Genomic DNA, 144,179 nt, shown 5'->3' with positions numbered 1-144,179 from the left:
TATTTTTTTATTTCAGTTTTGGCAATAGAAGAGAAGAAACACACATAAAAGTTTGTAGGAATAACAAGTAAAGGATGAAATTACAGATATGATGAGTTGAGAATGAACTGAGCCTGAAACCATCTCAGCTGTCTTGTAACAGATTAGAAACCTCGGTGTGTTCATTAGCGCGTATCGATCAGCATGTTTTGCAAACACTTTAATGATACCACTGAAAACTGGAACGCAAACACAGCCAGATTGACACGGACTGATCCGTGTGTGGGATGGAGTGATGCTCCACAGAGAGAGGGCAGAGAGAGGGATGGGAGGGCAGGAGAGGCGATGGTGTGATAATGAAGGCGATGGAGAGGAAACACTCGGAGGATACAGAGACGATGGTCCAGGTTCCCAAGTTGGATGGAGAGAAAGGCGAAGGAGGCTGCAGGTGAATGGAGATGCAGGATGGTGTTAGGAGGAGAAAGAGAGAGGGAAAAGAGGAGGGGGTGAGGAAGAGGGGTGGTGGGTAGGCATATTAAAAATGCAGCAGTGGGGAGCAGGCCGGGGATTCACAGTAATTAGATGACAAAACGGCGGCGGGCTGGAGATGAGAGAGAGGGGTCACACACAATGCCACTGCCGCCGGGTAATTTGTAAGTGTCAATCACCAGCCTGCCAGGGGAAAAGAGAGAGGGAGAGTGGGACTGGAGGGGGTGGGGAGAGAGCAGAGGTAGCGAGTGAGACAGGGTGCAAGCAGGCTGAGAGAGACAAGGAGGTGAGGAGGGTGCCACGGAAGAAATGAAAAGTCGTAGGAGTCGGGACAAGAAAGCGAAAATTTTAAAGTAGAGTGTGAGAGCAGGTGGAGAATGAGACGAAAAGATCATCCAGGTTTTTTTTATATTCTAGATTCGGCTCAAAATCAAAGTAACATTGATGTGTGCCCTGATAATGCCTTCAAACCTATGTAGCTTTGTAATACAGGTTCAAACATTTTAAAATTACAACCTTGTACAGTTTCTAACCCTAACCCAAATGTGTCAAATGTTAGAAAATGTTAAAGACCCCTCCAGTGAAAATAGCGTTTTTTCTGTTGTTGGCATATTCTTGAGACCTTTTCTGTTATGCTACAGGCCACATCTAAAGAAATTTAAGCTCAAATGTGCATTTCTGAGTATTTCTGTGTTCAAACCGCTGTGAATCAGCAGCAGATGAAAAAAACGCAGCCTAAAACTGACTAGGTTTGTGATGTCACAAACTCAGTGGGTGGAGCACAAATTTTACTCCGCACTGCCCCCTCAGGTTCTGAGGAGTATTGTCAACATTCAAATGTCAAATTGATAGCTCAACTAATAAGACACCTGACTCAGATGCAGAGGACCTGAGTTCTAATCCAGGTTGGCATATGGCATTTAGGCTTTTTTTTTTACAGTAATACATTAATACATTACCGTAAATCCTCTAATATTGGCCTGGATTCCATTACCGGCCGGGTCTCCTACATTAGCCGGTCTCGCTGTCAGTAGGGGTAAATAAAGGCCGGTCTCTAATAGTGGCTGGCTTTATGGCACAACCTAACCGCCGCCACAAATTTAGCCGCAGTTTTGATAACTTTAAAGTACTATGATCTTAAAATATTTAAATAATTAGCGTGCTTACCCACTATTAATGAATTAGAGTCTCACAAAACTTGACGGCAAGTCTGATGACGTTTACACAATAGAGTCACATCCCGCTTCCTGTTTTCAAGTCCTGCGTGATGTTGTGACTATCGCGTGACTTTCCAAGAAGCGCTCAGCGGCGCGGTGCGGCATTCAATTCAAAAATACTTTATTAATCCCAGAGGGAAATTGATTGCTGTAGTAGCTCAGAATAGTAATAATAATCAAGTCATCAAAGAGTTATTGTATATTACAATGGCTGTTGGCAGGAAGGATCTCCAGTAGCAGTCAGTGTTGCAGCCAAACTGAAGAAGCCTCTGACTGAAGACACTCTTCCGTTGTTGGACAGTCTTGTGAAGAGAATGCTCAGGGTTGTCCATAATTTTCTTGATTCTCTGGAGAATCCTTCTTTGCATCCTCCAGTGGTTCCACAGTCGTCCCCAGAACAGAACCAGCCTGTTTTATTAGGCTGTTGAGCCTTTTCAGGTCCCTGCTTCTGATGCTACTACCCCAACAGACGATGGCTGAAGAGATTACACTTTCAACAACAGACTTGTAGAAGATGTGCAGCATCTTGCTACAGACATTGAAGGACCAAAGCATCATCAAGAAGTGCAGTCTGCCGTGTCCCTTCTTGTAAACAGCTTCGCTGTTCTTTCTCCAGTCCAGTCTGTTGTCCAGGTGAACTCCAAGGTATTTGTATTCCTCAACCACCTCCGCTTCTTCTCCCATGATGGAAACAGAGTTTGACTCCACCCTGTTTCTTCTGAAGTCTAAAATCATCTCCTTTGTTTTGTTCATGTTCAAGGTCAGATGATTGTTTCCACACCATGCCACAAGGCGCTCCACCAGCTCTCTGTACTCAGCTTCCTGTCCATCTCTGATACACCCGACAACTGCAGAGTCATCTGAGTATTTCTGTAGATGACAGGTCTCTGATTTGTACTGGAAGTCTGAGGTGTACAGGGTGAAAAGGAATGGTGAGAGTACAGTCCCCTGTGGTGCTCCAATGTTACTGATCGCCTGGTTTGATGTGCAGTTCTTCAGTCTCACAAACGGTGGTCTGTTTGTCAGGTAGGCTTTAATCCAGGCGATAGTTGAGGCCCCCACCTGTGTCTTCTTGTCATGTTCTGTGGTATTCTTTTGACCCACGACATGCAGAATCAGAGACGGGAAGAGGGAGGTAAGAAAATAAATAATTTATTTTAAACTGGAGAACTCAAAGCGCTGCTCAAACTGATGCAGGATGTGCCAGGATGTTTGTCAGGAGGTGGCTAGAGGGCATACGAAGGAGCACAGGTTGGTTTATGAAGAAGGGTTGTAAAGGGGTCCTGATGAAGACGAGGTCCAGGGTTCCTGTGTGGTGAGCTTGAAAGGGTAGGGGCGTAGTGGAGAGCGTACAGCCAGGGGTTGGAGCTGAATGAAGTGGAGCTGATGAAAAGTTCTTGGAAATGGCTGGAGGAGATGGTTCCTTGAAGGGATAAGAGGAAGGATTAATCTTGGTCCTAGTCTGGTAGAAAGCTGCTTCACAAAAACATTTCTTAGTCTAAGTTTTAATCTTTAGCTTAACAATAGATTTTTATTCTGACTCGAACTACCCAGGTTGAGTAATCATCCGGCAAGAGTGTTGAGGAAGTCAGCTCCTTAAATACACCCTGGAGGATGATTGGAGATGAGCTGCAGCTGGCTGTTGCTCCTGCTCTCCAGACACGCCCACCTGCAGACTCTTAGACCTAAAAACATTGATTGTGAGAATAAAAACAGCCCGTGACAGTACCCCCCCGTCAAGGGATGCCTCCTGGCGTCCTGGCAGAGGCAGTGGCGGAGGCCCGGGAGGCCTCAAAGTCCCTAATCAGGGAAGGATCCTCAATAAAGGAGCGGGGTATCCAGGACCGCTCTTCAGGTCCATAGCCCTCCCAGTCAACCAGGTATTGGTATCCACGGCCGCGGCGACGCACATCCAGCAAACGCCTAACCTGGTAGACGAGACCTCCACCGACAAGCCTGGCCGGAGGGGGAGGAGTAGGAGGGGGGCACAGCGGACTGGCAGACACAGGCTTAATGTGGGAGACGTGGAAGACGGGGTGTGTCTTCATGGATGCTGGGAGGTCGAGGCGGACCGATGAAGGGTTAATGATTGCTGAGATCTTGAATGGACCGATAAAACGAGGGGACAACTTCTTACAGGAGTTCTTGAGATTGATGTTGCATGTTGAGAGCCAAACTGATTGCCCAGGGGCATAGGAAGGGGCGGGCCGTCGATGGCGGTCAGCCAAGCGGCGATTGCGTTCCGCCGTTCTACGAAGAGCCGCTGAGGTGAGGGACCAGGTGCGTCGGGCTTGGCGTATGAACTGTGGCACAGAGGTGGAAGACAAGTTGTCCAAGGGAAACAGAGGTGGTTGAAACCCAAGGGAAGCCTCGAAGGGGGAGAGACCAGTGGAGGAAGAGGTATGGGCGTTGTGGGCATACTCAATCCACGCCAGCTGGGAGCTCCACCCAGAGAGGATGGATGAACACAGGCAACGTAACACCGCCTCCAGTTCCTGGTTCATCCGTTCACAGAGACCGTTGGTCTGGGGATGAAAACCTGAGGAGAGGGCGACACGAGCCCCCAGTTGGGCAGCAAACTCCTTCCAAACCCTGGAGACAAACTGGGGGCCTCGGTCGGAGAGGATCTCAGAGGGGGTTCCATGAAGGCGGAAGACATGTTTAACTAGGAGGGTAGCAGTTTCTGCAGAGGAAGGGAGAGTCTTAAGAGGGATGAGGTGACAGGCCTTAGAAAAGCGATCTATAACTGTAAGGATAACACTGAAACCACGGGATGGGGGAAGGCCGGTGACAAAATCCAGAGCAATATGTGACCATGGTCGTGAAGGGATAGGGAGAGGGTTGAGAAGGCCGTAAGGGGGCTGGTTGCTGCTCTTGTTACGGGCACAGACATGACATGCATTTATATAACTCTTGACGTCCTTAAATAGAGAAGGCCACCAGAAGAAACGTCTGATCAGGCTTACAGTTCTTCCAACCCCCGGGTGTAGGGAAAACTTGGCTGGATGACTGAGGCCCGTACTGTGGAGGGAACGAAAATCTGGTTAGGAGGTCCATTACCTGGATCAGGCTCGGTCTTCTGAGCCTCCAGGACTTTGTCCTTGATGTCCCAAGTGATGGATCCGATTATGCAGGAGGGAGGAAGAATGGTTGCTGGTTCGGGTTCGCGGTCAGAGGAGTACTGACGGGACAAGGCATCTGGCTTCACGTTCTTGGTTCCGGGTCTGAAAGAGATCATGAAATTGAAACGGGCAAAGAACATGGACCAGCGTGATTGTCTTGGATTAAGTCTCTTAGCCTCTTTCAGATAGGAGAGGTTTTTGTGATCCGTCCAAACGATGATGGGATGAGTCGCTCCCTCAAGCCAGTGCCTCCATTCCTCGAGTGCTAGTTTTATGGCAAGAAGCTCCCAGTCTCCCACATCATAGTTCCGTTCCGCTGGAGATAGTCGCCGAGAGAAAAAGGCACAAGGGTGTAGTTCTATGATCAGTGGGGGAGGTCTGCGATAGCACTGCCCCAACTCCTGAATCTGAGGCATCCACCTCCAAGGTGAACTGTAACTGAGGGTTGGGACGAGTGAGGATGGGAGCTTGAGTGAATCTTTCCTTAAGTTCCTGAAAAGCACATTCAGCTTCCTGAGTCCATACAAAGGGTTTCTTCACAGAGGTGAGTTGTGTGAGGGGGGTTGCTGTCTGACTGTAGTTCTTCATGAACCGGCAATAAAAATTTGCAAAACCAAGAAAGCGTTGCAATTGCTTACGTGATGAAGGAGTTGGCCAGGGAAGAACAGCCTGAACCTTGTCCGGATCGGTCTTCAGACGCCCACTCTCTAGAATGAAGCCCAGAAACTTTACAGAGTTCACATGAAATTCACATTTTTCTGCCTTGATATACAACCTGTTCTCCAATAGTCGCTGGAGGACGGCACGGACGTGGTGAGAGTGTTCTTCAGGGGACTTGGAAAAAATCAAAATGTCATCCAGGTAGACAGTCACAAACTTGTTCAGAAAGTCGTTCAGTACTGCATTAACGAGTGACTGGAAAACAGCAGGAGCATTAGTCAGACCGAAAGGCATCACCAGGTATTCAAAGTGTCCCATGGGTGTCTTAAAAGCAGTTTTCCACTCATCTCCCTCGCGAACTCTGACTAGGTGGTAGGCGCTACGGAGATCTAACTTTGTAAAGATGGTTGCATCTTGAACAGGTTCAAAGGTTGAGGAAAGAAGAGGTAGGGGATATTTGTTTTTAATGGTTATTTGATTTAGACCTCGGTAATCAATGCAAGGACGTAGGGTCCCGTCCTTCTTTGACACAAAGAAGAACCCAGCTCCAAGGGGTGAAGTGGAGGGTCTGATAATACCCGTAGCCAGGGACTCTGAGATATATTGCTCCATGCACTCCCTCTCCGGTCTGGATAGGATGTACAAACGACTGGAGGGCAGAGTGGAACCAGGGAGTAGGTCTATACCGCAGTCGTAAGGACGATGTGGGGGCAGGGATGCAGCTCTGTCTTTGGAAAATACCTGGTGAAGGTCATGGTATTCCTTGGGTACTCCGGTCAGGTCTGGCAGGGCAACCGAGGAGGAGATGGGCTTAGGATCTGTGAGGGAGGCAGACTGTAGGCAGTGTGACAAGCAAAACGGGCTCCAAGACTCAATCTGTCCTGTCTTCCAATTTACATGAGGATTATGTAGGGACAACCAGGCATGACCAAGAACCACAAGTGACTGAGGGGAAGGGAAAACATAAAATGATGTTACCTCATAATGGTTTCCTGAAACAAGGAATTTTACCGGGACAGTTTGGTGGGTGATAGTGGTCAAAGAGTTGCCGTCAAGGGAGGAGACCTTGATGGGGGTAGGAAGCAAGGATGTGGGGATCTTGAGTGAGTGCACCAAGGCCTGGTCCAACAGGTTTTGATCACAGCCTGAATCTAAGAGAGCAGAGGAAGCAGAAGAGTTGTGGTTATAAAATATGGTACAAGGCAATGAGCATCGAGGGTTAGCGTTATCTGAAAAACCGCCCACCAGTAACCTCAATCCTACCGGCGGGCTGGTGAGTTTAACTGGCTTGGGCAGTTGGAGACCAGGTGACCAGCCTGTCCACAATAGAAACATAAACCCCCTCTTAGACGTCGCTGCCGTTCCTCCGGTGTCAGTCGAGTCCGTCCAAGTTGCATGGGCTCTTCGGGAGGAGGAGATGGTGGTTCCTGGGGGCGAGCTCGATAAGGGGGTGAAGAAGCCCGGCGCGGTGCTGAAGAAGCAAAAGAGACACTCCCACTACATTCTCTTAGTCTTTTGTCTATGCGTATGGCCAGGGCAATAAGTTCCTCAAGGGTCGATGGTTCCTGACAGTAAGCCAATTGATCTTTAATGCGATCATTTAGTGCTTGGGCAAAGGCTCCCTTCAACATGTCACCACTCCCAGAGAAGTTGGCTGCTAAAGTCCTGAATTCTATGGCAAAATCCGTTACTGATTGACGTCCTTGATGTAGGTTCCAAATTTTCTTAGCCAGCTCCGTTTGGGACTCAACGTCCCCAAAATTTAAGTTAAAGTCAGCCAAAAAGTCAGTTAACGGCCCTTGGAGAAAACTAGCTTGGCGACTCCTTGATTCGGCCCATTGCAAGGCTTTGCCCCGGAGTAGACCCACTATATACGATATCTTAGCGGAATCGTTAACAAAAGAATCTGGGGATCTTTCAAATGCCAGTCTACAATGTAGCAAAAATCCCCGGCTTTTGCCGTACTCACCGGAGAAAGTTTCGGGAGGTGGTGAGTCCGCGACCCGGAAACAAAACTGAGCTGCAGACCCCGGAAGTGCCTGTGGGGTGGAGACAGCGGGGCCCGGGGCAGAAGCCTCTGAGGAGGGGGGGTCCCGGGGTGGTAAGTTGTGTGTGGACTTGGCGCAACATGGTATCCATCTGAAACAGTCGTTGGTTAGCATTGGAGAGCTGTTCTAACAGAGATTGTATGGCTGATTCGTGGCTGGCGAGGGTTTCAGAGACGGTGGGGGAAACTGATCCTGCGACGGGGTCGGGATTCTGGCCAGATGATTCTGTCATGTTCTGTGGTATTCTTTTGACCCACGACATGCAGAATCAGAGACGGGAAGAGGGAGGTAAGAAAATAAATAATTTATTTTAAACTGGAGAACTCAAAGCGCTGCTCAAACTGATGCAGGATGTGCCAGGATGTTTGTCAGGAGGTGGCTAGAGGGCATACGAAGGAGCACAGGTTGGTTTATGAAGAAGGGTTGTAAAGGGGTCCTGATGAAGACGAGGTCCAGGGTTCCTGTGTGGTGAGCTTGAAAGGGTAGGCGGTAGGGGCGTAGTGGAGAGCGTACAGCCAGGGGTTGGAGCTGAATGAAGTGGAGCTGATGAAAAGTTCTTGGAAATGGCTGGAGGAGATGGTTCCTTGAAGGGATAAGAGGAAGGATTAATCTTGGTCCTAGTCTGGTAGAAAGCTGCTTCACAAAAACATTTCTTAGTCTAAGTTTTAATCTTTAGCTTAACAATAGATTTTTATTCTGACTCGAACTACCCAGGTTGAGTAATCATCCGGCAAGAGTGTTGAGGAAGTCAGCTCCTTAAATACACCCTGGAGGATGATTGGAGATGAGCTGCAGCTGGCTGTTGCTCCTGCTCTCCAGACACGCCCACCTGCAGACTCTTAGACCTAAAAACATTGCTTGTGAGAATAAAAACAGCCCGTGACACTTCTGGAGTTTCTAGCAAAGTACATCAGGCTGGATTGTGTTAAATGCACTGGAGAAATCAAAGAACATGACCCTGACAGTGCTGCCTGCTTTGTCCAGATGACAGTGGATTGGTTGAAGCAGCTGGATGATGGCATCTTCAACTCCAACTCCATGGCATAAGCAAACTGCAGCGGGTCCTGATATGTCCTGGTTTGCTTGTTCAGGTGGACCAACAGGAGTCTCTCCAGGACCTTCATGATGTGGGATGTCAGGGCAACCGGTCTGTAGTCGTCATTGACTGATGGGCAAGTTTTCTTTGGAACTGGAACAAGGCAGGATGACTTCCACAGGACTGGAACCTTCTACTAGGCCAGGCTGAGGTTGAAGAGGTGCTGCAGAATCCCACAGAGCTGCTCCGCACAGGCCTTCAGTACTCTGGGACTGACACCATCTGGACCTGCAGCCTTGTTCCTGTTCAGTCTCTCCAGCTGCCTCTTCACCTGACTTCTAGAGACAGATAGGTGGGAGGGGGAGGGAAATGGGGCAGCAGCATCTCCTGACTTGGTTGAAGACAGATTTATAGAACCAGAAGAGTCCATGACTGTGTTAGAGGACAAAAGAGCTGGTGTGTGACAGGAAAATGTTGGATCAGAGGAGGATGGAATGTCTGATTGGCTGGGGACAGGCGAGGAGGATGCTGGGTTTGTTCCTGAACTGAACCTATTGAAGAACTTGTTCAGTTCATTGGCTGTGTCCAGGCTGGCATCTGTGCAATCCTTCCTCTGCTTGAAGCCTGTGATCTTCTTCATCCCTGACCAGACATCTCTGATATTGTTCCTCTGTAGTTTGTTCTCCAGCTTCTTCCTGTATGCCTGTACAAAAAAGTACAGCTTCCTGTACGCTACCTCTGCGCTCTGTCACTACCCGATCCATCAATTGTCCAAGCGCTTTCTGCTTGTTTGTTTTTGCAAGCGGAATTACTGCTCCTTGCGGAAGACCACAGACCAAGGACGAGGTTAAGAACGAGGGAAGTACTGCCGCCTACAGGTCTGGCATGTCCTTAACAACGTATTTATCCAGGTACGTGTGGACAGAGTTTGTTTTTAAAACACGGTGGTGTGGATGCAAGTTTTTGGAGGGGCGGATATTCGTTTTTAAAAAACCCCGGCTACGTGTGGACTAGGCCTTAGTCTCATAAGTGTTGATTTTTCGGCCCATGCCTTCTCTTTTTTGTTTCTTTGTTAAAGAGACGTGTGGTGTCATTCTTTATTTTGTGATTCTCCACTGTCAGGTTAAAATCCTCGCTGTCAAAGGTGAAAGAAACACACCAATGCTCTCAGCAATGGATGCAAGGAGTAAATAAGTCATTTGGCCAACAGAAAAAGACTCTGTAGTATTCTTTTATTTTGAAATTTACCAGATGCTTTACACTGATACATCAGTGATTTCCTTCTTAGCCTTATGTTAACATCAAAGGCTGACCCTAACCATCAAAACTAGAACCCAATCCTAAGATTGTAGGTGATTAAAGACAATTCTCTGACTTCCTGTTAGCTTTCTTATATTATTTGTCTCTTTTCTCTCTGCCTGTTTACATGAATGCCCACACTGGATGCAGTCTGTCAGTCCCTAAAAGTCAATAAAGTTATATTTATGCAACAGAATGAGTATCTAAGACTCCTCCAGCTGTAGAGTAAATCTGCATCTTCTCTTCACCTGAGTTGCCAGAACAGGGCAGGCTATAGAAATGAATAAAAATCTGTTTGAAACTGGTGGTTCAGTCAGCTGCAACATTTCTCCGTAGCCTTTCCACAGAAACCTACTTCAGAAGCGCTGAAGGATCGTTTTAAGCTGCTCGTCCTCAACGTGAACATTTCACGTCTTCAACACGACATAGCTGCACACTGATTTTCCTGAGGCGCTGTCTCTGTGCTGCTGGCGTGCAACATGGTGTTAAGAGGAAACAGTCATTTCATGTATTTGTGTTGGAACGCTTTATTCACATCTTCACTCAATTGGCACATATGTTTTAAAGACATAACTTATCCAGCGACCTTGACACACAGAGGTATCTGCATGACTTGCACAACCTTGAATAAATAAGGAAATACCTTTTTTATTACTCAATGCTAATGAGGAAAATTAAGAAGAGCCATGACCTGAAATCAGAGGAGCTTTTAACACATGGACACACAGGATGTCATGAGCTTCCAAGAAAACTGTCACATGCAAGATCCTTGAACCTCTGGTGTAAATGTATGGAAACCTTCGGACCTGTGCAGTGTGAACCGAGATAAGCGATGTATTTAAATCCTCGTTATGCTATAGGCTAGTGCGCATGTGTGTGTCTGTGTGCGTGTGAGCGACAGGCCTTTCATTCCTTTCACTGTGGGTACAATGGGGGCAGTTTGGCATATATCCAGCAAACCAGGATGTGGGGCTCTAACACAATGAGCCAGCAGCGCTGCAGCATGAGAGGGAGCACAGCTAACGTGTGCAAAAAAAAAAAAAACATACACACATCCATGCAAAATGAGGTAAAAACACGTAGCACATAAGAAAATGTACACGAACTGCCTTTACACGTGCAAAGTAATCATGGCTGCATTGTGTGCAGCAGGCACAGCAGTGACAGGAGGTGACAACAGCGCTGACATATAAGGAAGAGTATTGTCCTGCATGACCACTGGCCTCTGACAAGCTGGTTCCCAAAGTCAGAGACTGTCTTGGTCAGCTTGCTTCCCACACCAAACCTTCCATCAGGAATCTTGGCGTGACCCTTGACCCAGCTCTCACCCTGGATTCTCATGTCAGTTCTCTTGTTCGCTCTTCCTTCTTCCATCTCAGGAACATTGCTAAGCTGAGTCCCATTCTGTCTCGCTCTGAACTTGAGACAGTTCTCCACACCTTCATCTCCTCACACTTAGACTACTGTAACTCTCTTTTCACGTGTCTGAGCAGAACCTCCCTGAACCGTCTACAGGTGGTTCAGAATACCTGTGCTCGGCTTCTGACCAAGTCCTCCAAACACACCCACATCACCCCGCTTCTCCTCCAGCTTCACTGGCTGCCAGTCAACTTCAGGGTTCATTTCAAGATCCTGGTTCTGGTCCATAGGGCCTTACATGGACAAGCACCATCTTACATTGGTGATCTTCTTAGTCCCTACACCCCCAGCAGGTCCCTGAGGTCCAGTGATCAAAGCCTACTGGTTGTGCAGCACCAGGCTAAAGACCAAAGGTGACAGATCATTTGCTGCTGTGGCCCCCAGACTCTGGAACTCTCTCCCCCTGAGCCTGAGATCAGTGGGCTCAGTGGTCTCCTTTAAAAATCATCTGAAGACTCACCTGATCAAGCTGGCTTTGGTGTGACCTTCATCACCCTCTCCTTGTTCTGCTCTCCCTACCTGTTCCACCTTCCTCAGGATCCACTGATTTCCCCTCTTTCCTATTCACTCTCTCTCTTTCTTAACATTTTTTAATCACAGTTGTCTATTTTTTGCTAATTTAAAATATATTTTTAACCATTTTCTAAATTCTTTTTTATATTTTACATTTTTTGTTTTTGTGAAACGCCTCGCGATTTTCATCTTGAGAGGCGCTATAGAAATGATATCTTCTTCTTCTTCTTCTTCTTCTCCTCCTCCTCCTCCTCCTCCTCCTCCTCCTCCTCCTCCTCCTCCTCCTCTATGCCCAACCATACTCACATCTGGACAACAGCACACATGTATAAATGCTGCAGCACATGCCAGGGCAAGTGAGCCTCCTTCACAAATACATGCTCATCCATGAACTATGACCTCCAAAACTCGGTGACAGATCTCGATTAACAAATAATTATAAATGAACAGAAAATAAATCAAATATATATGTATATATATGCATCTACCAAAAGGAAATGAATGGAATTATAGGTAGCTCTTGTGCAGTTTGTTCTTCTACTTGAGTTGACGTGCATCTCAACAAGCAAACAAATGCGCTCAAATAGTAAAACTCTGAATCAATTAAAACTCAGCCAGTTTCAAAACTTCATAAACTGAAGGGGCATTAATTAAACAGGCATGAATGAAGGCAATTAAAATCTTCACAGCTGAAATACACCGAATAGAAAACATGTTGGAATCAAACGGAGATAAAGATAGACGAGTAACCTTTGTCTCAGGCTTAATGAAAAGGAATTCTGAGCACTAATACACAACCGTGCGCCTAAAAGCACCTTTGGTAGTCACTTAATTGAGAAATGAATTAACTCCTCTTTATTTGTCCCTCCTTGTTTATTCTTTAGTGAAAAATTGGCAGCTCATAATCAACCGCAGAATGATTTCTCTGTCTTCTCCTCCCCGTCATAAAAGCTTCTGAGTGTTTTCCTCCAGAGGTAAGAATGAAGTTTAAATGGACATCGAGTAAATATGGAACAGATTGTGTTACCTGAGCCGTGACCAGGGACAAAAAGACCACAAAGAGAAGGAATCAGAAAAAGCACTGTGTGACTGTTACCTTTTTCCAAATTTAAAGTTGTAAAAATGCCACAAAATCTCAAATAAGCACATCAGCAACGATATTATTCACACAATTTATGTGTTTAAAGCAGCAATCTGGAATTTTCCCTTTTTCAGGAATTGTGGATGTTATTTTTTTTATCCGTTTAACCTGTTACTGGACATAATGGAGGCAAATACGTTATTTTTTAGCTTTGTTGGCTGGCTAGATTAACCAGAGGCGTTGCTTCCAGCCATGATCCAGTGGCGTGTCCAGATCTTTTAAAATGGGGTGGCCCAGGTGAGGCACAACTTTGTGCATGGGTGGCACCAATGGTTATGCTTTTTTTGTTTTACCCCCCAAGTCTTTTGTGGACTATGAAAAGCCTATTTAAAGGTAAATTAGTGTGGTGGCACCTGGGGTGACCAATCAGATGTGGCATGTGCTACCCCAGGCCAGGCCACTCCCTGGACACGCCCCTGCCATGATCATGGAAGTAGAGAGAAGGACTTATGGTGCAATTCCTTTTTCTGGCTCTAGATGGTGCCCTATGAGAAAAAAAACTTTTTCTTTAATCCTTTAACCCTCTCAGGCTAAAAATAAGTTTTGATGAACGGACGAACAACTAAGTCCTTCAGGGGAACTTCTGAGTTAAAAAATGCTCATGAAATACATATGTGGAGTAAACAGGTAGGTAGGTTTTAACGTTGCAAATCTGCAACATGCAAACCTCCAGAGGGTTCAAAGCCAGAGTTGGCACTTTTGCTTGTTTTCAGCACCCCCTAGTGTCCATTAATGATTCTCTGTGGTTAAACCAAAAGTGACACTTATCTTCTTGCTGTGCATTTGTCTTTTTAACACCTTAATGTAACAGCTGAAATGTATCCCCAGCCTTCCTTACACCTGGATTACATAGATGCGAAAGCGTGATGATGTGCCATGAAACATCGAGGAACGAAGAGCGCTTTTATTCGGTGTCCTTGTTAACCTACGATCTCGATCACAGCTGCGAAGCTCGACAAAGGCTCGCACCGTGCAGCGATTGTTTTGGCATGTTCTCTATCATTTCTGTGAGCCGCGTCAACTCTGGCAGGAAGTCAAACCAAAACAGGAGAGGCAGGCCAGTAAATTTAACAAAATAAAACACCACTATTGACAAATGTGATCATTTTTGTGGATCTAAACAGACAGAGATGAAAATGAACAAAGACACATACACACACCTGCGGAGAAACATGGGGTTTCCATAATTTTAAATGCAGCTTTTACAGCAAAAGATGGATTTAATAAATGAATACAAACCAATATGTTTAATTCAAAGGTATGCAATAGCATTGTACCACAAACACTAGTTATTTACTAAACCATTTTGAAAGGAACTGGTGTACAAAACAGCAGCAGGGTCACCGCTGTTTCTGCTATCAACAAGCAGGGCAAACTGGTTACACACACACACAGCAAGGGCACTGAGATGTGGTGGGGTTTTGGAAAACAGTAGGCGTGAGCAGAAGCGCTCGTCGAAAATTCTCGCCTGATGCGAACAGAGGAGCGGCGGGCAGCGCGTCAATTTCGTGAGCGATCCACTTTGCGGTGCTCCGCAGCTGTGATCCTGGCGTTAGTATCCACAGGAGCGATTCATCACTAAATCAAACAAATCAGCTGTGTTCGTGATCTAAAAGATGCAGGAAACGTGCTGGTAGCAGACTGCAGCGCCAGGTATGTCAGCTCCATTTTACCCACTCCAACAGACCGGACCGGCGCTCTGAAGTTGCAAATGTGGTATTCTGACCACAAGGGGTTGTAGTTTTTTTTTATTCATTTGGATCAAAACAGACTGTGATATAACAGTCAATAAATTATTTTAATAACATCCATCCATCCATTTTCATTCGCTTATCCGGAGTCGGGTCATGGGTGTAGTAGCCTAAGTTGAGAGGCCCGGACTTCCCTCTCCCCAGCCACTTGGGCCAGCTCTTCCGGGGGAATCCCAAGGCGCTCCCTGGCCAGGTGAGAGACATAGTCCCTCCAACGTGTCCTGGGTCTACCTTTAGTCCTCCTCCCGGTTGGACGTGCCCGGAAAACCTCACCAGGGAGGCGTCCAGGAGGCATCCTGACCAGATGCCCGAGCCACCTCAACTGGCTCCTCTCGAGAGTTCATGCTAATAGTGTTGAACCTTTCATTAAAGCTGTTTGAATTATATTTTTTATATTTTGTGCAGTCTTATTTTTTGAATGCATTGATGTGATTCAATAAGGACTAAAATATGCTCCATTGACGCTAACGGGTTAATTTTGGGATTCCCATGGAAGTCAAATTTTTTGTTGTTGGTGTCCAGTAAGACATATTCTGAAGTGTAAAGACACTGGTTTGTTTCACTCAGTGCTGCTTTGGTTTTGATTGCCTTAAAATAATTAAATAACTTTATCCTCAATGTTTTGACATTTTGGCTTTAATCTGATAACTGGATATTTTCCACTTTTTTTCTTCTTCTTTCTGAGTTGTCGTAACGTGCTGCCATAGAAACACAACATCAAATGTAATCCGCTTTTGTTTTCTAATTCTAAAACCACAAATTCGGAAGGAATAAAACACTGAAAATGACAAAAAAATAAAGTCCAAAACACACACAAAAACAGTTTGACAACTATTGAAGAATTGTGAATTATTACCAGTTTTATTATTATTGTTGTTGCTGTTGTTATAAATATTGTTGGTTGAGTTTCTGTTTGATTTTCAGACTTTTTAAAGCATTTTTAATATTTTAGGCTTTACTAATTAATGATGAAGACAATTTTGTGCATCAGTGTAAAAACAATGCAGCTAATTAACACTTAAATAAGTTGGGGGCTCATCAGATTATCAAACCTAATCTAATGGTTGATGTAAATCGATCTAATTAAACAAACGTAGCATGTTATGTTGTCAAAACAACAAGTGAAAAAGCACCACTCTCAAACTGAAATAGTCAATGCAGCGTTTCTAGAAAACAGCTGTACAGTGTCTTTTGGTGTGTGTGTGTGTGTGTGTGTGTGTGTGTGTGTGTGTGTGTGTGTGTGTGTGTGTGTGTGTGTGTGTGTGTGTGTGTGTGTGTGTGTGTGTGTGTGTGTGTGTGTGTGTGTGTGTGTGTGTGTGTAACCTGACAGCCTGCCACCCAACGGGGGTCCAAGTGAGTGTGAACTCGTATTTGTTCCCACAGCTGCTATTAGCAGAAGGAAGAACTGCCTCTCGCTAATAAAGTGAATAAATAAATAAAGCTTAAGGAGCCTTGTTTACCTCCTCAGTCTCTGCTGATTAGTGCTACTTAACAAAAATCAGGATTCTCTATGTGAGTGTGGATTAGGGTTTATATATTTACCTTGGTAATTGCTCTCATCCTGACAATCCTGCAGCTCGCTCGGTCCAACTCTGGCTGGTGTAAAACAGCAGCAACAAACACAAAACCCATTTTTGTGTGAGCTGTGATTTCTAATGTAGTGTTAAAAAATACACATGAAACAGGTGACAATTGTTTCTGTTAGTGCAAAGAAAACTCATAAGAGCTTGAGCTGTACAGGCCGGAGCTCTTGGTTTGTTCCCTCTCAGTGTGGCACTCAGGGTCTGGGGCGATCTCTAAAAACAGATCACGAAGATAAAGTTGATTCAAGTTTTTGGCTGGGAAAATACTTGCTATGTAACTTTGCGTTGATGCATGCAGCAGGCTGTGTCTTGTTCACATGCTTGCTGCTGTGCTGCGTGTAGTACTGGAGGATTCCACTGGGGGCATGGTACAGAACTGGATAGAGCACTGGATTTGGACAATCATGTACCAATACCACTTTTTTACAAAACGATACAATACTGATACTTGGATCTGAGCACTCGCCGACACCGATACTTCTACCACACAAAAAAATGCAATGAATTGGAACACAGGTTTTATTTTCTTCTCTGCTTTCAACAGACTGTGAGGTAGATAAAAAGCAAAATATATTAATAAAAATAATCACAAAACTAAAATATTAGTTACATTGAAGCCACTTTCAGGCATCTGCATTGGTATCAGTTAACTTTTACCGAAACTGATATCAGAATCGATACTGGTATTGGTGCATCCCCAGTACGATGTAACAAAAACAACATGGCGACAGTTAAAGACATTAGCAGCTGGTTAAAAGTGAGAACCCATCCATCCATCCATCTTCTGAACCGGCTTGTCCACGTAGGGTCGCGGGGGTGGGGGTGGGGGTGTGTGTGTGTGTGTGGGGGGGGGGGGGGGGGCTGGTGCCTATCTCCAGCAGTCAACGGGCAATTAGGCAGGGTACACCCTGGACAGAGAGCCAGTCCATCGCAGGGCAAGTGAGAACCCACGTTAATAAAAGACAGCAACGATATCGTAGATTTTTTAAACTAGACACGGCGTGACAATGGCATGTATGTCTCGCTTGTTTAGTCAACCCCCCCCCTACTGGTTACTCACATATTGCAGCTTGTGAACGTGTTGCGTTAAGTTCAGAGGATACGCTCTATAAACGCTTCAAACAAACCTGTTATGCACGGCAGCCATGGTATTTAAGCATACGTGTGATTAAAGAAAGATTATTCTGGCCCTTGGGGAGCAAAGACTAAAATGCTGATCAGGAGTTGTTTCAAGTGTCATATTAACTGTGCTCTAATGATGATGTGTTATGAAAATCAAATTACACATACTGATAAAAAAGTAAATTACCCACAATACACCTGGATGACCCAGTGTACTTTGAGCTCTTAGATCATGAATTTCTTTGGCTAACAAACAAACAATTGCGGGGAATGATTTTATGAAATGTTGGTGAATGTATATGTTTGAAATAAAGTGAACTGAACTGAACTGAACTGAACAACAACCTACTTATGCCAAAATGGTCAAGCTAACAGCCTTCGTGGGCATCAAAATTGTGGCTTTTGCTTTTTTAATAAAAAACTTATTTTACAATGATTTTTCATTTACACTCATCAAAATAGGCATATTACGAAGACTCTAAATCAAAATTTGTTAAAGTATTGATATACTCCAACAGATCTATCAATGTACAAATGCAAGTTGGGTCCATAAAAATAGCTCAGAGGGCTCCAACTAGCCACAGAACCACACTTTGGACATGCCGGTCTTCGGTGTGGGAAGCATTTTGTGCACATTCTGACACACATACGTGTTTAAACTAGGGATGTGTATTGGGGAAATTTTGGCGATATGATACGTATCACGATACAAGAGAGATGATGCAATGTATTACAATATATTGCGATACATTCAGTCAGACATTATTAGTGTGTTTTTTAGACTGATCTTACTGTAGGAATATTCAATCAATAGTCCAAACTGATACTTACCATGTTTAACATGAGGTATCTGAACCATAACAGAGGGATTTACATTTCAATGGTGGAAACAAAACCCATTGCACACTGCTGCCAACTAGCGGTCGGCATTTGAATTAAACCAAAAGAAAAGAAAATACAAAAATGTTTTCATGTAAACTCTTCCAAAAATTAGATACATAGCTTTTATATCTCAGGAAAATATATCACAAGATATTGCCATATAGATATTTTTGATACACAACTTTTGAATATTGATAAAATAGTGCTGGATAAAGTATCACGATATATTGCCATATCGATATTTTCTTACATCCCTAGTTAAAACTGTAGAGTTAGTGATCCCAGTACTCATAGAATAATGTAAATGATGATAAAAAATAATGTGCAATGAAGATATTACAAGTTAAATTGTCACACTTTATATTTGCTAAGTTTTGTAGTCAGTTTACTTCAGTCGGTTCCATGAACAATATTACACTCATGTAATGCATTGTTTTGTGTTTAGTCCCATTTATTTTTCGCTAAGTTTGGTCTAGGAACACACCATTGGAACTTCCAGTCTACCCCAGCCCCAGTCTGCATTCTGGCTGGCCAATCACAACTCTCTTTAGGGGTTTCAAACCAACTGCGCGCTGTGATTGGCCCACAATGGTGGCCAATTTGAAATGGCTTTTAAATCAGATTTAAACTATTTGGACTTGGGCTTAATTAAAATCAGCAGATAGATGTATTTGAGTCCTTTATTTAGAAAAAGGATGTATTTTTGCCTTTTTCAACAGCGTACTGCCTCATTTACAAAAATCCATTGCGGTGAGTGTGTCTCATTGTTCGTTGTCCAGTAGCATGAGGAGATTGTTTGAAAGACAATGGCAGAACCCACCCCACGACCGGAAGCCGTCAATGGAGCGTTGCCAGATATATAGTCTGGCTTGCCAGGCTAGCATTTAGGTGGTTGTGAACTTTGTTTGGCAATGGAAACAGCGTGTATTTCTTTTCTTTGAAAAATAAAATTGGTGTTTTTATATTCACTGAATGCACGATATTTCTGAACTTGTCATTGATTCTGCCATTTTCTTTACATTTCCATGTTTAATCCACAAGTCAAATTTGCAGGGGATTCTTTTTATTCGTTTTTGAAGCTTCCAATGTATAATGTGCGTTGTAGAAAAAGGAAAAACATGTCTTCTGAGGGACATTTTTGACATATTTACTAGAAAAAAGGTTGATTTGAAAATTTTTAATTTTGTTTCTAATCTATTATTAAACAGCAGAAATTCATGCCTATACGTCTAAAACCAGTGGAGTCGATCTAGACTGTGCTGTTCACATTCAGGGGAGCAGCTACAGCTGACAACACAGAGCTTGTGTCCTTGGATTTTTGTTGAGAAATTAGAGGCTTTTTATTACTTTAAAAACTTCTTCACATTTTATTTGGTGAAGATTTAATAAAAAAAAAAACACGTTTAGCCCCATAACGTAGCGAGGCTTTTATGTCAGACAAAACATTCTCAGCTCAAGATGCTCTCGATGCTTTTTTAGAGATTTGAGCCATGCAGCACAATGTATACATACATGTATACATATATATATATATATATATATATATATATATATATATATATATATATATATATATATATATATGTATATATATATATATATATATACACAGGACACCTCCCTGGTGAGGTTTTCCGGGCACGTCCAACTGGGAGGAGGCCTAAAGAAAGACCCAGGACACGCTGGAGGGACTATGTCTCTCACCTGGCCAGGGAACGCCTTGGGATTTCCCCGGAGGAGCTGGCCCAAGTGGCTGGGGAGAGGGAAGTCTGGGCCTCTCGACTTAGGCTACTGCCCCCGCGACCCAACACCGGAGAAGTGGAAGAAAATGTATGTATGTATGTATATATATATATATATATATATATATATATATATATATATATATATGTATATATATTCAAAGTATTTGTAGACTGCCTTACTACAGTTTTGTCCTACACACTTCTAAACTGAATCTTACCTTTTGCATGAATACAGTTCTTATTTCCAGATCAACTGTGTAATGTAAAAATAATTGTGGTGTTATATAAAATAAAATTTACATGAACAAAACATATTTGAGATCTGAGTGGTTTTAGGATGCCAGCAATTCACTTTGAGGCCCTGCTCAGTCTAGCTGTTAGCTCATCAATCCTCTCTATTTCTCCATGAAAGACCCAAATGATTTAGATGTAACTGCTTCCCACTATATTTTATAATGCAGGGGTCTTGAACATTTTGAGGTCATGGACCCCTTGGGGGGGTAAAATGTTTCTGGTGACCCTCTTTTAATGTTGTAGCCAGGCTCACAGTTTGTTTTTGTTTTCTGGGCTGTGTGATCCTCACCCTTTTGCAAATATTTTGCTTTATTCTGGAACTAGTTGGCTTCATGACCTCATCTGCTAGCACTAGAACTCACATTACATTTTGGTCTTCCATCATAATTCTAGTTGAAACCAGACTCAACTTAACTGTTGTCATACTTCTAATTTCAGTTGGTTTGGCTTTGAATTACTTAATAAAAAGTGTGTCTATTGTGCTAATTAGCTCTCCCAAGAGATAAAAGTTTTCACGTCCCAATGTGTGTTTCTCGGACCCCCCGTTATGGCCTGCAGACCCCTGGAGGGTCCAGAGACCTTAGTTTGAGGGTCACTGTTATAATGGACTGCCTACAAGGCCGGATTAACCATATGGGCAACTGGGCAATTGCCCAGGAGCCCAAGAACGCTAAAGGACCCAGGCCCAGGGCAGCAAGGGCACGAGCAATATACTGTATCTGTATTCTCCCACTTTATATTAAACTAGGGTGACCATACGTCCTCTTTTCCCCGGACGTGTCCACTTTTCACTCTCTGTCTGGGTGTCCGGGGAGGGGGGGGGGGTCTTGTATTGATGAAAATGTCCAGTTTTTCATCCAGGAGCAGGACTCGAATTATGGGAGAGCCGGAAAAAAAGTGTTCTACCTATATTACATCATTCATGGACTCTTTTGAGCAGAGAGCACAGAGAGCGGCAGAGCGATGATCGTTGGTGTGCAGCGCTCCAGGCTGCTGCGTCCAGCGCACGGTCCATTCTCAAAGTGGCGCAACCAAAAAACTATAATTAGTACATGATCGTTCATGTCTGCACATGTTCTCTACTTTCTGTCTTATCTGTGCCTGAAGCGCTCTGCTACTGCGGAGCTCATCACCTGTGCTGCGATGATTTCACCTCACGCAGCATCGAAACGAGCTCTCCGCTTTGCGGTCAGGAGATCCCTTTGATCTGCTCAGAAGTAACTGCTGAGGTGAAAAAGTAAGAATCCAGGCAACAGTTTTTCTGGAGAGTTTAGAGGAGATGCAGGAAGATGAGAGACAGACAGGACAGGAAAATAGTTAAATAAAAACAAGAAAACGAAGTAAAATGTAGGTAGATTCATCTCCACTGCACGTTTTTACCTGTATAAAACCATAAGTTATAAACATGTAATATTTATACATCTGATACAATTCAGATCACCTTCAAAACTCAGTCACACACCCAGGGCCGTTTCAAGGCATTTTGAGGGCCCCCCAATACCTGGCCTCTGTGTAATTCATACCCTCTCCAGGAGTGTTAGTTATACAGTGTTTATAAAAGCCCCTCAGGCATTACTGACATGTTCTAATATTATCAGATGAAAAACTAAATTATCAGCCATGCTGTCTCATCTGCTTCTTTTCTAAACTTGCTAAAAGTAACAAAACCATATGAAAGCCACTATTTGTGGATTCTCTGAAAGTTTCCATGGAGTGTGTGACAACTTATTTTATCATTGATCCTATCGTCTAATCTCACAGCTGAAACAAGCATCCTTAATAATCTGTGCACAGGAAGCTTACCGATGCTGTAGTAAAACTAAAGGTATAATAATTTATTATTAATAAAACCTTGTTGCAGCACTAAAGCAGAAAAATGAGATTTTGCAATAAATATGCAAAATATTTACATATGAATTGCTTTAGAGCTCTTTTATTGGCAGAATCTGATATTAATTTAGTTCTTACAAAAAAATGGTTCCCAACGTGGTTTGTGTGGTGTTGCCATAGTGTAACGTCATAGGCACAGATCCCCTGTCCTCTTTTTTGGAAATGGAAATATGGTCACCTTATATTAAACAAACTGTCCACCCGGGCTTTTGCGCTGCACAGAGACGCTTCGCTGCCTATGACTGAACGTCAGTTGAGAGTCAGTCTCATGCAGACTGACCAATGAAGTGAGGGCCTCAAGTTAAGACCCTCTCCTCATTGGTCAGTCCACACGAGGTGGGTCAAAGGTTACCCTGAGCGGGTTACGTGATGTCAGGCATTCAAGTATTGAGTATATTTACTGCATATTACAGTAAAATATTCTGTATGTGACTATATTATGGTGATCCTTGGGCGCGATGATGGGGCCCTTTGATATTGTTGCCCAGGGTACAACAAAGTGTTAATCTGGCCCTGGCTGCATAAAACACGTTTTATTGATTTCACAAAGTTAAAGCTTTCATTAGGGAAAGTATAGCTCTAAGAGGTTTGTCTGTCCCATTGTTAGTGCCTGCTTTGTTGTTTGGGTGTTAAATCCACTTTTTCATACAAACATAAATGTTCTTCAAGTCTCCTTCTAGTCAAATTGTTCATTTACATATTAATCATAAAAATCTGTGGAAATAAGGATGTGTACATTTTTGTTTAGAACACAGGCACTAGGGAACTCTATAAATTCACAAGTATTTTTAATCGTGCAATTTTAGCAACTCAAATATCCCACAGCTGCCATTTCTGCAAATCACATTATGTTTTCGTCAACTTTGGTAGAAAAAAAAAGTGTGAGAAAAGTCTGTTCAGGCTTTTAGAAGTACATTTGCTACAAAATCTGGGTTTTATGAAATTAGTGGTTAATATTAAACTGGAAAACTAAAAATGAAAGCATCCTGGTATCATTTACTCCAGACACTTCTTCACTCAGTGGCTTTCACAGCTGTATTTCAATCAACACATTTTATATGTGCTGATCAGAAACAATGAAGCTTTTTATCACATAAAAGAATGTTTAACGGAAATCAAATATTTAATACTTCATTGTGATGAATTTGGCTCAATAAAAAGTGACAATGGTAAAACTTTTGGCTTCATCAGTTTTGACAAAATCATATTTTTTGCATTTATTTTTTTTTTACTGTTAAAAAGAAATATAACCAACACTTGCTGGGATGAAAGAATAATAAAAGGGTGTCATTTTTTTGCCAAGGATGCTGGAAACTAAGTAGAATTTAAAATGACAAAAATAGCTTTCATCACAAAATAATAATGAAAAAAGAGCAACGAGAAAGGTTGATTTGCCAAATAAAAAAATCTACGGCTTACTAAAGTATTTATGTATTAACCTGCTCTGGTGAGCCGTGCCTTACTGGGTTCATTTGTGGGCGTGTGACAGAAGATGATCTGCACTTACTGCAGCTACAGTGGGTTAAATGCTACATGCAATAAATGATAATAGAATCTAAACCTGCTTTTTGGTCGAACTGTGCAGTAAACATGAAAATCGACGAAAAGCACTGCACTCTGATTCCACCTTTCACCAGTAGAGCTGAGGCTCTTTCCTGGCTCAGCACAAAAAGGTTCAGGTTTTCTCACTGGTTCTAAAAAGTTTATGTCTAGAATAAATGATCTCTCCTCATCAATTCCTATTTAAAGTATGTTTCACTGAAACAAGACCAGCTTAGATGCTGTTCTTTCTTTTGTTTCATATCAGCACCAGCAGTGTTCTGTGGATAATGTTATTTTCATTGTCCGCCCATTTTTGTTCCCACATCACGGGACAGCAGTACCTCAGGAGGTAGAGCGGATTATCTAATAAGAAGGTTGCAGGTCCGATCACGGCTCCGACCAGAGAATGCTGCTGTTGTGTCCTTGGGCAAGACACATAACCCACCTTGCCTGCCGGTAGCGCCAGTGTTTGGCAAGTCTTGCTTCTATCCGTGCGCCCCAGGGCAGCTGTGGATACATTGTAGCTCGTCTTCACTGGCGTGTGAATGTGTGAATGACTGACTGTGTTGTGAAGCGCCTTGGAGGGTTGTAGAACCTTAACCCTCCCACTGTCCTAATGGTTCTGACCCCGCGAGGAAAGTTGACCATTGAGCAGGGTTGATGGTTTATCCCTTGGGTCCACGTGGCAGGGGTGAGGCGTGAGCACCACCTCACCCCTGCCACGTGGACCTCAAGGAATAAACCATCAATCCTGCTCAATGGTCAACTTTCCTCGCAGGGTCACCTATGAGGACAGTGGGAGGTTTAAGAGGGTGCTATACAAATACAGAACATTTACCATCAACCTCCAACAGCTCCACCAGTGGGATCCCATGGCCTTCCTTGGTCAGTGTGGAGATATGATACCTTCAGCGTGTCCTGGATCCACCTGGGGGCCTTCTGCTGGCCAGACATGCCTGAAACACCTCCCCTTGGTGGTGTCGAGGACATATTCTGACAAGATGTCCGAACCACCTCAGCTGGCTCCTCCCAAGCAGTGGAACTGCTACAGGTCTCTTACAGATGTCCGAGCTCCTCACCTAATTGCTAAGGTGTTTTTTTTTTTCTCTTTTATTTTTTCCTGGTGACCTCTTCTAAAGCCAGGATCTCACTGGGCTGTGATTGCTGGCAACAAATTGCCAACATTATTCACACAGGGATTGACTTACAGGACCTTGCACAAGCCAGTAAACCTTCCAGCAACTTCAAAACAAATCAGCTAGAGAAATGTCCTGTCAGAAAAGTCACAGAATATTATAGGTGTCTGGAACTTGTCTTAAATTATTTTTAAACCATCATTCAAGAATAAGCTCAAAGTAAATCTGCTGCTCCTTCTCTTCGAAAAAAGGCAGCAGAGTGGTTCAGGCAGCTAATAGGGAGCCTCCTGCACTTTTATTTGAAAGCTTTCCAAATGGTAGAAGACTCCTAGGCAGAACCAGAACCCGCTGGCAGGATTATATATCCTATTCGGACTGGGATTGCATTTGGGTACAGCTCCCAAGAGGAAATGGAAAGTAGAATTTGTGGGCTTCCCCCTTTGATCTGATAACTCAGTGACACCAATAGTTGAATGGATGGAAGTTTGGTAAATGGCCTGTGTTTGTATAGCACCTTCTTAGGATTCTACAACCCCCCAAGACGCTTCACAACACAATCAGTCATTCAAACAACACAAGTTTGCATGACCGTTTGTGTCACATGCTCTAAGTAATCCAGCAGGTTTAACGTGCAAAAGTGCATTTATGTCAGTAATTCCACTTAAAGGTGAAACTAATATATGAGACAGACTCGTACTCATTCATGCACAGCCAGATGTTTCAAGCTTTTCTTTGTTATGGTTGTGATGGTTATGGCTTACAGCTGATGAAAAACCTAAATTCTAAATCACAGACATTATTGTGAAATGGTTCAATATTTTAGGCTCAAAGTGTCACACTCCAATCAGCTAATGAACCCAACACACCTGTGTAGGGTTGCTAAGCCTTTAGATTAGTGGTTCCCAACCTGGGGTCCATGGCCCCCCAATGGAGTCCCTAAATCAGGGGTGCCCAATCCTGGTCCTGGAGGGCCAGTATCCAGCAGGTTTTAGTTTTAACTCAGCTTCAACACACCTGATTTCAATCAGCAGGTGATTAGCAGGCTTCTGCAGAGCCTGGTGAGGTGCTGCACAACCACTGAATCAAGTGTGTTGGAGCAGAGAAACCACTAAAATGTGCTGGATACTGGCCCTCCAGGACCAGGATTGGGCACCCCTGCCCTAAATGGTTGCAGGGGGTCCCCCAAAATGCTGTCTATGCTGAGGTTGTGAGGTTATCAAGATTATATTTGTGAAAATTGCATTCACAATATCCCAATAACACACCCAATGGTAAAATCAAAACTGTCTGAGCGTTATAACCCATTATGTGCGTATGAAGTTTGTAATTAATCGCTTTTCAGTTCAGTTCAGTTCACTTTATTTCAAACATATACATTCACCAACATTTCATAAAATCATTCCACGCAATTGTTTGAAAAGGAGTAGGGAGAAGTGTATACTTATTTAGCCCTACCCCCTCAGGTTTACATCCTCATCATCAAAATTTAAACAACAAAACAGTTACAATGCCTTAAAAAAAACACAAAAAAATAACAATAATAATAAATAAATTAAATTATCATGTTCAACTAGAACTATATTTAGATTTTCTAATTTGTAGAAGAGATTAAACATCAGTTTGCATGCCGTCCTGGGTTAATTGCATTTTCTTCAGTCTTATACTTATTTAACATTTCTTTTTTGAGTTTTATTTTAAACTGGTTTACATTACTACTATCCTTTATTTCTTCTGTTAACTCATTCCAGAATTTAACGTCCGCTATTGAAATAGACATCCTTTTCAATGTTGTTCTTTTAACATACATTTGTGGGTAGGAATTGGTGTTGGGGGTCCTCGGCTTTTCTTGGGGTCCTTAGAGTGACAGTGTGTAGTTTCCCTGGAATAAGGGGCAGTAAATTATTGCAAGGAAGCATTGCTTTTGTGCACAAGACCTTACCAACGGATGGCCATTAGGGTCAAAAATCCCACGGAGCGCAACCTCCAGCTAAATAACAAGAACATCAGATTCCCTTTCATCACTGGCAACCAGTGAAGAGGTAAATGTGTAAAAAAATGTTTATTAATGGTGAAAGGTTTGTGACTATTTGTCACAAATCGGTAAATGCATTTTATTCCCACAGGCTTCCTTAGAAGAAAACATGGCATCCAATTTGGTGTTGCCCAGAGACTTAGACCCGCTCCCATTTATTTTACAGCATATTTCTGTGGTTATATGTTATGAAATTGCCAATATTTTTCATCAACTGAGCATTTTTAATTCATTTACAACAACGTTTTGATGGATATTTCCAGTGATTAATGGTAAAAACTACACATTGTCACTTTAAGGAAAAACAATTTGGAAATACTGCTTTAGATGGTCTCTCAGTCTAAGTTGAATTACTGACATAAATAGACTTTTGCACCATGTTCTGTTTTCTCAAAATTTTCTGTCTCCAAGTGATCATCAATGGACTCAACCCAGCTAAAAACTGGCTTAAACTACTATCAGAGCCCAGTTTAGTAGTTCCAGAGTCGATACAGCAAATATCTCAATGTCCAATTCGTTTGGTGACAGGATTTTTAGTTCTGCTCACAAGCTGGACCATTTATTAAAAACCAATTGTGTCTAGATACCCGACTTGTCAGTGAATTTATCAAAAGTGAATTTTCACCTTTCTATAAAAAAAGTTAGTCCACCTTCATTTACTGCAGAAACCTCAGGAGATTGAACCAAAAATACTTGAATAGCTTGACCCCAATAAAGTTAAGTGAAAGAAATGGTTTACTTTTCGTGACTTGTGTGGACTGACCCTTTGGTTTTAACACCACCGCTGCCTTTGGAAGAAATAACGAACAAGACATAAAGTGAGGTTTATGGTCTTCAAGTGCTGATGCAGCTACAAAAGGAACAAAGACAGAAGAGGAGGATCAGCAGGAAAATGTTTAGCTGGCGGCTGAAAGACTATGGAGCGAGGATAGTGTATAGAGAGTGAATGGAGATAGAGACGAGGGGGGGGGGGGGGTGGAGGGGTCCAACAAGATGGAGAGAGACTGCCTGCACATACTGTCAAGGCAGTTAATATAAGGTGTGGAGATAAGGCCCCACAGACAAACATTGACCAAATCAGGCATTTCAGCAGCGCAGCCTCAACTGTCAGTCAGCCTGAGAGACAGACCAACAATCAGCACTTTACCGCTGATAAGGGCTCTACTGGGCGCGTGCAGGAAATAGCCAATCTGCAGCTGGCCTGGCGAAGAGGGTGACGGCGGGGGGAGAGAGGCGGAATGGGATGATGAAGAGCAGAAGGGGTTAGAGAAGGGAGTGAATGCAGAGAGACAACAAGAGAGGGGAAAGTGAAATTTAGAGAGAAACGAGGGACCAAGAGTTCACAGGCTGGTGAGGGGTGGAGAGTATACCAGGTAAAAGCATGATAGTATTCCTCCACAACCAAAAGCTCTCAAAGAAGATGGGATTCAGGGGGGATATGAGTGACAGGTTTAAAGAAGAAAAAAAGGACGGGAGGTGTAATGTTGGCTCTTAAAATAGTGTCTCTTCCCAGGTTTTTGTCACCTGGGAACAGCTTGCACAGAGAAAGTGTGAGAACTTGGTTTAGACCAACACCTTACATTAATGATTTGCCAACAGCTTTGACTAGCTCATTCTTCAACATGCCGTTCACCCTGCCTCACCCACAATAGCGTCATTTCATCCTCTCTATTGATTAATGGTGCATATAGTGTGTACATGAGCAAATTCGTGTGCATGAGTGCGCGTCGGGTGCCTGAGTGAAGGATAACGCTCCCTATTTAATGGGAGCCTCTGCACTGGTGATGAAATTCCCTAATAACAAAATAAACACATCCACAATGCTGGACTGGATGCCTTTGGAAGTCCAACGACCATCCAAAGGCCATTGCACTAGCTCGGATACACACTGACCCCTGCAGGCCACATGGGAATCTGCGAGCTGGCAGCAAGTTCTTGAAGGAATAAATTCCCAGCCGTTTACCTTTGTCAAACACATTTAGGCTCCTCCGAGCAAAACAGCAGAGAGCCCCAACAGCTGGCAGATGTTTATTTTCGGAAGTGGAGTCAGAGGGGCGTCTGAGCTTCCTTGATCATGAACCAAACCGCCATCCCCATGAACACTGATAACAGTAGGAGTCATAAACAAGCTAATCACCCAGGGCGTATTTGTATTCTCATTTGTGTTTGCATGCACTAGTGTGTAGGAGGTGGTGGTGGTGTGTATGAGGACGGGGCGGAGGCTGGAGCGTGTGTGAAAGGGTTAAGTTCCATCCTTGGTTGCATGCTGCTTTCCCTTGCTCTGTCAAGCCCCATTAAACCTGCTACACCACAGCAATATGGTGCCATCAATTACAGGCACACTGCCATCAATGCAGCTCGCACAGAAGAGATGAAGAAGAGGAGAGGAGAGGAGAGGAGAGGCAGGGACACATAAACAGGACAAACGGCCACATAAAAGCCCCGCAGCCTCTCTCTGCGTCTCACCTCTCCGCCTCTCCTTGCACCTTTCGCCTCTGAGATATTGCTGCACTTGTGAATGGTCGAAATCCAAACAGAAAAGAGAAAAAAAAAACACTTCAAGCAAATGTTAATTTTATTTTCGTTGATGACACCAAGCTGATTTTTTTTTTTTTTGAAGGGTGAAAATAATTCACACACCAGGTCACACTGCAGTGTGCCTCTGCTGCCCCCCTGTGATGGACGTAAAAGCAGTTTGGACATGAGACACCAGAATTAAACTCCATAATGGAAATATATCATCTGCCTTCACAATACTCCGCACTCCTTCTCAGTGCCACGAGAAAGAAAAGCAAAAAAAAAAAAAGAAGTTTAAAATCAATAAGATCATGCCAGAGTAAGAGCAACTGCAGTGCGCGTTCCCTCTCAGTAACACGAGAGAAAATCTGTTTCTGCTCAACAGCATTAGGACCTACTTTTCTTAGAATTCTCTAAAATCTGCCATTCAAAAAATAAAATAAAATATAAAGTAAGAGGAGCTACTTGAATAGAAGAAAATGTGTCATCTTGAGACAAAAAGATGATAGCACTTAGCAAAGAGAAATGGATCATGGCTTTCTTTGCATTTTCCTGATGAGTCCAGAGAAAAAGCTCGGATCAGGGTCAAAAAGGCAAAAATCAAAGCTAACGTCCCAGCATCCGTAAAAGAAATCCATATCTACCACGTGCCAGAGTTCTACACTGAAATGATCTCTCTAGTAAATACTCGCAGATTTACTCTTTTGTTTATACGTCTCCCCTGGGTCTGAGTCCTTATGTGTGTACGTATTTGTAAAATGGTCAAAAAGATGTCTGCCTTACAAATGTTGATCCCTCAGAACAGAATTCAATCAGTTGATCGCAATATTTTCGAACACGTAGGGATAAAAGAAACGATGCTAGGCTGGTTTAAATCTTATCTGTCTGATAGGTTTCAGTTTGTACATGAAAATGAGAAATCTTCTTGGTTACTTGTGGAGTACCACAGGGTTCAGTGCTTGGACCGGTTATGTTTACTATATATATATATGCTTTCAATTGGAAAAATCGTCAGACAGCACAGGATAAACCTCCACTGTTAGGTTGACGATACTCAGTAATATTTATCCATAAACCCTGATGAATCTAGTCAGGTAGATTACAGGCTTGTTTTGAAGACACGATATCTGGATGACTAAACTGTCTGCTGTTAAATCCAGACAAGACTAAAGTTCAAGACTAGAGTCCTATCAGGCCTCTTTGACCTGTGGGACTCCAGAGGCAATCTAAGCGGAATGCTGCTCTGTTGGTCGCAGAGGTAAAAACCCGGGTGTGGGAGAAGTTCGGTGAGACCATGGAGCAAGTCTTCCAAATGGCTTCAAGGAGATTCTGGACATGGTCCGCCATCTGGCATCTCATGAGACGGAAACAGTACACTACCAACACAATTTACAGTGGGTAAGGTGTGCTGCTGACCTTAACTCGCGACGTTGTGGACCAGTGGGTGGGGTACTTCAAAGACCTCCTCAATCCCATCACCATGTCTACCAGTGAGGAAGAGAAGTCTGGGGCCTTTGGGTTGGGCTCTTCTATCTCTGGAGCCAAGGTCACTGAGATGTATTGGTGAAGGTTCTCAGTCATTCGTTCAAACCCCTTTGGGTTACTGGCATAGTCAAAAAAAACTCCTCAGTTGCAGGCCCCCGGATCTGCCCGGAGTTTCTTAAGGCCGTGGGGCTGTGATGGTTGGCGCGGTTCTGCAATATTGCATGGACATTGAGGGCAGTTCTGTTGGATTTCCAGACCAGGGTGATGGTGATGTTTAAAAAGAGGGACCGCACCTGCAGGTAGAATCACACCCCTGAGCTTCCACTGAGTGTCTATTCAGGGGTTCTGGAGAGGAGGGTCCGTGGAACAATGGACAAGCTCTATAACCTTAGGTGGGTCCCAGGAGGAGGAATTCACCCAACCAATCTACATGCGTTTTGTGAATTTGGAGAAGGCGTACAACTGTGTCCATATGGGGAGCCCTGTGGGGGGTAATCCAGGAGTATGGGGTACCAGGCTCTTTGATACGGGCTGTTAGGTGCCTGAGCTTGGTCCACATTGCTGGCAGTGAGTCGGGCTCGTTTCCAGTGAGATACTTCGCCATGGCTGCTCTTTGTCACCGATTCTGTTCATAACTTTTATGGACAGGATTCCTAGGTGCAGCCAAGATGTTGAAAGAATCTGTTTTGGTGGGCTAAGGACTGAGTCTCAGCTTTTTGCCGATTATGTGGTCCTGTTGGCTTCATCAGACCGTGACCTCCAGCTTTCGCTGGAGAGGTAGGCAGCCGGGTGAGAAGCAGTTGGGATGAGAATCAGCTCCTCTAAATCTGAGACCATGGTCTTGAGTCAGAAAAGGGTAGAATGCTTTCTCCAGTTCAGGGATGACACCCTGCCTCAAGTGGAGGAGTATCTCGGGTTCTCGTTCACTAGTAAATGAAAGATGAAGCGGCAAGACCATTGGCGGTTCGGTGCTACGTCTGTAGCAATCAGGGCATTGAACCGATCTGTTGTGGTGAATAGAGAGATGAGCCGGAATGTTTGCGTTTGATCTACGTTCCAGACCCAAAGGAAGACCCAGGAGACGCTGGAGGGACTACATTACTTGACTGGCGAGGCAATGCCTTGAGATTCCCCTGGAGGAGCTGGCCTAAGTGGCTGGGGAAGTCTTGGACTCTCTTCAGGCTGCTGCTCCCACGATCCGATCTCGGATAAGCGGAAGAGAATGGATGGATGGATGGATGGATGGATGGATGCTGCTAGATGACTTTTGCCACCAATTGCCCTAAATGGTCATTATCTGCTCACGTCTTAGTAAATTCCTTAAACGGCTGAGATGACAGAGCCAGCATATAATTTCTGTCAACTTCCCTATTCCCAGAATAAATGTCCCAGAATTTGTTCAGTAGAAACTGACCTAACAGGTGAATTTAAAACACCTCAGATTTTGAAGTGAACAACTATCAGGAAAATGTGGCAGCCTTACTCACAGAATCTTCCCAACTTTTAAAAATGTTGTAACCATTGTTTTCTTTGTCTTGGTGCTTTCTCTGTCACGTGTGACTATGTGTAATCCCTCTGAATTGTCCTAGTGCTGCCTTCCTGGACCAGGACACAGACCAAAACTCCATCTTGTATCTTTAACATGTTTCCTGAATCTAATTCAGAATCATTCTGCAAATTACAAACGCAATAGAATTATTTTGGGTTTTTTTAATATTAATGGCGACTAGTAAATTATTAGAAATATTAGATTTCCTGCAGATAAACGGTAATACTCATTAAATGATGATGATTAATTAGTACCATATTTTCCGCACCATCAGGCACTATTAAAAACCTTTGATCTTCCCCTGAACCGACAGTGCGCCTTTTAATATGGATGCGCCTTTTATACAAGTATTAAGGACGTAAGTGAAGCCAGCCACACCTGCGTCCGCAGGAAAACAAAGAGCCGGCCCGTAGCACCGCCCACCCTCACCCATAGACTGTACATATACCTCACCAAATAAAAGGTGACGCTGAGAAGCTAGAGTTGTTCCACTCCTGTTGCACTAAGAATATGGCAGACAAAAACATCCGGCCCCAGCACATCACCAACATGGACGAGGTCCCGCTTACCTTCGACATCCCGGTGAACCGGACCATGGAGGAAATGGAGACCAGCACGTGTCTGTGCGGACGACCGGCCACGAGAAGTCTTGCTTCACCGTCGTGCTCGCCTGCCAGGCTGATGGCCAGAAGCTGCTGCCGATGGTCATCTTCAAGCGGAAAACTTTACCAAAAGAAAAGTTTGCCGCCGGCGTGATCATCAAGGCAAACCCGAAGGGCTGGATGGATGAGGACATGATGGCGGCGTGGCTGCGGGAGGTGTACACCAAAAGACGGGTCGGCTTCTTCCACACTTCTCCAGCCATGCTGATCTGTGACTCCATGCGGGCCCATCTCCCTGACGCTGTTAAAATCCAGGTGAAGAGGATGAACACGGAGCTCACCATCATACCGGGTGGATTAACCTAAGAACTCCAGCCGCTGGACATCGGAGTGAACCGGTCCTTCAAAGCGAAAGTCCGAGCAGCGTGGGAGCGCTGGATGACTGATGGCGAACACACGTTAAAAATGAGTAATTTAGTTGTTCTTGGGTTTATTTAAATGTATCAATAGTATAAAAAGTGTTCACTTGAATACATTTACATTGTTCTGTAAACATATTCAAACTACAACTTTTTTCTTTGAGTTTTGTTGGTTGTAATTAGGGCTGAGCAATAAATAGAAAATGTATCGTTATCGAAATTTCTGACTCTTATTGAGAAAGTTTTCCCATGTAAATACATCTGATAATAAAAAACATTAAAATATGTGTGTAGGTTGGCGATGTTCCTTGTGTCACGTAAAAATGTGACTCAGCGTAATACATGTGACAGCCCCATCTAGTGGACAACTTTTGTTTCTGCGCATATCTGTAGATATCGTCCATTTATTGTTATTGAGGTGAAATCCTCAATATATCATATTGATTTTAGGCCATATTGCACAGCCCTAGTTGTAATCCATTATATTTCTTGAAGTGACTTTTCCACATTTGATACAATTATGAAGTACTAGCTCAGAAATTGATTGTGAAAATTGTGCAAAAAAACTTTTAATAAGCATGTCCAAAAATAAAATTGTGTTTGACGCTTAGTATACAGCTTAGCTGTAAATACATGCAGAGCGACAACTTTTTAATTTTTATCAACTATTCACATGTTTACATGAGTAACTGAAAATAGAAAATATGTTTGCTATCAAACATCCAGAATAATTAAAATGTCTGTAGTTTATGTTTTTAAGAAGATGGACTGCACAAAATGCACCTTTTAACAAAACTAAAGACACATTTAAAGATTTAAAGTCCTTTAAACCCATAAATAGTAACAAAACCTACATATTTACAGCTTGTTTCACAATGACCTGAGTACTCATGTGGAGGTAACATGAGAAGAGGAGCTGCTACTTCCGGAGCTCTTAGTCTTCTGCCCTCTAGTGGCGCTGGACTGCCGCTGCACCTTCTGACTGGAGGGGTCTTTGTTCTTCTCAGTTTGACCCGCTCCAGCTTTACTGCGCACAGCTAAAACAAGACAAATAAACGAAAAGAACATGCAAATAAACAAATAACACTTCAAAAGAAAAACTTTGATGGCAGGTATAGAATTGTTCCAAGCAACTTGACATGTATGGAGTTGGGAATGACATCAAAATACAGATCCTTCTAAAAAAAATTGCATCTTGTGATGAAGTTCATTATTGTCTGTAATGTACTGATAAACATTAGACATTCATATATATTAGATTCGTTACACACAACTAAAGTAGTTCAAGCCTTTTATTGTTTCTAATATTGATGATTTTGGCATACAGCTCATGAAAACCAAAAACAATAAAAGGCTTGAACTACTCCGGTTGTGTGTAATGAATCTAATGTATATGAAAGTCTAATGTTTATCAGTACATTACAGAAAATTATGAACTTTATCGCAATATGCTAATTTTTTTAGAAGGACCTGTACAGGGCATGTTACAAGGGGATGGTGAGACAGAAGGATGACAAACCAATAAAAAAAACAGTACAGCACACAAACACTGCACACTTGATTTGAGAATCATCAATGACCACAAAGCGATTTTGGAACAAACGGCATGTGTTTTTAGAGCAGTCCTTCCCAAAGTTGGGGTTGAGACCCTCAGGAAACTATTTTTGTACCTCGTCACATTTAGAGCTGAGTTTCTGTCATTCATAATTTATGGGTCTGAGGCGAAAATGTTTATAAATGTTTATAGGGTAACGCTTCTTTTTACAGTCCACTAATTACTAAGTACTTACATGGTAATTACATAGTAAGTTAAAGTGTATTATTGTGTAATTAAATTGTATAATTGTAATAACAGGGTATCTGCAGGTTTAAGGGAGCCAAATTTAAGACTTTTTAAGACCTTTTTAAGGCCACTTTGACCAAATGTAAGCTATTTTTAAAAATTTTATTTCTGCTATAATTTCCAGCTATTGCCTGGAACCGGTGCTAAGCACGTCGCGAACGTGGTATTAACCATCCATTTACCATTAAACTTGCAGTTCCCCATGGCGCAAGCTCCCACTAGCTTAACCAGCTAATGTGCTCATCTAAAAATAGCCCCCTTACACAACCAACTGAATGTGTACTGTTCCGCTTTTGCCAACATCATACACAAAAAAAAATGCTGAAAACTAACTAGAAATTCACGAAGATGTCATAGAAATAAAATAATCTAGTTTATTGGGTCTTTGGTAATTTAAGACCTTTGGAAACAGTACTTAAGGATTATTTGTCATTTTTAAGGATTTTCAAGGCCTTAAATTTGGAAAAGTAAATTTAAGACTTTTTAAGACTTTTTAAGGACCCGCGGATACCCTGAATAAAGTGTAATTATTATGTAATGCAGTATTTACTGGGAATGATTAATAAAACTAAAAACTAGAATTGAAATAGAATTTAACCTAAGTTACATGGTAATTGGGCTGGGCAATAAATAGAAAATTTATCGTTATCGAAATTTCTGACTCTTATTGAGATAATTTTTCCCATGTCAAAACATTTGATAATTAAAAAATGAAAAGATGTGTGTAGGTTGGCAACATTCCTGTCCCTTTAAGAAGCTGTACCACCTTGAGTCAGGTGAAAACGTGACTCGCCGTAATACATGTGACAGCTCCATCTAGTGGACAACTTTTGTTTCTGCACATACCTGTAGTTATCGTCCATTTATCGTTATCGAGGCGAAGTCCTCAATATATCGTGATATTTATTTTAGGCCATATCGCCCAGCCCTACATGGTAATAACTGTTTAAGAACGCAGAAACAACAATACACTTTAACTTACTATGTAATTACAACGTAAGTACTTAGTAATTAAGGGACTGTAAAAATCAGCATTACCGTTTATTGTAATTTTAAAATAAAAACAGAGAAACAGCCAATCATATTAAGTGTTACTGTGTATTGGACCAATCAGTGGCTGGAATACAGCCACACAGCAGCCAGATGGACGCACTGCTCATGTTTGTGCAGCCTTAGCTTCGTATTGCAGGTAACAGGTAGGATGTTCCCCAAAAAGGAAAGAAAATACAGGTGACAGAGTGAATCATAGATGAAAAAAAGACCAAACTGTTCAGTTGTGTGGATGTATTTTGGCTAGTTAACATACTAGGGATAAAAGGGATATTCCACCACAAGTGAAATTTCATCTGTTGCTATATTCCCCAGAGTTAGAAATGTGGGAAAAACCATTTTGTAACCAGCCACGCCATTCTCCTAATCTGTCAGAATTATGTTTGCTTTAGCTTAGCATAAACAATGTAAGTGAATGGTTACCGCTAGCATTTAAATCATTCAAATTCAAAAAGAAACATACTTGTATTAACACAAATGTGTGGCTACTGTGCTTACACCAGGTACAGTTTTTTTGAAGAATAGCACAGTAAATAGATCTAAAAATGAAAGTGAACATGACTGATGAAGTAGGTGTCGCGTGTGGCCACTTGTCTAGTCCTTATGCCTTACAGCTGCGCTTTGTCATAATGGAACCCCAAATCCAATTTGGCTCCTGTACCTTCTTGTACTTATTCTGTCCCTTTCAGGATCCCGTATTAACTTTTCTTTCTATTAATTTTCTTTCTTCCTGCTCAGTGATTAATTAAAAATTTCTCCATTTCCCCCATATTTTATTACAATATTTTTTAAATAATTTTTAATTTTTTTGTTCTCGTGAAATCGGAAAAGGGTCAAATGCCTTCTCCAGGTCAGGGACGAGGTCCTGCCTCAAGTGGAGGAGTATCTTGGGGTCTTGTTCACGAGTGTGGTAAAGATGGAGCATGAGATCGGTAGGCGGATTGGTGCTGCTTCTGCAGTGATGTGGCGTTGTACCGGTCCGTCGTAGTGAATACAGAGCTGAGCCGGAAGGCGAAGCTCTGTATTTACCGGTTGAGTTACGTTCCTACTCTCACCTATGGCCATGAGCTTTGGGCAGTGACCAAAAGAATGAGATGGGCGAGAAGCTTGGTCATCCGGGAGGGGCTTGGAGTAGACCTGCTGCTCCTCCACTTCGAGAGGAGCCAGTTGAGGTCAGGATGCCTCCTGGACACCTCCCTGGTGAGGTCTATAGGTCACGTCCAACTGGGAGCAGACCGAAGGGAAGACCCCGACACGCTGGAAGGACAATCTCTCGGCTGGCCAGGGAACGCCTCAGGATTCCCCCGAGGAGCTGGCCCAAGCAGCTGGGGAGAGGGAAGTCTGAGCCTCTCTGCTTAGGCTGCTGCCCCTGCGACCAGACTCTGGATAAGCGGCTGACAATGGATGGATGGATGTTCTCATGAAGCGCCACATTATTTTTATCTTGAGGAGCTAAATAAAAAATTTGTTCTTCTTCTATTCTCATTTTTAATAAATATGATTGCTGAGATCACAAAGAAACATTGGATCATTGAGTCATCTGTAAGACCATTTCACACAAAATGCTAGCTGTTACCATCAACTAACATTGTTTGTGCTAAGCTAAAGCTAACAGAATACAAAATGTTTCATCCCACTTATCTAACCCCGGGGAATATGGCAACAGACGAAATTTCACTTAGGGGTGAAATATCCCTTTAAGGATTGACATAAATATTGATTTGTTTTATTTCATGATATAAAATGATATGACAAATGTTGTGATGGGAATCATCCAGCCCTACATGAACATGTATTAAATTGCCTGTTTGGTCTTTAAACAACCTCAGTTTTGTGGAAATGAGATTAATTCTGAGCAGACTGATGAGCCAATAGTAACAGCTGTGACAAGACCAATTTTTTATAGCTTGTAAGCTTTGCATTAGCATTGGTTTGTTTACATTTTGTTCTATCCTCATTAGATGCAGAAATTAGCTTTGAAGTGAGCCATTTGTAGCATTTTCAAACAGAACTTAAATAAAATTCTGCTGAAATAACCATGAAATGTAAAACCTTCATCCAGTCTTTCACCAAGGCGTACAACTCTAAGGTGATGTAGTTTAAACCGATTGCTAAAATCTTTTGTGCGTTCGTACTGCGTTTTTGTCCGTAATCCAGTTTTTTTCTTTTCTTACAGTTTAGTAAAAGTTCTTTGTTTACCTTACATGTTTAAGCTAGTAGCTCTAACCATCCTCAGAGATCGTCCTCCTTGCTGATGACACAGTCCAACGCGTGATCCGATGAGTGTGTTCCATCGTCTCTGTTCATGGTCCTGTGTGCAAGCCTCCTTATCTCTATTGCTTCTTTTATCCATCTTTTATATATTTGTTGTTCTGTTTTTATGATTTATGTAACGTCCCAGTCCATTGTGTGGTTTTCCCTTGTGCAGTGGTCTGTTACAGCTGATTTCTTTATTGCACTTTCTGCTTCTTGTTTTGCTGCTTTTGTGTGTCTTTGACTCGTTTCCCTCTGATGTTCTTTTTTTGTGTTGAGTTGGCGTCCGGTTTTCCCCTATGTGAGTTTTATTGCAGATTGCAAGGTATTTTGTACATGACTCCACATTGTATTTATCTGCTGATATCTTGCCTCATGGGTGTAGTCTTTTTCAGACCGTCATGTATGGTTTTGTTGGTGTGTTGATATTATGTTTTTTCATCGTTGTTATTCTTTTTTCAGTTATGCCTTTGATATACGGAAGGGTTATTACTGGTTTTGGTTCTTTTTTCTTTTCTATTGTTGTTTGTAGTTTTCCTTTGCTTATTGCCCCTGTTGGGTATTCACAGGGTTTTTTTATGCACTTTGTATGTGTCGGTGCTCCAGTTTGTGATCTTGTTCTTCTGTTATTATATTTCCTCTGTTGTATAAAGTTCTGATAACTGACATTTTATGATGTTCTGATGTCCATAATAAGTATTGGTCTGTCTGGTTATTCTTAAGTCCATGAACGTTCTTCATATGTAAACTTTATGTTGTTGGTGACGTTGACGTTCTTCAGGAGTTTTGTTAGTGTCTCCATTGGTCCTTTGGGAATGATTACTTATGTCGTCTACGTAGCGTTTTTAGGGATGGTTACCGAATTCGGTACTTTTTAAGGTACCGACCGAATTCCATAGTACCGACCGAGCACCGATTCACGTCATTTCAAACGGTGCCTCGTTTCGGTACCCGTCCTTCATAACGAGAACTTGCCAAGACAGCTGCGCATGCGCAAGAGCGTTATGTCGTCGCTCGCTGCGAGCGAGTTGTAAACAGAGCAGCATGGTAGAAAGAAAGCACGCTAAAGCTTGGGTCCACTTCACTAAATGTGATGGGTAACTGGGTGATGATGAAACCAGCTAAAACGATCTAAGTGAGACATCCTCATCTTAATCTGCTCCGGTAGGTAAATAAAATGTTTAAGATAACGTTAGCTTGATATGTTAGCTTCCATTGCCACCGTTGTTATCAGCTAATGGTGCGTTCGCTTTCTCCTCGGAAATTCTAACTTCCCAGTAGGAGAAATCAAATGAAAAAAGACGGCAAAAGACAGCAAAAGGAATGAAGATACACAGTAAATTTAGTTCACAGTAAAGATGTTTGCTTCAGTTTAATTATCAGCTTATAAAACTACAAGGACGATGTTAAAATACAAACAGTTGAATGTTATTTATCGTGATATTTATCAAATATTGTTATATATTGAGAAAAAATATATTTAATTATAAAAGAGAATTAAAATATTAAACACTCAAAAGTATCGAAAATTGGTACCGTTAAGTACCGATATCGATTCCTAGGTACCGGGAATTAGTACCGAATCGATTCAAATGTCAAAGGTACCCATCCCTAGTTTCCATTGTTTTATTTTGCAGTCTTGGGGGGAGTGGCTATGGCTTTCTGTTCCAGATCTTCCGTGAAAACTCGCAAAGGGTGGCTGATAGTGGGTTTCCCATGGTGAAGCCTTCTAGATGTTTGCATATAGTTCCACAGTAAGTGAAGTAACTGGAGTTATCTACCAGTTCTATCAATCGTGCTATGTCGTCTGCTGTGAGGTTTGTCCTTTTATGTAAAATTTTGTCTTGTCTGATCCTGTTTACTATTATATTGATGGTTATCTGGGTTTTGTGAAACGCCATCATCACCAGCGATCTCTGAGGATGGCTAGAGCTACTGGCTGAAACATGTAAGGTAAACACATAACTTTTGCTAAACTGTGTAAGAAAGGAACAAAAAATGGATTACTAAAATACCCTAATATAAAATGGCACCACATATTTGAGGAATAGTGTTGCTTTAGCCACTTTCAAATGAAATCAAATTAAATAGGAAAACATCCATTTGAAAGAGAAAACCAAAAGGGAATGTTTTAGTTTTCTACTTCACATACATACAAGTAGATACTAAAGCAAATGTGTAAAAATGATCTAAATTGAACTTAAACAAGCACGGTGGGGGAGTAGATGGAGGTGTGGGTGGTGGTGCTGCAGCAGGGACCTGGAGACTGAGGAGAGCTAGCATCTTGGGGGCCATAGACCACAATCTTAGTGTTGACCCTTGTGGCTCTGGGGCCTGATGCTGAGTGGAGAGCTGCAGGAGGCTTAGGGCTTTTTCCAGAGACCACAGAGCTGTCTTCTTCAGGATAAAGGAGGCACAGAAAAAATACACAAAAATTGAAAAGGAAATAGAAAAGAAATTAGAAATAATCATGATGTGCACGGAGAGAAGACCAGCTTCTGTTTGGTCTTCACTAATGAGGTGTGGTGAAGAAGTTAAGTGGAGGGATGTGAACTTTTTACAGGTTTGAAAAAAACTGAAAAGTAAAGAAAAGTCAGTGAGACAAGAAAAACCTCTATTGTTCTGACTACCTAGCACCACTCCAATGAACAAAATGTGAATGAGTTTTCGAAGTTAAAATATCATTTTAGGTGCAGACAAACATGACACTGTAGGAAGCTGGACAGCTCTAAGATCAGATCAGATGTTGGTTAGATGGAATGATTGTTTTGCAAAAAGCTACAGACAACGTCATAAACACACTAAATACTGGTTCATTTCGAAGTTGTGTGCAGAAACAACAAGGGTCCATTCTTTTCAGAAGCAATGTGCTTTATAATCTGATCAAGTTGTTTCTCAGTGGTAAAATGTTTAGGTAGTTTAGAAACACCCATAAACAAGCACTGGACTCAAACTGAAGCAAGAAAACAGCTAAAATCCTAAGAAACAAAAACTCTCTCTTTATTTGAAAAGTTCTAAAGGTTTCTTCTCCTTATAAGCAAAACAAAGTTTTCCTTTTTGTATGTGCTGACACAACATACAAGATCAAAACGACAGTAAAAAAGACAAATGGATTAATCACGAGGATAAAAGAAAGAGGAGTTTTTATCAGCCCAAGTGTATGACATTTACATTAATAAACCTCATCGGGGAAGTCCAAAGTGTGGCCCGCTGCTCGTTTGAAACCCTCGACTGCGGTTCAAGAAGGCTAACATTTTATTGGCGTAGAGACATTTTTGTAAAAAAAAAATTTGATTAGCATTAGGGTTGTCATGGTAACCGGTGTAGCGGTAATTCCCGGTAAAAAAGTTGACAATAATAATAACCGTCTTGTTTTTTTAAAAATCTATTATCTCGGTGGGTTACCGTGGCTGCGGTGTAGGCGCGGTGACCCTTACCAGCCACCGTATCATCTGCTGAAGTTGCCGGCGGCACATGCGCACTTTGTTGTTTACAACCAAAACTTTCTTGAAGCTGAAGCTGAAATAACGGCCAAAGGAGGAGACGGCAGCGCTCATGACATTTATTATCCCTCAAAGAAGACAAAGTGGGAAGTACGGGCATCTTTTGGATGTTTGAAGAATGCCGAGGGACAGTTGATAGAAGACGGCTATCCTGTTTGCAGCACGTGCAGAAAAAGTGTCTGTGAAAGGCAGCAATGCTTCAAATCTCATGACACATCTGCATGACCATCACCCACAACTCTACAGTCAACGCAAGGCAAGCTAACGTTAGCGTTTTAGCTAAAATACGTGATCCGAGGATTTGGGTTGAGGGAGAATGCAACGAGTCGCTATATGAAGCAGCCGCAGCGCCGCTACCTGCATATAAACCGTGTCACGGACACCCCCATGTTGAAATGACGCTATGCATTACGGGGCTCCCAGGGGCAGATAAGAGTTGGTCTCTCTCTGACAATAATTATGAATTTAACAATGATTACTGCCTGATGACATTTTCCCACATCTGCAAAGCTCACTGGAAGAACACAAACCGAGGACGATATTTTCCTGATATAGGGTTTATTACTCAAGTAAGGGTAAAAAAGTATCTGATTAGAAGGCTACTTGAGTACTGAGTATCATCTGATCTAATATTTTTAAAATGATGACATCAAACAGACAAAAAATAATAAGTTATGGGCAAATATTGGTATTTTAAAGACTAAAGGGGAAAAATGTAAACAAATAAACAACATAATTACAAAATAACATATTTTAGGCAAAATTTAGACACAAACTGAGGACAATATTTCCTGACATACAGGGTTTATTTAGTTGTGTGGAAATGTAACACATTTAAAAAAATACCGCGATAATACCGAAAACCGTGGTAATTTTGGTCACAATAACCGTGAGGTTAAATTTTCACACCGTGACAACCCTAATTAGCATGAGGAAGAACAAAAACACATTAAAATAGTTTTGAATGGAAATGTTAAACCACAACAAATTGAATTAGTTTTTTTAATTAACCATGACTTGTTTTCTTCTGTTATTTTAATGTAATCATAAATGGGATTAGAAACCCTAACTGGCTTTTGCTAAATTACACACTTCTAAGTACCATTGACTAACATAGCAGGCATTAGTGATGGTCGGGTGACTCATATGATGAAAATAATAATAATAATTTATACTTTTTTATCTTTCTGTTGGACATTCTCTGCATTTGACCCGTACCTGAGGCTTAGTGGGCTGAGATCGAACGGCTCACCTTTTGATCTACCCCCATTCCGTCATGGCCGCCCATATCTGCTTCTTGTTGCTGACTAGTTATTTATTGCGTATCTTCTGTTTTGACAAGTGAACCGATCAGCAGTGACAAAAATAAATATTTTATTACTGTAACTATTTTATCAAGTTGAAATGGGTACACTAGAAACTACTGATCACAAAACCATTTCACCCAATATAAATTGATGGTGGCTCAGGGGTTAGTTCACCCGGTAACTGGTGGGTCATCATCAGTGTGAATGGGTGAATTATTGACTGCAGTGTAACGCACTTTTGGAGTCCCTGACTTAGAAAAGCACAGTACAAGTGCGATTTTTAACTGCATCAGCAAGAGAATCCCTCCATGCTGGAGTAACACTTGAAGTTCAAAACTAAAGCCCAGTTTTTACACACTGACCTTTGACCTCGGTGGGTGCTGGGGTGGTGTTTGTTGTGTGGGAGACAACTGAAGCCTCTATGCAGCTGTCGGCTACTTTCTGTCCTGCACACATTGCCTTCAGGGTCTGGAAGACCGCTTGGGGAGCCACGTTCATTTTCAGGAGGTCCACTATGATCCTACAGGAGGGCAGAAACGAATCCTTTACTCATTCGCCGCGTGAAGAACCACATTTCTACCGGTCTCGGTTCACTCACTTAAAGACTTCTTGATCCACAGTGATGCCTGCAGCCTGAGTCAGTTCAAACAGCTCACTTTCTTCAGCACTCAGGATTTTCTTCTTCTTTATGGCATATTTCTGCACGTTTGCTGTGACCACCAGAGCAGGGAAGTCAGGAGCAGATGGCCCCGTCTGCTGTGTTGGCTGAGACATATCAAGTCCACCTGAGTGGTGAGAAAATGGCATTTATGCGCGAACATAAAACGTTAGCCGCGCAGAATAAACATATGGCGAAATTCAACCGCTCACTGAAAGGTAAGTAAACATAAAAACAGGTTATAAACAACAAAAAATACGTTTTTAATCAAACATGTGTTTATACCGTTAAAGCCGCAGCTTTTAGCGTGTAGAATCCCGCTTATATCCACAACTCCTCTCTGTAAACACGGCGCGTAGAAAATGCGTCATCATCACGGAACGTTCACGCAGCATGATGGGACATGTAGTTAGAAGCCTGTGGTTTGTTCTCGATAAATGTATTGAACGAGTAAATAAACATTAAAGTTGAGCCAGTTAAGCAAAGCATTAGATTTATATAACAAATAAAAAAAGCTGAAGCTGCTTGGTGGTCGTTTCAACCACGGACTTATATGGTTTAAAGGGTAAAAAGTAAAGACAATTAAAAGAATGAAATTACAGAGTCCTCTGACTCTGAAAGGCGCTATACAAATGCGGGTCATTTATCGGTTGTTTATCACTATGCGATTTATTTAGTGAACGTGGGTTACAAAATTACTACAAAAAGTATACCAAAATTGACACCGCGGAAGTTGTTGAGGGATTATCCTCTCACGCATGCTCAGTTCTCTCGCTCGCCGTCGTCGAAGAATGGCCGCCGCTGCAGCAGGAATAAACAAGCAGGGCGCAGGAGCGACGATGGAGACCTGTCTCCGGCACGGGAGGGGAGCCAGTGGAAGCACCGTGAAGGTCGTAAACATGTCACAAATTTCCGCAGCTAGGTCGTTATTGCTGTGAACATATTATTTGGTTAGCTTTGGTGATAAATGTCCGCTGGTTCAGACTTGCTTGATGTATTTCTAGTTGGAAGCTAAGGCTGCTGCGTTGGCGTTGGTCGCAGTGGGTGCCAAATACGGATTTTGACAGTGTAATAGCTGTGCAAACGCGTTTCATCATGTTATTGTAGCCGTTTATGCATTCCAGAAGACTCGTTTGTCATTAAGAAGCGTTTGCTGCGAGCTAGCACCAGCTCGAAAACCGCCGGTTGGCATTAGCACAAGTTTCTGATCGCTGCAGCCTTATAAACAAAAACAAGCAATCAGCTAGTCAGTGCATTATAAGGGTGTACAGTAGCAGCTGTTGGAAGAATTAATTTTAGTTTACAGAATAAAATGTGGGCAAAGCGTCTCGTGATGTTTACCTTGGGAGTCACTATGTCAAAGTGACTGCAACACCCTGGGATTTTTTTATCTCATCACTATTTTTCAAGTACCTCTGCTTTTCTGCATCAAGTCAAACCTAAAGTTACAAATTAAAATTCCTTACAAGTGTGCGTGATCCTGAGTGTGGAAGTCACCTTGCAGCAGATACAGACAGACAGACACATAGACAGGCAGTGTTCAAGCTGTGCTGTCACTTGCAGGTGCTGGAGTGTGGTGTGTGTGAGGACGTCTTCTCCCTCCAAGGTGACAAGGTCCCCCGTCTTCTGCTCTGTGGCCACACCGTGTGCCACGACTGTCTCACCCGGTTGCCCCTCCACGGCAGAGCGGTCCGCTGCCCCTTTGACCGACAGGTCACCGAGCTGGGTGAGTGAAGGACATAACATAATTTGGCCTTCGAAGAAGGATGCAGATTTGCAACATTTGGTAGAATTTTATTGAACTGAACAAATTCTGAGGATGCCTGGGAAAATGACAAAAATATTTCTTCAATCACTAAAAACAAACAACTATTCATCTCAGAAGTAACATAACATCCAAGTGGTATTCCTGACTGAAATTATCTTGGAGTGGCAAAGCACAGAGAATACACAGTCATCATAAGATGCAGGGTGTACTTTACTGGTTCTTGGACGGCAGATGCAAATATGCTGTTAGGCTGCAGAGAAAAGAGCTCACAATCGAAAACAGTCTAATGTAGGGAAATAAAACATGAACACATTTCAGATCCAGACCTTCCTTCGTAGTAGGTTTGATTTGACTTTGTCCTAAAACTTTGTGTAGTCTTGCAGTATTTGTTTACATCAACATCTCCGTTATTTAAAGTCATGCATTGGTGCTGACACTGGAAAGTGAAACTCAATTCAGTTTATTTATAAAGCGTCAAATAACGACAAGTCGTCTTGGTGCACTTCACAAAGTAAAACATAGGGATGTCCCATTCCGATATCGGAGGTCATTCCATATCAGCCCAAAAACACTGTATCGGATTATATCGGATGGCATCAAAAGTCTCCTATAAAAGCGGTTCGTTAAGGTTCACATTTTTGCAACTGTAGCTGCCAGATGAGCAGCTGATGGCAATGACTCTTAATTGGCTCACAGATTTTATATAAGCCACACCCTTCCAGAGAAAATGGCTTGGGTTAAGTTGTTTGTAGAGAAGATAACACTTTTGAAGTGTTGAAATTATGTCTTTGGTCTAAATTCACCTCAGCTGCACAGTGCCGACTGCATCCCCACGTAAGTTTTGCTGTATTGACGCTTTTGTTTGGGTTATTACTTCGACACTCTATAGTCATTGTTTGTTATTCTTGTCCATCCCCACTCAAATCTACAGATAAAGCAGCTTTAAGGACTTATTGGTTTGTTTAGCATCCTTGGCCAGTGGAGCAAGGTAAATGTGAGAATATAATTCATTTCTGTTATGACATCGAAGTTGTGTTCACCTTTTATTTATGCTTTGTATATCTCTAAACAGTTTTCACAGTGCAACTCATGGAGTGAAGTCCAAGGCATTGGACCAGAGAAACGAATAAAAGTTTATGCACCCGTCGAGGCTCTCCGTTCTTTTCTTCATGGTGCCAGGGGCAGCTACAGCAACCAATGGTTACAAAAGAAATTTTTCATACTTATTGTTATTGGCTGTTGTTCTCCAGTTGAGTAATATCAGTTGATCAAGCCTTTCATACATTCCACATTAGGAAACGGGTAAAAGTATGATTTGTGCTGATATCGTATCAGATTGATATCTGTAACGGTCAACACTGAAGGCTGCAACATCGATATCGTATCGGAAGTGAAAAAGTCGTATTGGGACATCGCTAAAAATATCCAATTGACGTGCATGAGTTTTAGACCAATAATGAAATTCAGCAAGACAATAATTTTGTCCATTTAGCGTCTCTCCATGTGTGTGGAAATCATGACTGTACGGTGCTGGAAAATCTTGAAAACTCTGAAGGTGGTTGAATTGAATCTGGACAAAGGTGTAAATGTTCTCTGTTGCACTTGTAGATTTTTCCTTCAGTACCTTCTAAGCAGAGCTCCACTCGATTCAGCCCAGTTTCACTAGTAACGGGTACCAGGTCGCTGCTCCTTTATTTGTCTGCTTCAAAGTGGTTCCAAGTGTACCAAACTGGGACGAAAAACGCAACGTCAGAGGACTGCCAGTCACTGATTGGCTGGGGGAGGAAGCATTGGATGCTCTGGAGTGTTTCACCTTCCTGCTCACAGAGTGAAGGACAAAGGGAGTTTAACCCTTTTCCCAACATTGCTACTCAGCCAAAAGCGGCTCGGAACAGCCAGGGTTAGCACAGCTCCCCTCACTGTAGTTGGTTTTCTCCGCCAACTCTGTGATGAAAAGTGGGTGCACTCCTCATACCAGGTCAGTAGGTATGGGGAGAAAAAAGTCTCAAAAGATTTGTGTGTGTGTGTGTGTGTGTGTGTGTGTGTGTGTGTGTGTGTGTGTGTGTGTGTGTGTGTGTGTGTGTGTGTGTGTGTGTGTGTGTGTGTGTGTGTGTGTGTGTGTGTGTGTGTGTGTGTGTGTGTGTGTGTGTGTGTGTGTGTGTGGACCAGTATATCAGGCCGATATCTACCATTTTTTTATACATCAGCATCAGACAATATTTGTCCTTAGTAAAGCTAATTTAACGTCAGGCACATCCTTGGGCAGCCCAGTGTCGTGGCAGAATTTAATTTAATTTAAATGTATTTTTACATTGACTAATAGCATCTGGATAATAATGCTCTAAATCACATGTGTCCGACACAAGGCCGGCGGGCGAGAGATTCAAGTGTCTTAAAATAGGTCTATGCCGCTTCAAAGCGCACATCAACTATAAACTACATTTCCCATAATGCATGGCGATTGTGTTCCCAGTGCAATGACTCACCACTAGGTTGCAGTGTATCCACTTCCATGTTTAATTAATGCAACAAGTGAAAATAACTCCACACATTATCCCAAAATGTCCAGGAAGAGTGAGATTGATGCAGGAGGAAGGGTGTTTCAACAAAGATGGAACATGTTGATGCTTCAAGGAGAAAAACTCAGCGCTGAGTTTAATCCGTAATTAGTCGACTTTGAAGCTCAGAAATGGATTTTAACAGCTCAGTAATGTTTGCTGCTGACAATAGAAAGCGCACCGACCAACTTCCAGACCGAGATGACTTAACTCCAGTTTAGCGACACGCTCAAGTCACTATGACTCTGTGGCTGCTGCAGCTTTTATCCCCCTCCCCGACACAATTGCGTGGTCCAGGTGCTCTCCATGTCCAGCAGCACAAACCTGTGTGAGCACCTGTTTCTCACTGATGAACTCCTTCCTCAGCTCAGAGCCCAACCCCACAGATGCAGGTCAGGCTGGAACAGGTGAGCATGACAGGAAATCGGAGTGGAGAAAACTGGGATTGAATTGTTTTGGTTTTATTAACCTTTTCTGTTCCGAAGCATGAAAGTTAATAGGTGAGATATTGCATTTTCATTTAAGAGAATTACTATTCTTATTTATGTTGTTGGCCTGTGAAAATAAATTAAACCTACTTTAAAACAGGAAAGATTACAGATAGAAGAATAGAAATAGAAATAAAATAGAAAATCCCTTTATTGTCCCTCAGTGGGGAAAGCTTGGTGTCACAGCAGCAATAACGTTCATTACAGGAGCAACAAAGGAGAGTAAAAAATAAACCAGAAAACATAAAATAGAAACACTCAAAAGAGAAAAAATAAGAAGAAATGCTGAATGTATGCAGATTTTAAGGAGTAAAATATATTTTTTAAATTTGAGACATAAGTAATGAATACCACTGGTGGTTGCTTTATTTAAAATCGACTTGCTCGTGTGTCATTTGGTTATTCCACATTCAGTGTTACTGCAAAAATGAGTTTGTTTCCAAATAAAAAGGTTCAACCGTTCTTATCTACAGATAAAGGAAAATGTGCACATTTGTCGTCACTTTTTAAAAAATATTGAGTTTGGCCCGCGACTTCGTCCCAGTTTTTCATTTTTGCCCAGTGTGAGTTCGAGTTCGACACCCCTGCTCTAAATGAACTTTATTTAGGTGTCTGACTTATTTAAGTCTCTAAATAAGTCTAAGTGTCTATGTATGTATGTCTGGTCTTGGAATTGTCTACTGAAACACTTGAATCAATTTCCCTCTGGGATTAATAAAGTATTTTTGAATTTAGAATTTGAATTAACACAACAAGTCAGTGACTCAGTGCTATCTGCTGGGTTTCCTTACACAGGAAACTGGCATAATGAAGTGAACTCTGCACTGATAAGTAGGTTGTGAACCTTGTGAAGTGCCTTGAGACGACTTACGTTGTGATTTGGTGCTGTTTAAACCCCTCCATTTGTGTGTCCCTGTGTGGGTTACACCCTGACCAGTGATCTGTCCAGGCTGTGCCCCACGAACCAGTCAACGACTACAGCAGACCGATACTTTTATTCATATATAAGTTGCTCCCCCCACTGGCCAGTAAATACAATGCATAATATGAAAGGGATGTTTGGTCATTTTATTTATATAATCTGTTCGTCTTTCTTCACGTCTTCTTAGGGGACTCTGGAGTTTGGGGCCTAAAGAAGAACTTTGCTCTGCTTGAACTCTTGGAGCGACTCCAGAATGGAGCCACCAACCAGTCAGGAATGGCCGATGATGCACTGAAAGGCATGGGAGAAGTAAGGCGGCTGTTGTAGGAGCCTCTATAAGTCATGTTGCACCTGCTGACTTCCTTGTTTTACTCCTCAGTGTATAATCCGATGTGACGAGGACGAGAGCCACACGGCGTCCATGTACTGCACGGTGTGCGCCACCCACTTGTGTGCCGAGTGCTCCCAGCTCACCCACTCCACTCGTACGTTGGCCAAACACCGCCGCGTGCCACTGGCTGATAAACCTCATGAGAAAACACTCTGCCCGCAGCATCAAATTCACGCCATTGAGTTCGTCTGTCTGGAAGAGGCCTGTCAGTCTGGGCCTCTCATGTGCTGTGTGTGTAAGGAGTATGGCAAGCACCAGGGACATAAAGTATGTGGAGAACATCCTGAAACGGGCTTTTTGTGAAGTCTTAATCTTAAGCGCTCATCAAACTTTCTATTCAGCACGCTCTTCTCGAGTCGGAAGCCAATCAGATCCGCGCGTCCATTCTGGACATGGCCCACTGCATCCGCACCTTCACAGAGGAGGTGTCTGAGTACTCGAGGAAGCTCGTGGGCATCGTGCAGCAGATCGAGGGCGGCGAGCAGATAGTGGAGGACGGTGTGGGCATGGCACACACCGAACATGTAAGATAAATTACTGAGCTTCCCTTCTCATCCCTATGGTTTCCTCTGGTTCTGGCATCTTTTCCGTGTGCTCCTCAGGTCCCCGGCACAGCGGAAAGCGCGCGCTCCTGTGTCCGGGCTTACTTCGCTGATCTCCACGAGACTCTGTGTCGTCAAGAGGAAATGGCGCTGAGCGTGGTGGACGCTCACGTTAGGGAGAGGCTGATCTGGCTGAGGCAGCAGCAAGAGGACATGACCATCCTGTTGTCTCAGGTGTCCACTGCCTGTCTGCACTGCGAAAAAACGCTTCAACAGGTTGGAAACGTAATTCTCAATTCTCTTGCTGTATTGATTTAGTATGCGGGAGAGAGCAGAGGGTATGGGGAGAAAAAAGGCTCAAAAGATCTGTGTGTGTGTGTGTGTGTGTGTGTGTGTGTGTGTGTGTGCGTGTGCGTGCGTGCGTGCGTGCGCGCGCGCGTGCGTGCGTGCGTGCGTGCGTCTAGATTTGGGTGTGTGTGTGTGTATCTAGATTTGTGTGTGTATGTAGATATGTGTGTGTGTGTGTGTGTGTGTGTGTGTGTGTGTAGATTTGGGTGTGTGTGTGTATGTAGATATTTGTGTGTGTGTATCCAGATTAGGGCTGCAGCTATCGAATATTTTTGTAATCGAGTACTCTATCGAATCTTTTATCGATTAATCGAGTACTCTTATAAATAGGGTTGGGCATCGAGAATCGTTTGGAACCAGTTCCAACTGTTCATTTTTCCCGGAATCGCTCAACGTTTTTTATTTCGATTCCTAGCTTCGATTCCTAGCATGCCGACGGAAGAGGAATCTGCAGCCGACCTCCGTGAAAAATAAACGTGATCTGCAAATTGTGATCAAAGCTTTTCAGAGCTGATCACACCAGCTGTCTGTGTGCAGCACCTAGTCCCCCCTCCCTCCCCACAACCGGCACGCAGCGGCCAAATATAAACAAACGTATCTGCTGAACTTTTTCTCCGTGATGTAAACTTTAACTCCTGCAGCGAAAAATGCGGCGTAGAGGAAACTTGTTAAAATAAGTCAACACTGTGGATTTAAACGAAGCCTCGAGGCAGAGAATTTGACTCGAGGCGTTTTTGTACTCGAATTATTCGTGTGTGTGTGTGTGTGTGTCCTTTTATAACTACAGGATCCTGAGATACTCTGTTTTTTCAAACACATGTGTCCCGTCAACACAAAGTTAGACTAAATCCAAAGGAAATTCAGATTTCCCAGCTTCTACCCAGCATTCAAATGCAGCATGTATGCACAAATCAGTCAGGTGAGAGAAGATTCTCAAAAGGATTTTTGTACCTGTAAACGGATCTGTGTGTAATGTAGTTTTGTCCATGTGTACCATTTATGTGTGTATTTAATGATTTGTATGAGTAGGAGCTGAAGTTGCACATGAAAATGTAAACGCAAGTTACAAATCAAGAGTTACACATGCATAAATCTTTCTACACACACACAAATCTAAATACACACGCACAAATCTTATGAGACTTTTTTCCCCCCATGTGAGTGCATCTCGGCCAGTAGAAGCTAAATGTTAGTATTAGCAACTTCTCAACATGGCGGGGCACATCAGGCTTGTGTTATTTGTGGAGGTAAAACATCAATGGAAGAGTGAAAAAAAAGCAGTGGAAGAGTCACATTTGCTGTCAGAGTTGAGATGTTTGCATAGCATGAATATTAATGAGCAGTTTTCCATCCCCACATCTGCTCCCTGAAACAGGAACGCCAGATCCTTTTTCCCACAGAAAACCTCTTGTCTCATACTAGAGAGAAACAGCTGTAAAACAATGGCAGCTTATTCAGATTGCTGCTGCTAGAGTCTTAACAAGAACCAAAAGAACCGAGCACATCACCCCAGTTCCCTACACTGGTTACCCGTAAACTACAGAATCGACTTGTAAGAGCTTCTACTAGTCTATAAATCCCTCAATAGCATGTGGCCTAAGTACATGTTGGATCTCCTTCCAGTATATACACCCAGCTGGGCTCTCAGATCCTTGGCAGTCAGCTGGTAGAACCCGGGTCAGAACCAAGCATGGTGAAGGGATGGGTACCTTTGACATTTGAATCGATTCAGTACTAATTCCCGGTACCTAGGAATCGATACCGGTACTTAACGGTACCAATTTTAGATACTTTTGAGTGTTTAATATTTTAATTCTCTTTTATAATTAAATATATATTTTTCTCAATTTATAACCATATTTGATAAATATCACGATAAATGACATACAACTGTTTGTATTTTAACATCGTCCTTGTGGTTTTATAAGCTGATAATTAAACTGAAGCAAACATCTTTACTGTGAACTAAATTTACTGTGTATCTTCATTCGTTTTGCCGTCCTTTTGTCTTTGATTTTTCCTACTGGGAAGTTAGAATTTCCAAGGAGAAACCGAACGCACCATTAGCTGATAACAATGGTGGCAATTAGGGATGGGCAATATAAACGATCGTCGTCGTCTTCCTCCGCTTATCCGGGTCCGGGTCACGGGGGCAGCATCCCAACTAGGGAGCTCCAGACAGTCCTCACCCCGGCCTTCTCCACCAGCTCCTCCGGCAGGACCCCAAGGCGTTCCTGGACCAGATTGGAGATGTAACCTCTCCTGCCAGCAGGACATGCCCGAAACACCTCTCCGGGGAGGCGTCGAGGAGGCATCCTGACCAGATGCCCAAACCACCTCAACTGGCTCATTTCGATCCGGAGGAGCAGCGGTTCTACTCCGCCTCCCTCCCGAATGTCCGAGCTCCTCCCCTATCTCTAAGGCTGAGCCCGGCCACCCTGCGGAGGAAACTCATTTTGGCCGCTTGTATCCGTGATCTCGTTCTTTCGGTCATTACCCATGAGTGAGGATTGGGACGTAGATCGACCGGTAAATCGAGAGCCTGGCTTTCTGGCTCAGCTCCCTCTTCACCACGACAGATCGGCTCAGCGTCCGCATCACTGCAGACGCTGAACCAGTCCGCCTGTCGATCTCCCGATCACTCCTACCCTCACTCGTGAACAAGACCCCGAGATACTTAAACTCCTCCACTTGAGGTAGGACCTCTCTCCCGACCCGGAGATGGCAAGCCACCCTTTTCCGGTCGAGAACCATGGTCTCAGATTTGGAGGTGCTGATCCTCATCCCAGCCGCTTCACACTCGGCCGCGAACCTACCCAGCAAGAGCTGAAGGTCAGAGCTGGATGAAGCTAGGAGGACCACATCATCCGCAAAAAGCAGAGACGAGATTCTCCTGCCACCAAACTTGACACACTCCACACCACAGCTGCGCCTAGAAATTCTGTCCATAAAGGTAATGAACAGAACCGGTGACAAAGGGCAGCCTGGCGGAGTCCATCCCTCACCGGGAACTTACTACCGGCTATGCGGACCAAACTCACGCTCCTCTGGTAAAGGGACTGAATGGCCCATAACAGAAAGCCACCCACCCCATACTCCTGGAGCGTCCCCCACAATATAAACAATATAAAGTAGAAACAATATAAAATTGGGTAATGATACCGCATGACGTCACTAAGATGCGCACCCTGCTGACATTGGGGCAACAGAATGGCAGTGACCGCAAGCATGGAGTGGGCGGAGGAGGAGGCCTATATGCCTCAAGTGGCATATATTTGCCACATGAGGATATTTAAAAGCATATCATTTTGACATAAATAAACAGAGGAAAAAATATTTCGCAATATATATCGTTACTGCACATGCTTCCGATTATATCGCAATATAGATTTGAGGCCATATCGCCCAGCCCTAGTGGCAATGGAAGCTAATTTATCAAGCTAACGTTATCTTAAACAGTTTATTTAGCTGCTGGAGCAGATTAAAACGATGATGCCTCACACTTAGATCGTTGTCGCTGGTTTCATCTTCACCCAATCACCCGTCGCATTTAGTAAAGTGAAGCCAATTTTTAGAGCGCGTTCATGTTCTTCTAGTCGGAAATTCGGAGTTCCAAGGAGAAACCGAACGCACCATTATTGAAACGGAAGCTAACAAATCAAGCTAACGTTATCTTAAACATTTTATTTACCTACCGGAGCAGATTAAGATGAGGATGTCTCACTTAGATCGTTGTCGTTGGTTTCATCATCACCCAGTTACCCATCACATTTAGTGAAGTGGACCCAAGCTTTAGTGGGCTTTCTTTCTACCATGCTGCTCTGCTTACAACTGGCTCGCAGTGACCAACGAAACGCTCTTGCGCATGCACAGCTGTCTAGGCAAGTTCTCGTTATGAAGGACGGGTACCAAAACGAGGCACCGTTTCAAATGGCATGAATCGGTGCTCAGTCGGTACTATGGAATTCGGTCGGTACCTTAAAAAGTACCGAATTCGGCACCCATCGCTACTGCACACAGATGGAATTAGCTTCCTCATGACCTCAAATGTGTCCCAAATCTAATGACTTTTAAATCAAAATGAAATACCTTCATGTATTCATCAGCCTATGAATAAATGTTTGTTATGCTGCACATTCTGCTCTGTAACTGCTAACCTTTTGACTATGCCTTTTATCTGTTTGTTAAATCTGAATTTAATGTCTACATTTCTTTGTTTGATTTTCTGTTTGCTCTTCTTACTTCTGTAAAACACTTTGATTTGCATTTGCCAAATAAAGCTGCCTTGCCTATAGAGACCACAGCAGATTTATTCTAAACTGAATGAAACCTTTAAGCTCGTGTGTATGTAAGGGTGTCTGATGTGTGTTGCTTCTTTCTTGGTGTAGGACGACTGCAGAGTTGTGCTGGCAAAGCAGGAGATCAACTGTTTGCTGGAGACACTTCAGAAGCAGCAGCACCAGTTCACTGAGCTCGCAGATCACATTCAGCTGGATGCAGGCATCCCAGTCACCTTCACTAAGGTACAAACCACCCCCGCCTACTATCGTCGTCTTCCTCCGCTTATCCGGGTCCGGGTCGCGGGGGCAGCATCCCAACTAGGGAGCTCCAGACAGTCCTCACCCCAGCCACCTCCACCAGTTCCTCCGGCAGGAAACCAAGGCGTTCCCGGACCAGATTGGAGATGTAACCTCTCCAACGTGTCCTGGGTCGACCTGGGGGCCTCCTGCTGGCAGGACATGCCCAAAACACCTCCCCAGGGAGGCGTCCAGGAGGCATCCTGACCAGATGCCCAAACCACCTCAACTGACTCCTTTCGATCCGGAGGAGCAGCGGTTCTACTCCGAGTCCCTCCCGAATGTCCGAGCTCCTCACCCTATCTCTAAGGCTGAGCCCGGCCACCCTACGGAGGAAACTCATTTCGGCCGCTTGTATCCGCGATCTCATTCTTTCGGTCATTACCCAAAGCTCATGACCATAGGTGAGGATTGAGATGTAGATTGACCGGTAAATCGAGAGCCTGGCTTTCTGGCTCAGCTCCCTCTTCACCACTACTTAGGCCTACTGTTCTCTCGGAATTGAACAAAAAGATGAAAGTTCTAAAAACTTGCTTTTGTTCTTTAGGATAATAGAGTCCACATTGGTCCAAAAATGGAGATCCGTGTTGTGACTCTTGGACTTGATGGAGCAGGGAAAACCACCATCCTCTTCAAGCTGAAGCAAGATGAGTTCATGCAGCCCATCCCAACTATAGGTAAAGGGTTTTGGTTTATCGGCTGGCGGTATGATCAAGTAAATGTTGTCCTAAATCCAGCTTGTTTCTGGTCTGTTTCAAGGTTTTAATGTGGAGACTGTAGAATATAAGAACTTGAAATTCACCATCTGGGATGTAGGAGGAAAACATAAACTCCGACCCCTTTGGAAACACTATTATCTGAACACTCAAGGTATGTTCTGTTCTGCTTGGCATTTCTTTTTAGTTTAGTCGTGGTTTAGGTGATATAATGACATGTTCATATTGTGGAGCATTTGTTGTACAAAAAACATCTGGGGTGTAATAGTACATGTATTCAGATTTGGAGTTTTCAGTAAGGAACATTCAGTTCGGCAGAGACGTGTACCAATAGGGAGCCGAAGGCACACCCACCTTCTTCCACACCATGGGTCTCCAGATTAACAAAAAAATTTATGCAAGTCAACGGGGCTAAAAACGCTATTTCCTAATCCCGCTTGTTTTGCGCCATGGATTTCACAGATCAAAGTGTGTCTTTGAAATTCACAGACATCATACCAAGAACGCCCTTATTTTCAAATGGGGGAACGCTATTTTAGGTTTTGTGTGAAAATGAGTATGGGAATACAAATGCGCCTCATGAAAGTGACGTCATCTAACCAGACATGGAGAAAACTGAGGGAAAAGGTCTGTAAGTTCAGCAAACTTCCCACAGGAGGAAAGAACCACCATGAATCTGGTCATTTGGTAAGTAGCAGTTACTTTGGGGAGAGGAGATTCTGCGTTGATGTCACATATGCAACATGACAATTTCTGGTTTGTAGTGATGCTAATTACAAACTTTTACAAGCTAATAAATCTCAAAGTAAATAAATTAAAGTACGTGACTGGCGGGGTCAAAACACCCATCATTACTTTTCATTTAAATTGCAGTATAACATGTGTGCGATCCAGGGCGTAAGGCAAAACGGATTGGAAAATAGCGTTTTTAGCCCCGTTGACTTGCATTCATTTATTCGTTCTTCCGGCAGGGTATCTGCAGGTCCTTAAAAAGTCTTACATTTGCTTTTCCACATTTAACTCATTCGCTGCCAGCGTTTCTCGCAGTTTTTACTGTTTTTTTAAGAGTGACAGAACGTTGCGCTAGGATAATGTTGACGCCAAAACAACTAAAACAAAGCGGAGACACCTCTTACTTCAGGAAGAATCCGCGCGTTTTGAGCATTATCTGTTCTTTCATAATCCGTTGTTGAATTGTGATCGGCAGAAGCTTTTCCGGTCCACGCCTCACTTTTTTTTACAACAGCGGCCCAAAACGATCTCCTAACACACGGATTTTCTGCTTCCTGATCACGTGACGTGTGACGTATGCGGATGAAGATCGGCTTCAGAGCTAGGATGTTTGTTCTCACGACGTGGGGGCTCGTTCCGACGCCCGCACAGTAAAAACATGCAAATGACGACTTAAGTCGTCATTGGCAGTGAACGGTTGGATTTAAAATGGCTACTTTAGTCGTCAATGGCAGTGAATGAGTTAAGGCCCTAAAAATCCTTAAAAATGACAAATAATCCTTAAATAAAGTTTCCAAAGGTTTTAAATTACCAAAGACAATAAACAAGATTATTTTATTTCTATAAAATTTTCGTGAATTTCTAGTTAGTTTTCAGCATTTTTTGTGTATGATGTTGGCGTAAGCGGAACCGTACTCATTCAGTTGGTTGTGAAAGGGGGGCTATTTTTAGATGAGCACATTAGCTGGTTAAGCTAGTGGGAGCTTGCGCCATGGGGAAGTGCAAATTTAATGGTAACTGGATGCCTAATCCCACGTTCGCGACGTGATTAGCACCGGTTCCAGGCAATAGCTGGAAATTATAGCTTAAATAAAATTTTAAATATCGCTTAAGTTTGGTCAAAGTGGCCTTAAAAAAGGTCTTTAAAAGTCTTAAATTTAGCTCTCTTAAACCTGCAGATACCCTGTTCCGGGGACCCATGGTGCGGAAGTAGACTTAGACTCCCTATGTTACAGTTTACAAAGATAAAAACTTAAACTGTAATATGTTCTTAGTCTTTGTATTTTGTGTCATACATTTTTTAAATTATCAGAGAATATCTTGTAGGATAATTTAACTTGAGTAAAGTTTTATTTTTAATGTTACATTAAAGTGACAGTGTGTAGTTTTCTGGCACTAGGGGGCAGTACAGACATCACCGTGACTGTCAACAGTTAAAAAAACATTACGGTAAAGGTTGTTACCTGCGGAGCAGAAAACGGGCGGCCTCGGCGTGACTCCTCAGGCCTTGATGGTCCTTCAGTTAATTCTATCGTGAGAACGCAATGCTGTTTTACCAATTGTAGTTTGACCAGCTCAGTGGCCTAGTGGTGGAGTGTCCGCCCTGAGACTGGGAGATCAGGGTTCGATTCCTAGTCTGGTCATACCAAAGATGTAGAAAAAATGGGACCCAATGCCTCCCTGCTTGACACCCATCATTAAGGGTTGTATTGGGGGGTTAAACCACCAAATGGTTCCCGAGTGCGGTCATGTCTGCAGCTCACCGCTCCCCCAGGGGATGGGTCAGATGCTGAGAACAAATTTCGCACTCACATCAGTGTGTGTGACAACTGATGGGACTTTAATTTAACTTAAATTTAATTTTCAGACTGTAGTTTCTGGACCTGCTCGGGGTCCTACACCTGCCGATGACGTCATCATACTACGGCAATGCCACTCGGCCAAAAGATATTGCATCTCTTTTTCGTTTCTGTTCTTTCATATGGGTTTTGGAAAGAGTTTAGCAGTTTTGTTATTAAACGTGGTAACGTAACTTCCGTAAATCATACATCCAGCCAATCATCTAGTGTGATGTCATTGTCAGGCGCAGGACCCTGAGCTGGCCGGAAGGAAACACGGCGTTTGAAAATGGCGTCTGCCAAAGATGCTAGACCTGCACGCTATCTACTTTAGACCCGTTATGAATGCTGTTATCAAGCCACCAATATTTTTCATCAACTTGATGTCATTTTATCCATTTTCAACAACGTTTTGATGGATATATCCAGAAATTACTGGTAAAAACTACTGATTGTCTCTTTAAGACTTCTCAGGAAAAATGGCTACATATCATATTTTGCATGATTGGATGTTAGCAAGGTTCATTTCACAGCTGATCAAAAGTTTAAGGCAATGCCTCTGCAAAAGCTCGTAAACCCCCACAAAGCGTAAGTTAAAGTTGCAAACATGAAGTCAGTAATGAGCAGCTCCACCGTTGGTGCGGCATGCTTGATGCAAGTGTTTCAATGAGATGATTAGGAACATTTCTCCCAAGTGATGAAGACAGCCATATGAAATTAATCTGTCTGGAACTGTTGTCCGTTTTTATAAACTTCCCTCGTCCATCCATCCCGGGCTGCTGAGACTACAATGGAGCATGGCTAGACCAACCTTTTTCCACGGTTCGTCTAGATATCTAGACTATTACTTCCTTTTCAGCAGGCACCATGTTTTTAGGGATGTTGACCGAATTTAAAACTTATGAAGTGATTTTTCAGTAATTAAAGTTCACCACTTCATCCCTCCTCCTTTGTTCTTCCACCATGCAGCGGTGGTGTTTGTGATTGACAGCTGCCACAGGGACAGGCTGATGGAGGCACACAGCGAGTTAGCCAAACTACTGACAGAGAAGGAGCTGCGGGATGCGTTGCTGCTCATTTTTGCAAACAAGCAGGTAAGATTGTAAAAAAAAAAAAAAACCTGCGTGATGCTATCTCTGCTCAGATTCAGTTTTTCATCACCTTGTTTGGCTTCAGGACGTTCCTGGCGCCGTCTCCGTGGAGGAGATGACGGAGCTGCTGAGTCTGCACAAGCTGTGCTGTGGGAGGAGCTGGCACATTCAGGGCTGCGACGCCCGCAGTGGGATGGGCCTCCACGAGGGGCTGGATTGGCTTTCCAGGCAGCTGGTGGCAGCTGGTGTTCTGGATGTGGCCTGAACCGTCTTTGCACATTCTGGATCTTCCCCTAAAATCCCCCTGAGCCCAGATCATCAGCTCCATGAAAACTTCCAAGGATGTAGTTTCAAGCCTCTCATCTTTCCTTCTTTGTGTGCAAAGAACAGAAGGATGTAAAAACTCATTAAACGAGTCGTGTGTGGTCACTTTCATACTTTAGTTTTTTTCCTCCAACTTTTTGTGAAGCCTTCTTTTGTAGCTTCTGTAGCTGGTCATGTTTAATATTCTGGTGTCCTGATGGTGTGAATTGTAGTTTCTCACCTTTAATAGTCAAATTCTCTCTTATATGCCAGTTATCTAAACTACATTCAGAGTCGTTTATAATTTCTGTCTTAATTCTGTGAGCTTCTGATAGTCCTCGTAGGCGACAGCAGTGACTTTGTAGTTTAGTCCCGCAAACTCAGATTCAGTTATAGCTGAGACAGATCCACGACTCCTACGAAAGACGGTTAGGACCACCGAACAAAAAAATTATTTAGACTTTAATCTCACAATTCAGAATTTTTTTCTCAAGCCAAAAAGTCACAATTCTGAGAAAATAAGTCGGAATAAATTTTTTTTAATATAAAATTCTTAGAAAAAAAATCAGAAATCCGAGATTAAAGTCAGATTAATTTTTCTTTCAGTGGCACTAATCCTCTTTCATAGACTTCAGACATTTCTCTTCTAACATAAACATCAGCAGCAGATGTGTAAATGGCTTTATTTTTCATGTGCTGGTGATTTTCCTTTTAGGCCTGTGAGCTTGTGTAATATTCCAGCTGGACTTTAAGGAGGGGGGCACCGTTAACATTTTGGTTTGGTCTGTTACAGAGTCAACTGTTTACTGAACTTATTTATCAACAGGAATGTTTCTTTGATTTAAGGTGAATTTTAATGCGTGATTTCCATTTTGTGCATGCAGAATCAGTCCAAACAACTTCTCTGCTAATAGTTTTCAGCCAGAAGCAAACCAGAATCATCTGCTGTTACTTGGTGTGTATTAGCTTCACTACAAAAACAATTAAAAAGTCGCATAAAAATATTTTATATTAACATCTCACCCCATCTGCGGTCAGTAGAGTGCTTAAAAGATGGTCCACCTTTAACTAATAATGTGAAACTTGGACATTTAACCTGACTTTTTTTTATTGAGGAACCATCATTTAAGTCTGAGCTTTATTCATTGCTATGTAAGGTTATTCGTCTGTATCTATGTATAAAAACACAAGTGCACGTGTGAAAAGCCTTCCCAAATAGTTGGTGAAAACATTTCTGTTGGTTTTCTTAGACCTAGAAGCACATTTGTTACACGTGGACTTGATAACGGCTTTTGTAAATGATATATGTGATGCTGTAAAATAAACTATTTGACATGACACCTGTGTCTGGACGCTGTTGATTTTGTCCTGAATTGTTCCGTTTCATTAATTAAAGAAATAGCATGAGGCCTGCCATCTTACATCTAAGGTTTAGATCATCTTATGTTGAAGAATAATAATGTGACAGTGTGAGTGTCCTGTCACAATGTCCCGATTGATCATGCGCCCTGGCTACTTGGCCAAGGGGATGTCCCTTTGGCTGACTGGTTAGAGCATATGACTCTCACCCGGGAGTCTGGGGATCAAATCCCGCCCAGGCCCTCGTTTATTCACCTTGCCACAATAATATAGTTACTTATGTTGTCTTGAAAATTCAATTTAAAAATACTTTATTAATCCCAGAGGGAAATTGATTGCTGTAGTAGCTCAGAATAATAAAGTCATCAAAGAGTTATTGTATATTACAATGGCTGTTGGCAGGAAGGATCTCCAGTAGCGGTCAGTGTTGCAGCGAAACTGAAGAAGCCTCTGACTGAAGACACTCTTCCGTTGTCGGACAGTCTTGTGAAGAGAATGCAGGGTTGTCCATAATTTTCTTGATTCTCTGGAGAATCCTTCTTTGCATTTTCTCCTCCAGTGGTTTTACAGTCGTCCCCAGAACAGAACCAGCCTTTTTTATTAGGCTGTTGAGCCTTTTCAGGTCCCTGCTTCTGATGCTGCTACCCCAACAGACGATGGCTGAAGAGATTACACTCTCAACAACAGACTTGTAGAAGATCTGCAGCATCTTGCTACAGACATTGAAGGACCTAAGCGTCCTCAAGAAATGCAGTCTGCTGTGTCCCTTCTTGTAAACAGCTTCGCTGTTCTTTCTCCAGTCCAGTCGAACTCCAAGGTATTTGTATTCCTCAACCACCTCTACTTCTTCCCCCATGATGGAAACAATGTTTGACTCCACCCTGTTTCTTCTGAAGTCTAAAACCATCTCCTTTGTTTTGTTCACGTTCAAGGTCAGATGATTGTTTCCACACCATGTCACAAGGCGCTCCACCAGCTCTCTGTACTCAGCTTCCTGTCCATCTCTGATACACCCGACAACTGCAGAGTCATCTGAGTATTTCTGTAGATGACAGGCCTCTGATTTGTACTGGAAGTCTGAGGTGTACAGGGTGAAAAGAAATGGTGAGAGTACAGTCCCCTGTGGTGCTCCATTGTTACTGATCGCCTGGTTTGATGTGCAGTTCTTTAGCCTCACAAACTGTGGTCTGTTTGTCAGGTAGTCTTTAAGAAAGAAACTAAAGAACACAAGTAGGCCACTACGAGTATTAAATAGTTTTTACCATTTATCATTGTGTAATGTAATAATTTGATTTGATATCTAATGCTTGTCTCAATATTTTACCTTTGACTTAATTTTTCTTCAGTAGTCCCTCTTTTCTGTAAACTCCAGAGTGCATCTACATGCTAAGCTAACGAGAGTAGAGACAGCCCGACCAAGAAAATGCCTGATGCACTCAGAGTGAAGGGTTAATGTCGGAATTTGATTTGCTCAGTGGTTAACGCTGTTGCCTTGCAGAGTGACGGTCCCAAGTTTGAATCCCAGCCTGGGGTCTTTCTGCGTGGAATTTGCATGTTCTCCCTGTGCACATGTAGGTTCTCTCCAGGTACTCCTCCCACAGTCCAAAAGTATGACTGTTCGGTTAATGGGCCTCTCCAATTTGCTCTTAGGTGCGAGTGGTTGTGATGGACTGCCGACCTGTCCAGGGTGCATGGCCGTAGTTTTGACTTTAGAAGTGGGGGGGCAACTGGCATGACGACCGGGGGGATCTTTACAGTAATGTATAAAACTACAGCCTACAGGCTCTTTTATGTAATGTCAGGAATGCAGAAATGTCAAGTACACAGGTGGCAGGAACGGCCAATCACACGTTAGCAAGTAGCCGCAGAGCCAATAGATGAGCTTACGGACGGTTCTCCTGGTTTTCCGCTTGGTCCTGGTGCTCAACCAGTGTCTATTTATGGTGTAATATTGTTTTTGGTTGGTAAAAAGAGCAGGGGACAAAAAATGACTGTGGAAAAAGTGGGAGGACATCTTCCCCCCGACCCCCCAAAAATGACATCCATGCCAGGTTGTACCCAACCTGTTTGCCCAAAGGCTGCTGGAGATGGGCACCAGCCACTAGCAACTCCACAAGGATAAGCCGGTACAGGAAATGGATTATATATTTTGTTTTTATTATATGTACTGTTGTTTCTAATTCTATAAATTCCCTTGAGTCTAGGTGAACTGAGCCCTAAAGGGACACTGGTGAAACCATCAGCCTGAAAGCAAATTTTATCAAAGCCGTCTTTAATGAGCCAGTAAAAAGGAACGTCACTACAGAACAAGATGAAGCCGATCACTTTATGGTGATGCTGATGATGCTGATGTCCTCGTACGGTTTGTCGGTCTTGGGGTTGACTTTGGAGTTGGAGATTCTCTGGACCACCTCCATGCCTTTTGTGCACCTTCCAAACACTGTGTGCTTGTTGTCGAGCCACGGCTGCAGAGAAACAAAACCACGCTGAGAAACTAGTTGGGACATTTTTATGATTCATGTTTGAACTCACTTCATTTCAAAAGAGCACCCATTTAGAGAAAAATATCAAAATAAAACATAAAAATAAATATTTCTAAATAAATGTCCGGCAAAATGTTGTTTCAGGGATTTTTCTTTTCTGTTTCAAAAAGAAAGAAAAAAAATTACGAGCGTTTGTGTCACTGGACAAAAGTCTTTAACAAATGAAACTAGTCGGGCGACACATTTTGACTTCAAAGATGAAGATTTAAACATGAAGTAAAGAGGACATAATACTAGTTTTTAAAAACAAGTTGGAACAGGTCTACGGTGTGTACCAGGGAGCCACAGCCGTGCTTTTGAAAACATTTTTACTTTGGCTTAAACTGCTAAAAAACTAACCTGTGATTTTAAATACAGAAATAATGAAATGCAGGTTTTTTTCATGCAACAAGTGTGTCTAATTTCCATAAAATGAAACGAAAAGTATCAGTAATACTTAAATCCATTTATATTTTACATCTTTTTCTTCAAAAATCAACATCCAGTCGAACAAAAAACAGCTAGAAGTGTAATTGTCTTCATTTTAAAACCAAACAAAAGGAACTAAATTGTGTTTTTTCACAAATCTCTTATAGTAAATATGTACAGAAGAGAAAAAACATGATTTCTAACTTTAATAAAACAAAGAAGTCAGAGTTCCACAATTGAGAAAAAAAAAAAGTATTTTTTTGCTCAGCGGCCCTAATCCTCTTCCAAAAAATGTATCTCAAAAATCTTCTCCATTCACAACATCCTGTAACAGTTACGGCTCTAAACAAGTTGAATTCTGTGGGACTCGGGAGGAAAATCAACTCCTTTCATTAAGGTTGCAGAACCCTGATCCATAAAAACACGTTAATGAAGTTCTTTGCTCTAAACCCCTCTTACACGAAGCAATTTCAGCAGCTTTATTCATGACGTTTTCAGTACCTTCCAGAATGAGCCATTTCAGTGCTCTGTTAGTCTCTTTCCAGAGTATTTCTCTTATCCGATCGCACCATCTAGTGGCTGACAAGCATATCACACAAATAATTTATTCTTCAAATTTTTTTAAGACGGCGACTTCACGTTTCATGTTTATAAATGTGCTTCTGTAGCCGACAAACAGCTAAAACACGCTGTTTTACAAGTATTCTTCTCATGCCATGTTGTGTTCTCATATATTTATATTTTAGAGACTTACTTGTCCGTGAAAAGTTTATTAACTCTGCATCAGTCGAGGTATTCCTTAAATTTGAAGCACGTAAACGGTAGCAGCAGTACTTTAGATCTTTAGGTCACAAAAGAATAATTCAAAAGAGCACCAACGTGCACAATAGCCAGTCTAAAATAAAATCAAACATGCAAGCCTGGCAAACACTAGCTGACACACTGTTCAACAACATGAGCTGAAAACTGAACTCACCGTCGGAACCACGGTGATAAAAAACTGTGAGCCGTTGGTGCCGGGCCCAGCGTTGGCCATGCTAAGCGTGTACGGGCGGTCGTGTCTCAGCGTGGCGTGAAACTCGTCCTCAAACTCTCCTCCCCAGATGCTCTCTCCTCCCATCCCTGTGCCTGTGGGGTCTCCCGTCTGGATCATGAAACTCTGTTCACCAGGTACAGCGTTAGAGATGCAGCCGATCATTTATAGCTGCTCTATTAACACCTTAAATAAATCTTTACCTTAATTACTCGGTGGAATATGTGGCCATTGTAATATCCGTTCCTGCTGTGAACACAGAAGTTCTCCACAGTTTTCGGGCACCTGAAAATCCGATCATGAACAGATCTTTTCTAGATTTGGCTTTTAGGAGGATTTTGTAATCATACTCTGTCACAGGGAGGACCTACTCCACAGGGAAAAGCTTGATGTGGATGTCTCCCATGATGGTGTGGATGATGGCGCTGTCAGACACTCTCTTTGGCCCCTCGGCCTGAGTGGCAGCCATCACCTCCTCCTTCGAGGGCTTCTCGTTGAAGATGTCTCTGTCCGAGTCTGCGCTCTTCGTATCCTCTGGTTCTCTTTTTGTAAACTTACACCCAAAAAATAAACACATGAAGGCAAAGACAAAAAAAATACCGTTAATTACTTAAAAAAGAAAACATCCGCTTCTCTCACCATGTAGAAACGATTCTTCTTGAACGCAGTGCAGAAGATGGTCGGGTCAGGCTCAACGTTCTGCAGAGCAGGGTTGTCGGAGGCCTTCATTTCTACTGTGGGGGCCACAGTCATGTCCTTGGCGACCCCCTGGAATAGACACAGCTGAACCACGCGGATGTTCTCCTGCTTCCCAAGAATCCGCACACACCTGGTGAAAAGGTTTTAAGACCAGACCTTTACGTGAACATTTTAAATCATCATTTCGCTTTGTGTGCTAGCACGTTGTTATTGGCAATCATCCATTCATTGAATGATTCTGTGTGGTTTTAATATAGAAACTTTTGGCACTCCTCTATAACACTGTTGTTAGTAAATCTGTACAGGGTTTCCCCCAGAAAATGAGTTAAGCCTGGCGGATTTGGCCGTCAGAGGGGAGGAGGGTCGCGCACTCCGCCCCGCAGCGCTCCCCCGTGAGAGTGGGGGTGGGGGTGTTGCACACTTTTCGCTGCTGTTTCTCACCAGTATCGGCTGATGGAGGGCTCTATTTTCGTTGCGCCGTTTGTGTCAGCGGACACGGTAGGGTCGGGGAGGGGGGCGGGGCATGACGCTTAGCCTGGCGGGTGGCCAGGCTTATAAAGCGCTGGGAGAAACCCTGCTGTAATTGTTTTTATACGGTTGTAATGTGTTTGTTTTTGTATTTTCAGCTCTTGGTGTTGCCTCTTGGCCGGGCCGAGCACTGGCGCCAAATCACTTGTTGCCAACTGGAGCAACATGACGAATTTAACTGGTGACATTACTGAACTTTGGGATAACCGCACTGGAGAATGTTCACCATCACAAAGTTGACTTGGCGCTTTACAACAAATGAAAAATGAATACGGATGATAAAATGATGCGTTATCATCTAAAGCAGGGTGTCCAACTCAGTCTCGTGTCAAAATAACTAACTTGTTCCACATCGATGGTAAACCTCAGGCTATTATTGAAAACTGAAGACCAGTCTTTGCTGGTTAGGGATTTTTAAAGCTGCAATAGCAAATTTGGAAAACAAGTTATTTTAAACAAAGTTCTAACATAGCATAGCTAAAAATTTGTTGTGGAAATTGAAAAAACTAAACAAAAAAATAAAGAGGTACTCTCACATTTGTCTAAAAACCTCCGCCAATAACGCCTTTTGGACTGAAGCAACTATTGGACCATTCGGTTGTCGCTCGCCGAACAGCCACACTTCTCTGGGTCCTTCATTCATACTCATGTATTTTGCAACAGAACACCACTGGCGTGAGAGGTTCTCCGCCCAATAATATCAGAAGGAGAAACAGCCGGCTGCTACCACTTCAACTTTAGAACAAACTACCAGAGTCCCAAAAAGAAAAACACCATTTGAAGTCACGGACAACAAAAGGTGTTTGGACCTAGAAAATGGTAATCTATAAAACGTATGAAACTGTCTAAAATTATCGCTGTCTCACTATAACTGGACTGCAATGAGCGCAGGTTTAACTTTTACTTGCTTCAGATCAACATGCCTTCTCCCAGTTTGAAGCCTGTCAGTCAGAGTGCCACTCTTCCAACTAGTGGTCAGAAAAAAATTAAACAAAAAGATGAAAAAATCATAAAAATGAGAATAGCAAAAGATGTGAGGAAAGAGGAAAAGAAAATAAACTAGAAAAGGCAATAAGTGGATCCCTGGAAAAGCAGAAAGAGCAGAACAAAGCTAACTCAGGTGTTTGCTAACCATCAAATTAAGTGCCGTCCTCCTCGGGGGCAGGCACCTAACCTATGAGAACCCACCCAATGGGCCAAATGGGTGAAGAGCTCTATTTCATTTGTAAAAAAACATCTTGCTTCCATTTGATTGACAGAATGCATTATGTGTAGCAAACATTTGAGCTGACCATTCATTGCCATATTTATCTGTTCTTTGCGATATGCATATTGTGCATGCTGATATTACGATAACGATATATTTACGATATATTGTGCAGCCCTAAAATGAACTATTTTAGATTATTAAAAATTAAATGTAGGTCTATCTTTTATTAACAACAGTATCCTGAAATACTACATTTTCCACAGAAAAACAAATTTAGACTAATTCCTAAGGAAAATCCAATTTCTCAGCTTCCACCCAGCATTCAAATGCACCATGTACGCACAAATCAGTCAGGTGAGAAAAGAGTCTCAAAAGGACTTTTGTTCTTGTAAACTGATCTGTGTGTAATGTAGTTTTGTCCATGTGATTTGTTTGTGTGTATTCAATGATTTGTATATGTAGGTGCTGAAGTTACGCATGAAAATGTAAACACAAGTTTACACACAACTCAAGAGTTACACATGCTTAGATGTATCCACGCACGCACGCACACACACACACACACACACACGCACGTGCACGCACACACACACACGCACGCGCACGCACGCACACACACACACACACACACACACACACACACACACACACACACACACACACACACACACACGCACGCACGCACACACACACACACACAGATCTTTTGACACTTTTTTCTCCCCATATGTCTAGCACACTCTTGATTACTCTGGCGAGTTTCCGGTTCTGGCGGATGTGGCCTAGAGAAGATTCTTGAGGGGAGGGGTGAGTGTTCCATGACCGTGTTTATATTCAAAAGCTAGCTTGTTTGCAGATTTGCCATTGCAGCTTTAGGTCCATCACATTTATAGAAAAATGCGACCCTTTCCACAGACCCTACTATTTAGATGTCATGTTTTGTGGTTATTGTTATTCATTTAATGTTTAAATTTAAAAGATTCCAAAAAAGTCATTTCTCATCTTCCTTTCAATGTTTTCCTAATTTTTTCTAATAAAAAAAAAATATTTTCCAGCAGGCCATCAAAACGTAACGCCAACTAAGATATATTTATGTAGCACCAGTTGGCAACAAAGGTCATTTGAAAGAGCATTTCTGGGAGAAGGGAAGGCGACGGGGAAAATACTCTGGTTCCGTCCTCTCAGACCTTTAAGGAATTTGCTAAAACGTTAGAATATCATAACCGTTATTTTGGCAAGGAGCAACGTCACTGATCAGCGCCAAAAGGTCCACAGCAGCAGAGAAAATAAGAGATCAACTAAGAGCAGGGTTGGCTTCTGCGTTTCTGATTGCTGTGCTGTGTTATGTTGCATCTATGCTACGTTGTTCCGCTTCTGCAGCCCTAGGGAAGACCCAGGACAAGCTGGAGGGACCATGTTTCTTGGTTGGCCAGGGAACACCTTGGGATTCCCCCGGAGGAGCTGGCCCAAGACGCTGGGGAGAGAGAAGCCTGGGACTCTCCGCTTAGGCTGCTGCCCCTGCAACCCGACCTCAGATAAGCGGATGAAGTTCCTATCACCAATATGTAACAAGGCTTTAACAGACCAGTGTAGCAGATTAAACCCTTAAACTTATCTATAACTATTTAAGAAATACCCTTGAAAAGCTTTAACTTATGAAAAAGGTTCCTTAATTCTTTCTCTGTTGAAATGAGATCGACCTGTTGGTTTCCACATTGATGACTTTGATGCCCAACATGGTGCCATACAGAACAAAGTGTCCCGTCTCATCAAAGATGATATTCGTCAGTCGGATGCCATCCACCTTCTCCAGTTCCCTCTCTACAGCCATTCTTCTACCGAACTCCATGTCTGGCAGCTGCTGCCTCATCTGCTGCAACTCTGTGAACATCTAGAACCAAAACAAAGTGTTAAACTAGAAAAAGGTCCTCAGTTTTATGCAGATTTGAAAATTTACAACTGACCGTTAACGACTCATCAAAGACTCGCATCAGCTTTCCTGTTAAGAAGCGGAAGATCCTCACTTTCCTGTCAGAAGCTATGGTAGCCATTTTCTTCCCATCTGGGGAGAAGGCGAGGCTGGTTGGGTAGGTTTTGTGTTTTGCAAATTCATACAAGTCTGTGTCTGTTTTGTACACCCAGCCCACGTGTTTGGGGAACTTGAACTCGTTCCGAAGGCCAGTCCAATATTCCAGCATTCCCGCTTTGTCAGCTGACACAATCACACGAAATTTGGCATTCAGGCAAATTTGGGACAGTGGCGAGGAGTGCATTTTGTCAAAGACATGAAGCGGATCGTTGCTTCCTCGTCCATCGTAAACGAAGATCTTCCCCGTGGATTTTTCGGAGCAAGCCACGGTGCAGATAGCATCTCCGGGGTTATAGATCCACTCACACTGGCCTGGCTGAAAGCTGGAGACACGAATCAAAGTAGAAAACATCCATCTCATCACACCAAAGAAGAAAGCTCACTTTAAATGTGTAAAAAGATGCCATTAGACTCACCCCAACTTCAGCATATTGATCATGTCAAAGTTAACCACATCAAACACTTTCATAGCCTGATCATCACCAACAGAGCAGAAAAGGGCTCCTTCAGCACTGACAGCAATGCTTTCAATCACACCTGCAAAACGACACGTTTGAACTAATAATGAGGAGCAGGGTGAGCACACGTCATTGTGTTTACCTGCTTTGACTCATTCACTGCCATTGACGACTAAAGACGTCATTTTAAATCCAACCGTTCACTGCCATTACATGTTTTTACTGTGTGGGCGTCGGAACGAGCCCCCGCACCGTGAGAACTAACATCTCAGCTCTGAAGCCGATCTTCATCCGCATACGTCACGTGACCAGGAAGCAGAAAAATCCATGTGTTAGGAGATCATTTTGGGCCGCTGCTGTAAAAAAAGTGAGGAGCGAACCGGAACACTTCTGCCGATCACAATTCAACAACGGATTATGAAAGAACGGATAACGCTCGAAACGCGCGGATTCTTCTTTATGTAAGAGGTGAGTCTCTGCTTTGTATTGGTTGTTTTGGTGTTGACATCATCCTAGCGTGCAACATTCTGTGACTCTTAAAAAAACTGTAAAAATTGTGAAAAACACTGGCAGCGAAGGGCTTTACCGATCAGGAAACGGCTGGCAGCGAACGAGTTAAGTAGCTGAAATCAAATTCAGAAGAAAAGAAAATCAGATCATACCAAGATGACACCGAAAGTGTTTCACAAACTCTATTCCCTCATTTTCCTTCTTCTTCCAGAATTTGACGTGCCCGTCCTGGCTGGCGGTGAGAATGAAGTCCGTCCTGGAACAGAGAAGTAATTAGAACAGTTCTGATTAGGCCTCACAAGGTGAAACAATTTGAGTTCAGTAAAGATGGACCAATATTTACAGATTCCAGCATCAATATGCTCAAACCAACGCCGTGTTTAACCCAAATCACGTTTCTCTTTAATGTTGGGGTGCAAATCAATTCCCTGCATGACCGTTTTCACCTCATAAAATTTTACCCGACTTCTTCAGTAAGGTGTTTGAAAGTGACCAGCTCCTCTAGAGCATTTAGAAACAACCTGCACGGGACCAAAGTGCTTTACATTGTATTAAAGGTTATAAAACAATAAATAAGACATAACAACACTTATGACAACAATAAAAAATAGATAAAAACAAAAGTTGACCCTTTTCACTAAAAAGTGATTACAGACATAAAACTAACTTCCTCTCGCAATGTGCAACAAAGAAACAAACACAATATGTAAAACGAGACAGAAAACAAGGCTAGTCAGTAGAGGTGCTGAAAAAAATCCATTCAAGTCTGAATCGGGATTCTTATTTATAAAGATTCAGAATCGATTCACAAAGGTTCCGAATCGATTCCAAGAACTCAAATATTTATGTTACAGGTTTGAGATGCACTTTTTTGATCTTTGTTAGGAGAGTCAGTACTCCGTTTACTTTTGTGGTCCCATAAATTGAGATGATTTAGGTTTGAATCTGCTGATAAGAGGGCACTTGAATGTAATTTTTTCCATACTCAGAAATTTGAGATATTCTCATATTTATTTTCTAAGTTGATAAATGAGTACTCAGGATTACTCATGGAACTTGTTTCTACACATACTTGAAAACTATTTGACCGTATTACTTTCAAAGCTACTGTTAGGTAACTACAGATTTGTTTATTTTACAAGGTAAGCAAAAAATAAATGTTGCCTTTTGGTCAAAAGATTGTTTCTGTTTACAGTTTTAGAATCACTTTAGTTTACCTTGTAAATTAGCATTTTTGGAGCATGACCAGTTTAAAGTCAAATAAAAATGTCCCATAGTTTAACTAACTTGTACAACAAAGTAGTTCATCCTGGAGATAACACTCTTTGTTAATACTGATTGTGAATCGATTTTAATTGAGAAATCGACTCGAGAATCGATTCTGAATCGAATCGGAACCCCAAGAATCTAGTCAGACATCAACATTTAGGATTTGCTACAGCAACAGGTGCAGGTAGCAGCTCAGACAGGTTATGACAAGAGAAAACCATGGAGGGTGTGAAACCATATTACAGAACTTTAATATTATTTCTAAAATGAACAGGAAACCCATGTAGTGAAGCTAAAATAAAGGTGTTGGGCTCATACTACCATTTTGCACCCACTGGAGATGGGTAACAGAAAGACTGACCCTTACTTTATACACCAAGTGTGGTGACAAAGGCGTAGATTATTACTGCTTCCAAATGCTACCTGGACAGAATGGGCTTGTGTTTATTTAAGTTGACTGCCCCAGCTGGACAAAGATAGATTAACCACTGAACTCATCTGACTGTTTTAGTCCACTTTGACGCCCAGGTTTGAAGTTGACTTACAATCCTGAGTCATGGAACCTATTTCTACATTAGGGGACTCAGTTGTACTGCTAAAAAGTATTTGTGCTTTTTCCTCTTTGAATCTTAAAACACTGCGTCACCCAGGACGTTTTCTCATCAAGACACAAAAAGTTTTTCTTTTCTTATTAGCCGAATATAAATTTGACAGCTTTCAGTGTAACATTGGAATGCCACGCTGTTTGCTGAGGGTGTAAACAAGTGGCTGCAAATGCTAGAAAAATAGGAGGGGTTCAAACCTGAACCCTGAGGAACACCACAGAGAGGAGACTGGAAGTGAAGACACAGGGTCACTGTTTATTTGTGCATTACCTCACCACTCTTAAAGAGGCGTCTTTTGGGTTTAACCACGATTTGTTTTGGAAGTGTTGATACTAGAAGCGCTAATTTGTGAACATTGGTCCAACTTTCCCAAACCTAATAATAATACATAGGTTTTCTTAACAACTACTCAAAGACGCTGTACAAATAAAGAAACAAACAGACAAGACAAACTTGTAAGATGTTTACACAAAACCACTTGTTGCATACCGCGGTGAAGTTAGCTTGAAGTTGGACGTTAGATATTCGACAGACATTGGTTTACACCAGGGGTGTCAAACATACGGCCCGCGGGCCGGATTCGACCCGCAAGCGGGTTAGATCCGGCCTGCGAGATGGTTCTGTAAACTTTATTTTCATACTTTACAATGTAGAGTGAAAATAAACTTATCTTTGTGAACAAGTTTCCTCTGTAATGAGTATAAATAAAACAAAGCTGCGCTCAAGGCTCACACAAGAACTTGAATCACATCCTGAAGTTGGCTACCACTCAGGATGTGACTTCTGATGTTGATGTGCTGGTGAAAGCTAAAAGATGTTAAGTAAAATGAGTCAAATATACTTTAAAAGCTGCATGAAACTGATCTAGCCATGTGATCTGTAAGCTCGTTGAATCACTAAGGAATGTTTATTTATTTATGGATTTTTTTTCTTCTTTCAAATTTTCAAGTACACTTCAGGTATTTTACTTGTACTATTTTGGATACACTGTCCTCAGGCTACAGCCTTGTTTTATATTGATTGTATTAAAACAAAGAAAACCATCTGAAGTTTTTTTTAATTTACCGGTTCGGCCCACTTGGGACTAGATTTCCCTCAATGTGGCCCCTGAGCTAAAATGAGTTTGACACCCCTGGTTTACACGGTCAGCGATTAGTCTTCATGTCATGCACTGGGTACAGACAGCGGTTAGCTGACTTCCGAGGACTCGCGATAGGGAATGGTGGGTCGCTTAGGGACTATCAACAAATTTGTAGTCCTTTGTAAACGAGTACAAAATTGTTTTTAAACTTCCAGAATAATTTCCTAAATGACTCAAAATTACTTCTGACATGTGTTACTAAACTACATTTACAAGACACAACAGTTTTAACACATTTCACTCAATCTGATCTTTTTTATTAGGATTTTATTTCAAAATTAAGGGACTTATAGCGAGTCCTCGGAAATCAGCACATCGCTGTGCTCAGTGCACGGCATAAAGACTTATCGCTAACAGTGTAAACCAATGTCTGTCAAATATCCAACGTCCAAGTTCAAGCTAACTTTACCGCGGTATTTTTCTCCACTTACTTCGAACACACCAAGTGTGTGATAACGTCTCTATGCATGTAGCTCCGTTCGTACATGGCAGCTGATGGGAGGTTATCCAGGTAGACTCGCTCGTATTCTAGGACTGAAGAAATAACCGAACCAGAATTAGCGGGATTTACTGAAAAGTGGATTCGCGCAAACCATTGTGGTAAATTCAGTGTCATTAACCCACCTCTTCGTTTCTTTGTCTTTGATGCTTCATTTGGCATGGGTCCAACCCAGTCTGTACTTTCATCATTTCCATCTTCATCTTGAACATCATCAGCTTTTCGTTTTAACTCCAAACTGTTTTCAACCTCCGCCATTGCTGCACAGCGTCGTGTGGTCCTTTCGTAATTACGGCACTTCCGCTGCGCTCTGAATTTAATTTTGCTCCGTCAGAAACTTAGCGAAATTTATTAGAGATTGTAAATTTTTAAGTAATATTTTAGAATGCACCCTAAATTATAAAACTGGATTATATTTTCGTATTTTAAGTGTAATAGAAGCTTAATGCGGAACTTGTTATTATGCTTTGTTTCTATGGGCCTATTAACGCTGAACATCGTGTGGATTCAACCATTTTCACTTTTAGGGGCTGAGCCTGCGATTGTTTTTGATGTTATGTTGTCGTTAGCGGTTTAGCTGGTTGTTATGAACGTGAAAAAATATTTTCAAAATGAAAACATATAAACATCTTAAATAATTATCATAAACAGCAGAGTATACTAAATAAAAAAGAGTAGTACATCAGGATTCCCCCGTGTTCTCTGAAGTAAACACTGCACTAGCATGGCTGTTGGAGGATAAGTGTGAAATTTGCAACATTCGGGAAAAGTACAAGCAGTTATCAGGATTACTAACCGTTTATCTATTATACATTTTACGTGAGTTGAAGGTATAAAGGTGTTAAAGATTAGAATTTCGTTTTTTTTTCGAAGCACATAAGCAGATTCACCTTCAAAATGAGTAACATATATATCCAGGAACCTCCAACAAGTGGAAAGGTGAGTGCCTTCCTATCTTTTTATTTTGTCTGTATTTACATTAAGAACATGCAGTGTAGCTTTTCCTTGTAAAGTTTATACACATTTCGTTGAAACCAGCTAGTTGTTGATATGTTACCAGCTAGTTGTTGATATGTTGCTAGTAGGAGGTGAACGCGTGTGCCATAGAAGTAGCGGGATGGTAGGAGAAGTTAGCCTGGCAAGCGAGACAAAATAAATATATTATTTGCTTTGCAAACTTCTGTGCAAAAAAAAAAAAACTTTGCAAAGAAAGATTTTGGTCTAGTTCACTAGGCTAGGGAGAAGTAGTTTTATATGTAGATATGTTTTGCTGTGCTGCTTTTCAGGTGCTGATGAAGACCTCAGCAGGGGAAATTGACATCGAGCTGTGGTCCAAGGAGACTCCTAAAGCATGCAGGAACTTTGTGCAGCTGTGCATGGAAGGTAAGGTAGACCGTGCTGTTAAAAAACGGTCCGTGGAGGAAAAATCTGAAATTCAGAAGTTGTGGATGATGCATTCCAAAAAAATACAAGTATCCATATGTACATATTGATATTTACTGCAGTACAGATATCAGTGAACCTCATGTATGTTAAAGGGGGTATATTATCCATTCATCCATCCATCCATTTTCGGCTGCTTATCCGGGGTCGGGTTGTGGGTGCAGCAGTAGGCCCAGACTTCCCTCTCCCCAGCCACTAAGGCCAGCTTCTCCAGGGGAATCCTAGGGAGTTACCTGGCCAGGTGAATGACATTGTCCCTCCAGCATTTCCTGGGTCTTGCTTTAGGTCTTCTCCCGGTTGGACATGCCCGGAAAACCTCACCAGGGAGGTGTCCAGGAGGCATCTTAACTAGATCCTCCTCAACTGGTTCCTCTTGATGTGCAGGAGCAGCAGGTCTGCTCCGAGCCCCTCCCAGATGATCAAGCTCCTCACCCTATCTCTAAGGAAGAGCCCAGCCACCCTGCAGAGAAAACTCATTTAGGGCGCTTTTATCTCCAATCTCATTCTTTCGGTCACTACCCAAAGCTGAAAAGATAAAAACACTTAGTTTTAGTGTCAGTTCATGACCCAGCTCATCTTTCTCAAACAGGAAGCTACGTTTTTAAAACCTTTGTTTTGGCGTCAGACTCCGGCTGCAGGTCTCCTTTTCTCGTCTTCCAGCTAAACAGCGGAGCTGTCAGCTGGTCATTCATCCTTCTCCTCCTTTATACACAAGAACCCACTAAACTACAGAGAAGTAACAATCTGTCACAGATCGCTGCTATATAACTTTTGCCGTGAATTCTGTTTCAATGCTCCGCAGATCCGCTCCATGTGACAGCTCACACCCGCTGTCACAGAGCTTCCTCTGTCCACAATTTATCTGATGGTCTAAAAAAGGTAGTTTAATTATTTTAGTATAACTCTGGTTTAACTTGTTCTATTAACAGAAATAAAAACTGGTGGGTATTGAAACTGAAGCTCAGAGAGGCGGAGTCTTGCTGCTGCGGCGTCCCAAAAGGTGTGTTTTCATTGGTCGGTTGCAGACAGGAGTCCCAGGTTTTCAAGCATGCTTGAAGACTTTTTTAAGCTGATTTGGTCGTGAGACGGCTCAAAAAGTTGTCGCAGAGCCGGCCACACTGTATTTTTTTTTGTCACGATTCTGCTCAGGACTAGGAATTTGGCAAAGACAGCCGAAAATCATACAGTGTGATCTGGGCGTAAGGGTATAAAGCTGGTCCAGTAGGCACATTTTGTCAGAGTGGGCATGGGCGGAGTTTCACTGTCTCTCAGAGAGACGAGACGCTGGACGCTCTCCTGAGCCGACAACCCGCTCCTGCAGCTGTCGCTTCTGTCACGTTGGGCGAACCATCGGACACGCCACTCGTCACAGATGAAGCTGAACATTCACCTCTCCCTTCAGTAAGACAAGCAGTAAGTGTAGCAACACAGTGTTCTCCAAATATACAATATCTGAAAAAATGATTAAAGTTGTTTTACTGAATATCCTAATCATCTATGAAGCACACGACAGCTCTGGATGCTAAAATTCTCCTAAACAATTCATAATTGAATAAGTTTGACCACGCGACAGCTTACCGTTAACTTCTGCGGACAAAAATATGAGCTCTTAACAACAAACACTCTCCCTTTCGGTTCCCATGGAGACGCATTTGCAGCACACACACCACTGCTTTTGTCCTGCTCTCGCTTCATCCCGCCCTTCTTGCTCTTCATTTTGATGCTCGTTTTGTGAAACATAATCAGTGATGTCATCATTAATGTTTCGCTCTGGTTCAAATAGAAAAGGCTGAACAGACGACATGTCGATGTCGCTTAACAGTCACTACAGGGTCCCAAAGCCGGCCGGTGCAACCGAGGTACAACCGTATGACGTCACCACCCAGAGTGCATTGTGACGCTAACAACAATCGCGAACTACGAGTTAAACTATTTTTTACAAATTTTATAAAAATGAAGACATTAAAAAGGTTTTTTACACCACTTAAATATAACTGATACTAACATTTATCTTTTAAGAACCACAAAGTTTTGTAACCTGGGTTCCTTTTAACAAGTGACTCCAGGAGTCCGGTCGCCAAGTTCAGGCCTCCCTTGCTGCATAGGTTTGCCGGTCTGTGTCTAATAAATAGCATCCAGTGCATCGTACCATCTCCCTCCACCCCGATCCATGCCAGTTTGGGCGATAGAAAGCCCATAAGCTACATATCCTGTGCTGACCAAGGGAGGCGGGTTTCAGAGCCCAGACCAGATTAGAGGCCTACCGATATAAATGTTTTGAGTTTGTTTTATATTTGAAGTTCAATAACTATTAAGAGATTTATTGACTTATTTAATTTATATTGCACACTGTGAGTGTTCAGTTGTCTTTCACAATTAATGTGTTGCTAAAACGTATATATATCAGCCTTAATAATTGGCTTTAGATATCGGCCATCGGCAACAAAATCCTTTAAAAATCGGCATCGACCATAAAAAACCCATATCGGTCGGCCTCTAGACCATATTCAGGGAAGGAGCAGGGCCTGATGTTGGGAGGTGGATGACAGTATTGCGTACAAACTTTACATTCGGGATTTTCAGGAATTTCTAAATAAAATCAAAAATTTGCAGCTGACACAGGAAAATGCATAAATGCAGCCAAAAACAGTTTTGGGGGTATTTTTCATGAGGAAACAACAATATCACATGCTAAAAAGCTCCAAAAAGTGGATTTCCTTTATGTTATGGCCCCTTTAAATGAATATTAGACTGATTTCACTTCAGACTTTTATTTACATTTTTTTCTGTAGGTGGAAAGTGGGAAACACCCTAGAGAACAAGTGAGCCAAGATATACAAATAAAGTTTATTATTCTTCTTATTATTATTATTATTATTATTATTATGTGGGGTGATGGTGGCACAGGAGTGAAGTGCTCGCCCCGTAATCGGAAGGTTGCAGGTTCGAACCCCGCTCAGTTTGCCACTGTTGTGTCCTTGGGCAAGACACTTAACCCACCTTGCCTGCTGGTGGTGGTCAGACGGACCGGTGGTGCTTGTGCTCGGCAGCCTCGCCTCTGTCAGTGCGCCCCAGGGCAGCTGTGGCTACAGTGTAGTTCATCCCCACCAGGGTGTGAATGTGTGAATGACTGATTGTGTTGTAAAGTGCCTTGGGGGGGTTCAGGACTCTAGAAGGCACTATATCAAGTGCAGGCCATTTACCAATATAATATTATTATTATGATGATTTTGATGATGATGATGATGATTATTATTATTATTATCATTATGATTATTATTATTATTACTATTATTATGATTATGATTATTATGATTATTATGATGATCATCATTATTATTATTGTTATTATTATTATAGTATACAGATTAAACATTGAACATTCCATTTTATTTGTAAAGCACATTTCTACACGGCCGAGGCCAACCAAAGTGCTGCTCAGTAAAAGAGCATAAAAATCACCACACACGGGAAGAAAGTCATAAAAGTAGTACAGTAACTACTATTAAATCAATAATGAAAATAAAACTGAGACATAGTACAAGGCTAGCTTGGCTGAAGCAAAAGCCAAGGAATGAAAATGAGCCTTCAGGCATGGTTTAAAATCAGAGAGAGGGGGCCATTCTCACTGCTAGAGGGAGTTAGTTCCAGAGATGAGACGCACAGATTGAGAACGCTCGTTCTCCTCGTGTCCTCACCTGAACACTTGGGACCTGTAACAGGCGGTGGTCTGCTGACCGAAGAATTCGACCAGGTACGTAGGGCTGAACCAGCTGAGTCAAGTACAGAGCAGCATAAAGATAGAGTGACTTAAAAACAAGAAGTAAAATTTTAAACTGGATATGGTAGCGCACCGGGAGCCAGTGCAGCTGGTCCAGAACAGGAGTAATGTGCTCCCTCCTTCTGGTGTCCATCAAAAGTTGGGCCGCATCTGAGATGGAAGGAAGGATGGCAAAAAGTGACTTTTTTTAACTACAGAATTTAAATAAAAAGCAATTTCCTACTTTCAGTTGTTTCTGTCCACATTTTAGGTTACTATGATGGCACCATTTTTCACAGAGTGGTGCGGGATTTCATCATCCAGGGGGGCGATCCAACAGGAACAGGAACGGGTGGAGAGTCCATCTACGGACGCCCTTTCAAGGTAGCACCGCCTTACCTTTAGTTTTATTTATAATTGTGAATATTCATCTAAAAACATTGAACTGCCTGTTGAAATTTAAAAAGTATCTAATGGATGCCACAGAGACCAATAAAAATGTGAAAATCTTAAAGCATCCTTTTTTTAACTCATAGGATGAGTTTCACACCAGACTGCGCTTCCTTCGGAGGGGGTTGGTTGCCATGGCAAACGCTGGACCACATGACAATGGTAGTCAGTTTTTTTTCACCCTGGGACGTGCAGACGAGCTCAATAATAAGCACACAATATTTGGCAAGGTAAGTCTGAGAAGCTGTTAAATCTCTTAAAGGGATACTCAGCAGTTTTGCTTGCTTTTAGCAGCCCCTAGTGTCCGTTATGAATTCTCTGTGGTTAAACCAAAAAGGAGAATTTTCTTCTCGCTGTGAGTTCGTAAAATTTTCATATTTTAAATTGTTTTCTTCAGCCAGTATGTACAAAAATTACTTTTTACAGGGTTAATGGAATGATGCTCAGACCCACACCGCACTCTGTGGCCAGAGTAACGCATTTGCAACTTCAGAGTGCCAGGCTGCCTCCTGTTAAAGTTAGAAAAAATTGAGCTTACATTCCTGGCACTGCAGTCTGCTTTCAGCAAGTTTCCTGCATGTTTAAGATCATAAACACAGCTGATTTGTTTCATTTCGTGATGAAACATTCCTGTAGAAACAAATGAAGGCTGGGGAGACGTTTCAGCTGTTAGATTAAGGTGTTGGAAAGAAAAACGCACAGCGAGGAGATAGGCTTCATTTTTGGTGTAACCACAGGGAAATTATAACAGACACAAGGGGGTGCTAAAAGCAAGCAAAACTGCCAAGTGTGTCTTTAATCTGACTGCTGAAATGTCTCCTCAGCTTTCATTAGTTTCTACAGAAATGATCCATCACAAAATCAAACAAATCAGCTGTGTTCACGATCTAAACCATGCATGAAATGTGTTGGAAGCAGATTCCAGCTCCACTGTCAGTTCCACTCCAGTCCACATCTCCCTCCACCAGCAGGGAGCGTCCGCCAACTATGAAGTTGCAAGTGTGGTATTCTGGCCACAGAGAGCAGTGGGGTCTGAGTGACACTTCATTAACTCATTCACTGCCAGCCGTTTCCTGATCGATAAAGCCCTTCGCTGCCGGCGTTTCTCGTTGTTTTTACTGTTTTTTTAAGAGTCACAGAACGTTGCGCGCTAGTATGATGTCAACGCCAAAACAACCAAAACAAAGCGGAGACTCACCTCTTACATCAGGAAGAATCCGCATGTTTTGAGGGTTTTCCGTTCTTTCATAATCTGTTGTTTAATTGTGATCGGCAGAAGCTTTTCTTCTTTGCGCCTCACTTTTTTTTACAGGAACGGCCCAAAAGGATCTCCTAACACATGGATTTTCTGCTTCCTGATCACGTGACCTGTGACGTATGCAGATGAAGATCGGCTTTAGAGCGGAGATGTTTGTTCTCTTGGTGCGGGGGCTCGTTCCGACGCCTACACAGTAAAAAATGCAAATGACGACTTTAGTCGTCATTGGCAGTGAATGAGTTAACCTCGTAAAGGGTCATTTTAGCACACACTGGCTCAAGTTTTTAAAATATGAAAGAATTGCATTGTATGCCTTTAAGAGATCAGCATGTGTTAATGAATGCTCTGGTTATACAAGTGAAACTCAAACTATTAGAGTATGGTCTAAAAGTTCATTTATTTATACACAATAACATAGGGCTGGGCGATATGTCCTAAAATCATTATCACAATATATTAAGGATTTCACCGCGATAACGGTAAATGGACGATAACTACAGGTATGCACAGAAACAAAGATGGAGCTGCCACATGTATCGCGTTGAGTCACATTTTTACGTGACTCAAGGTGGTACAGCTTGTTAAAAGGACATGAACGTTGCCGACCTACACATCTTTTCACTTTTTTATTATCAGATTTATTGACATGGGAAAAATGATCTTGATAAAAGTCAGAAATTTCGATAATGATACATTTTTCATTTATTGCCCAGCCCTACAAAAACATCATTGCAATCCTCAGCATGTGCTCTATACTTGTGCAATTCCAGATGTACATCTGTGTTCATAATGCTGCATAGTTCTGGAAACCCAAGTTTACTTTTTATTTGTTGTTTTTAGTGGTTGAAGCTTACTGCCTTTGTGTAGTCTCCTATCATTTTGTTATTATCTTCTTCCTTATTAAGTGTATGTGCTGCTGTGGCTTGTTAAACTCCCCACTGTGGGATTAATAGCCTATTCTATTTCAACTTAAAGTGACAATGTGTAGTTTTTACTATTAATCTCTGGAAATATCCATTGAAATATTGTTGTAAGTGAATTAAAAGATACCCAGTTGTTAAAAAATATTGGCAAAAAATCAGGTCTAAAATGCATGGAACGGGTTTAAGTCTCTTTTTCCTCCTACGGAAGCCTGTGAGGACAAAAAGAATTCACTGATTTGTAACGAATGGTTACAAAACTTTCAGCATTAATAAATGTTGTTTTACACATTTACTTCTGCCAGTGATGAAAGGGAGTCTGATGTTCTTGTTATTTTGCTGGAGGATGCACTCCCAGGGATTTTTGACCCCAATGGCCGTCCGTTGGTAAGGTCTTACTTGAACACAAAAATACAGCTTTCTTGCAATGATTAAGGTATATTCTGGCCCCTATCGCCAGGGAAAATACACACGGTCACTTTAAACAGTCAACTAATCTATGAGACAGACTCATTCCATGCAAAACCAGATATTCCAAACCTTTATTTGTTATAATTGTGATTGTAGCTTACGGCTAATGAAAACCCCGCATTGAAAATCTCAGACAATTAGAATATTGTGAAAAAGTTCAATATCATAGATTCAGTGTCACGCTCTAATCAGCTACTGAATCCAGAACACTTGCAGAGGGTTGCTGAGCCTTTAGATGGTTTCTCAGTCTAAGATGAGTTACTGACATAAATGGACATTTACACCATATTCTAACTTTTCCATTTTCAGCTGTACTTGACAGGAAGGGCTTGTTTTTCCTTTCTGCAGGTCACCGGAGACACAATTTATAACATGCTCAGATTAGCAGAAGTTGAATGTGATGCTGACGAAAGGCCTCTGAATCCCCACAAGATAAGAACCACCGAGGTACATTTATTTAAACTCCTGTCTGGGTTTTTTATAATCTGTTGTTTGCACCAGCTGTTTTTGACTCTTTTTGTTGTTTAGGTGCTACACTCTCCTTTTGATGACATCGTACCTCGTGAAACAAAAAAAGGAAAAAAGGATAAAGACAAAGAGGAGGCAAAGAAATCCCAGTCAAAGGCCACAAAGTGAGTAGTCTGACTTCCTTTGTGTTTTTTTCAGTAACAAGGTCAGTTCTGCAGCTTATTTTTAGATTTGCTGCCAAACGTATATAAATTGTTTTTTATTAAAGTTCCGTCTTTTCCTGAAATCCATGAAAATGCTTTAATTTAGAGCAGTGGTTCCCAAACTTATTTAGCCGCGCACCCCCTTCTATGTCCCGACCATGTCGACGCACCCCCCCCCCCCCCGTCCCCACATCGGGGCATGGCTCTCTCTCTCTCTCTCTCTCTCTCTCTCTCTCTCTCTCTCTCTCTCTCTCTCTCTCTCTCTCTCTCTCTCTCTCTCTCTCTCTCTCTCTCTCTCTCTCTCTCTATACATATATATATATTTATATATATCAGATGTCAAGCTAAACAGACTGGGTTAAAAAAAATTCCCCATCACTTTCATTTTTTAAATAGTAATTAATAAACATTTGATACCATTACAATTTCCTTTGATTTCATTTTAAATAAATATTTAGAGTGCCCAGGTAGAACATAAACAATGCAATTTAACGGTTTTCTTAAAGTAGGAACGTTTAACCTGTGCGGCCAGAGCGCTCTCCTTCCTTCTGCTCTGCGTAAACCTGAGCTGATCACCTACTTGTGCGTAATCAAATGTCAATAGGGGACAAGATGTAGCCATGATGTTCACTTTTACCTCAGACCGACTTATTGCTGTTTTATGGTGTGGCTGAATCTGCGATCCGCTGCCACGCGGACTGGAATGACAAATGCTGCAGTAACATGAGATGTAGTCAGGTTCATGAGGAGTCACTGGCTGGAGCGGACCCGACTCATCCCAGAAGCTAATATCTTAATTTGACCTTGAATGAAAAATAACCTCTTAAAAGTTTTTATCGTGGTGGAGGCAGCGTTCATTTCTGCCTTCAGTCTGACTGCTCGCCGGAGTTAAAGCTGCGTGTGCGCTTATTGAATCTGTGTGCGTGTGTGTGTGCGCGCGCACGCGCGCGCGGCACAGCCGCTCAAGTCACCGCGTCTCGCGCTATTTAAACCAATGTTGTAAAATGACTTCTGCCCAGCCCAGATGTGCTCACTTGTGCACCTGTGAGCCGTGGTTCAGCCGGAACACGTCTGACCTCTGACAGACGCACTCTGAACTTCAGATCTTCAGATCTTCAGCACGCTGTCAATAGCCTGAATAGGAATCATTTCTTGTTATTTAGTTACATCCACAATATTCTGTGTGTGAGGTTTACAATGTCAGAACACTGCATGAGACAGGGTGTTAATTACAATCTGCCAGAATGACTCGCCACCTTCAGATTCCCCCAACACCGTTAAAAATGATCAAATACGGAACATATCGGCGTGCGCAGGCCAGAGTGCTGAAGCTCGGCGCATTGTTATTATGAAGCTAGGGCACATGTGGAGGACACGCACGCGCAAAAATATACTTGTTTTCAATTACATTTATTGTGCCCACTTACTTTTTCTTAGGCCCACCCACAAATGAGTTTCTACGCTAATGGTGACATGTGACAGACTTCTCTGAGCTCCGCAGCCATTACACTTTTCACCTCGCGCACCCCCTAGCGGCAGCTCGCGCACCCCTGGGGGTGCGCGCACCACACTTTGGGAATCCCTGATTTAGAGGAATCTCCAGGGTGTTGAATTTATAAACCAAGTGTCTGAAACTAGTGCTGACATTGGTTGTAGCCAGTACTTAATTTGTAAATCAAACGTTCCCGGAACGCAAATACTGACGTCAAACCAAAGTTCACTGAAGGCAAAACAGATGCCGAACACGCACCGGGGATGGGGGTGGGGGGGTTGGGGTTGACACGTAATTAAAATTGCGCCCACATTTTCTAAGTTAACACACATCTCGTCAGTGGCGGACTGGTAATCGGGAGAAACGGCAGATTTCCTGGTGGCTTGGCCGTTAAACTGGCTCACTCAGTGATTGCCGGTCATGACGTGCGTAATATCTAAATGGTAAATCCGTCATGCAGCTCATCAGGGCATCTGCTGTCCTGGTGCTCGCACAAACTGAGCAAACTGGGCACAAAGACACCCCCTCCTCTCACTTTGTCGGGGTCTGGCAAAGCGCAGCAGACACCCACCGCCCCAGAGCGGCTAGTGCACCACCGCACCTTTGGCCCCAGAGGCAAAATGGACCTAGACGGACCAGGAAAGGTGGAGCAGAAAAGGAGAGATTGAAAAAGAATAAAGCTCTGGCCACAGATGCACGACCAGGCTGGCCTGCATGTGGTCATGTTGGGAGAACCGGTTTAAGGGGGAGTTTTTGGGCCAGTTTAATTATCGCGCAGCTCGCAATGCTGGGCACATGCGGTGGGTTGGGGAGGGAGAAACAGCGGCTGTCAGGAACGGATCACGCTGATTAGGTTCTGATGATCAGATTATCAGACTCATCCTTTAGGAACAGAGAGCAGTGCATTGGACCGGTACCAGCACCGCCGCCACTTCTAAAAATAACCTTTCAGCATGCCAGTACTTTTTCTAGGGTACAATGCATACCGGTAAATTTTCCAGGTATTCATTAGTTGAAATCTCAGAGATTTTCAAAAAGATATCTGTGTGTCCTCTAACATCAGTCATCCGCAGTCTGGCACGAGCTCCACGAAGGTCGCATTTTACGCAAAAGGCGCATCACTGCCGCGAGGTGCACCGCGCATCACCATCAGCAGCATCAGCTGACCAACCAGTGGTTAAACGCTCTGACAGGCAGGTACATCCATGGAGGAGAGACGGTTTCTAAACGGAAATATGGATCGTGAGCAAACACAAGATATAAAAGGAGTGTGCTTCACTTGAAATGTTGTGGCCATAAACATCCAGCTGCTGCTGATCATGAGACAGATGAGATGATAATTCTGACCTGGACTGATCTGGATTAGATTTCACGTCAGCCCTAATGATCATTTATGACATTTCTTGTTAAATGCATAAACCTTCACCTCTGGCTTATTTTGTCTTTGGTTCATAGCCTTTAAACCCCTAGTATTATTATTTGTTTTATATGATTATTATGAGGAAAACATCCATATATACTGGTCTGTCAGTTTATATGGATGTCAGAGATGTGTGCATCTGCAAAAGGCTTCTTCCGTTGTTGAGGCTGTCCATTTAATCTGTGCCTACTACGTTGTAAACCTAAATGACACTAATGATGCAGTCATTTAGCAATGGTGAGACCCCCCGCACTCACGCACGCACGCACGCACGCACGCACGCACGCACGCACACACACACACACACACACACACACACACACACACACACACACACACACCAGTTTCACGCCCAGGTGCTGCTCCAGCTACCAGATCGGGCTCTGCTCCAGCCACCAGACCAGGCTCTACTGGGGAACTCGTGACTCCAGTCCACAGTGGAAACACACAACTTAGAGTCCACAAATCCTCTCAACACCAGCCACCAGGCCTGGCTACCACGCCCGGCTCAGCTGTCATCACCAGCTACCAGGCCAAGCTATCAGGATCCTTCTTCATCTGCTAGGCCTGGATCTGTCAGAATCGACACCAGGAACTACCTAGCCCAACTCCAGGTGCTGTACCTGGATCCATCTAAAATGTGCAGGATTTAACTGGGAGGTGGTTGATTGTGGTTGACTTGAACACATAGACTATAGTGGATGAGATGGCGCCACCAAGGAAAATGGAAAAACTTGAGGAGGATATAGAGGAGATAAAAACATCAGTGAATCGAATATCTGGAGAAAAGTCATCCTTGAGCAGACTGTTGGATGAAATTAAACAGCTCAAAAACTCAAAAGAGCACACGTCACCCCTCTGTTCATTGAGCTCCACTGGCTACCGCTAGCAGCACGCATCAAATTCAAATTGCTAACACTAGCATACAAAGTCCAAGATGGTACGGCTCCCATCTACCTGAATCCTCTTGCAAAGGCTTACGTCTCTGCCCGGTCGCTCCGGTCATCACAGGATCGTCGGCTAGCAGTGCCTACACCACGCTCAGGACAATCCAGACTCTTCTCATGCATCGTTCCACAAATGTGGAATGACCTACCAAGCACTAACAAAACAGGGGCTTCCTTTTCAATTTTCAAGAAACTCCTGAAGACCCTGCTCTTCAGAGAGCATCTTCTTAACTAGCACCTTCCTTGCACCCGTCCCCCCTCTCTACCGTCCACTCCTTTGTTCCCTCCTCTCCATGATTGATGTCAAGTTGTTGTTATTGTTGTTGTTAGCCTCAAGGGCAACTTGCCGATTATCACTTGTAAGTCGCTTTGGACAAAAGTGTCTGCTAAATACATAAACATAAACATGAAAACATCATAGTGGAAAAAGACAAACTTATTGAGAAGCTGGAACAACGAGTGGATGATGTTGAGCAACACTCTAGAATAGAGGATGTAGTAATATCCGGCTTGGAGACAAAGCATCGTTCGTATGCACGGGTGGTGGACTCAGATGGAGCTAGAGGAGAGAGTCTACCACCAGATGAACTACTAACATTGGAGCAGCAAGTCACAGACTTCTTCCATCAAAAAGGTATCAACATTCAACAGGACGAAATATCAAATTTTCATACTATTCCATTTAAACGTGGTAAAAATAAAACATCGACTAATAAAACATCGACTATTATAATAAGATTCACAAGCAGGAAACACAAAAATGACTTACTGAGGCAGGCAAAAAAAATTGAAAGGAACAAATGTCTACATAAATGAACATCTAACAAAAAAGAATGGTGACATCGCTAGGGAAGCAAGACTATTAAAAAAACAGAAACATATTGTTGCTACATGGGTCTGGAACTGCAGGGTATGGATAAGAGAAAAAGAAAGAACTAATGGTGTACAAATCAGAAACATTGATGACCTAAAAAAATACAAAACAGAATAGACAAGAGTGTGATAGTCGGGGTTCACAATAGCAAAAAATATATATAAAAACATAAATAAATAAATAATTTAATAAATAAATAAACATTCTATAATAGATTCAAATTACAAAATATATGACTTGGATAGTAAAATAGATGAAAGTTTACTTGATTTAAATATAAGTTGTGATTATTATGAAGAAGAAAATTTAAATAGTGGGGTAATTATGGAAGATACGCTATCACTCATCCATTTCAACAGTCAAAGTTTGTTTTGTAAGCTGCCAATAATAAGAGATTATCTAAGAAAATTTAAAAATCAATTCAGTGTGATTGCTATTACAGAGACTTGGCTTAATGATGACATTATGGATGATGTTCAAATAGATGGATATGAGCTTTATTTTGCAAATAGAAAAAATAAAAGAGGTGGTGGTGTTGCCTTGTTTATTAAATCAGATCTTAAGTGTAAATTAGTAGTAGAAATGACAGTGATGGAGGACAATGTTATAGAAATGGTGATAGTGGAAATTATTAATGAAAATGCAAAAACTATTTTAATTAGCTGTGTCTACAGGACACCTGGGTCTTGTGTCATGTAATTTACTGACAAGATGATGGAGCTGGCTGATCAAATTAGAAACAAAACCTGGTTAATTTGTGGAGATTTTAATATGAATTTAGAAAACCCTGAGGAACAAAGAATGTCAATGGACTTTGTTGATTTAATGTTTAGTTTAGGTTTATTCCCCCTGATTAATAAACCAACCAGAATCACATCTCACAGTGCTACGATCCTTGATAATATTTTCACAAACAAAAAGGATGATGTTATGAGGAGTGGGATACTGATGACCGATATTACTGACCATTTACCTGTTTTTGCTATATTTAAATATAAACATTTGTTCAATAAAAATATTACTATAAATTACGAAATAAATAAGTCCGTTAAAGCACTGGAAGCACTAAATAAAGATCTTAATAAACAAAACTGGAAAAAAGTATATGTCAAAGATGTCAACGCTGCATATACATCTGTTATGAAGTTATTGATGGAATCATATAATAAAAATTGTAAGTTAATAAAAAGTAATGGTAAAAGGAAAAACCAGTCATGGATGACTAAAGGAATAAAAAATGCTTGTGCAAAGAAAAATAAATTGTATAGGTGTTTCTTAAAATTGCAAACAAAAGAAGCTGAAGACAAATATAAAAAATATAAAAATAAATTAACAACGATAATTAGGAAACAAAAAAAGAATTACTATGGTGAACTATTGAATAAGAATAAAGATAACAAAAGCTACATGGGGAATAATACATAGTGTGACAAATAAAGATAAAACAAAATCAGTAATTCCTAATTACTTTGTCAAGGAGAATAAAGACATTCATAATGTTAAAGAAATCACTGATGAATTTAATGATTTTTTTTTGTAAATGTATGTGCGAATTTGGCAAGTAACAAACCAATAATAGAAGATAAACTGAAGACAGTAGTTTATAATGTTAAAGAATAAGGAACATTGTAAAAAGCAGTGGAAACAAACAATCAACTGATTATGAGGACTTGGATGTGATGACTGTAAAGGCTATAATCAAATCTGTTGATCCATTTACTTATGTCTGTAATCTGTCACTTTCAACAGGAATTTTCCCTGACACAATGAAAATTGCTAAGGTGGTTCCATTGTTTAAGGGTGGGGAGAAACACAATTACAGTCCAGTGTCACTGCTTCCACAGTTTTCCAAAATAATAAAAAAAAATATTTGTATCAAGGTTGGATAAATTCCTTGAAGAAAATAATATTTTAAATAATGAACAGTATGGTTTTAGGACCAAACATTCAACTGCAATGGCAATAATGGAACTAATAGGCAAAATATCTACAGCAATAGACAATAAAAACTACTTCATCAGTATATTTGTTGACTTGAAGAAAACTTTTGATGTTATCGATCACTCGAGGTTACTTCAGAAATTTCATCAGTATGGAATAAGAGGTGTGGCGCATCAATGGGTTAGAAGTTATTCAAAGAATAGAAAACAATTTGTCCAACTAAACAACACTAAATCAGAACTGCAGGAGATTAATTATGGTGTGCCAAAAGGGTCGGTCCTTGGACCTAAACTGTTCATACCATTTATTAATGATCTTGTAAGTGTATCTAAGCTACTCGGTACTGTTTCATTTGCTGATGACACAACATTGTTCTATTCAGGGTCAGATATTAATGAAGTAACTAGAGAGATAAATGATGAACTGATAAAAGTTAACAACTGGTTTGACATAAACAGACTTTCACTGAATTTTAATAAAACAAATTTTATATTGTTTAATGACAGAGACAACAAAGATGTTAAAATAAATGGAATGGACATTCAAAGGGTGAAAGAAACGAAATTTTTAGGAGTCATGTTTGATGAAGCTATAAGTCACACATAGGTTATATCAGAGGTAAAATTGCCAAAGCCATTGCAGTACTACATAAAGTTAAGTTTTTACTGAATAGTTCTGGATTGCTGACATTGTATAACTCACTAATTGTTCCATACTTGACTTACTGTGTAGAAAAATGGGGATCCACATGTAAAACTCATACACAACCACTGTTTATTCTACAGAAAAGAGCATTGAGAATCATTAATAACAATCACTATAGAGATCCATCCAATCCGTTATTCATCAAATATAAACTACTGAAATTTTATGATCTAGTGAATATGAAAATATTGCAAACTATGTATAAAGCTAAAACCAATACGTTACCCACCAACATTCAGAAAATGTTTGAAAAAAGAGTCCGTAATGATTTCATAAAAGGAACTGAAGTGTTTAAAAAAAACGAAATTTAGAACCAGAATGAAGGAAATGACTATCTCTGTAAATGGCGTGAGAATGTGGAACAACCTTACCAAAAACATAAAAGAATCAAAGTCACTAAATTTATTTTAAAAATGTATCAAATCAAGTGTATTACAGAACTATGATAACCTAAATTCAGTTGGTGTCTGATTAGGTCTGTAAGTTAAAATAATATAAAATTAATCTGTGTTTCGTTTTGTTTTGTTGTTTATTGAGAATTGTCTGGAAGCATTATTAAAAAGTTTGGTTTGTAAATAGGGGCAGATAATATAAGATATTTCTTCTTTCTGCCCCTTTTCATTCAAATTGTTTTTGTTGTTGTTTGTATATATATATATATTACACTGTCATGCTTGTGGTGTGATTCTCTTGACCCAGATGTCTTAAATTCAGGTGGATGATGGTGTCTGGCCTATTTCATCTAATGTGCAGAAGGCACGTTTAACAGAATAAAATAGAATTTCAGTTTATGCAACATAAGCAGAAATTATAGCAGCAGAACACAAGAGGGAAGAATCAGGGCACATGTGAAGTTTTAATTTAGTTGTTTTACACTTTTACATCAGTAGGCGCCCAACCTGACCCACTTTTAGTGTTTAGCGTGAATTGGGCGGTGGCCTGGTATGGTTTAAAAATTCCCAGCCTGAATTAATGTCCCAGTCCGCTTCCAGTTCCAGTGGCCGGAACGGTTCTTTCAAAATAAGATAGTTCCCGGATCTTGTTCCTGCAAGATCCGGCTCAAATTAAGCCCTGGTTGTAGCGCCATAACATTTATAAGACCAGTGGGTTCGTTCATGGTTTCAAATGTATATTTAAATTATTTATTATAGTTCTTTTCCAAATTAGTTTTCTAGGTGAAACAGTTTTTCCAAGAGGAACCTTCCCGAGGTTTACCTGAACCTGAATATGCACACTAAATAAAAACCGATGGTGTCCTGGTCTGTCAGGACATTTTCTTCTTAACTTTTTAGACATTCCTGTTTGTCTCTAGAGATTTTGATCAGAAACTTAAAAATTCAGATGAAACGCGTGCAAATTCCTTTCGGTTTTAGCCGCATTTTTACTACAATTATTTTATGTTTACTGGTCATTTTTTTGGTCAATCTACAGAAGCATATGGTTCTGGAAATTCCTAAAAACTCACCTTGACAGTGCTTAAATTAAGATTTTGGCAACGGTATAGAAAGCTTCTTCATCACTAACAAAAGATATTTTTGTAGGAACTTCAGTCTGTTATCATTTGGAGAAGAAGCTGAAGAAGAGGAGGAGATGGTGACTCAAGTTAGTCAGGTACTGATCAATTTTTTTAAATATACACCACAACGTCATTAAAGTCGTATGATTTTGGATTTGAAGATTTACTAAAATCCACAAATGACTGAAATGCATTGTTCACCAAGTCATGAGTTGCAAGAATGATTAGTGAAAGAAAATAGCAGCATTAGCAGGTGAGTTTTTTTTATCTTTATTTTTTGGGCTTTTGTGTTATTTGTATTGTACTGTATTATTGTTATTTGTATTGTCCGAAGCTGGGACCGCACGTATTGCTCCCTTTCCCAGTAGGGTATTTATTTCCTCTCTCATTACGGTTGCCGCTTCCAATCCCACGGTCGTGTTTACGACTGAGCGAAAACGTGGTGGTCTGACCCGGAACTGCAACCAGTAACCCATAGCAACCGTCCTCTCTACACATGGGGATGGGGCGCATGTGCGCCAGTGAGAGAAATGCTCTGTGAGACGACGGACCTGTCGTGTCACGGGCGGGGAGGTGCTGCCCTCTACCGGAGCGGGGAGAGACAGCTCTGTGAACTAACATGCCCTTAAGCACGCAGTTAATGGTTGATTTAGAGTTTTATGTTTTGTTTTTTCTTTATTAACACATTCTTTATTGAATAAACAATCGTTTGTTTTGGGGGGAAATGCTTGGGAGACTGTGTGGGGAACGCAGCGCCGTTTGGGGCTGGGGCCTCTGAACGCATGCACTGCATGGTCTGAAAACAGGCTGGATGTCTGCCTGCTCCGGAGGTCCAAATGGAGATGGTAGCTCGTTGCTAGGACGAGTGCGTCTTCTTCCGCCGAGACGAAGAGTCTCGCTTGAAGTTAGAGTGTGGGCCTTTGCTCCAGGCCGACTGACAAGGAGCTTGCAACTGGGTTTGTGGCTGCTGAGGCACATTTCCTGTGGCTGCAGGCGCATTCATCCTCTTGGTTGGTGGTGGGGTGGTCGTTGGTTTGTGTGAGCTCGGACCGGGCCTCCCTCTTGCGTCCCGTCTGGGACTGATGCAGCGGAGCACCTCGGTTTGTTTCTTTCGGAACTCAAACTTTGCTTGTATAGCGTCCAAGGACTGCCCAAAAAGTCCCTTAGAAGACACAGGCTCGTCTAAATACACAGCCCGGTCCCTGTCCGGGACATCCGAGACAGTTAGCCACAGGTGCCTCTGGGCTACCACTGTTGACGCTGTTCCTTTCCCCAGCGAGAGCGCTGCGCAGCAGGACGTATGAAGAGTGTAGTCAGCTGTTACTCGAATCTCGTTCAGTAGGGGAGTGAGGGGGCTGTCAGGAGGCACATGGCTGCCCAGTTCCAACAAGCACATAGCCTGATAAGTTTGCAGCATGGTAGCCGAAGTCAAGAGTCCGAGCGGTGGTCGCCTGAGCTTGGTAGATTTTTTCCAGCTGGGATGCTGAAAACCTGCAGGTGTTTGGAGGGCAGGGCTGCGGAGCCACTCGCACCCAGATTATGCGATGGTGCCAGATACGCTGCCAGAGATGGTTCCATTAAAGGAAGTTCAACCAGACCGGCTTTTTCAGCGCCCTCAAGGTCCACATATTGGGCAAAACCAGGCACGATAGTGCGTGTGGACAGTGGCGTGTTCCAGGAGGACTGTAGCTCCATCACAAAATTTGGGAACATGGGCAGCCGGTTCTTGACTGCAGCTGGCTCCGATGGGAGAAAAAACCCTGCAAGTCTGGAGGTTTTCTGGGCCAAAGGAGGAGCAGGCCATCCCACGTCCAGTTTTTCTGCAGCACGGCAGAAATGGGGAATAAACAACAGGTCGTCCTGGGTTACTGGAGAGGAGGCGGCAGCGGCGGTAAAAGACGCACACTGAGCCGCGGAGAAATCATCATCTCCAGATATACTCCGGTCATCCGTGTGGATGTCCAGAACATCGTCGTCCTCATCCTCTATTGGACTCATGTGTGGAGGAGCCAGGGAATCCTGATTCTTGGGTAGCCCTTCCATGAAGTCCATTTGGTCCGCCCAGTTGGAAGCGGGGACTGTGACCAGGCAGCCGCCCTCATCAAAGCCAGGTCTCTCGACTCGGAGAGCATAGGATCCTGTGTGGAGGCAGCAGCCTCCCCCAGGACCTTGAGAACAAACTTGACCCTGCTTTCCAGCATCAAGCGCTTAAGCTGGCTGCAGAACAAACATGTGTCCGGCTTTGTCAACGCTCTCCTGGTGTGGACAATACCTAGACAAACAGGGCAAGCTTCATGTAGATCCTTGTCGTGAAGCGTGAAGCCACATCCCTGCGGGCAGGGTCATATAGTGGATTTCTGCTTCTTTGGGTCAGACCTGGTGCTAATTGCGAACCACAAGGTCCATCAGCAAAGGTGTTGGCGAGGTTTAACGGTGCTACCGCTCTGCGAGTAGGCACACTTACCAGCAGGCAGAGGTCTAGTTCAACACGAACAGTTAAGTTAGCTCCAAAAAACAGCGAAGAAGAGTGATAACTAGCAGTAGCTAGCTAGCAAAGGTTGAGTGGGAGGTGTTCCAGCGAGGTGAAGAGCGTAAGAACTGGAGCATGATGTGTGAGTAGGGGTATTTATATGCAGATGGACCCTGCCCCCTATGTCACACGTCATGTGGCCTAAAGGCGTGATTAAAGGTGTCAGTCAGACCACGCGAGGGCATGATATCCCATACTATATGTGTTGTACCGAGTGAATCGACTGAAAGGGAACAGCTCAAGCTACTTTTCCATTCAGCAACAACTCAATATTACAGTGAAATGTGTGTGTGAAGTGAATAATGAGTCAATCGTGGCGTTTTACTTCATTTAATGAGTCGTTAAGAACTATCACAGCAAGACCGCAAAAAACTACACTTCCTATATTGTCAGATACCGTAATAAGTGTAGTAACTGGTCCCTGCCGTAAAACACCCAAGAGTGCTAACACCAGATATGACAATCTGTTCATCTACTTAAATAATAATAATAATTATAATAGTAATGCATTGAACTTATGTAGCGCTTTTCAAGACCCCCAAAGATGCTTTCACACACTCTCACATTCACACACTGCTAGTGATGGTAAGCTACTTGTAGCCACAGCCGCCCTGGGGAGGTCTGACAGAGGCGAGGCTGCCATTTGGCGCCGTCGGCCCCTCTGACCACCACTAACACAGGCGAGTTGGGTGAAGTGTCTTGCCCAGGGACACAACAGCAGGATACCCCTGGCGGGAGCTGGAATTGAACCCATGACCCTCCGATCATGAGGCAACCCGCTCTACCACCTGAGCTACTGCTGCCCCAATAAATAATAAATTACCCACACTTGTGTAGCACCTTTCAGAGTCAAAGGACTCCAAAGCGCTTTACACTGTAGTGCATCATTTATCCATTCACACACACACATTCATACACTGATGGTGATGAGCTACATTGTAGCTTCAGCTGCCCTGGGGCGCACTGACAGAGGTGAGGCTGCTGTTCACGGGCACCTCCAGTCTCTCTGACCACCACCAGCAGACAAGGCAGGTTAAGTGTCTTACCCAAGGACACAACAGCAGAAATCTCGGTCGGGAGTCAGGATTGATCCTTCAACCCTCTGATTATTGGACAACCTGCTCTGCCTCCTGAGCTACTGCTGCCCCTGCTTATCCACTTCCTGTGTATGATAACAGCCATGAAACTCACGCAACAGGAGTGAGAAAATTACTGTTTGCTTATAAAATGGCCAGCAGTAACCTATTTTGACCACAGGATGTCAGTTTTACATCATTCTTACATATTTCACTTATAGGTTTATGTGTAAGTAAAAAAAAAAGTGTCAAATTTTTCCATTTCTTCAGACATTTAAAGGAAAAAGCAAAAGCAGCCACGACCTTCTGAAGGACGATCCCAGACTGAGCTCAGTTCCAGCTGTTGATAAGTATGAGTCGTAAATTATTAATTTATCACCACTAACCTGGAATTCTTGCTCTCTAATGCTAAAGTCGAGTTCCCTTACTTTTAAAGAGACAAAGAGAAGGGGGCATCTGGAAACGACAGTGATGTAAGTGTAAAGGAAAACTCAAAAGATGTTCACAGCTCTGAGTTTGTGTTTTAATTCCACCCTTTCTTTCTTCAGTCAGACAACGAGGCATATGATGATGAGGATGACGCATGTGCAGATGAAGAGCATGATCCAGAAAGGAAGAAGAAGATAAGAGAACTGGTCAGTAAAAAGCTCAAGAAAGAAAAAGGAGCCGAGAGCTCAGCTGAGCCCAGAGAGGAGGAGCCTGGGAAGAAAACCAGTCGCAGGTACGGTTTTTAGTTAGAAAAACTTAGCAGGTTCTCCACATTCTGCTTTAAAACATGTAATATACTACTATGGCCTGATGGGGGCACTGCTGGCCTGTTGAACACATAAGCCACATCCTAAGAACTTGTGGGATGAATGCAAAATAAGCTTCACTAACAAAGCAGTCAGTCTTCAAAGAAACACATTTAGACTCATTTCTATGACTCAGAGGGGAAATAATGTGTTCATCAATGTCTGTTCTGTTTTCTTTTGACGAGATCAAGACTGTTTGTCTGAGCTATAATTTAAAATCCTGGTATATGCATCTTAAAATCAAATGAGACCGTCTAAAGTTCATTTCAGAGAAAGTTTGATAAGTTTGAGTTGGAAATAACTGTTAGCTGTGCCAGCCCTACCTTTAAAGTCTACGTAAACATGAAGGATAAAGAGGGATTTTTATCCAGGTCTTAAAAACAATCTTAAGCTTGTTAATCAAACCACTCTGTGGCAGAGAGTAACCTCCTGAACATCCATCTTTCGTCTGGTTGGGTTCGGATGGGGTTGTGGTTTGTTTGCTAAAATATTTTGATGTGCACAAAGGAATGTGTTTTTTACAGTTTAAAACAGCTGCTATGCAAAACGCCATTACTTAGAGGAACACATTTTGTTTGTCATGTGGAGCTGGAGAGAGAATATGGAAAAAATGTAATTAATTCAGTTGTGTAGGGAAAACAAGCAAACTGCTGGTGATGCTCTTTAAACTGTAATATAGTTTAGGTTGGGTGTTTTTAAGGCACCCTTATTGCTAAACTCCTGTCTCAGTCAGAATTTTGTTTGTTTTTCCTCCTGCTTTGGAAATAAATACAAAAATTAGCAAAAAAAAGTTGTTAAAGTTTCTTCATAAACTATAACAGGGTACCCAGCAGCTCTCCAGCTCTATATCTGACCCATATATACCACTATATCTGCTGATATTTACATGCTTACCATAGATCCTCATTCACAGTAAACCCAGTGATACCTAATGTCGTTTGGGAAGAGCAGAGTTGACCTCAGAGTTTATTGGCTGTTTTTAGCACTGGACATCTTGCCACACTTTCCTCCTTGCACCCTGCTCCTGACACGTCTCCCTGCTGACCTCAGGCAGCACAGAATACTGAAGTCCTGACCCAGGTTGCAAACTGTGATCAGTTTTTTAGTCAGAAGTTTGCAAATTCAGATTTGTTGTTGCCGACTTTTGGTGATGTTAGACGGACATCAACAGCTACAACTATTACTCTTTCTCTGCTTAAGTCATTGTTAGTTTTAAAACACAGCTCTGCTTTTATTTTCTTTCAGCTGAAAAGTCAAACAGTGATGAAGTCACTTCACTTCAGATATAAAATGTCTAAACTATTTAAGACTGACATTTTGATTTTCCACTGGTTCTCATCAGAGAAAGGCCCAATTATAATCTAGCAATATTTAGAAACTTTACTCTCATATTCTTAATTGAATGCACTATTGGCTACTTTTTGCCATGCTGATGGTTTATTTTGGGGTCATCATTCTTAGAGGTCAGAATTTAAAATATATTCTTTTACCACATTTGGTAAAGTCATCCGTAGTCCCTGAAATGTCAAAGTTTCACAGCCCATAAAGGGCTATCTGCTAACACACATCCATCCATTTTTGCCCGCTTCTTTGGAGTCGGTTCGCGGGGGCAGCAGCTTAAGCTGAGAGGCCCAGACTTCCCTCTCCCCAGCTACTTGGGCCAGCTCCTACAGAGGAATCTTAATGTGTTCCCTGGCCAGCCGAGAGACATAATCCCTCCAGGGAGGCGTCCAGGTGGCATCCTTACCAGATGCCCGAGTAGGAATGGGTACCGAATTCGGTACTTTTTAAGGTATCGACCGAATTCCACAGTACCGACCGAGCACCGATTCACTTCATTTGAAACGGTGCCTCATTTCGGTACCGTCCTTCACAACGAGAACTTGCCTAGACAGCTGCGCATGCGCAAGAGCGTTACGTCGTTGGTCGCTGCAAGCGAGTTGTAAACAGAGCAGCATGGTAGAAAGAACGCACGCTAAAGCTTGGGTCCACTTCACTAAATGTGATGGGTAACTGGGTGATGATGAAACCAGCGACAATGATCTAAGTGAGGCATCCTCATCCTAATCTGCTCCGGTAGGTAAATAAAATGTTTAAGATAACATTAGCTTGATTTGTTAGCTTCCGTTTCACTAATGGTGCGTTTGCTTTCTCCTCGGAACTCCGAAATTCCGACTAGAAGAACATGAACGCGCTCTAAAGTTTGGCTTCACTTTACTAAATGCGACGGGTGATTGGGTGAAGATGAAACCAGTGACAACGATTTAAGTGTGAGGCATCATCGTTTAAATCTGCTCCAGCAGTTAAGTAAACTGTTAAAGATAACATTAGCTTGATATGTTAGCTTCCTATGCCACCATTGTTATCAGCTAATGGTGCGTTCACTTTCTCCTCGGAAATTCTAACTTCCCAGTAGGAAAAATCAATTGAAAAAGGACAGTAAAAGGAATGAATATACACAGTAAAGTTAGTTCACAGTAAAGATGTTTGCTTCAGTTTAATTATCAGCTTATAAAACTACAAGGACGATGTTAAAATACAAACAGTTGTATGTAATTTATCGTGATATTTATCAAATATGGTTATATATTAAGAAAAATATATATTTAATTATAAAAGAGAATTAAAATATTAAACACTCAAAAGTATCGAAAATTGGTACCGTTAAGTACCAGTATCGATTCCTAGGTACCGGGAATTAGTACCGGATCGATTCAAATGTCAAAGGTACCCATCCCTATGCCCAAGCCACCTCAACTGGTTCCTCTTGATGTGGAGGAGCAGCAAATGTACTCCAAGCTCCTCTAGGATGATCGAGCTTTTCACCCTATCTTTAAAGGGACTATAAGGAAGTTTGACAATCAAAACGTATAGAAATAATAAATTTCTTCTTCGTACATTCTCCTGCAATGCCCTGGTCCTGTAGAATGAGCCCTGGCATTTTTACTGTGATTGCCTGTTTTTCTGTAAAATCACAGAAAAAGAGAGCTGCTCGGGTCGAGCAGGCTGCTTCATGCGCGTTCATGCTCAGGCATCGCCCGTAGCATTTGCTATCCATAGCTTTAGCAGCAGAGAGTGAGGCAGTGCCAACTCAGCGACTTTGTCGCTGTTCCTAACGCCTAGTGATGAACCTAGCTACATTTCTGAGGACCCTTAGCTACTTTCTGTAGAACTTTCTTCTAAATATGTCCTGCAAATTATCAACAAAATAGCCATTTTCGCTCCGAACCGTTCTTTGGATTAACGTTGTTTCAGGTGTCATCAAGGATATAAATGTTACAGATAAGTCAAATTTTACTGGTGCTAAAGCTCACCTAGTAAGATGGCTAACTCTCATGCTGAAGACCTGGGTCCGATTCCGAGTGTGAACATAGTTTATTTGGAGTTTATTTTTTACGTTAATGTTATATTTTTTACACCCAACTTTTTATTTGAGACTCTGCGAACGGCATTGAATTCACAGATAAAAAAGATGTGGGTTCAACTTTCATTTTGGAACAATTTTTCAAGCAAGGGAAGGGAATGATCTGAGCATGCAGGAGGACTGACCCATCTTAAACCTTTGTCGGCTGTGCTGAAGAGAAAGGTACAGAACCAAATTATTTAATTAATTAGCTGCGTGTTCTCCTGTTCTCTGTCCTCCAGCCCCCCCCCCCCACCACCACACACACACACACACACACACACACACACACTGCACGTTTGGCCGGCCGACGAGAAAGTGCAGCTGCAGAGACAGAGGCACATTATTTTATTAATTTGCTGTGTTCTGTCCTCCGGGCCACACACACACACACACACACACACACACACACACACACACACACACACACACACACACACACACACACACACACACACACACACACGGGACTGTCTCAGCTGTTATTTTTGTTAAGAAGTGTGCACGTACAGCATGCGTGCCTCGTGCACGAGCCTACTATTGAAGCTGCCATTACGCTTTTGGCCTGAGGGGGCAATCACGAGCATAAAAATTCAAAAGTCTGAAAAGTCCCTTTAAGGGAGAGCCCAGACACTGCGGAGGAAACTCATTTTGACCGTTTGTATCCACAATCTTGTTCTTTCGGTCACTACCCAAACACCATAGGTGAGGGTAGGAATGTAAATCGAGAGCATCCCCTTCTAGCTCAGCTCTCTCACCACAACAGACCAGTACAGTGCCCCATCCCTACAGACGCATCACCAATCTACCTATCGATCTTGCGTTCCATCTTTCCGTCACTCGTGAACAGACTTGTTTTCCGTAAACTAAACTAGAAGAGTCAGCCTTGTGGCCTGAGCAGGCTTTTTCCCTCTTGTGATTTGCCAGTAGTATATGATGTCCTCTAAAATGCTAATCTAACCTTGGCTCCACACACTAGATGCATCAGCAGGGCAGAACGGCAGCGGGAGGGTTTATTTGTGTGCTTTGTGACGCATCAGTCCACACCGGGCAGTGTTTCAGACGCAGCCTGGCATCTCCGTAGTCCTCCAAGCAAGACTCGCGAGATCACAACATCCCTCAAGACTTCAAAAGTCATGGTTTGTTTATACCATCCACCATTAAACCAAGAAGAAGAAAGCCATCACATTTTACATCACTGTTTGATGTGATGTATAATGGTGTGCCTCTCCACTGCCAGGACTGTTGCACTTCTTGAAAGATGCTGGGAGTAAATAAGCTGTTAGTTCACATGTATTGACGTAGTCTACATAGATAAGAAATCACATCGCTGCAGTAGTCTTTTATTTTGAAACTTTCCGGACGTTTGACACTGATGCCGTCCTGTCTGGCCCTATGTTAACTGCCGAAGATAACACGTCCCAAAAGTGACTCGCAGCAAAATTAAAACCCAATCCTTCCTTCAATGGTGAAATGCAGCGAGCCACTTCTGGGACGAGACTGAGATTTTCTGTGTCGCATCTGGTTTGAATCAATTCATAATGGATTCTATTCAAAGCAGAGCCGTTCCGCTGCCAAGCCGCGCCGCTGATGCCTCCAGCATGGTTTCAGGGTAATACTAGCTTGGCAAGCCATCCTTTATATGTGAATATATAGTCTGGCCACCATCCATAGATAGAACTCGGTCGTGGATTGCACTCTACGGTTGTCATTCAAACTGTCCCTGCATGCTATTGGACAATGAAACAACGTGACATACTCACCTCTGTGAACGGCAGTCAGCAGGGCAGTCTGCCATACACTGTCAAAGAAGATGCAAATACATCCTTTTGCTAAATAAATGTAACGTAAGTACGTCTATCTACTCTTGACTCTTGAAGAATAGCCCAAGTTTAAACAGTCCAAATTTGATGCCAAAGCCGTTTCAAATGAGCCACCACCATCTTAGTTGTTTTGCTGCCTTGGCTTCATCCTACTACCAAACCAATGAAGTGCTGTGATTGACCCACCAATGGAGTGTGGCTAGATAAATATGCAGAGCAAAAATCATGTTGTTTCAGCTACAGTCTCTCTAGATGTCTAGGCTAAGACTAATATATCATACACAATCATTTTAAGGCATACTATACAACTTTTTTAATATTTTGAATGTCTTGAGCCAGTATGTACTAAAATGACCCTTTACAGGGTAATGAAAAGTCACTTAGACACCCACCGCCCTCTGTGGCCAGAATTGCACTTGCAACTTCAGACTGGCAGGCCAGCACCTGTGGACATGCCTTGTGCTGCAGTCCGTCTGCTTCCACCACACTTTCCTGGTGGGTGTAATTCATGAACACAGCTGATTTGTTTAAATTTGTGATGAATCGCTCCTGCAGACACTAATGAATGCTGAAGATAAATTTCTGCAGTTAGATTAAGGTGTTAAAAAGACGAATGCACAGCGAAGAGATAAGTTTTGCTTTTGGTTGTACTAAACGGACACTAGGGGATGCTAAAAGCAAGCCAAACTGCCAAGTGTGCCTTTAAAAGTAGTAATACTGCCTGGTTTTTGAAGGGACTTGGAAAAATCTTTAATTCATTTTATTTATGTAGCGCCAAATCACCACAAGAGTCGTCTCAAGGCATTTCACAAAATAAGCATTCCAATACAGGTCAGTTCATTAAATGAATCAGTAAAAAAATAAAATTCTTATATAAGGTACCCAGCAAATTGCATAGAATCACAGACTAGTGTCAGAGTCTTCACAGTAATCCTCATACTAAGCAAGCATGCAGCGACAGTGGGGAGGAAAACTACTTTTTAACAGGAAGAAACCTCCAGAGGATCCTGGCTCAGTATAAGCAGCCATCCACCACGACTCACTGGGGATCGAAAAGACAGAGCACACACACATACACCAACACCAGCCCACCCACCCACACACAACATATATACCAAGTTATATTTCTATGGTTACGTTGTGATTTCATAGTCAATATTCTATTTAGTGAGAGATAAACTTTATTGTATTTATCCTAGTGAATCTATAATCAAACGGGTAAACTAGTAGTAGCCCATTTCATGTTAAAGAAGGTAAAATGTTATGATCAGGAGAGGGAGAATATTTAAGTGTTCAAGCCGATGGCCACCTCCATGAGGGCACCACAGCTCAGCAGAACACCACTGTAGCTTCTTCTGAGGAGAAAAACACGTAGGGAAAATACAGTTAACAGCCGAAATAGCAGGAAAGAATGCATTTAGAGAAAAGAGGTACAAGTAGTCGAGTGTGGAAAGTGGTCAGTGTGTCCTCCAGCAGTCTAAGCCTATAGCAGCATGACTACAGAGACAACTCTGGATAACCCAGCCTTTTAGATGGAGGCATGTTAGAGGCAGGGCAAGGTAGAGCCATCTTTACCAACTGTACACTCCACCTCCCTCTACTCCCCCACTTGTCCAGATCTGGGCTAACACCAGAATTTAATCACAGGCTCTTTAAAATAAAAATGTTTTAAGTCTAGTCTTAAATGTAAACAAAGTTGCCTCTTGGTTCACAAGAGAGGAGCCTGATAGCTAAAAGATCTGCTTCCCATCTTATTTTTAGATTGTCTAAACCTGCAATCTGAGAGCGAAGTGCTCTGTTAGGAACATATGGAACAATCAGATCACTGATGTATGATGGAGCTTGATTATTAGGAGCTTTATAAGTGAGAAGGAGGCTCTTCAAATCTATTCTGAATTTAACAGGCAGACAATGTAAGGAAGCTAAGACAAGAGAGATGTGATCACTCTTTTTAATTCTCATCAGACCTTCAAACAATCCCTTTTGATAAAATGCCTGCTACACTAGAGAACAATGCAAACATATTGAATAAACAAGTAAACCACACCTTTAATTATGTTTTAAAGATGTAGTGGGCTACACATTCATAATGTTGAAGTGAACTTGAAGTGATTGAATTATATCTGCAATCATTTTGTGCATGCCCAGAACTTCTGTACCCATGTTGTGTGGCTTATCATGGGTCTTCCTTAGTGGAGTGTGTCTAGGGCTAAAGCCCAGGCTACACTGTGGGCTTTTCAGCTGTCACAAAGGACTGCTTCATGTCACACTGGAGGACTCTATAGAGGTGGCACGTTCTATGGCCCAGGATTTCAGTGAGCACTGAAAGATGTCTCACTCCAACAGGACATGCTAATGTCACGAGCATTATCGCCAAAAAACATTTGTCACTAAAATTTGACAGATATCCAAGACAGCAATGATGAAAAGAGAAAAAATAGCCAATGTGGACTCTTCTTTTATTAGACTCCCAACTTAACTCTTAAAAGGAGTGGTCCACATTTTTGCATGTAGCCTCCACTTTTGCTAATGCTGCTAATGACCTTCTCATTGGTCTATTGGTTAAAGTTTCCGCCCTGGGTCTGGGAGATCGGGGTTCAAATTCTGCTTGAGTCATACCAACAACTTTAAAAATGGAACTGAATGCCTCCCTGCTTGACACTCAACTTTATAAGGGTTGGATTGGGGGGTTAAACCACCAAATAGTTCCCGAGCGCAGCCACAGCTGCGGCTCACCGCTCCCCACGGAGATGGGTCAAATGCGGAGATGAATTTCACCGGTGTGTGATGACTAGTGGGACTTCAACTTGACTTTAAATTAATGTGACTCTCCAAGTATACTATTCTCACTAAAAAGACCAGAGTTGTAGGTTTTCTGACCCTGCTTGAAGACTGTTGCAAGCTGAATTTGGTCACTCAGCAGCCACAGACCTACAAATCACCCTCACATTCACCGTTTTTCATCATTGTTCTGTTTGTAAAGAGAGATTTGTCTAGTATAGCTGAAAAATGCAACGTTTGGTCTGGGCATTAGAGCCATTTCCCACTTAAATAGGTAGTCAAAGCTGGACTGGGCAGACTTGCCTCATGCCTAGACTACAAGCCAATCATGCCATCACTGTCATGTTAGCGTGGCATGATTCTATGCCTAGTAGTTGCACCCTAATGCGGTCTGAGGAAAGTTGTCTTAGGATGGAACTTAGGGTGTGGTGCAACCATCAACGATTGTTGTGGAAATTTTCTGCATATGTATAGACAGAAACCAGAATACTGTTGCATGGCTTATGACAAGAGCAAACTGTGACCATTCATCAAACCAGTGCTTTTGTTGCACACTATTCTCTGTAGTTTTCATATTTAACAGTAAGTGTCACTGCTGAAAAATACAACTATGTAGCAGATATGACGCATAAGGAAGAGTCATGCAAGAGGTTTATTCTTCATACAACAATCTTAACTGCAAAGATGAATCTTATCTGTTTTAGTTTTAAGCAGTTTTTGACGTTTCTTTGCAATTTACAGGCGTTGTACTTTTTTGGTTTTTGCTTTGTTGAATGAATTAATTCAGGAGGTTGATGGTTCAATCATCAACACTAAAGAAAAAGAAGAAATACATTTTTATATCACGCCTCTTAAGATAAAATTATGAGGCGCTTCACAAGAACAGAAAATAAAAAAAATATTTAAAAATTGATGCAATAAAAAATTGGGAAAATTTGAGCAATAAAAAATTTGAAGGAAGAAAGAAATTAATAGGAAAAGGGAATCATGGGATCCAGAGAAAGACAGAATTGTTAGAAACCACAGCACAAAGAGAGTGCAGTGAGGAAGAAGCGGATGACCATGAAGGTCACACCAAAGCCATCCTGAACAGGTGAGCTTTCAGCTGCTTTTTTAAAGGAGACCACTGAGTCCACTGGTCTCAGGCTCAGGGGGAGAGAGGTCCAGAGTCTGGGGGCCACAACAGCAAATGATCTGTCACCTTTGGTCTTTAGCCTGGTGCTGCTCAACCAGTAAACTCCATTTAGCACCCCCCCCCCCCCCCCCCCCCCATCTGTTAATCAAAGATGTGAAGAACTGTGTGAATGGGTTAATGTGACTTATTATGCAAAACAGTTTGAGTGCTCAAATGACTTGCCCGTTTACCATTCTACCATAAGTTTTGTTGCAAGGTGCCATTTATTAGGCCAAGGGCCTTCACTGCCAGGCTTTAGAGGGTAGCAGCATCATGACTGACTTCAAAGTGGTGTTTTCAAATGTGCAGTGATCCAGACATGTTCTAATAGGCCATAAAGAGCATAGCAGGGTCTTAATCCAGAGTAAAGGTGGCCTTAAACAGTCTGAAATGTTTCCAGTCAAGACAAAGCTGGAAAAGTTGATCTTCCTCGTGAAGAAAGAAAATCTGTATTGTCTGATCAAACAGCCCAAGAGTTCCAAGAACACTTAATTTATCTTTAATCAACAGGAAATTTACAAACTCTGTATTTTAACTCTGTTGGGCTAGGTGTTGGTGTTTAGATAACACCATTACAGTACAATTGTGAACACACACTTATTCCACAAACACAAGAAAGAGGCATGATTTTTTTTTTATTTAAACCTGCAAATTTATGTTTATCTTCAATTTGTGGATCTTCATTCTATTAGAAATGTAAAACTGAAGTCCTTTACTCCTGATAATGTTGCTGAAATGTTCATCAACACCTAAAACATGTTTGCATGTGCTCAGTCAGGCTTACTTGCTTATTTGCTATAAGAAAACTTTTTGTTTTGCAAGGAGAATTAGCTTCGCAAAGTCTTTCATTTTTTTTTTGCTTTTTACACACACACACACACACACACACACACACACACACCACAAAGCCACACGTCTCGGTTGTTGCTTGCTGGACCAGCATCAGTCGATCTGCTATTGAATTAGGAATGTTGGCACGCAGCACAAATTACTTACTGTGTAGAAATAGAAGCAAACAGTGCATGTGTCTAAGCCAACAGCACGTGAAATGAAAGGTGAGGGTGGAAGGTGAGATGGCATTAGATTGAAAATTAGCTGAGAAGAACAGAGGGTTATTTATCTTTCATCTCACTCTCAGATGTTGCAGGTTGGTCTCGTTATTTCACTTCCATATCCTCTGAACAGGTAGCCCTCAGCACACATAATGAACATACCCTTCTCTCATTAGTGCTAATGGGATAAGGAGCAGGCCCCCAGTCGGTTGCATGTGTGTGCGTGCATGTGTGTGTGTGCGTGTGTGAGTGTGTGTGTGTGTGTGTGTGTGTGTGCGTGTGCGTGTGTGTGTGTGTGTGTGTGTGTGTGTGTGTGTGTGTGTGTGTGTATGGCCTGACTGACAGCCAGCCCAATGCAGGCAGACTGTAGTATATTAAACACAAGCACAGATTGTTTTGCTACAAGAACTGTAACCCAACACAGTGGTTTGTCTTGGCAGGGAATCAAAGAGCAGGCTGGTAGGTACAGTGTTGGTCCAGAACAAAGGCGGCATTGTTGTGGGGTGAGCTCTGCCAAGAGCCCACTGCTTTGCTCTGGGCTCTTGGCTGATTTGTGCACAAGGATGAAACAGCTATCTAGTCATCAGGGTGAAACAAAAAGAGGATGTTTCTTTTCTTGTTTTTTTTTTTTTTTTTGCTGCACAATAGTAAAAGTAAAAATTACTGTCTTTACTGGATCTTTCCGCTCATAGTCAAGGCTGCTGAATCCCAAATGGTTTTTACATCAAGTCAGAACTGTCTTATGTTGCCGTCCAGCCACCAGATGATATTCCGTTACAATGTGCCATGGTTTGCAAAATGATTTGACTTGTGCACAATCAGGAGAAAGTTGTGAAGTGATGGTGGTGGCAATGGTTTTCCAGCCCTTCACCTGGTTTGGGAAAAATAATGAAATGATGAGTTAGTCCATTGGAACAAATCCGATTAACTACAAGTTGGTTTCAACATTTATTGGTGTTCTTCATAATGTTCTTACACATTTTTGTGTCCTACTATTGATCAAGTCTGTGTTTAAAGCTGGCCTCTTTAGGGGGGATTGCTCTATAAAAGACACTGCTGAATGAAGTCCCCAAAGCAGTGCATTTGGTAGTCGCCATTTTTGTTCAAACCGACAGGGCATGACTGAGGAAGCAAAATGTTTCCATATGGCTCTGGGACACAGTGTGGCTGCTTCTGCCAGCAGAGCCTGGCTCCCTCCACTGCTTCTGGTAATCACTTTTCAGTTGCTGCAGTCTGAAGCTAAAGACTGAACTGTACATCCTGTTATTCATACCCCACGTTATCACTTATCTCTGTTGTTGAGGCCTTATTGATACAGGTGCATTACCGTATTTTCACGACCATAAGGCGCACCTAAAAGTCTTAAATTTTCTCCAAAATGTACGCCGCGCCCTATGGTGCGGTGCGCCTATTGTGTTGTTGTGAGACGCGAATGTAGTAGAAGACAAGGGGCGTGGTGTGAACGTGCGGACGTGAGCGAAGACAGACCTGTGGATCTGCTAGTGATGTGTCGGTCGTGAACGAGCCGGCTCTAAGAGCCGGCTCTTTGAAGTGAACGACGGGAGCCGGCTCATCATTGGGAGCCGTCCCCTCCCCTCCCCCCTCCCCTTTTGCTTTGGTGAAAGCCACAGGCGATTGGTCAACATGTGTAACTGCGTGTCCAGACTGTCCACACACAGAGCAGTAGGGGCGGGGAAGAGGGAGGATAAGACTCAGACAGACACACAGCAGAGCACATGCGGGCGGAGAGAGACGAGAGGAAATGAGGAGGAGGAATAAGGCGAGCGAGAGAGAGGAGAGTGCGACGAAGACGGTGAGAAAATGAGCGCCAGCAGTCGGAAAGTGGAGATTTCTGAAAGTGTTCAGTTATTAAATCCATAGAAATGATATATATTTTACATATAGCATTTTTTTTACATTAGTAAATCATTTTACATATAGTTTTGCATTATTTTGGTTATAAATGTGCACTACGCAACAGAAAATCTGAGGAGCCACTTGGGAGCCGAAAGAGCCGGCTCTTTTTGGTGAGCTGAGCCAAAAGAACCGGCTCTCTAAAAAGAGCCGGAATTCCCATCACTAGGATCTGCCACATCGTCATCAACATCCTCGCTATTTGCCTCAGACTCCGGCTGTGAGTCTCCGCCCACTTCCTCTGCTTCCAGTTCAAAAAACAGCTGAACTATCTGAACTGCCTGGTGGACATTTTTCCTTCTCATCATCCTTTATTAAAGCCTAATAAAAGCCTACTAAACTGCAGCGACAATATATCTGTCTGGATCGCTCCAAAATATGAAGTTTACCGTCAATATCTGTCTAATTGTTTGTTGTTACTCCGTTCGCGTCACTCTTTTCCCCGCGAAGCGGCTCCTTTTTGCGCACATCTCGTTACTCGTGCAGCCTTCCTCTCTCTCACAGCTACATAATGATCCTTTTATCAATTGAATATGTGAGACTTCCATCAACAGCGAAAGGATCTCATGTATTTGTGGGGTTTTTTTTATGTTCACAAGCACATTCCCTCTCACGGATTACTAAACTGCTGTTTTGACAAGTTATCAGATTGTCTAAAAATAGGTAGTTTTTTTAATTTAGTATAACTCCGCTTTTACGTTGCCTATTAACAAAATTTAAAAACTGGGATGTAGTTTATAATCTCCTTTTTAAAGCTGAATTGAAACCGAAACACAGGGAGGCAGAGTCTTGCTGCTACAGCCTCCCAAATCAGACCTGTTCAAAAGACGCGGATACGCGTCCATGGACCCCAGAGGGTTAATAAAACACAATTCAAATCACACTATTTTCTTAGGCCTATTAATAATACACATGATTTTGTTCATGTGGAAAGTTTATGTGTTTAAATCCACCAACTACCGGTAAACACATTCTGAACTTCAACACAGCGCATCAGCGCTTGAAGCAGCGCTGCGAGCAGCTGCGACCCAAAAAGTACCAGAACTGCTCATGGCGCATGCGTAGTCATGCATCAACACTGCTCGACTGCTATTTCCCTAATAACACACGCTGTTCGTTTTTATTTCTACACATTTTTTTACTCACAAAGACTTTCAAGAAAGCGTGCTTGTCGTGTTCATGTCAAATTAAACTGATCACAAAACACAGATTTACTTTCTTTATTTCGTTTTCCTCATCCAACCCTCATAAGTCCCTGTGTGTCCTCCTGCAGCACTCCCGGTGTACGCCTGGCTTTAGTAGGAGGGAGACCCGCGATTATCGCTTTTTCGCGCATGTCTCATTGAAAATTAGACATGCCCGACATCCAAGCCCGAGCCCTGTAACCCGGTGCGCCTTTTGTATATGTTAAATACCAAAAAGACACCCGTAACTGAAGCTGCGCCCTATAACACGGTGCGCCCTATGGTCGTGAAAATACGGTAACTTAGAGTCAATAAAGCATGTTTCTAAATGTAAGTTTGACTTCTATTTGGGGTTTCCTCTTTGGACTCTTTGTTTGTTTCCCCTGATGAATCTTCTTTCTGATTGTTTCAGACATGCAGAAAAAGGACTGTGCACATACGAAAAGATGTACATCGATTCTGTGTCACACCAACAGTAATTCCAGAGACGGTTCATGTGTGGAGTTGCTTCTCAGCAAAGGGAGTGACCTCACTCGCTATTTAGCCGTAGAACACAGACACTAAAATGGCAAATGGCCTGAATTCGTATAGCAACTTCTATGGTTCTACAGCCCCCCAAGGCTCTTCACAACATATCAGTCATTCACCCACAAACACTCACATTCATACGCTGGTGGCAGTGAGCCACAGTTGCCCTGGGGCACACTGATGGAAGTGAGGCTGCCATACAGTGATGCCACCGGCCCTTTCAACCACCACCATTAGGCAAGGTTGGTTAAGTGTCTTGCCCAAGGATGATTGCTATGGACTGAGCGGGACTCAACTCTCAGTTAATGTGATGGGCACTTAACTCCTCTGCTACTGTAATCCCCAGACACTAAAGACTGGTACCTAAACATCCTCCCAACCATCCAAGAACAATTTAACAGCCGTGATGGAGTTCCACGCTAAAGTGATAAATAAGTAGCTCAGGGATCAAAACAAAAAAACACTTTGGCTTCACTGTCATTAAACTCCCCAGACCATAATCTCATCTACAGTATTTGGTCAAAGGCAGGTGGACAAATTCCAAGCTCTCATTTTGCAAAAGTGGCTTCTGTCGGTCAGGATTTAGACTTTGGTGTACGATACGACGATGGTGGCTCAGGAGTTGGGTGTTTGTCCTGTAATCAAGATTAGATTAGATCTTCTGCAGTGTGCATCTCAGTTGTTGTATTCTTTGTTAAGACACTTCACCCTCTGCTAGTATCCTGATACATGACAGGATACCACAGAACTGCGCTATGCCCTCTGTTGTCCTGGTGGGGAATTGCTTTGCAACACTCCACAGGAGACGGAGAAGTATGAGGGCAAGTTGTCTCCGTTAGGGTTGTCACGGTAACCGGTGTAGCGGTAAACCCCGAAAAAAAGTTGACAATAATAATAACCGTCTTGTTTTAATAAAAACTATATTATCTCGGTGGGTTTACCGTGGCTGCGGTGTAGGCGCGGTGACCCTTACCAGCCACCGTATCATCTGCTGAAGTAGCCGGCAGCGCGCTTTGTTGTTTACAACCAAAACTTTCTTGAAGCTATCCTGTTTGCAGCACGTGCAGAAAAAGTGTCTGTGAAAGGCAGCAACGCTTCAAATCTCATAACACATCTGCGTGACCATCACCCACAACTCTACAGTCAACGCAAGGCAAGCTAACGTTAGCGTTTTAGCCAAAATACGTGATCCGAGGATTTGGGTTGAGGGAGAATGCAACGAGTCGCTATATAAAGCAGCCGCAGCGCAGCTACCTGCATATAAACTGTGTTGCGGATACCACCATATTGAAATGACGCTATGCATTACGGGGCTCCCAGGGACAGATAAGAGTAGGTCTCTCTCCAAGAATAATTATAAATTTATGACATTTTCCCAGATCTGCAAAGCTCACTGGAAGGACACAAACCGAGGACAATATTTTCCTGATATAGGGTTTATTACTCAAGTAAGGGTAAAAAAGTATCTGATTAGAAGGCTACTTGAGTACTGAGTATCATCTGATCTAATATTTTTAAATGATGACATCAAACAGACAAAAAATAAGAAGTTTTGGGCAAATATTGGTATTTTAAAGACTAAAGGGGAAAAATGTAAACAAATAAACAACATAATTACAAAATAACACATTTTAGGCAAAATTTAGACACAAACTGAGGACAATATTTCCTGACATACAGGGTTTATTTAATTGTGTGAAAATGTAGCACGTTTAAAAAAGATACCGCGATAATACCGAAAACCGTGGTAATTTTGGTCACAATAACTGTGAGGTTAAATTTTCACACCGTAACAACCCTAGTCTCCGTCCATGTCTCTCCTTTGTGGAGCTGACAGAGAAATATAAATTAGGCTTTGCTATGACTAGAGTCTCCCCCAGCACTTTATAAGCCTGGTGGGTCGCCTACTAGTCAGTGACTCGGTGCAATCTGCTGAATTCCTTATATAGGAAACTTTTTACTGATTGGCTTAATGAACTGACCTGTATTGGAGTGTTCACTTTGTGAAGTGCCTTGAGTCGACTCTTGTTGTGATTTGGTGCTATATAAATAAACTGAAAACTGGATTCTATAATAATTTTTCAACATTTTTTTTCAATTTGCACAGAACTCCAAAAAGCATGCTTTTGACCTTGTAAATACAAAATAAGACATAAGTCACTAATTATCCTGACCAGGAGGTCTATAACCCAGACAGCGTGTCACTGTGTATTAATTGGCTGCACCTGTCTCTTGTCATTGGTCATAACCCAACGCGTTCACAGGGAAAGGTGGCTGAGGTCAAGAAAGCATTCTGCACTGTGATTGTGAAGAAAGCTCCTTGAGATAATCTAGTTCTTGGCAGGGGGGTTGTGTATATTTTGGAAACGCCAGATTTACACATCTCTGGCTTGCTGTTGCATGTCTGCCTCAAATGGGGAATTTGGCCTTTGGACACACTTTCAGTCCATCACACACAACAAGGATGCTGTGGGGAAATAATAAATTAATTCTCTTATTCATTTTTTAGAAAGTTGTTTTTGTAAAGAGTTTCATATCTTACAACAAATACTTGGCCATTTTGCCAGTAATGCTGTAATGCAGCTAACAGAAGAGGCTGCAAATGCAATAGACAAAGTTGGCCAACTTTATGCACGAATAAATAGTGACCTAGGGTGTGTTACCTTCAGCTAACGACGAGGGTTGGTGCGTAGTTATAAACCTTTTAAACATATATTAATTATGTCATAAAATCAAGAACTAAAATGATCATATAAACTAAAATTACCAAAATGACAACAATTAAAACTTCTCAAAAAATGTTGACAAAACACCTTCAAGACTAAGAATAAAGCTTTCTAAATCCCTGTGAAGCTTAAAATTGTAGAATATCATACAAAAGTCCATTTATTTAGGGGCGAATGATGGCAGAGGAGTCAATTGTCCACCCCATCATCGGAAGGTTGCAAGTTCGAGTCCCACTCAGTTTGTTGCTGTCATTGTGTCCTTGGGCAAGACATTTAATCCATACTGCCTGCCTGGTGGTCAGAAGGACTGGTGGCGCCTGTGTACGGCAACCTCGTTTAATTTGCCACAGGGCAGCTTTCGCTACATTATAGCGCATCACCACCAGGGTGTGAATGTTTCTGCATGGGTTAATAACTGACTGTGTTGTAAAGTGCCTTGGGGGGTTCTAGGACTCTAGAAGACAATATATCAAATTCAGGCCATTATCACTTCGATTATTCATCTTAGGCTGAGAGACCATCTAAAAGCCCGGGAACCTCTTGCAGGCGCTTTGGATAAATCAGCTGATTAGAGTGTGACACTTTCAGTCTAGTTTATTGAACCTTTTCCAAATATTCTAACTGTCTGAGATTTAGAATTTGGCGTTTTCATAAGCTGTAAGCCATAATCATCAGAATTACAACAAAGTCTCATGTCGATTATGGTGCACACTCAGGACTTTTAGGACAGGTCATTTCTTTCTTGTACATGTACAAATTTTAATATTAGCACCTTCAAAAATGAAAAACTATATTTAAAAAGAACAGAAATAGAAGTTCATTGCAAAATCATCTTTGTTCATTATTTGAAAAGTGGAACGACTAATTATGCACGTGTTAAAATATCTAGTGAGTAATTACGAGTCTAATAAAGCTTCTTAAAGGAGTTTGGTCCAATTCCTGTTTAATTTGTTTGTCTAGATCTTTGCAAATGTTGAGATTGGCTTTCTTGCTTCTCCAGTTCATCTTGGCCTCTGACCAAACCATAGAGATCCCCTGGAGGAGGGATGCGGGCGGTGTGGTTCATTCAGCCATTTTGTTATCCCATGACTTTCTGCATCATTTGCTGAGTCAAAAAAACGTGATTTAGTTTACTATAGTCAGGATTTCTACACATCCTTTTAGTAACTCACATTATTAAAGATGGCCTGACTGCGTACTTGTTTTTGTTTTTGTTTGTTAACATCATGAAAAGGAATGCAGAGTCCCTGTTTTGATTTGTCACAGTCGTCGGAACTGAGTTTAAGGTTGTCACATTCCTGTCGGCTTTAGCCTTCTACCAAACACTCCAAGGTTCTGATTCTTAAGAGGGAGTGCAGTCTACTACCAGTCACCCTATAAGCTTTCTTTATGAAAAGTTAATCATCCGCAGCTTTCTGGTTTTGCTTTTTTTTCTTAATGAGTGACAGTAGCTGGCAATCCCAAAGTCGACTTATGCTGCCAGGACTAGTGGGAAGTCAGAGAAAGGATTCAGACTGTCACTCGCCTGCCAGTTTCAGTCTGTTTATCAGCATCAAATGACAACAGACGGGTAAGAAATGAGTGTGCAGATAGTGGCTCTCCATCGTAGTTGGAAGAAAGATGTAAATTCTAGCAGGATTTTCTGGAAACCTTCTATCCATTTCCTTTTGGGGGAATTATTGTCTGTAGTAGTAAATTAAATGGCACTCATTGCTGGACAGGATCACTGTGTATGAGTGATTGTTCAAGCTAGTTGTAAATCTAAGAACAAAATATCAAATCTTAGTTACTCTAAAACTTGATTCAATGGAGTTGCAGAGTCAATAACCGGCATCTTTACACTAAAAAGACAAAGGAGCTTGTTTTGTTGCACCTCCTCAGGCTTCCACCTAATTATGGTCCAAATGATCCTAGCAGCGGTTACTCTATGCCCCTGGTAAAATCACGCATTAAAAAATGCTCTTAGATGAGGGATCAGACAAAGTGATGCCCCAAAAAACGTTATGATGATTTATATAAATGGAAGCCATGTTCCCTCGCCAGGATGTGGGTCATTGGCGTTCCTTTGGAACCAGGCCTGGAGGTGGGGCATGTTGGCGACTGCGTGGTGGCCAGGCTTTTACCCATAGAGCTTGGTCAGGCACAACTCAAAGAGGAGATGTGGATCAACGCTCATGGGAGGGGTGAAGTTTGGGACCTTGACAGTCTGATCCTCAGCTACAGGCTATAGCTCAAAATATGGAATGTCACACATCTCTGCAGGTCATCTGACAGCCTTGCCTGGGCCTGATTATATTATTACATTACATTACATTATATTAGATGGCTGGACAGATTATAAAAGAAAGCAATACATTTTTAGAGTCAACCCAATTCATTATTAATCGCCAACATTAAATAATATTAGTAAAATGATAACGTCTTTGTCAACTTTACAGATCCTGAGTTCAGACTTGATGTGGTAGTAGCTGGTAATCATACTGTGAGTGGTAAATCTTCAGTCCAAATCTTGACACGTTGCAACATTTTGAAAGTTGACAAAAACAATTATAACCCCATAATTTGTTAGCTTAAAAGGATGAGTTTAAAACTGTGGAATGAAAGGTGGATGGCGACATGCATTTCCTCACAGACCTAATTTATTACTAACCCTTTGATCCAGAACTGGGTTTCTTAAGGTCTGTTGAGGGCTGATGTACAAAACAAGTTGATCTTACCATAAAATGTACTAGGACTTATTGGTGCCAAGTACAACATCGACCATTGTCTAGCAAAAGCCTCCACTATTCAAAAAAACCCATCTCTTCCTCCAAATCATGTGGAGAACTACCGACCTATCTCTCTCCTCCCTTTTCTGTCCAAAATCATTGAAAGGGTGGCTTTCAAGCAGATCACAGAAATCCTCTCACAAAACTGTCTGTCTATACAACATACGAAAGATCAGACCATACCTAACACAACATCCCACCCAGCTCCTGGTGCAATCTACTGTCATCTCCCGCCTCAATTACTGCAATGCCCTTCGAACTGTCCTTCCAGGCTATACTGTGAGACTTTTTCAAATGGTCCAGAACACAGCGGCGCATCTGGTCTTCAATCAGCCAAAAAGAGCACACGTCACCCCTCTGTTCATTGAGCTCCACTGGCTACCGCTAGCAGCACGCATCAAATTCTAATTGCCAACACTAGCATACAAAGTCCGAGATGGTACGGCTCCCATTTAGAAGAAGTTTATTTAGAAGAATTTCATGATCCACTGTATCGAATGCTTTTTTAGGTCAATGAAGATACTTATGAGATGTTTTTTTATCAATCTCTTCCTACATTTATTCTGTTATTTCATTTAGTGGCATTGAAGTTGAGTGATTTGTTCTAAACCCTTATTGACTGTCATTTAAAATATTCTCTTTGTTCAGGAATGCATCCAACCTGGTAATGTTCCCAGTATTTTTGAAAATTGCGACAAAAGTGATATCGATCGGTAGTTGTAAAAGTTATGTTTATCTCCACTTTTAAGAAGTGGTATGACTTTTGCAATTTTCTTTTTGGTAGGAAATATCCCAGTTGTAAAAGATAAGTTACATATATAAGTAAGGGGATGAAAAATATTTTCTATTATATATTGTTACAATCAGTTGTTCTTTAATTGATAATTTTTTTTTCCACAATATCTCTTATTTCATCACTAGTTACGGGATTTAGTAAAATAAAATTTTTATTACTAGAACTTTTTTCCCCTTTTTCTTGGAACAAAAATCATGATATGCTAATATCATGACGTAAAATCATCCACTACACAACTGATTATGCTCATGTCGGTCATTCAGGGTTGAATAAATGTAGTTGTGAAGATAAACATGGCTGGAACCTCACCGTATTTATTCATATCAGCGAACAGGGAAAGATTCATGATAGCTTCTGAGGTATACTGGCCACTCGTTTTCAATGTACCGCATTTTGTTCGGTGTCCTTCCTGTGAAATCCAAACCAGCCAGATCATTAATCCACTATGCTTTCTTTTGGAAACAGCTCATCGGTCTTCTCGTCACTCTTATTGATGTCACATCACTCATGTAAAACTCTTGCTGTCGCATATTTTTCACTTTCTCTGCAACATGCATGCTTGAGTCAGTCCAGTGTACTAGGTAGAACATTTTCAGGTTGTTAGTGGGGAATATTGATGCATTCGCTGTATTAGGGAGAAAATCACAGTGAATTTCAAGCAGTCAGCTTAATTTTGCTGTGACAATTTTTACTTTATGTCTACAACAAAGCCATTTTAACCATTGGATGTGGAAAAACTTGCAATATGTTTTAAATATATCACCCTCCCTTACTTTTAATTGTTGTGTAATCTGTCGAAACAGCAGGAAACTGTCACGGTTAACAGGATGTTCCTCTATATTTGTTCTCTTACAGTGATGAATTAAGGAAGGAGGTCCGGCAGCTAAAAAAGGAGCTTCAGGCCATAAAGCAAAGGAAAGATGAAAGTTCAAAGCCTGCTGCAGATGAAGTCAAGGAGGGTATGTGTTTAACTTTTATTTACTTTATGCACTCATAACTTCCCATGGTTTCACCACTCGTGGGAGGGGCCAAAGGGGTCGGGTGCAGTGTGTGACGGGTGGTAGTCGAGGGCGGCGACCTTGGCGGTCTGATCCTCGGCTACAGAAGCTGGCTCTTGGCACATGGAATGTCACCTCTCTGGTGGGGAAGGAGCCTGAGTTGGTGTGTGAGGTTGAGAGGTTCTGACTAGATATAGTCGGACTCACCTCAACCCATGGCTCTGGCTCTGGAAACAGTTTCCTTGAGAAGGGTTGGACTTTCTACCACTCTGGAGTTGCTCCCAATGAGAGGCGCCAAGCAGGGGTGGGCATACTAGTTGCTCCCCATCTTGGTGCCTGTACGTTGGGGTTTACCCCAGTGAATGAGAGGGTAGCCTCCCGCCGCCTACGTGTGGGGGGATGGGTTCTGACTGTGGTCTGTGCTTATGCACCAAACTACAGTTCAGACTACCCACCCTTTTTGGAGACCTTGGAGGGGGTGCTGGAAAGCGCTCTTTTTGGCGACTCCCTCGTTCTGTTGGGGGACTTTAACGCTCACATGGGCAATGACAATGAGACCTGGAGAGGTGTGGTTGGGAGGAACGGCCCCCCTGATCTGAATTTGAGTGGTGTTTTGTTCCTGGACTTCTGTGCTAGTCATGGATTGTCCATAATGAACACCATGTTCAGACATAAAGGTGTCCATATGTGCTCTTGGGACCAGGATACCTTAGGCCGCAGCTCGATGATCGACTTTGTTGTTGTTTCATCTGACCTGCGGCCGCATGTCTTGGACACTCCCGTGAAGAGAGGGGCGGAGCTGTCAACTGACCACTACATGGTGGTGAGTTGGCTCAGATGGTGGGGGAGGATGCCGGTCAGACCAGGCAGGCCCAAACAAATCATGAGGGTCTGCTGGGAACGTCTGGCAGAGTCTCCTGTCAGAAGGAGCTTCAATTCCCACCTCCGACAGAACTTCCAAAATGTTCCAGGGGAGGTGGGGGACATTGAGTCTGAATGGACCCTGTTCTGTACCTCCATTGTTGAGGCGGCCGACCGGAGCTGTAGTCGCAGGATCGTCGGTGCCTGTCGTGGTGGCAACCCCCGAACCCGCTGGCGGACACCGGCAGTTAGGGATGCTGTCAAGCTGAAGAAAGAGTCCTATCGGGTCTTTTTGGCCTGTGGGACTCCAGAGGCAGCTGACGAGTACTGGCAGTCCAATCGGAACGCAGCTCAGGTGGTCGCCAAGGCAAAACCCGGGCATGGGAAGAGTTCGGTGAGACCATGGAGCAAGACTTCTGTATGGCTTCGAGGAGATTCTGGTCTACCATCGGCGCCTCAGGGGGGGAAAGAAGTGCGCTACCAACACTATCTATTGTGGGGACGGTGTGCTGCTGACCTCTACTCAGGACGTTGTGGATCGGTGGGCAGAATACTCCAAAGACCTCCTCAATCCCAGTGACACATCTTCCAGTGAGGAAGCAGAGTCTGGGGACTTTGGGTTGGCCTCTCAAATCTCTGGTGCTGAGGTCACTGAGGTGGTTAAAAAGCTCCTCTGTGGCAAGGCTCCAGGGGTGGATGAGATCCGCCCGGAGTTCCTTAACGCTCTGGATGTTGTGGGGCTGTGTTGGCTGACGCGGCTCTGCAATATCGCGTGGACATCGGGGGCAGTCCCACTGGACTGGCAGACCGGGGTGGTGGTCCCCTTATTTAAAAAGGGGACCGCAGGGTGTGTTCCAACTACAGGGGGATCACACTCCTGAGCCTTCCTGGTAAGGTCTATTCAGGGGTTCTGGAGAGGAGGGTCCGTCGGATTGTTGAACCTCAGATTCAGGGGGAGTAATGTGGTTTTCGTCCTGGCCGTGCAACACTGGACCAGCTCTATACCCTTAGGGGGATCCTGGAGGGTGCGTGGGAATTTGCCCAACCAGTCTAGATGCGTTTTGTGAATTTTGAGAAGGCGTTTGACCACGGCCCTGTGGGGGGTACTCCGGGAGTATGGGGTACCAGGCCCTCTGATATTGGCTGTTGGGTCCCTGTATGACCGGTGTCAGAGCTTGGTCCACATTGCCGGCAGTAAGTCGGGCTCGTTCCCAGTGAGAGTTGGACTCCGCCAAGGCTGCCCTTTGTCACCGATTCTGTTCATAACCTTTAAGTACAGGTTTTCTAGGCACAGCCAAGGTGTGGAGGGCATCCACTTTGGTGGCCTGAGGATCAGGTCTCTGCTTTTTGCAGTTGATGTGGTCCTAATGGCTTCATCAGAACGTGATCTTCAGCTTTCGCTGGAGCGGTTCGCAGCCGAGTGTGAAGCAGCTGGGATGAGAATCAGCTCCACTAAATCTGAGACCATGGTCTTGATTCGGAAAAGGGTAGAATGCCTTCTCCAGGTCAGGGATGAGGTCCTGACCCAAGTGGAGGAGTTTAAGTATTTTGGGGTCTTGTTCACGAGTGAGGGAAAACTGGAGCATTAGATCGATAGGCGGATTGGTGCTGCATCTGCAGTGATGCGGGCGTTGTACCGGTCTGTCGTGGTGAAGAGAGAGCTGAGTCATAAGGCGAAGCTCTCGATTCACCGGTCGATCTACGTTCCTACCCTCACCTATGGTCATGAGCTTTGGGTAGTGACTAAAAGAACGAGATCGCGGATACAAGCGGCCGAAATGAGTTTTCTCCGAAGAGTGGCTGGGCTCTCCCTTAGACATAGGGTGAGAAGCTCGGTCATTCGGGAGGGGCTCAAAGTAGACCCGCTGCTCCTCCACATCGAGAGGAGCCAGTTGAGGTGGCTCGGGCATCTGGTCAGGATGCCTCCTGGACGCCTCCTTGATGAGGTTTTCCGGGCACGTCCAACCGGGAGGAGACCTAAAGGTAGACCCAGGACACGGCGGAGGGACTATGTCTCTCACCTGGCCAGGGAACGCCTTGGGATTCCCCCGGAGGAGCTGGCCCAAGTAGCTGGGGAGAGGGAAGTCTTGGTCTATCGTCTTAGGCCACTGCCCCCGCGACCCGACTCCGTATAAGCAGATGAAAATCGATGGATGGATGGATGGATGGATGGATGGATGGATGGTGGATGGATGGATGGATGGATGGATGGATGGATGGATGGATGGATGGATGGATGGCACTCATAACTGTTTACTAGTGTTAGACTTTAAACACCAATACATGTTTAGGGTTTAAAGACAAAAACACTGTACTTGCATCTTATAGCAATAGGAAGTATTCATTTACTACTCCAGCTTTTAGTTTTCATGAAGTTTCTAAGAGGATGGTCCATGTTGCATTCTCTGGTAATGCACACCAAATAAAACAACTTTCGGATTTAGTCGTTAGTTGCACAGGTTTAACCCCACCACCCCCCAGTCTGCCAAAGGTTTGCTTTTTGCGTTGAGGTAACTTAAAAAATGCTTGGTTAAAAATTGTCGAGTGGCCGCCATTGTTGCACACCAAACTGTGGGGCGTTTGTTAGTTTGCATCATTGGTCGGTTAATTTCTGTGAATGTCCGACGCCAAATCTCCTCGGGGTCTTTACCACACAGCCGTCTGTCGCACTGCTGTGTCTTTAGATTTTTGTAACCCTCATGCTTAAACACATATTTAGAATCATTAAAACCAGTTATAGGCACAGAGGTTAGCCTCAGGTTGTGTATGTGTGTGTTGTTGTGCTTCATCACATAATAGCTCGTGGGGTGTTCCTCTGGGACCAGCCTAACTGTGGGAGTATGACCAGCCTTGGTGGGATTTTGTTGGTCAAACCCGTTTTTTGTTTGTTCTTAAACAGCCTCTACCAACTAGTTTGATTTATTCAAGATATTTGGTGAATAAAAGCAAAATGCAGCCACTTTTAATGATTTAATACTTTGATTAGCCAAGACTATCTTTTCTCAAATGTAATGTGTTGCACATAATGAAGTTTGAACAGAGTTAGTCTGTTTTTACTTATATCCAAGACAAGACCATTTAGGCCGTAACAGCCTTGCATTGTTATACCAAGTGGCAACTAGCCTAGACTCCTCCATTATCTTACAAGGTATCTAAACTCTGCCAAAATCCTTTGTTTTGTGTGTTTCTGGCAGCTTAGCCAGAGGCAGGAGTTTCTTTTAAGAGGCTCTCATTACATTTCTGTGTTGGAAGAAACGGTCAATTCCATTAGATGGAATTCGTAGATGTCATGGGCCAATGACCACTGCAGGGGAGACGGATGCCTGCTCAAATGTTGTAAATCTTAAAACTCCTGCTCAGCCACAGATGAACACTGTGCTGAGGGGCTGTTTCATCCTATCCCACTTGAGTGGCTGCACAGCTGAGAGTTTCGTCCATTGTAGAGCTCATGTTGGCACCACCATCACTCAGAGTTGGGCTGGACGATATGGCCTAAAATCAATATCACAATATATTGAGGATTTTACCTTTATAACGATAAATGGACGATAACTACAGATATGCGCAGAAACAAAAGTTGTCCACTAGACGGGGCTGTCACATGCATTACGTTGAGTCACATTTTTACGTGACTCATGGTGGTACAGCTTCTTAAAGGGACATGAATGCTGCCAACCTACACATCTTTTCACTTTTTTCATTATCAAGTTCATTGCCATGGGAAAAATTATCACGACAAGAGTCAGAAATTTCATTAACGAAAAATTTTCGATTTATTGCCCAGCCCTAACTCAGAGTCAAAATCAGTGTACTGCTTCATCTTGTGGTCCCAAGTGCTACTTAAGAGATTTTATCTAATTTTCTCACTTTTGAGTCATTCTCCACAAACACTAGAGATGGTTGTGGGGCAAAATCCCTGTATAGGAGATGTTTATGAAATTTATGAACCAATGGACTACCTAAGGAGGGGTAGGTATTTGGAAAGGCCTGATAGTTGCTGAATGGGACTTTTGGTTAACTCATGTCGACTGGTTGTAACTCATTCGGAAATGACATCAGAAGACATTCCCAAAAACAACTGGCATTTTTTAAATGCCGAAGTCTGGATGTCTCTTTCTGGGCTTTACCAACAACTAAGAAAGCCAGAAATTGATGGTCATTCTGAAACCACACTCTGTTTATTTTAAACAGTCTCTTCATCTATGGCTGTATGCTGTCGGTGTCTGAATACACCGGCACCTTGTCAGTTATGAGTCACACATAAACAAAATGATAATTGTAATACCATTAACTGTGACAGTTTGTTTACACAGAAAATATTCATGACTGATGTCATATTTTTGTTTATGTAAATGGTCTTTGTTGTTGGTATTTGTATTGATTTCAAAGCCAATATGAGCTAGTTGCACGGGATGACGTATTTGTATTGCGCACTTCCAGTTCCAAGTTATGAGAATTTGGTGTTGTTCTACATAAACTGCCTCCAGTATTTGCCCATAATTACCATCAGTGATGTACACTGGTAATGATAACTTTTAGCAACCAACCCATTTGATCTGTTTTAACCAAGGATCAACAATAAAAAGCCTCCCAGATTTCCCCAAATGATGCTTTGGCTTTTCATGATCGTTCAAGAGAAGAGGAACCTTTCATCTCATATAAGAAGCGTTTGTCATTCACAACAGCTTTTGGTTGCTACAACATTAATAGCTTTATTTGTTGCTTTTGAGTGCCCAGGTGACAAAAGAAGGCCAGGAATGCAGTTAGAAAGGCCATCAAACTCAAAAGATAGCAGTTACTGACAACAGCAGTAGAGGGTGATGCGTGTGTTCCTCCTGTAGGACCTCAGGGTGTCATCGGTCAGCATCCAGCATATCCCAGACATAACGTCATTTGAGAGGTCGGTTTTCTAATGTGCATGTAAACTAGGATAAAGACTCCCAGGTTATTATCATAAGATCAACCTGGATTGATTTAGATGTTGATCAGTGCGCGTGTAACCACACTGAATATGATGTAGATCTGTCACGCTTTTTAAATCCTAGAGTTTCGCCAACTATTTGCTATCAGAAGCTAAAGCAGGAGATAGGTGTAGGAGACTATTTTCATGTTCAGCCTGCATGGAAAACTCAAGAGTGACTGATTATCATCTTTAAAAAAGGGTTTTCCAATGTTCTACACCTTTAAAGTTAATTTAATATGCCAGTTATGTATACCTCTGGGACAGGACCGGTTTGTAACGTTACCCTATTTTTCAGGGATTGAGTTTCTTAAATTTAAACCCAATCTTTTGTAAGCAAATGGACTCATGAGTTTGCCTTAGATCTCAGTGTTCCTGAACTAATAGTTTCACTTCATAAATTTTTAAGATTTTCTGACTTGGACTTTTTTAATTGGTATGATAAACCATAAGTGGGCCGCTGATTCTCTTACTTTATTTTCATTTCCCTCAAATACATGTTGTGCATTAATGTTGCAGCTTGCTGTCGTCTGTATTTTTCAGGCTGTATGAATAAACAGAGTAAGACACTGATTACGTTGATGCCTGTTGGCTAATAAACAAATGCATTTAGGCATATACTCTGTGACATCATCTATTTGGTTGCACCTGTGTCAGATCATCGATCATACAGTCAGAGACTGTTCCCAGGCTTGCTGCGAGTGTGTGTGTGTGTGTGTGTGTGTGTGTGTGTGTGTGTGTGTGTGTGTGTGTGTGTGTGTTTGTGTGTGTGTGTGTGTGTGTGTGTGTGTATGTGTGTGCGCGCACGTGAGTGTGCATGTGTGTGTGTGTGTGTGTGTGTGTGTGTGTGTGTGTGTGACATCACTTTTTGTTGTGGAAAGAAAGTGCTCCAGCAGACTGTGCTCACCGTCTACCACTCCTCGAACTGACAGACTGTGTGTGTCTCAGCTGGGAGATTTACTGCATGAGACACTGATGTCAACATGTTGATTGTTGCTTCTCTTAATTATAACGGGTTTTCAGACGTACTTGAATTGGGCAGTTTGGTGGAAAGTTGTCCAAAGCCTTGCTGCCATCATCTCACAGCGATCCACCTCTTTTGACTTATAAACACTTTGTTACGACCGGTGATGGTAAATGGAAGGACTGCGTAACATAACAGGCGTGTGGTAGAAGTTTTAAAAGTACATTTTCTTTTATTTACAAAATAAAGCAAAAATAAGCCCCAGATCACTCTATTGTAACTATAACTAAAAGAGACCTCAAATATGAAAAAAGGTAGAGATCCACAGGCAAACAAAAAAAAAAGTGGAGTTATGATTTCACGTAACTAGATTCATTTGGGGAAAAATAAGGGTTAAACCTCTAAAGCAGGGCTATTCAAGTTTGGGCCTCGAGGGCTGGTATCCAGCATGTTTTAGTGGTTTCTCTGGTCCAACACACTAGATTCAGTGGTTGAGTCACCTGTTCAGCAGCTCATCAGGCTCTGCAGAAGTCTGTTAATCACCTGCTGATTGTAATCAGGTGTGTTGAAGCAGGGTTCAAACTAAAACATGCTGGATACCGGCCCTCAAGGCCTGAAATTGAATAGCCCTGCTCTAAAGCAATAACTGAAAGGCTCTTGTTTACTAATAAAGGAAAACACCACAACAGTTTCTGTGTCTTTTGCCCCGCCCACATGCGCAGAGACATCTATTTTCCCCACTCTCACAGCCTCGCTCTCAGCTCCATTTTTGTACTTTCTGGGAGCGGCGAGAAGCGGCCAAGATGGCGGTAGTGGAAGCCGCCCATGGGGCTTAATTCCCGCTCTTCATAAACCTAAAGGTGACAATATGGAGGCTCCATCCATTCTATACAGTCCATGACACTGACAGATGCATCATACGAAGATGCCACTGACGCCACTGATCCCTTTGCCCACCACCAGCAATTAAGTGTCTTGCCCAAGTGCACAACTGACAGAGACAGAATCTGGGTTTGAACCGGGTAGCAATCCACCAGTTCCAAGGTGAACTCCTAACCCCTGAGATGCTGTCACCCTGAAATCCACTCTGGTCTTGGTCACTCTGTTATTAGCCATTAGCTCCTCAGTCCAGTGAGACTATTTGGTAAGCAAGTGTGTTTTAGCTATTGATTCAGCCACAGCAATCCTTGAACTGAATCAAGATTCAAATGAAAACCAAGTGAACTAGCTGTGACCGTGTCATCTTTCTGAGCAGAGAAAAAGCCGTCCAGTGAGGCTGTTGCTGAATACCTGGAGGAAAGAAAGAAGTATGAAGATCTGAGGAAAGAAAAACGTAAAAGAAGCAATAACAGAGAAGAGCAGGTAAAGGATTTCAACATGTCCTTTTAATTTACTGAAATTGTTCAGTGTCAAGTCTTTGACTGTGATCACTTTAAAATGTAACATAGATGTTTTATTTATGTTTGACGTGGCAGACTCTGGCTCTGCTTAATAACTTCAAGTCCAAGCTGTCATCTGCCATCACAGAGGGTCCAGAGGAGGAGGAGGACGTGGAGGAGCTGGCTGAGGACGATGACAGAGGATGGTCAGTGAGCATTTTATACTAACAGTTATGTTTTGATGTTTATTTTGATCAATCCCACCATTCTAGAAGTGCTTTGCTTATTTACTTATTATGGTTTTAAATATTTTTTAAATTATGAAAGAATTCAAAGTCAGTCAAATGTATCAAGTTTTATTGATCAAATTATTTTTTGACTGTATTCATACACTATTTAATAGAAACATCCTTGTTCTCCTTAATCTCAGTGCTGCATTTGACACCAATGGTCATTCCACTCTATTGAGAAGATTATCTTCAATAAGTATTTCATAATTGGCTTAAATATCTCACAGACAGAACTCAATTCATTCAGATGAATATGTTTACTTCAGCACCCACTGATGTAACCACTGGGGTTCCTCAAGGCTCTGTCCTTGGCCCTCTATTGTTTATAATACTTGCTCCCTCTTGAGTCCATCTTAGAAGATTTACCATCAACTTTCATTGTTATGCTAATCACGCTGCATATCAGAAATTAGGTTGTGGCTTTTCTTTCAATTTATTTATGTTGAACTCCAATAAAAGTGAAGTCCATCTCATGGGTATAAAATCTGCACTAGGGAAGGCGGGAACCTTCTCATTGTCCAATGACAAATCTACAGTTTCCTGTTTGGACCAGATAAAAAGCCTTGGTGTCTTTCTAGACAGTACCCTGTTTTACCACTCGCATGATAATGATAAATGAGCCACACTTGTATGACACTTTTAGGAGTAAGATTTTACACTACAATGTATCATTCATCCATTCACACACACTGATGGTGATGAGCTACGTTGTAGCCACAGCCGCCCTGGGGCACACTAACTGAGACGAGGCTTCCGAGCACAGGCGCCACCTGTCCCTCTGACTACCACCAGCAGGCAAGGTGGGTTAAAGGTTGAATATAGAACAGTTTGATTAAAAGCTACATATTTTTTAAGTAATGCATCCATGGGGCATTTAGAGGTGTGCAGAAAGAAGGTACAGCATTTCCTTTAACAGCTATAATTTATTTAAAAAATAATCAAATATTTATTTTGCCATTCACAACACCGGGTTAGAGTTTACATCTGCCAGCCAGTAGAGGGCACAGTTGTGGGTTGCCAAACAGTCCACTTGGCACAGCGAGGCTGGCACTGTAGAAAATTGTGGACTCGGCAAGTCAAGCAGCTGCTTCTGAGCCCAGAAGATGTCATTATCATTCTCAGAAGAAGCGACCCTAAAAGATCTAAAGCCAGATTGAGTTTAGGTCAGGGGTGGGGAACCCCGATCCATCGAGGGCCGCTATCCAGCATATTTTAGTTTCAACCCTGCTTCAACACACCTGATTTCAATCAGCAGGTGATTAACAGGCCTTTGCAGAGCCTGGTGAGCTGCTGAAAAGGTTAATCAACCACTGAATCAGAAGTGTTGGAGCAAAGACATGCAGGATACCGACCCTCAAGGACCGGGGTTCCCCACGCCTGGTTTAGGTGAAGCCTACAACAGATGGGCTCAAATACCAAATTTCACATAATGGCAGCAAACATGACATCCAGATGGCTGGAAGCCTTGTTCTAATGTTGCAGCTACAACCTCCACACACTAGATGTTGCGTTGGTGTTTGTTCCATATTGCACCTTGTGTCTTGCCCAAGGACACAATAGCAGCACTCTCCACCGGGAGCCGGGCTCAATCCCACAACCCTTTAATTATTGGATAACCCACTTAACCTCCTGAACTACTGCTGCCCATATCAGTGCAGTTACCCTTTCAGCCTACTATCGCATTACTCTCTAATCACACAACCGCCATCTTAGTAAATTTTCTGGCCACCTCTCACTTGGACTGCTGTAATTCCCTCCTCTGTAGTCTGCCTCAGAGGTCTTTGCACAAACTTAATTTGTTCTAAACTCTGCAGCATGCGTCATTGTAGAACATCTCTAATCACATCACCCTCATTATGCTGCTTCACTGCTGCCAATAAGGTTCAGGATCATTTATGAATTGCTACTTCTTTCACTTAAGGCCATTCATAACCTTGCCCCTACATATCTTTCTCAGCTCCTACAAACACCTACACCCTCCTGTATGCTCAGATCCACAGCCTCTATCAACCTATGCAACCCCTCTGCTCGACTTGTCACCATAAGAAGTCGAGCATTCAGTAGATCTGCACCCTCACTGTGCAATTCTTTACCAGTTAAACTCCATAACACCACATCTCTCCACCACTAAACCTAAAAGTCGTCGTCGTCTTCTTCCTCTGCTTATCCGGGTCCGGGTCGCGGGGGCAGCATCCCAACTAGGGAGCTCCAGACCATCCTCTCTCCAGCCACCTCCACCAGCTCCTCCGGCAGGACCCCAAGGCGTTCCCGGACCAGATTGGAGATGTAACCTCTCCAGTGTGTCCTGGGTCGACCCGAGGGCCTCCTGCCGGCAGGACATGCCCGAAACACTTTCCCAGGGAGGCGTCCAGGAGGCATCTTGACCAGATGCCCAAACCACCTCAACTGACTCCTTTCGATCCGGAGGAGCAGCGGTTCTACTCCGAGTCCCTCCCGAATGTCCGAGCTCCTCACCCTATCTCTAAGGTTGAGCCCAGCCACCCTACGGAGGAAACTCATTTTGGTCGCTTGTATCCGCGATCTCGTTCTTTCCAAAGCTCATGACCATAGGTGAGGATTGGGACGTAGATCGACCGGTAAATCGAGAGCCTGGCTTTCTGGCTCAGCTCCCTCTTCACCACGACAGATCGGTTCAGCGTCCGCATCACTGCAGACGCTGAACCAATCCGCCTGTCGATCTCCCGATCCCTCCTACCCTCACTCGTGAACAAGACCCAGAGATACTTAAACTCCTCCACTTGAGGTAGGACCTCTCTCCCGACCCGGAGTTGGCAAGCCACCCTTTTCCAGTCGAGAACCATGGTCTCATCCCAGCCTAAAAGTCACCTGTTTAAAACTGCCTATTCATTGTAATGAATTCTGATTCGTCATTTCAGTATCTTCTTTTCTGCTTGGGGGGGCTTTTGTAACTCGCCCAGCCATTCTCCTAATCTTAGCATAAACAATGTAATATAATGGTAACAGCTAGCATTTTCTGTGAAAAAATCATTCAAATTATTCAATAATGATCCAAATTTTTTTTATGACCTCATCAATCATATTGACTATGAATGACAATATTAAGTAAACACAAAGGAATTACAGGAGCAGATTTACACTTGGGACTACTGTAGCGTCCAGAAATGATCAGTTTTTTTTCCGAAACTGCGCTGCTCTGGGCGGCTGCATGTAGCTCTGTTGACTATATGTAAGTTTTGCCTTTTCTTGGGCATTTTTTCTTCTAGTTTCTCAAGAAAAACTGTATTTTTTTGGACACTTCACCTTTCTGTTTCTGGTGCTGTGAAGCTTGGAGGATTTTTACTGCTATTTTTTATCTTTTTTCACTTTTTGAGCATTTGTTATGATGCGTAACCATGGCAACAAGCAGTTTACAATCGGGAGCAGCTGCTTAACAAGGGAAAGGCTGAAATAATACCTCAACTGAAGCCACAAATCCCAAATGAGCTAAAACGCAAGAAGTGTGGATGCAGAGCGGGAGCAAAACGGAGACAGAGAAAGAGGAAATTCAAACCATCTCTTCCATCGATCATAATGGGCAATGTGAGATCTCTGGCCAACAAGATGGAGGAACTCCAAGCCCTTTCAAGAACTCAGCCAGAGTTTCGGCAGTTTCAGAACCGCTGGAGGAGATAATGCAAAGAAAGATTCTCCAGAGAATCAAGAAAATGATGGACAACCCTGAGCGTTCTCTTCACAAGACTGTCTGACAACGGAAGAGTGTCTTCAGTCAGAGGCTTCTTCAGTTTCGCTGCAACACTGACCGCTACTGGAGATCCTTCCTGCCAACAGCCATTGTAATATACAACAACTCTTTGATGACTTGATTATTATTATTATTATGAGCTACTACAGCAATCAATTTCCCTCTGGGATTAATAAAGTATTTTTAAATTGAATTTTCATCTATACATTGGCCTTTTCAGAGACCGGTCATCTTCAGTCAACCTTATTAATTCAAGCACAGATTAATCAAAACATTTCATTTAACACCTTGTCCATTCATTACCTGATTTAATTAACCATATTGTTCATTCCATTATATGATTTCATTATAAAAGTTCATCTTTTATTCCGTGAGGCATATCGATAAGCCGCAGCTCGGCAGAGAGTCGTTGAGGAAGGAGCATGATGTTGACAATCTAAGTGTCAACACGCACTGTGGAATCTTTCTTGCAGCTTGGAAGATTAGAAGACGCACAGAGGCAGATTAATGCCTGAAGATGACCTGTCTCTGGAAAGGCCAATATATAGATGAAAAACTGACCATTTCTGGACGCTACACTACATCACAACAAAGCACCACTGTAAGCCGCCACTGCGAGGTGCACAGACACGACACACATCATCAGAACATCTGGCAGACATAGTCACTTCCAGGTTTTCTGTATAACATGCATCATCTCACATCGGTGCTTAGCCGTAATGTAATCCCAAATCTAAATTAGCTCCTGTAATTCCCTTGTGTTACTTATTATTTTCAGCTGCAGTCAATTATTGAAGTCATCGAGAAAAATGTGGGTGATTATTGAGTCATTTCCATGACTTTTTCACACGATATGCTAGCTGTTACCATTCATTTAATTGTTTATGCTAAGCTAAAGCTAACGGAATACTGCCAGATTACGAGAATGACGTGGCTGGTTACAAAATGCGTTTTCCCACTTACACTGGGGAACAGCCTAATTTTTACTTAAGGGGTGGAAAATCTCTTTACAATCTGGAAAGAAACCACCAACATGCTAGATGTTTTATAAATAGCTCACATTATTCTCTATATGGTAGCAGCTCCAAGTCTTGGAGAGTTTAAGAAGCATTTTGGCAAATGCTATTTTGTGGACTGAAATGTCTAAGCAAGACAGGTTGGCATTAAAAGGTCTTTTTTAGCAGCCAGTACCATGTTTACATAGTGTCATTCCTGCTGCCAGACACTGTCATGGTTACACTAAACGAAAACATTTGTTGTGACAGTGAGAGGAGCGTAAATAAGACAGTAAAACAGTAACATACTGTAAAGATTCCTTCTTTCTCTTGGGATTATGAACCCGACCTCTGTCACATCCGAAGCCCCCTTCATGTACTTATAAATGTGTGTGAAAGTTCAAGTTGCACGTGTGTGTCAGTAGTGTGTGTGTGTGTGTGTCTGTAGTGTGTATAAAGTATGGATTTTTGCTCGCAGCCACCAGATTGACCATCAGGAAATCAACCCTGACGCTGTGTTTTCCTCTCATATTCGGTTTTTCACCATAGATCTCAAACTATAACTACACAGAGGGGAGGGTTTGAAATGAATACCATGTGTGTGAATTTGAGAAAAGTGTCTGTGTGAGAGAGATTTAGAATAACAAAACCTGTAGTTGCTATTAGTCTTGAGAAACGCTGTGACCGTGTGTGGGGGCCCTAATGAATTAGCGAGAAGCCTCGGCTGGCGTTGGGAGCGTCTCCCAGCCAAAGGGACACCTCCCTGTGCTAGGAAGGGTGAGAAGGGAGGGAGAGGAGCAGGAACAGAGCAGTCCAAGAAGGAGGAGGAAAAAAAACAGAGGCGAGTCTGTGCCACTCGAGAGAACACCGTGAACAGAATGTGGGTTACAACAGGTCAGACACTAGAAGTCAAGTCTGGGCCAGAGGAGGTAAACTATTCCATCTGTGTCTACAGATTCTGACTCTCCCTCCTGAGCCCCTCCTTCCTTTTAGCTAACACACACTTCCTCACAAAGTCTATGAGCAGCCATTGCAAGAACTGTGCCACCGCTCACACCAGTACTCATGTCCTGAAAGGAACTCTTTCAAAATGCAGAAAAAATAAACCAAGGAAAGGATCAGCAGACTCGCTTCGCGGCAGCTCCAAACGGTGCGTTTCCACATCACGTTTCAGCGCTGTGTGACGCTGAGGCCCGTTCAGCCGGTGGACTGTCATCGCTGAGGCTGCTTGACAAATTATCAGAGGCAGACTACTCTCACTGCAGTGGTCCTCAGAGGCTGCCAGAGTCTAGCTCTGGCTCTCTAGATGAGCCGTCGCAACTCCTGCCGATGTCAAAGGAGAAAGCAGGAGACGCACATAACCAACATGCTGACATACTCAAATGGCACACTGGATAGCAGTGAAAGGAGCGCAGTGTTGCTGAATGCTAAATATCTAACAATATACGGTAAATTACTTTTCCCAGTTTGTGGACAGTTCTGCGTTACCCCTTGATCACCAGGAAATAGTTAACATTGGAACCTAGTTATAGGTTAAAACTGAATAAGATATTCTAAATAGGACCCGTCTGTTAGTCAACATCAGCGCTAAACTGTGCTAATTAATGCATGTTTGTAATTAACGTGTCTGCAAATCTGTAAAGCCGTTCTCCATTTCAAGGGGAGTTATTCTCTCCAACAGAAGGCACAGCCATCAAGTTTCCTGAAATGCCTCATTTGTAGTCAAGGATTGCCCTTATTTACTCAGTGACATCACTGTGAAACTCATTTACATGATGCCTGCCTAGAGACTAGTTTGGCATGGCCCAAAAAACAGAATAAGTAATTTTCTTGGACTCCAACTTTCTGGATGAAACTAATAACCAATCAAAGCAGACAAATCCAAGAAGTGGTGCCATTGGTGTGTGACAGCCTCGCATCTGCCAGTGTACAGGGCAGCTGAGGCTACAATGTAGTTTATTACCATCAGCATGTGAATGTTGGGCAACCTTATCTATTATTCACGTGCTCTCATGTTCACACTCTTCAACAAAGAAACAAAGAAAGAAAACAATCTTTTCTATAGCACTTCTCACGATAAAAATCACGAGGTGCTTCACAAAAACAAAAAAATTCAAATATAAAAAAGACTTCAAAAAATGATTTAAAATGTGTTTAAAACGAGACAAAACTGTGATTAAAAATATAAGGAAATGGAGAGGGAAAATGAATAGGAAAGAAGGAAATCAGTGGATCCCGAAAAAGGCGGAATAAGAACAGAAGAAGGAGAGGGTGGTGTCGAAGGCCACACCAAAGCCTGAACAGGTGAGTTTTCAGCTAAAGACCACTGAGCCCACTGATCTCAGGCTCAGGGGGAGATAGGTCCAAAATCTGGGGGCCACAGCAGCAAATGATCTGTCACCTTTGGTCTTTAGTCTGGTGGATCTCACTCTCCGTCTTTCCCTCACTCGTGAACAAGACCCCAAGATTCTTAAACTCCTCCACTTGGGGCAGGACCCCATCCCTGACCTGGAGAAGGCGTTCTACCCTTTTTATTTTATTCTATACATTTTATCCAAGGAAAATGTTGTTTCCGTTTACAGGAAAGAAAAACTTTTCTCTCACTTTGTTCCCTTGTGAAATCCCTAAAATTTTGTTCCAGAAATGAACCAAACTATGAGATTAAAACTGGGGGCAGCATTGGCTCAGGAGGCAGAGCGGGTTGTCCAGTAATTGGATGGTTGCAGGTTCAATCCCGGCTCCCGGCAGATAATTCTGCCTGCTGGTGGTGGTCTGGAGGGACTGGTGGCGCCTGTACTCAGAGGCCTTGCCTTGTCAGTGCGCCCCAGGGCAGCTGTGGCTATGTTGTAGCTCGTCACCATCAACCTGTGAATGTGTGTGTGAATGGATGAATGATACACTGTAGTGTAAAGTGCTTTGGAGTCCTCTGCCTCTGACAGGTGCTTTACAAGTGCGGGTCATTTATCATTTAACTAAGGTACATACTGAACTGAGATTTTAGGCAGACTACACCACCACAGGCTTCTAATAAGTCCGTATCTAACTCACAGTGCAGATCTTATTCGGTAATGGCAGCAGGCTTGCATACAGTCTGGGCAAGACTGTTGGACAATGGCTGGGGTAAAGAAAGGTAGCAAAAAAGCCATTTCTCCATCACGACCCTCACGATTCATGTTGTTTTGGAAGCTGTGCTGTCTTCTGCCAGCACTAGGACCTCCTCGATAGTGTTTACTTCCTGGTGCTTGAAGCTCTCCGCAAGAGAAGATCCAGCAAGAGAACCGCGTAGTTGTCGGCTCACCTCTGAGCTCCATGGTGACGGCAAGAATGCTCCGGCCGGTGACGTCACCAGTGGTCCTCCACGTTCACTCCAGCACAACTGTTTTCCGTTTGACTGATTAGTAGATTAGTAGTTTGGCATTGCTGAGGTCCTTCATCTATGTTTGTTTGTGAGCTTTTAGCATTTAGTTCTGGTTAAGCTAAGTTGTGTTTTTTAAAAGTTGAAAGTGTTAGGTTCTCTTTAGACCTTCAGTGTAGTTTGTACTTTTTAGAAAAAAGTTTAGTTTTTTGTCGGTTTTATTGTGTAACAACCTCAGCTTGTTACATCGCTTGATTTAAAAATCCTTTTGTTTATCTTAAGTGGCGGAGGTCGTTTTTGTGTTTTGTTGGAAATCCAGGGATATTTACCTCCCTTTTGACCGCATTTTTGTTTATCTCTTGACATCAAAGGTAGTGTTCGTTTTTTGTGTTAGTTGTCCTCGGTCTTTGGATGGGATGTATTTTGTTAACCCAACTCAACAACAAACCCGATTATTTTAAGTTCAGTACCTGTGTTTCCTCCCCTTGTTCAAGTGAAGCCGTAGCATCTGGGGAAGAATAGTAGCACTCCACAAGAAAACCATCAGGGACAGACTGATATTCTGCTTAAGGGTTAAGTTTGCTGATGTAGCAGATTATTCTATCATAAGTGACCCCCCCCCCCCCCACACACACACACACACACACACCTGACATGCAAGTTGTTGCCCTTTGGGAGGAAGCCGGAGTATCAGAAAATGCATGCAGAGGACATGCTGACTGCATGCAGAAAGGCTGCAGCCGGAATGTGAACCTGCAACCTTCTCCCTTTGAGAAAAACGGTGCTACCAACTGCCCCACTGTGCCACACACAGCCAACATCCCATTGTGTAAACTAAAAAGGGGATGCTGCTGCATTGCTGAAGACTGCTGATAACAGTCCTCTGAAGAAGTCCTGTCAGGGTTATCTGTGAAATTCCTGTCTTTGATGTCTCTGAGGAATGTCCTGATTCTTGAATCTGTCTTAGCGGAAAAGAGAAGCTGACATCTAGGTCTTGTGATTGTGACATCATCACCGATGCGCCCGCCCCGTTAATCACCTGATCGGTCATATTACACAACAATGGTAAATCGTTGCTGTGTTGTGGGGTGACACGCGTCATCGCCAGGGGAATAAAGACGGAAAACTAGCTAACTTTTCACCCTTTTCCTGACTGGAGGCACAGCCACGAGTCTAGCATAAAAAAGTTGGCTTGCTTGGATCGCAGCTGTAAGGCGATCAAACGTCACCTTGTGGAATATTTTGATTCTTTTAAGTTACAGATGTTGTACGTTTTTTTATACATAATTTCTTTCCTTCAACCACGACATGCACACGCAACACACACACACACACATACGGGTAAGCTAAAGTGGGCGCACTGACACACAACACAACTTCTCCTGCTACACTTGTTCTGTGAGAGGACAATTTTGATTGTTTTACTACAAAAACCAGCAAATGAAATGTTTACCTCTCATCAGGACATTTACATCCGCTCACAGCATGAACAGGAAAGCCTAAAATGTCCGTTATGCACAACTCTGGAGGCAACAAGTTGTCGTCAGTGCTCCAGTCTTGGGTCTTTCATATGGATCAAAACCATTTATAATGCAGATTTTGTCCACACCAGTCCCCGATGTTTTTATTTACCCTATCCCTGTATATTCCGCATCCTTTTTGGGATTTTAACACTTTCTTTCACCCAAATCTGCTTCTTCTCTGCAACGTACTGTTTGTTTACACGGTTTGTTTACACTCATCATGCCACCAACATGTCTGAGCACATCCCAGAATGCTATGCGTAATCACGTGTGATCACCAGCCCTATTAGGGGTAGAACGAAATATCAGTGGGACAATATATCAGGCCATTATTTTTTATGCATCGGCCGATAGACAATGTGTAGTTTGTACCATTAATTTCTGCAAATATCAATCAAATCAAAGATACTTTATTAATCCCAGAGGGAAACTAGAGTTTCAGTACACACAATTCAGAGATCAGACATACATGGGCAAGACACATGACAAGAATTGTTGACTGTGGTCATTCGCAACCCTGAGTGATTTAGGTATGTACTGCCTCCTATCGCCAGGGAAAATTCACACCATTACTTTGAGATGTTGCTTTTGTGAGAACTATACCATTTACCACGTGTGTATTGTTTCTACCTTGTCAATGTGTTTGAAACCTAACGTGTCTGAACACTACTGATTTAACTCTGATTAATCTAATACGGTGATGTTATTCCCACCACGTCACAGCAGTTCACAACCCATTAACCTTAGATACCCTTGATAAGCCCAGTAGCCCCAGCAGAGAAGACCTGCCACATTTTAAAGAGGATGACAACAATCTGCCCTGAAGCTGGAGGCTTTCAGACACGTTTGGGGATTTTTGGGTGACGTCATGACTCTTTTAATGACGTTTGCTAAATGTTTTCATGGTTTCTGTGACACTTTTCCCCCTAATTTCTTTTACAGTCTACTCCCAGTTGTGTGGTTTGTGTATGTGCGCTTGTTCTAAAGAATATCAAGAAGATTGAGATGCTTTCCTCTTTAAAAAAAGAGGGGTTTCCTCTATTTTTTGACAGTTATATTTGTTTCCACTTACTTCAAAGAGATCAAACATGTCTCTGAGAAAAAGTTCTTTGTAGATCTGATTTAGTGGATCCTTTGCAGCAGCTCTTTGAACTCTTTACTGCTCTCTATCTGATTTAGGATGGCCCATGTTCTGCAGTTTGATGAGCAAAGCAGAAAAGTCAAGGATGCCAACATGCAGGATGAAGACACGTTTGAGATCTACGATCCGCGCAACCCCGTCAACAAACGAAGGAGAGAGGAGAGCAAGAAGATCATGAAGGAGAAGAAGGCCAAAAGGTGAAGATCTGAGGTTAAAGTTCAGCTTCTGTCTACCCTGTGGGACTAAAAACTGATTATGCAGCATCCTGACTCTCTGCTTTCCCATCAGAGTCCGTTGTTGAGCAGTTTCCTGACATCTGAGCTTATCTGTGATGGAAGAGCTGTGATAGATAACTGTTACTCGTCATGCTTAATGTTGTAAAGCTTCAGGACTACATGTCATTTCAGGGTTTTGTTTGGGTTGTTTTATTGTGGGGGGGGGGGGGGGGGTATGTTGGTACTGTGTAGACTTTTCTACAAAAGAACCCATGTCCAATATTAACTGCATAACTGTCTAATAAAGTTAATATTTCTAAATTTGAAATCACTGTTTTCAGAATTGTTTTTATCAGAAATAATGAGCTTCTAAACTCAAACACGGTCACAGAGCTCTTACTCATCCTGTCAGCCATGTCCGCCTGATAGCAGAACCCGCTTTAAGCGATAGCGCCAAACACCAGGCACTGTTTTCTTGGTCCAAACGTCTTTTGTTGTCCATGACTTCGAATTGGGTTTCTCTTTTTGGGACTCCGGTAGTTTGTCCTAGAGTTGAAGTGGTAGCAGCCGGCTGTTTCTCCTTCTCTGATGTTATTCAGCCGAGAACCTCTCACACCGGTGGTGTTCTGTTGCCAAATACGCAAGTGCTTAATGAATGGAGAACCCAGGGAAATGCAGAAGTGCAGCGGTTCAGTGAGACAGACAACCGATTGCTCCAATCGTTGGTTTCGGACCGAGTCGTGTTGTTGGCTGAGGTTTTTAGACAAATGTGAGAGAACCACTTAATTAATTGTTTATTTTAATCTCTACAATATATTTGTAGCTATACTGTGTTGAAATGTTGTTGAGGCATGAAAAAATGGTTTTAAGCTAGCAGATTTGCTATTGTAGCTTTAAAGTCTCCATAAAATTATAATTCAGAACCTTAACAAAGCTGCTTCCAGTAAAATGATGTAGAAAATGGAGAGCCAGATTCATGTCTGTGTCAGGTCACTACTGGAATCATCAGAGCCTGTAAAATGGATTTAGCTTCACTCTGCTAGATTTGAAGTCAAGACTTCGCCTCTGCCGTGTGTGACCAGAAGCTGCACTTCACCAGCATGCTGTTTTATTTAACTGCTCTTCTGGGATTGTGTTTAACTTTTCATAATGTTCAGGAAGGAGAGTTAATGTTACGCTATGTGTCCGAGGATCTGAAACAGGTGGCAGAGCAATCTCACCAATGGGGTTTCTTCTTGGGACAGCAGTAGCTCAGGAGGTAGAGCAGGTTATCCAATTAATCGGAAGGTTGCAGTTTCCGTCCCGGCTTCGACCAGAGAAGGCTGCTGTGGGTGGTCGGAGGGGCCGGTGGCGCCATTGTTCGACAGGCCTCGCATCTGTTAGTGCGACCCAGGGCAGGCGCTCGTCGTAGCTCATCATCACCAGTGTGTGAATGGGTGAATGACTGACTGTGTTGTGAAGCACCTTGGGAGGTTGTAGAACCCTAAGAAGGCGCTATAAAAAAATCAGGCCTTTTACCAATTCTTGGTCCACATCAGGTTGAAATTTGTCACCAATGACTGACTTAAGCAAGTAAAAATGAGAAATAATAGGTTTGTAATTTTCAGGTTAGTCTGACAAAATCCCTGTGAAGACTTTTCCCTCTTCTGTCGTCATTAACACAGAAATGATCAACATTTAATGCAAACTGAATAACATCCTGTCTTTGGGTTCAAATACATCCTGACGTTTTTCTGGGGATAGCGTCTTTTTAAGTGGTGTTTAAATGTGATCTTCTACTACATCTGAATAAAGCCTGAAGCTTGGCCATCTTCTTTTTCTGTGACCAGCATGTAAAAAGCCTCCATTCCCAAATGTCCTAATACACAAACAAGCGTGTCCTTTACTCCTCAAAGAATAAAATCCGTTTGATTGTCATATTTATTTGCACAGAAAAGAATTGCTCATTAAATGTATTTGTACAATGACATTGCCTGTCACTTAAACCTGTAATTTATGTCTGAAGAGAAAACCAAGGTGAAAGACAGGACAGTATAACTTGTCTCCAACACCAAGAGAATATTTAATGTTCCTCTGTGTCACTGTGCCCAGCTGAAAGTAGGAAATGCCATTCTCCTCTAGACTGGTCCCAGTTAAGCCAGGTGCTAAAACAAGCCTCTCCCAGAATAGATGGCTTATACGGCAAGATGAACACGCCCCTTCTGACACCATTGTGGAATCGATATTCCTGCCATGTGTGGTGTGTTAAGAAAGCCCTGGTCTGCTCAGAAGGATGTCAGAACTGTCTGCCATCAAGCCTTTAACAGGTTGTATTCTCTTGGTCCGATTTCAAGGACTAACTGCCTGTGGAATGTCGTCAGGGGTGGACTGGGACCAAAATTCAGCCCTGGCCTTTTTACGAATCGTCGGCCCTCCCTATTGGGAGAGCAGCGGGGGTGGGGGGTGTTGCCGCCCGGGGACTCGTCTCTAGGCCGAATGTGAGATCTAATATGGACTGGGACTGTTAAATTATAAGCAGGGCCAGACCGCTGCGACCGGGAGCCCTGGCCTTCCAGATCAGCTCATTCTCCACGGGCGGAGATCAGTGGGGCATTAGCTACATGCTAACGCGGTAAAAAAAAACTCCTACGTCATTGCTCTACCGCGTTTTTCTCACTGAAAACGTCTGGAAAAACTGTTAGCTTCGGGTTACCATGTAGCTAATGTTCTTAAGATCACCAATTGTGGAGTAGTGTCGGCCCAAGCTGGGCAAGCAGCCCACTTGGCTAAGCGACCCACCGGGACAGTGCCAGAATGCCAGATAGGCCAGTCTGCCCCTGCGTGTAGCCAATCAGTAGGCGAAGTGACGGAAGCGCATTGCACACTTTTTCTCTGTCATGTTCGTTTGCTCCAAAGTCACGATTGATCTCTAGAGGTTTTGCGGGATTCCTCATCTGACCACAGAATGTTCGTAAGTGAAGTTGGTTTGTGTGTGGTGTGTAGTTTTTGATGTGTGGCCATTTACCACACACTCTAGGACCAAAACCGTTACATCCAAAAATTCCTGGTCCTTTGATCTCATCACACTAATAGGGGTTTTTCAACACTCCTACTCAGTGCAACTTGTATCGATTTGGCTAAGGGCGGCCTGTCTATCAGTAACGGGTCATTTTTTCAATTCAGTTTATTTATATAGCACCAAATCACAAGAGTCGTCCAAAGGCACTTCACAAAGTCAACATCCCAACAGAATTTACTCATCAGTGCAATGACTTGTGTTCATTGTGCCAATTAGTTAAAAGTTGTCTATGTAAGGAAGCCGATTGCAACAAGTCACTGACTTGTTGTGTTGCCTGGTTCTACTGCTGGACTAATAGTGACAACTTTGATGAATCAAAGACAGGATTTTTCAAACAGCCACAAAAGAGTTTCATGAATATAAAGTGTGGTTGGTTGTCTTCAGACGTCCAACGACAGAGCAATGAATTTCTTTTGTCTCTGCTGTCAGCACCTTCAATCCAAGCAACGATTTCAGATTTTTCTATGCCTGTCGTGAAACAGCAGTTAGATACTCATGAGCACATCTAGCATCTTACTGCTGCTAAAATACGTTCTTCTTTCCATACTGGCTACCATATTGGCATACTGAGCCGCTAGCTTAACCTTCAGAAATGAGCACATTCTGTTCAGTGAGAAGTTCACAAAGTACCTCAGATTAGTTTACAATAGCTTTACGATTAAATGTACTTTGTTTGTGATAGGAAATTACAGCATACAATAAGCATTTCAGAGTGTTTTGAGCCAAATAACTGGATAAAATGTGAAACTACCCTTTAACAAAAGCCGAATAAGTGCTACTTCTCCTTTTATATGCGTTATTTGGATAAATGTTTTTGTGTCATTGCTGAACTTTCACAGCCACTTTATGATATTTATCTTTACTTACAGGCCAAGTCGCACCAATTTTTTTCTTTTATTTTGTCTGAGAACAAAATTCATCCAGAAGTTCTTCTTGTGTTACACTAGACCAAAATTTGCACATTTTTAACACAAAAGGATGACAGAGTAAATAAATATGAGCTGCTTCTCATCTTATTTGTTTGTCGTCAGCAACAACGACACATTCATCGTGTAACGGACCAGAACAGGATTTAATGTAGTCACGGAAATCTAGATTGCACCCTTAGAAGTACAAATGCATTGAAACCAAAGTTATACAAAGATGGGAAAGAAAAGCCATGAAAATGATTTGACCTCAGTCGGGAGGATTACATTGTTTAGTCTGACTTTAAGAAAACTTTCAAGTTTTCAAATTATAATTTCAGGAGGTAATTAAATATGAAGTCAGAAGTTTAGTAAGAGCCACAAATGCATGGCTTTTGATATTATGGTTTGGCTTTAAAACAAATAGAGTTGTCAGTTGGCCAATCTTTTTAAGAGTTATTTTCGCCTGCATTGTTTTGTTAAAGAGCAAGTCACCCCCTACCAGATTCTTACGCAACTCCCACTTCCTGTTTGAAAAATGCAACAAATGCTGTTGCCTAGCAGACCGAGAGGGTGGAGCCGCTAACAAATACACACACACAGGATCACAACGACATTGTGACATCATATGGTACCAGCTAATGTTCTAGGGTACCTCTTAGCCAATAGCAATGGCAGATTTAAATTCAAGTTCAGTGCAGAGTTTTTACCTGACAACGGCACAACACTGACAGTTTTAGGCAGAAAATTTTAATTTTAACTAAAATTCACTGAAGTGCAAAACTACTGACTACACGTGTCTGCAGCACGACTAGACACACATTTATATAGTTTATCAGTTAAAAAAAAAGCTGATTTGGGGGTGACTTGCTCTTTAAATAAAGTTGTTACAGGTTGAATTTGATGATTATTTTCCAGCCAGACCATCTCCTGGCTAAGATGCATCCATTCATTTTCTTCCACGTAACCAAGGTGAGGTAACATGTCTAGCAAAGAAAGACCGTGACAGTCCTCTCTCCAGCGACACTCTTCAGCTCCTCCTGGGCACTCCCAATGCATTCCAAAACCAGAGAGTATAACCTCTTTTAGAAAACAATGCCGCCAATTTGCTGCAATGCTGAGCCAGCATCAGGGAGTCTTAGGTTGTTTGTAAGTGGTCAGACTGTAGCGGTAATGTAGCGCAATCATGTCCGCTTTACAAAAGGTTACACGATGGCGGTATAAAGGAGATATGGGGGTGGACTTCTTTTTATCTTGGACATGACTTGCTTTTTATTGCGATTGAAGCTGTACTCATTACGTTTTTTTTGACTAGCCGCTCCTAAAGGTGTCTGTCGCTGCTTCAATACAATCCATTATAGTCTATGGAGTATTTTAAACCAGCCGCGACGCTGCAATTTTTAGTCATGTCCTAGAAGCAGCACACCACTAAAAATTACCCTGGCCTGCCAGACTTGTCCTCTGTTTATTCTACACAGAGGACAAGTCCAGATATTCCATGAGGGGCAGGGCTAGCCTAATCAAAAATAACCAGTCAGAAAAAAGGCGGAAATGATGACTGTATCGTGCGACGCTGTAGATTTTTAGCTGTGGTCAAAGATGATGTCTGGCGATGGCGCAAGCATCTTTCTTTAGAAGAAAGGCTTTTAGCGCTTCTTGTTGTGGTTTTAAAGAAATGTCCAAGTCATTTAGAAAAGAGGAAAGAGCTGCAGTGAACTCCGCTTCAGACGCCATCTTTGTTGTTTATGAGAAACTGAGCGTCGCGGTGTGTGACGTACGCTGTTCAGCGCTCCTTGGCTCGGTTAGAATTGGGGTTATTTGAATGGGAACGTTACCAGGTCCTTTACTTCCCACAAGGAAGCATTGGCATGGCTGGCCAGGCTAGCTAAAGATAGGCCCAGCTTCTATTTCCTTCTCAATGGCCTAGTGGTAGAGTGTCCGCCCTGGGACTGTGAGATCGGGGTTCAAATCCGGTTGGGTCATACCAAAGACTTTAACAATGGGACCCAACGCCTCCCTGCTTGACACTTGGCTTTAAGGGGTTGGATTGGGGGGGTTAAACTAGGGGTGGGCAATATAAACGATATAAGGTAGAAACGATATAAAACTGGGTAATGATAAGTTTTTGGCTCTACCGCGATATCGTGATAACACATGATATCACTAAGCTGTGCACCTGCACCGACATTGGAACTACAGAATGGCAGTGACTGCAAGCATGTAGCAGGAGGAGGAGCATTCTACACTTTTTGGATGTCTTTATTCTGCTGCAATATAGTTTCCATATGAGGATTTTTTTAAAGCATGTCATTTTGACATATATAAACAAAGGAAAAAATATATTGCGGTACATATCGTAATCGCACATGCTTCAGATTATATTGCAACATAGATTTGAGGCCATATCACCCAGCCCTAGGTTAAACCACCAAATAGTTCCTGAGCACAGCCACAGCTGCAGCTCACCACTCCCCACGGGGGTGGGTCAGATGAGGAGATGAATTTCACCAGTGATGATGATTATGGGACTTTAACTGTATTTTTGCTGCAAGCCGTTTCTGGGACACATCAAGTTCCGTAGTTAACATAGGGCTAGACAGGAAATCACACACAGTTTCAATGTAAAATCCTCAGTAATTTTATAGATCAAAGTACTGCAACAATCATGTATGTGTAGCTTACG

At 42.6% G+C, this 144,179-nt stretch overlaps 4 protein-coding genes across 7 annotated transcripts; 2 read left to right on the top strand and 2 right to left on the bottom strand.

Annotated features, from left to right (window-relative positions):
- Positions 1–34,025: 34,025 nt before the first annotated feature.
- Positions 34,026–44,468, bottom strand: mzt2b (mitotic spindle organizing protein 2B). Of its 3 annotated transcripts, none has more exons than XM_015943100.3 (5): positions 44,372–44,468; positions 44,027–44,213; positions 43,791–43,948; positions 40,878–41,015; positions 34,071–34,509 (listed from the first exon to the last, which is right to left on the bottom strand). In XM_015943100.3, the coding sequence occupies exons 2-5, from the start codon at positions 44,200–44,202 to the stop codon at positions 34,361–34,363; spliced, it is 621 nt and encodes a 206-aa protein (XP_015798586.1). In that variant the 5' UTR covers positions 44,203–44,213; positions 44,372–44,468; the 3' UTR covers positions 34,071–34,360. The 3 variants fall into 3 exon arrangements, with proteins under 3 accessions (XP_015798588.1, XP_015798586.1, XP_015798587.1); XM_015943101.3 differs by having other exon boundaries at positions 40,878–41,012; XM_015943102.3 differs by lacking the exon at positions 40,878–41,015 and having other exon boundaries at positions 34,026–34,509.
- A 361-nt stretch (positions 44,469–44,829) lies between these two features.
- Positions 44,830–60,486, top strand: trim23 (tripartite motif containing 23). The gene is made up of 11 exons (XM_015943099.3): positions 44,830–44,976; positions 45,650–45,812; positions 50,010–50,131; positions 50,202–50,480; positions 50,555–50,737; positions 50,816–51,031; positions 55,492–55,626; positions 56,228–56,357; positions 56,440–56,550; positions 59,936–60,060; positions 60,143–60,486. Exons 1-11 carry the CDS (start codon positions 44,845–44,847, stop codon positions 60,320–60,322), a joined length of 1,776 nt encoding a protein of 591 aa, XP_015798585.2. The 5' UTR covers positions 44,830–44,844; the 3' UTR covers positions 60,323–60,486.
- Positions 60,487–63,974: 3,488 nt separating this feature from the next.
- Positions 63,975–75,018, bottom strand: ppwd1 (peptidylprolyl isomerase domain and WD repeat containing 1). The gene is made up of 11 exons (XM_015943096.3): positions 74,837–75,018; positions 74,644–74,746; positions 71,350–71,453; positions 70,646–70,766; positions 70,105–70,552; positions 69,841–70,031; positions 66,343–66,532; positions 66,075–66,256; positions 65,907–65,988; positions 65,647–65,829; positions 63,975–64,184 (listed from the first exon to the last, which is right to left on the bottom strand). The coding sequence occupies exons 1-11, from the start codon at positions 74,967–74,969 to the stop codon at positions 64,041–64,043; spliced, it is 1,881 nt and encodes a 626-aa protein (XP_015798582.3). The 5' UTR covers positions 74,970–75,018; the 3' UTR covers positions 63,975–64,040.
- Positions 75,019–75,297: 279 nt separating this feature from the next.
- On the top strand, positions 75,298–137,751 carry cwc27 (CWC27 spliceosome associated cyclophilin). 2 transcript variants are annotated; one of them, XM_015943097.3, is made up of 15 exons: positions 75,298–75,650; positions 75,998–76,094; positions 80,186–80,298; positions 80,451–80,594; positions 83,362–83,460; positions 83,542–83,645; positions 92,605–92,674; positions 96,456–96,535; positions 96,622–96,658; positions 96,734–96,906; positions 117,984–118,087; positions 126,167–126,273; positions 126,387–126,496; positions 137,357–137,515; positions 137,607–137,751. In XM_015943097.3, the coding sequence occupies exons 1-15, from the start codon at positions 75,609–75,611 to the stop codon at positions 137,617–137,619; spliced, it is 1,452 nt and encodes a 483-aa protein (XP_015798583.1). In that variant the 5' UTR covers positions 75,298–75,608; the 3' UTR covers positions 137,620–137,751. The 2 variants fall into 2 exon arrangements, with proteins under 2 accessions (XP_015798583.1, XP_015798584.1); XM_015943098.3 differs by having other exon boundaries at positions 137,357–137,656.
- Positions 137,752–144,179: the final 6,428 nt, after the last annotated feature.

The sequence above is a fragment of the Nothobranchius furzeri genome, chromosome 6 (assembly GCF_043380555.1).
Source record: "Nothobranchius furzeri strain GRZ-AD chromosome 6, NfurGRZ-RIMD1, whole genome shotgun sequence".
NCBI classification, from domain to species: Eukaryota; Metazoa; Chordata; class Actinopteri; order Cyprinodontiformes; family Nothobranchiidae; genus Nothobranchius; species Nothobranchius furzeri.
Note: the sequence above shows the minus strand (reverse complement) of the source record. Positions and strands in the feature narration are given on the sequence as shown.

Excerpts from the sequence above, each read along its gene's own strand:
- mzt2b (XM_015943100.3), bottom strand. The coding sequence starts at position 44,202 with ATGTCTCAGCCAACACAGCAGACGGGGCCATCTGCTCCTGACTTCCCT. Across the intron at positions 43,949-44,026 it reads GTGGATCAAGAAGTCTTTAA|GATCATAGTGGACCTCCTGA; the intron begins GTGAGTGAACCG and ends GCCCTCCTGTAG. Across the intron at positions 34,510-40,877 it reads TAGCTCTCCTCAGTCTCCAG|CTGTGCGCAGTAAAGCTGGA; the intron begins GTCCCTGCTGCA and ends GTCTTGTTTTAG.
- cwc27 (XM_015943097.3), top strand. The coding sequence starts at position 75,609 with ATGAGTAACATATATATCCAGGAACCTCCAACAAGTGGAAAG. Across the intron at positions 96,536-96,621 it reads TCAGTTCCAGCTGTTGATAA|AGACAAAGAGAAGGGGGCAT; the intron begins GTATGAGTCGTA and ends TTACTTTTAAAG. Across the intron at positions 96,907-117,983 it reads GGGAAGAAAACCAGTCGCAG|TGATGAATTAAGGAAGGAGG; the intron begins GTACGGTTTTTA and ends GTTCTCTTACAG.
- trim23 (XM_015943099.3), top strand. The coding sequence starts at position 44,845 with ATGCTCAGTTCTCTCGCTCGCCGTCGTCGAAGAATGGCCGCCGCTGCA. Across the intron at positions 44,977-45,649 it reads CCAGTGGAAGCACCGTGAAG|GTGCTGGAGTGTGGTGTGTG; the intron begins GTCGTAAACATG and ends TGTCACTTGCAG. Across the intron at positions 50,481-50,554 it reads GCAAGCACCAGGGACATAAA|CACGCTCTTCTCGAGTCGGA; the intron begins GTATGTGGAGAA and ends CTTTCTATTCAG.
- ppwd1 (XM_015943096.3), bottom strand. The coding sequence starts at position 74,969 with ATGGCGGAGGTTGAAAACAGTTTGGAGTTAAAACGAAAAGCTGATGAT. Across the intron at positions 70,032-70,104 it reads TCTTTGATGAGTCGTTAACG|ATGTTCACAGAGTTGCAGCA; the intron begins GTCAGTTGTAAA and ends TTTTGGTTCTAG. Across the intron at positions 66,257-66,342 it reads AGAAGAATCGTTTCTACATG|TTTACAAAAAGAGAACCAGA; the intron begins GTGAGAGAAGCG and ends TTTGGGTGTAAG.